The sequence below is a fragment of the Balaenoptera acutorostrata genome, chromosome X, assembly GCF_949987535.1.
Source record: "Balaenoptera acutorostrata chromosome X, mBalAcu1.1, whole genome shotgun sequence".
NCBI classification, from domain to species: domain Eukaryota; kingdom Metazoa; phylum Chordata; class Mammalia; order Artiodactyla; family Balaenopteridae; genus Balaenoptera; species Balaenoptera acutorostrata.
The window spans coordinates 81,043,098-81,187,276 of record NC_080085.1 but is presented as its reverse complement, the minus strand read 5'-3'; the positions used below and the strand labels follow the sequence as shown (position 1 = coordinate 81,187,276).

General features: G+C 35.6%; 1 protein-coding gene across 1 annotated transcript; it reads right to left on the bottom strand.

The window, feature by feature from the left end:
• Positions 1 to 48,908: 48,908 nt before the first annotated feature.
• On the bottom strand, positions 48,909 to 100,107 carry LOC130706272 (transcription factor 7-like 2). The gene is given in 3 exon segments (XM_057537659.1): positions 48,909 to 49,966; positions 49,969 to 50,230; positions 99,928 to 100,107. Coding segments are annotated over 3 exon segments (1,500 nt in total).
• Positions 100,108 to 144,179: the final 44,072 nt, after the last annotated feature.

The window sequence follows — 144,179 nt, the reverse complement described above, 5'->3', positions numbered from 1 at the left end:
CAAACTATCAAAAATTAAATATAAAGAAAACATATTAAAAGCAGCAAGGGAAAAACAACAAATAACCCACAAGGGAATCCCCATAAGGTTAACAGCTGATTTTTCAGCTGAATCTCTGCAAGCCAGAAGGGAGTGGCAGGACATATTTAAAGTGATGAAGGAGAAAAATCTACAACAAAGATTACTCTACCCGGAAGGATTTCATTCAGATTTGATGGAGATATTAAAACCTTTATAGACAAGCAAAAGCTAAGAGAATTCAGCACCACCAAACCAGCTTTACAACAAATGCTAAAGGAACTTCTCTAGGCAGGAAACACAAGAGAAGGAAAAGACCTACAATAACAAATCCAAAATAATTAAGAAAATGGTAATAGGAACCTACATATTGATAATTACCTTAAATGTAAATGGATTAAATGCTCCAACCAAAAGACATAGACTGGCTGAATGAATACAAAAACAAGACCCGTATATATGGTGTCTAGAAGAGACCCACTTCAGACCTAGGGACACATACAGACTGAAAGTGAGGGGATGGAAAAAGATATTCCATGCAAATGGAAATGAAAAGAAAGCTGGAGTAGCAATTCTCATATCAATCAAACTAGACTTTAAAATAAAGACTATTACAAGAGACAAAGAAGGACACTACATAGTGATCAAGGGATCAATCCAAGAAGAAGATATAACAATTGTAAATATTTATGCACCCAACATAGGAACACCTCAATACATAAGGCAAATGCAAACAGCCATAAAATGGGAAATCGACAGTAACACAATCATAGCAGGGGACTTTAACACCCCACTTTCACCAATGGACAGATCATCCAAAATGAAAATAAAGAAGGAAACACAAGCTTCAAATGATACATTAAACAATATGGACTTAATTGTTATTTATAGGACATTCCATCCAAAAAGAACAGAATACACATTTTTCTCAAGTGCTTAGGGAACGTTCTCCAGGATAGATCATATCTTCTGTCAAAAATCAAGCCTTGGTAAATTTAAGAAAATTTAAGTTGTATCAAGTATCTTTTCCGACTACAATGCTAAGAGACTAGATATCAATTTCAGGAAAGGATCTGTAAAAAATACAAACACATGGAGGCTAAACAATACACTACATAATAACCAAGATATCACTGAAGAAATCAAAGAGGATATCAAAAAATACCTAGAAACAAATGACAAAGAAAACACAACAACCCAAAACCTATTGGATGCAGCAAAAACATTTCTAAGAGGGAACTTTATAGCAATAAATTCCTACCTTAAGAAACAAGAAACATCTCAATTAAACAACCTAAACTTACACCTAAAGCAACTAGAGAAAGAAGAAAAAAAAAACCCCAATGTTAGCAGAAGGAAAGAAATCATAAAGTTCAGATCAGAAAAAAATGAAAAAGAAATGAAGGAAATGATAACAAAGATCAATGAAACTAAAAGATGTTTCTTTGAGAAGATAAACAAAATTGATAAATCATTAGCCAGACTCATCAAGAAAAAAAGGGAGAAGACTCAAATTAATAGAATTAGAAATGAAAAAGAAGTAACAAGTGACACTGCAGAAATACCAAGGATCATGAGAGATTACTACAACAGCTATATGCCAATAAAATGGAAAACCTGGAAGAAATGGACAAATTCTTAGAAATGCATAGCCTTCTGAGACTGAACCAGGAAGAAAAAGAAAACATGAACACACCAATCACAAGCACTGAAATTGAAACTGTGATTAAAATTCTTCCAACAAGCAAAAGCCCAGGACCAGATGGCTTCACAGGTGAATTCTATCAAACATTTAGGGAAGAGCTAACACCTATCCTTCTCAAACTCTCCCAAAATACAGCAGAGGGAGGAACACTTCCAAACTCATTCTATGAGGCCACCATCACCCTGTTACCAAAGCCAGACAAAGGTGTCACAAAGAAAGAAAGCTACAGGCCAATATCACTGATGAACATAGATGCAAAAATCCTCAACAAAATACTAGTAAACAGAATCCAACAGCACATTAAAAGGATCATACACCATGATCAAGTGGGACTTATCCCAGCAATGCAAGTATTCTTCAATATAAGCAAATCAATCAATGTGATACACCATATTAACAAATTGAAGGAGAAAATACTTATGATCATCTCAATAGATGCAAGGAAAGCGTTTGACAAAATTCAACACCCATTTATGATAAAAGCCCTGCAGAAAGTAGGCATAGAGGGAACTTTCCTCAACATAATAAAGGCCATATATGAGAAACCCACAGCCAACATTGTCCTCAATGGTGAAAAACTGAAACCATTTCCACTAAGATCAGGAACAAGACAAGGTTGCCCACTCTCACCACTATTATTCAGCATATTTTTGGAAGTCTGAGCCACAGTAATTAGAGAAGAAAAAGAAATAAAAGGAATCCAAATCGGAAAAGAAGAAGTAAAGCTGTCACTGTTTGCAGGTGACATGATACTATACATAGAGAATCCTAAAGATGCTACAAGAAAACTACTAGAGCTAATCAAAGAATGCGGTAAAGCAGCAGGATACAAAATTAATGCACAGAAATCTCTTGCATTCTTATACACTAGTGATGAAATATCTGAAAGTGAAATTAAGAAAACACTCCCATTTACTGTTGCAACAAAAAGAATAAAATGTCTAGGAATAAACCTACCTAAGGGGACAAAAGACCTGTATGCAGAAAATTATAAGACACTGATGAAAGAAACTAAAGATGATACCAACAGATGGAGAGATACAGCATGTTCTTGGATTGGGGGAATCAATATTGTGAAAATGACTCTACTACCCAAAGCAATCTACAGATTCAATGCAATCTCTATCAAACTACCACTGGAATTTTTCACAGAACTAGAACAAAAAATTTCACAATTTGTATGGAAACACAAAAGACCCCGAATAGCCAAAGCAATCCTGAGAAAAAAAATGGAGGTGGAGGAATATGGCGCCCTGACTGCAGATTATACTACAAAGCTACAGTAATCAAGACAGTATGGTACTCGCACAGAAACAGAAACATAGATGAATGGAACAGGATAGAAAGCCCAGAGATAAACCCATGCACATATGGTCACTTTATCTTTGACAAAGGAGAAAAGAATATACAGTGGAGAAAAGACAGCCTCTTCAATAAGTGGTGCTGGGAAAAAGGACAGCTACATGTAAAAGAATGAAATTAGAGCACTCCCTAACACCATACACAAAAGTAAACTCAAAATGGATTAAAGACCTAAATGTAAGGCCAGATACTCTCAAGCTCTTAGAGGAAAACATAGGCAGAACACTCTATGACATAAATCACAGCAAGATCCTTTTTGACCCATGTCCTAGAGAAATGGAAATAAAAACAAAAATAAACAAATGGGACCTAATGAAACTTAAAAGCTTTTGCACAGCAAAGGAAACCATAAACAAGACAAAAAGACAACTCTCAGAATTGGAGAAAATATTTACAAATGAAACAACTGACAAAGGATGAATCTCCAAAATTTACAAGCAGCTCATGCAGCTCAATATCAAAAAAACAAACAACCCAATCCAAAAATGGGCAGAAGACCTAAATAGACATTTCTCCAAACAAGATATACAGATTGCCAACAAGCACATGAAAGAATGTTCAACATCCTTAATAATTAGAGAAATGTAAATCAAAACTACAGTGAGGTATCATCTCACACCACTTAGAATGGCCATCATCAAAAAATCTACAAACAATAAATGCAGGAGAGGGTGTGGAGAAAAGGGAACACTCTTGCACTGTTGTTGGGAATGTAAATTGATACAGCCACTATGGAGAACAGTATGGACGTTCCTTAAAAAACTAAAAATAGAACTACCATACAACCCAGCAATCCCACTACTGGGCATATACCCTGAGAAAACCATAATTCAAAAAGAGTCATGTACCAAAATGTTCATTGCAGCTCTATCTACAATAGCCAGGACATGGAAGCAACCTAAGTCTCCATCATCAAATGAATGGATAAAGATGATGTGGCACAATTATACAATGGAATATTACTCAGCCATAAATAGAAACGAAACTGAGTTAATTGTAGTGAGGTAGATGGACCTAGAGTCTGTCATACAGAGCGAAGAAGTAAGTCAGAAAGAGAAAAAATATCATATGCTATCACAAATATATGGAATGTATTAAAAAAAAAAGGTCTTGAAGAACCTAGGGGCAAGATGGAAATAAAGACACAGACCTACTAGAGAATGGACTTGAGGATACAAGTGGGGCAAGGGTAAGCTGGGACAAAGTGAGAGAGTGGCACGGACATATATATACTACCAAATGTAAAATAGATAGCTACTGGGAAGCAGTTGCATAGCACAGGGAGATCATCTCAGTGCTTTGTGACCACCTAGAGGGGTGGGATAGGGAGGGTTGGAGGGAGAGAGACACAAGAGGGAAGAGATATGGGGATATATGTAAATGTATAGCTGATTCACTTTGTTATAAAGCAGAAACTAACACACCATTTTAAAGCAATTATACTCCAATAAAGATGTTAAAAAGTAAATTAATTAATTAATTAATTAATTAATTAAAATAAAACAAAATAAAATAAAATAGCCATGTAAATATCCTTAAAGTAACAAAGGATGATAATGGCAACTTTAAGTTCAACTAAGCCTCAGTAAAGAAGAACGAAGCAGAAAAACTGGATATGAAGAACCAATAGTTAAAAGCAGAACTCAGTCGATGAGTTGATGAGCAGAATAGATTCAGACAGAAGAAAATTTAGTGAGCTAGGTGAGGTTGAAAAATTTACCCAGGATGCATCATGAGAAATTTCTGGAGGAAAAAAAAAAAAAAGACAAAAGAACAACTCTTACAAATGAACTAAAACCAGATAGACTTAAGACCTCTAAAGAGCAGCACTGTATGCAAGAAGACAGTGCATAACATTTTAGTTTCAGAAAATTTAAAAAAATGTAAATTTAATCGCAAAATTCCTTTAAAATTACCATTAAAATGAGACGGTGAAATAAGCGTATGTTCACTTTCTTGGATAAATATCTTGGCTATTGTAAATAATGTTGCAATGAATATGGGGGTGCATATAAATTTACAGTCAGTGTTTTCATTTTCTTCAGGTAAAAACCCAGAAGTGAAATTGCTAGATCACATGGTAGTTCTATTTTTAATTTTTTGAGGATACTCCATACTCTTTTCCATAGAGGCTGCACCAAATTACAAGGATGGCAATCATCCCTGTACGCACAGGCTACTACCTGAGTGAGAAGTGATTTGTTTTCACTTCCTTTGAATCTTGGCTGGTCCTGTGATTGCTTTAACCAATAGAAAACAGCAGAAAGCATATGCTGAAACAACTGAGCCTAGACTTAAATAGGATTGGCAGTTCCCATTTCCTTCCTTAGGCAAGTCTTGTGTTGGAGTCCCTCTTAGAATCCAAATACCATGCTATGAGAAGTCCAAGCTTAATGGAGAGACCACACCAAGTAGAACAAAGCTGGTCATCAGCCACAACTTAGATCATAGTCAGCATCTAGCCCCAACTCCCAATCATACAAGTGAACAATCTTTGATTTTCAAGCACAGCAAAGCCCCCAAATATCTGCAACTCCATTTGATATCTGAGAGAATAGAGGAATCCCCAGCTGAGCCTGGTTAACTCATAAAATCATGAGATATAATAAAATGTTGCTTTAAGTCACTAGGCTATGGGGTAATGTATTACCCAACCATAGATAAATGAAACAGCTGGAAGGCTAGGGGTTGGAATAATCTGATGGTTCATTCACTCACATGTCTGGAAGTTCATTCTGTCTCACAGCTGAGACCTTAGCTGAGGTCATTGTACAGAATTACTTCATATGACCTCTCCATGTGGTGACCAGGTTCCAAAAACAAGTGTGCTGGGAGAAAGAAAAAGATAGAAATGAAGTGAAGTGAAAACTGTAACTTTTCAATGACCTAGTCTCAGAAGTCAAATCGCATCATTTCTGCCATATTCTACTGGTTGGAACAGTCACAAGCTCTCTAGGTTCACAGTAGGTAGGAGAATAAATCCACCACTTTGTGGTGATTGGCAAAATTCTGGAAAATAATGCAAGACAGAAAATACTCATGTGGTTACTTTTGTAAAATAAAATCTACCACAAATATTTCTTAAAAGGAAATGTGTGGTCACAAACTTAGTGAAATTTATCAAACCTTTTTTTTTTAAATCTTGCTTCTCTATTTTAAAGAAAAAGCAACTGAAATACCATGCTTTATCATAAGTTGCAGATTAACCTTCTGAATATAAGGATTACAGTACAAATTTACTAAGAAAAGATTCTATATAAAGGAAATATTTTCAGTGCCTGGATACAAGCAGTACAGAAGCTCATAGAAATGTTTTGCCTCAAAAACACGTAAAATGTACTTTCTCTTTTAAAATGATGTTTTCACTTAGAAATAAATATGGCATGAATAAAATGAATAATTACAATTAAAATATCTGTTAAACAGCCTCCTGTTAGCTCTTGCTGTATTGCTTTACAATAATTGACTAAAATGAGTAAGTGAATACCATTATAGAATTATTTCAGAATAATAATATGCCTCAGGATGATATTAGAAAACCTGTTTTAAAAACAATGAATTTGATTAGCTTCAAAGTATAAGTTTAATAAGTTTCCAAAATACATTCACCTTAATCTCTACCTTGCTAAGAGATAAAACAGAACCATTTTGTGCTTAGAATCTTATGTGTTTGAAATCCATTGCTTAAGAGAAGACACACTTTAATGTTTCATGAAAATGCATTTGCTACTTCACATTCTTAACATATTTACTGTTTAATCTTCTCAAGACTCCAGATGGCAGTATCCTGTCTCTTTCTTCTGATGATAGAAAAGATGTCACATTTCTGATACTATATCCTGTCCTATGTCAGATCACTTTCAAAGCCATTAGAAGAACAAAAATATCTCAATAACCTTGAGTTTGGCAATGACTTTTTAGAAGAAACACCAAAGGCGTGGTCCTTGAAAGAAATAATTAATAATAAGGACTTTATTAAAAATACAGTTTTTTTTGCTCTACAAATGACACTGTCAAGAAGATAAAAAGATAAGTTATAGATGGAGAAAATATTTGCAAAATACATATGTGAAAAGGACTTTTATACAAGATATCCAAAGAACCCTCAAAAGTCAACAGTAAGAAAACAAGCAACCTCATTAAGAAATAAGCCAAAGATCTTAACAGACACTTCACCAAAGAGGATATTCAGATGGCAAATAAACATTAAAAAGTGCTCCACATTGTATGTCATCAAAGAAATGCAAATTAAAATGAGATACCACTACACACTTATTAGAATGGTCAAAATCCAGACCACTGACACCACCAAATGATGATGACTGGTGGAAATGCAAAATGATTCAGCAATTTTGGAAGACAGTTTGACAGTTTCTTACAAAAATAAACATACTCTTACCATCCATCATCACACTTCTTTGGTATTTACCAAAGAATATGAAAACATGTCCGTACAAAACCATGCACACAGATGTTTACAGTAGTTTTATTCATCATTGCCAAAACTTGGAAGCAACCAATATGTACTTCAGTAGGTTAATGGATAAATAAGCTGTGGTACATCTAGACAATGGACTATTATTCAACTCTAAAAAAAATGGGCTATCGAGTCATGAAAAGACATAGAGGAAACGTAAATGCATATTACTAAGTAAAAGAAGCCAATTTGCAAGGGCTATGTACTATTGGATTCCATATGCTTTTTTTATGAAAAAAGCAAAACTGTGGTGATAATAAAAAAAAAGTGGTTACCAGAGGTTTGGAGGAAGGGAGGGAAGAATAGATAAAGCACAGAAGATTTTTAGGGCAGTGAAACTACTCTGTATGATACCATAATGGTGGACACATGTCATTATACATTTGTCCAAACCCATAGAATTTACAATACCAAGAATGAACCCTATTGTAAACTATAGGTTCATCGATTGTAATAAGTGTACCACTCTGGTTGGAGATGTTGATAATGGTAAAGGCTATGCATGTATGGGAGCAGGGGGCTTATGTAAAATCTTTGTACTTCATGCTCAATTTTGCTGTGAATCTAAAACTGCCCTAAGAAATAAAGTCTATTTTTTAAAAAAGAATAATTTTCAAGCTGTTAAATTAAAAAGTGAACTTGGCATTTTATCACCTTAGATCTTCTATTTCCTCCCATATCAATAGTGACACAATCTACTCATGTTTCCCAAATTGGAACCCTGTGATTCATCCTAGACATTTCCATTTTCCTCATCACCTGCATCCATTCTGTCATGAAATCCTGTGAAATCTAATTCCTAAAAATTCCTCAGACCTCATTTTTGCCAACTTCATTGCCACTGCATTAAATCAATGATCATCACTTTTTTTCATGAATTGATTACTTTCTGATAATTCTACTTCCAGTCTATCCCTTGCCTGCTATTAAATTACTCTCTTAAGAAAATCGCAAATTACTTTTTTCATCCTTTATACCACCCAATAGCTAATCTTACTCCTCAGGATAATGGCTCAACAGAGTATAAAAGGTACATTGGGGTAGTTCCTGTTTGCTTCACCACTCGCATCTCTGGCTACCTACCCATAACAATTGGCATTTTGTCATGTATATCATATTCTTTCTTGCCTGTATATCTTTGCCAGTGATATATCCTTTGTCTGTTATTCTTCTTTTTTGCCACTCTCATATTATTTCTATTTGTTGCTCAATACTCAGTTGAAGTGTCATGTTCTTGAGGAAGCATTTCCTGATTTCTTCACACTCACATCCCCATCCCAATCAAGTCATGGTTATATACTCCTCCTCTGTTTTCTTTATAATATTGTTTTTATCACCATGATAGCACGTGTGAAAATGCATTTCAATTTTCTACTAGTTGTCTTCCTCCCTGGACTCTGGTCTCCTTGAGGGCAGAAATCCTATCTTACTTATTGTTGTTTCCTCAGCATTTAGGCTTGTGCTAGCATAAAATAGGTATTTAATAAGTATGTGTTAATGACTAGTTGAGTGAATTAAGTACAGTAAAATGGAACAGGCCGTGGACTAATTGCCAGAAATCTAGCTCCCAATCCCATTCTTTTACCTAATAATTGTGTAAGCAGGGACAAGTGACCTAACCCCTCTGAGCCTCAGTTGTCTCACCTTTAAAATAAAAGAGGCCTACCCATTTTACCAAAAAAAATGTTAAAGCACCTTACAACATAGATATACTATCATTCTTTCCAATTTTTTCTAAGATTTAACTTATTATAACTAACCCATTGAAATAAGTCAGGGCTTAAACTTCAGTTGTTTTACCCAGAATCAAGGCTTCTATATCAGCTAAGACAATTTTAGCTACAAGTAATGAAAAACCTGAAACTGGAATGCTTTATACAATGAACAATATTGATTATTTTCAGCCAGTGAATGAAAAGCTATGGACTCTTTGTTTACTATAGCCCTCCCCACTTCCTTTTCCCCTCTATAAAATCTTTCTCCTTCCCTTGCTGTGCAAGATCTTGCACATGGCTTGTCATGGTTGCAGACTCTGAATTGCAATTCTCTGCTGAATGCTAATAAACCAATCTTTACTGGAGAAATACCTGCCAATCAATTTGTTTTAGGTCAGCACAACATTTCCACTTTTTATTTTTTAAACATTTTCTTCCATTGATTTAATGAAAGAAATGATAATTTTATATTTGGTAAAATTTACCCTCCTGCCAACATTGCTATTTTTTTCAGTTCTTCTAGTTATTCTAACTTGTTGGTTTTACCAAATGAACTCTAAACTCTAGCTTCAGAAAAATACCTAATGACATTTTTATTGGGGTACTTTAATGTAAATAATTAAGGGAAAATTAACATTTATGATGTTGATTCTTCCTTTTTAAGACCAGAGGACCCTACTAATTTTTTAAAAGAGTTATACCGCTAAAGATATCAGAAATTAACACTAAATATGTCTATTTTTTTAAGTTTAAAATGTACCTTGGACCATCTATATTAGGAAGAAGGCTGGAAAGAACATTTTTCCCCAGCACTCACTTCACATAGAATCAGAAAGAAATTGCAAATGGGGAATATTCCAGAGATTAGGGCCAGCACTGTGGAGAATGATGGACAAAAGAGCAAAAGATGAGCTTAACCAAGGAGCATTTTCCAACCCCAAGTTACCTCTATCCCATTTCACAATTTCTATGTATCAATGTCTGTTGTATGTACTTCACTATTTTTCATTTTTTCTCCATGGAAATACTTACTGCTATTAAAGTGTGCAATAGTGTGCAATAGCATTATGTCAAAAAGTAATATACATACCTTAATAAAAAATAGTTTATTACTAAAAAATATTAACCATCATCTCAGATGAGTCTTCAGCAAGTTGTAATCTTTTTGCAATAGAAACATCAAAGATCACTTATCACAGATCACCATAACAAATATAATAATAATGAAAAAGTTTGAAGTATTATGAGAATTACCAAAATGTGACACAGAGACACAAAGAGAGCAAGTGCTGTTGGAAAAATGGCACTGATAGACTTGCTCAATGCAGGATTGCCACAAACTTTCAATTTATAAGAAATGGAATATCCGTGAAGTGCAATAAAATGAGACACAATAAAACAGGTATGCCTGTATTAAATTTTCCTCTGTTTATGAGAACACAGGGGATTAATTTTTCCACCTCTTGCACTTAAGTGGGATTGTTTGTTACCATGAGATGTAGATATGTATTTGATACATAGGGATTGTACATTTTCTTTTCCATATCTCTGGTTCCCTGACACACTATATATACACTTAGCAAATATGTATTAAAAGAATGGAAGCTATCATTTCAGAAATTCTAGCAGTAGTATCTCATGGCCTCATATATTTTTGCACTGTAAATATAATTAAATTTCCAAAGTTTTATGATTATTAGTTTTCACTAACTTCCAATTTTCTGAACATGTCAGAAAATATGCATTTAAAGGAAATATGCATCTAAGGAAATTATTTTCCTTTTTGTCTGTGATTTACTCATCCTTCAGGAATTCTATTCCTTTTCTACCAATCTCTTAGTCATGTCTAGGTATTTTAGTGCTGTTTTGTTAAAAAAAATATATCGATAAATGAAGGGTAGATTTTTACAGTTGTCTAGTAATAAAACTTACCACCTATTTTCCTGAGATTAGTCTAGAAATAAAGTAAAGCTCAACAATAATTAGAAAATAGATTAACTGTGCCCATGTAGACCATTCTACTTCCAATCTAGTGGTATGTTTACTTAACTGACAACTAAGTTTCTCCTTTTAGGATGTTTTGAACAGAAATAAGTACAATTTGAGCTTGATAAAGTGCTGATGGAATGACAGTGACATCTGAGTTCATCTATTGATAGCTATATTTAAGAGAAGATGATTGCATGGTGTTCCCAAGTTCTGTACTTTGGGGAGATTCTATTCCTTAAAGTGAGTGTAGTACAAGGAAGCTGCCATTAAATCTTGCTGATCCAAAGACACCTGGACTTACAATTTGTAAATGACTACATAGTCAAAGACTGTTCAAACTTTGGGGGCAAGGTGGCTTTTTTTGAAGTTCTTACATATACTTTTAAAGTTAAAAAAAATACAACACACTTGCTCAAACTATCTTTTCGGATGCACAGAGCACTTATTTCAAAAATATTTTTTTCTACAAACAAGATGCAGTATATTCTGATCTAAAGTAGACATTCAGTAATTTTGACAAGGTATTATAAAAATCTACTTTTGAGTTACCTAGCTTCAGAAATCATCTGAAAAAATTTACAGCTGAAAAACATATTGAGACAACTGAAGTGGGGTATTACATTGTAGCAAAGCTTTTCTACAAGCTTTCCTTCTAAGAGCAAGAAAGAAATTGAAGTTGACAACATGATTAAAAAGCTGTATATAGTACTTATGCTAAGGAAATCACACAGCAGACTTTTGATTACTTAAGGTAATGGGGCGCTGGGAGAGCACGCAATTAAACTCCACAGATAATCATTTTAACCATGAGTTTCAACCATCTAAGCTATTAGTAAGTAGCCAATTTTTATTTCACTGCTATCCTCCCCAGTATCATTAAAAGAGATAGTAAATGTTAAGGAACAAGGGTGAGTTACTAACAACTCAAAATATTCCAAAACCTGAATTGATTTCCTGTATAATGTAGGATTTATCATGCCTCTTAATTGAGAAACACGACTTATATAGAGAGCAAAAGAGGTAGAAATAATTGAAAAGTCTTTGCTTGAGGGACAGAGAGGAACCCAAACAGGGCTAGCCAGCCCACTCAAAGGAAAAATAGCTAAATATTTCTATAATTTTTTTCCAATGGAGGGATGAAAATTCTTTATGTACACACTGCATCCTTGATGTTTCTATAGCCTAGAAACACTATTTGAAATTGTCATTGACCTCTGAAGATTCATAAATGAATAGATAACATGATTATTAATCATAAATTATGAATGGAAAGACAATTTAAATTTTTTTATATTGTTTTAAAAAGTATTACATTATTACCTTGAAAGTTAGCTACTACTTCTTGTACATTATTTCATGCTTATGGAAACTTCAAATTGATTATTTTCCTGATAATTAGTTCATCCCCAAAATGATTACTTAACTCATAAGTAGCATATTTTTACCCTATTTTATTCAAGGCAATATGACAAAAGGTAATTTAAAATCTTACCCTCAGTGTCAGAAATGCAAGGAATGGCAAAGATTATGGTAAACTAGAGAGCACATGTTTCATGCTGACCATACAACTGCTATTTAGTTACAGCCAACTATTCCCATTCAAAGACATAAGGCCAAGGTTGTCATATCTCCTACTATTTCAAGAGAAGCAACTAATAGCATAATTATCATAGTTATACAGATTAATATTTTCATCATTTTTGTGTTCTTTATAACTCAGGGACAAAATGGCATAGTATAGGGTTTCTGTCCCTTAAATTCTTAAGCAAATTTTTCATGCAGCCACATAGTTTTCATATCATGCTTCATTAAATAACTGTATACTTTAGTTGCCTTTTCTTATTGTTAATGCCACATGCTGACCACAAAGACAACATCTGGCTACTAAGAAGATTTTGTTATATACAATAATGATATTTATCTTGCTCTGATACACAATTTTGCTCTGCTGTACTCTTTTATTTTTAATTTTTTTGCATAGTACTCAGAAAACTAGAAACATTTAACAAAAAGTGTTTCCTATTTTAAAAAGAAAAATAATTCCTGTTGATGTGAATCAGGGGATATAAATTCTATTTTTATGAAACATCCTGTACAAACGTTATGATGCTAAGCAGAGGAAGTAAGCATAAAATATTATCTTCCAAAAATATATTGATTCCCTCATAGTTTAGGGAGCACATATGCTGATGGTGACAGTTATAGCCACATGAAAAGTAGGAGTGTGTGTGTGTGTTTACAGAGGAGGGGAAGGACCTTTCTTTGAAATCTGCAAAAGATAAATCCAACCAGTTCATTTTTTATATGTGCATGAATGCACATACTCACATATTGATATTCATATAGTCCCTTTTGGTAACAATGTGCTACAGAAGTGGCTATCAATGCAAGATTGCAAGATTCAGGAGAAAATGCTATAAAATTTTTTTTGAAGAGTTGCTTTGTAAAACTAGCTGCGTATGCTGTATAGTAAGTAGAGATTGTTTTGATAAATTCCTGTAATTCAAACCTTGAGGAGAACTAAAGATTAAACATAGAGCAAAGCTTTTAAGTCTAGATGATACTAGTTCTCCTTCAAATCCTTATACTTACACTCCAGAAATATACTAGAGAATGGATTTTTAACATATGAAAAAACTTAGCAATATTCAATATTAATTTAAGATGCCCATGGAAGAGACATAATAACAATTCCCCCCCACCCACACACACACATACACACAAACACAGAGTGGATAATAGAGGCTGATGCTGTAGGTCAACTGGACAGAAAAATAGAAGAAAGTAGAAAAATCTGAAAAAAAAACCCCATGTGTTAATTAAGACCAAAGTCATGTCCCACATATTAAGCTCATTGTATGAGACTTTGGGCTAAGCAGAGTAATTCGACTCATGAATAAATTTAAAAAATCTGCTGCCACTCTCCGTATCTTCAGATAATAGAAAGCTTCTCTTCTAAGGATGTAGGAGGTAGCAGAGAGCCTGGAATCAGGACAATGTGCCTGTTGTCCTAGGCTTGGCATTTATGTTATTTGTCAGGAAAAAACCTTGACTTTACCAATATATATCTTATTCTTATACTGTACCTACATAGACCAGATACAATCAACTATAAAACTATGACACAAAGGAAATTTCCACTCAAGATGAACTCTTTAAAATATCAATAGACAAAAGCAAAACCAAAAGTGTGAATAATAGCCAACAAACTCAATAATCAGAAGAATTTACTTCTGAGGAAACAGAAATAATAAAACAATCTGAACATGACTTTAAAATGAATATGTTTATTATCTACCATAGAAAATGGAAAGGTTGATATCCAAAAAAGAACAATAAATCATTAAACAAAAGAAAAAGGCTATGAATCAAAAACAGATATCTAAGCTAATAAACCTTTCAGTTAAAAAATATAAAATACAATAAGAGCTGATATATTTAGAACTCAGATGAATAATTAGGAACTGATAGTACTTAAGAATCAGCAAAGAATGCATTACAGAGCAAGAAAGTTATTTAAACTATGAAAAATAAACCAAAAAGGACCTACTGTATAACACAGGGAACTCTACTCAATATTCTGTGATAACCTATATGAGAAAAGAATCTGAAAAAGAATTAATATATGTATATGCATAACTGAATCACTTTTCTGTACACCTGAAACTAACACAACATTGTAAATCAACTATAATCCAATAAAATAAAAAAAAATAAACTAAGAAACCTAGAGAATAGTTTGAGATTAATTTCATGACTGAAAAGAATTCCTAATATGGAGAATGGAGGAAATGACATAAAGGCATTATAGTCAAATTTTTTAGAATTGAAGACTTGAGTCATAAGCTTGAAAAATGATACCAAATATTGAATGAAATTAGACTGCAAATTATCATGGACTAAGGCAAAATCTCAAAATCTAACTGCAAGTGACAGAACTGTTCATAATGACTCAAATCTGGAAAGTATATAAATATCTGTCAATAGTAGTGTGCACAAATAATTTGTGCTTTAATTACACATTAAAATACTATATATCAATGATGATGAATTAACTATAATCATATGCACATTTTAAATTCTTAAAATGGAAAATATTTATTTCTTGCTCATGTTACATGTATATGCAGGTAAGTTAGGGACCTCTATTCATCTTATTCACTTGGAAGCAGTCCTCAGTATGGGAAGTTGGCAGATAAATATCCCAGATTTCTCACTCCTCAGTTGGTATAACTAACAGATGTGTTTCCTCACTGTCTCTCAGAGATCCTCAGTGGGATTAAACTACAACTGCCACACTGATGACTGGTTTAATAATGTTAAATTTCTTGGTTTACTTTTCTTCCATCTTATTTTTCCACTTCCCTGCTACTGTTTACTGAGATCACCTTCCAAATAAACTATTTGCAATCAAATCCTTTTCTCATTGTCTGTTTCTTCGGAAACCTAATTCAAAGCAGTTCCTCTTCTGGATTATAAATTACAAAAAAACACCCCTTACAAGAAGACAAATTAGAAAAGTTATGCTTCCTTCAGGTTTATGCAGCTTTTTACCAGATGATTGCTTTAGTGAGCAAAGTATAGGCTAGATTTTAGTTCACCCTTTCCTCATTGGAAGGGAGCCCTTCTTATGGAAATATCCTATGAATTGTACACATTGATTTTGTCTGGTATGTTCTTTTTCATTAGATAGTTACTTGACTGACACCCTTGTTACTTTCAGTTTTCTGCTCAAACATCATAGGTTAAATGAGACCTTCTCTGCCAGAATCTTCTCTGTCAAATCTCTAATACAGTAAAACCATTAACTACTGCTTATGAATCAGTGTAGATCCATGCCTTTGTCCATCTTTTCTCTTATGTACAATAGAATACCTAAAGTACTACTCAAATTCTGCCCTCTGGGCTGGGGGTGGGGTAGGGGTGGGATGAGGTCTGGTGGTTCCTTCCATTATCTTCTTCAGTGCTACACCCAGCTGGTGCCAACATATCATGTAGGACTATCTGCTAAACAGCTCAATTTTTTTTTTCAGTCAACAAGTTATAGGGAGCATCTCAGGAAGCACTATGATGTTTAAAGAGAAACTGGATCTGTTGAGTGGATGCTAAAGCCCAAGTGGCAGAAGTTGCTCACTTTACAACTTAAATCATTCTAGAAAGCCTTTTCCTTCTGAGCTTCCTTCAAAGAAGGCAGCATTACTGGTCACTTCATAAATAGGTTGAAGCAAATGCAAATGTACAATATATTGTCTACAAAATAAAAAAATCCAACAAAGATTGTGTATGTTTCTTACTGGAAGAGATATAAAGTGCAACAACTCATCATTCACGAGGTTGAGATTTACTGCATTGAACCAATTAGGGGACTGGATTTAACTGATTTGTTGTGGGTTTGCCCAGATAGAGAATTTACAGGTGCTTCAACCCAAGTATATCCATTCTGACGGAAAACCTCAAGGCAACCCTATCCAATTATGAGCTGCAAAACTCTAATTTCCCTGTCACTTTCCAGTCCCCTCTCTTATTTAAGTATTTGCTTTACATGATTCCCTGTGAAATGCAAAATGAATATATTTGAGTAACTGCAATAGTCCACTAGGGCTGCCATAACAAAACACTGCATGAATTAAACAGAAATTTATTTTTTCACAATTCTAGAGACTAGAAGTCCAAGATCAAGGTGTTGGCAGAGTCAGCTTTTCCTGCAGCTTCTTTCCTTGGCTTTTTGATAACCATCTTCTTACTGTGTCCTCACATGTCCTTTTCTTTGTGTGTGTGCATTCCTGTGTCTCTAAGGACATCAGTCCTACTGAGTTAAGGCCCCATCCTTATAATCACATTTAAACTTAATTGACTCTTTTTCAATTGACTTATAATTGACTTAAAACATTATGTTAGTTTTAGGTGTATAGCATAAGTGATTCAGTATTTTTACAGATTGTAATCCATTAAAAGTTATAACAAGATAATGGCTATAATTCCCTGTGCTATACAATATATCCTGGTTACTTATCTATTTTATATATAGTAGTTTGTATCTCTTAGCCCTATACCCCTATCTTGCCCCTCCCTCATTTCCTCTTCCCACTGGTGTCCACTAGTTTGTTTTCTATAACTGTGAGTTTGTTTCTGTTTTGTTAAATACATTCGTTTTACTTTTTACGTTCCATATATGAGTGATATCATACAGTATTAATCTTTTTCTGTCTGACTTATTTCACTAAAGCATAATATTCTCCAGGCCCAGCCACATTACTACAATTTAACTCTTTTTTAGGGCTGTGCAATGTTCCATGGTGTGTGTGTGTGTGTATATATATATATATATATATATATATATAAAACCACATCTTCTTTATCCATTCATCTGTTGATGGACAGACACTTGGTTTGTTTCTATATCTAACTGCTATGAACATTGGGGTGCATGTATCTTTTAGAATTAGGGTTTTAGTTTTTTCTGAATATATACCCAGGAGTAGAATTGCTGGATAATATGGTAGCTCTAGTTTTAGTTTTGTTAGGAACCTCCATATTGCTTTTCATAGTAGCTGCACCAATTTACATTCCCACCAATAGTGCATGAGGGTTCTCTTTTCTCCATATCCTCACCAACACTTATTTGTAGACTTTTTGATGATAGCCATTCTGTCAGGTGTGAGATGATATCTCATTGGTGTTTTGATTTTCATTTCTCTAATCATTAGCAATGTTGAGCATCTTCTCATGCACCTGTTGGCCATCTGTATGTCTTCTTTGGAAAAATGTCTATTCATGTCTTCTGCCCGTTTTTTGATTGGGTTGTTTGCTTTTTTGCTATTGAGTTTTATGAGCTTTTTATATACTTTTGTTATTAAACACTTGTCAGTCATATCACTTGCAAATATTTTCTCCCATTCAGTAGGCTGTCTTTTCATTTTGTCCATGGTTTCCTTTGTTGTGTAAAAGCTTTTACGTTTAATTAGGTCCCATTTGTTTGTTTTAGCTTTTATTTCTTTTGCCTTAGGAGACAAATCCAAAAAAATACTGCTAAGATTTATGTCAGTGTTCTGCCTATGTTCTCTTCTAGGAGTTTTATGGTTTCACATCTTACATCTAGGTTTCTAATCCATTTTGAGTTTATTTTTGTATATAGTGTGAGGAAATGCTCTAATTTAATGTTTTACATGTAGCTGTCCAGTTTTCCCACACCCATTTGTTGAAGAGACTGTCTTTTCTCCATTGTATACTCTTGCCTCCTTTGTCATAGATTAATTGTATGGGTTTATTTCTAGGATATCTATTCTGTTTCATTGATCTATATGTCTAGTTTTGTGCCAGCACCATGCTGTTTTGATTACTGTAGCTTTGTAGCATAGTCTGAAGATTGGGAGGGTGATGCCTCCAGCTGTGTTCTTCTTTCTCAAGATTGCTTTGGCTATCTTTTGTAGTTCCATATTTTAGAATTATTTTCTCCAGTTCTTTGAAAATTTTATGAGTATTTTGATAGGAATTGCATTAAGTCTGTAGATTGTATTGTGTAGTATGGTCATTTTAACAATACTAATTCTTCCAATCCAAGAGCACTGAATATTTTTCCATTTCTTTGCATCATCTTCAATTTCCTTCATCAATGTTTTGTACTTTTAAATGTATAGACTCTTTCACCACCTTTGTTAAGTTTATTCCTATGTATTTTTTTTTATGTGATTTTAAACAAGATCTTTTGTTATCCCTTTCTGGTAGTTAATTATTAGTGTATAGAAAAGCAGCAGATTTCTGTATATTAATCTTGTATCCTGTAAATTTGCTGAATTCATTTATCAGTTCTAATAGTTTTGTCTGGAGACTTTAGGGTTTTCTATATAAAGTATCATGTCATCTGCAAATATGACAGTTTTACTTCTTCCCTTCCAATGGAGATGTCTTTTATTTCTTTGTCTTGTCTGATTGCTGTAGCTAGAATTTCCAATATTATGTTAAATAGAAGTGGAGAGAGTGGGCATCCTTGTCTTGTTCCTGAAATTAGAGGAAATGTTTTGAGCTTTTCACCATTGATTATGATCTTGGCTGTGGGCTTGTCATGAATGGCCTTTAATATGTTGAGATATATTTCCTCTATACCCACTTTGGTGAGAGTTTTTTTCATGAATTGATGTTGAATTTTGTTAAATGCTTTTTCTGCATCTACTGGAATGATCATGTGATTTTATCCTTCCTTTTTGTTAAAGTGATGCTTCACATTGAATTATCTGAGAATACTGAAACATCCTTGCGTCCTTGGAATAAATACAACTTGATCATGATGTAAGACCCTTTTTATGTATTGTTGGATTTGGTTTGCTAATATTTTGTTGAGAATTTTTGCATCTATATTCATCAATGATATTGTCCTGTAAGTTTCTTTTTTTTGTCATATCTGTCTAGTTTTGGTATCAGGGTAATAGTGGCCTTGTAGAATGAGTTTTGGTGTTCCTTCTCTTCAATTTTTTGAAGTAATTTGAAAGGGATATGCACTAGTTCTTCTTTATATGTTTGGTAGAATTCCCCTGTGAAGCCGTCTGGTCCTGGACTTTTGTGTGCTGGGAGTTTTTAAATTACAATTTCAATTTCACTACTAGTGATTGGTCTCTTCAAATTGTCTATTTCCTCTGGATTCAATCTTGGAATATTGTATGTTTCAGGAAATGTGTCCATTTCTTCTAGTTTGTCCAATTTGTTGGCATTTAAATGTTTGTAATATTCTCTTATGATTTTTTGTATGTCTGTGGTATCAAAAGTTCTTTCTCTTCTTTCATTTCTTATCTTGTTTACTTGGGTTCTCTTTCTTCTTGCTGAGTCTGGCTAAAGGTTTATCAATTTAGTTTATCTTTTCAAAGAATTAGCTCTTGGTTTTACTGATATTTTCTATTGTCTTTTATCTCTAATTTATTCATTTCCTCTCTGATCTTTATTGTTTCCTTCTTTCTGTTTACTTTGGGCTTTCTTTCTCTATACTCCTTTGTCTAAGTCCTATAGGTAGTACCCTAGGTTGTTTATTTGAGATTTTTCTTGTTTCTTGAGGAAGGCTTGTATTTCTCTATACTTCCTTCTTAGCACTGCTTTTGCTCCATTTTGTAGATTTTGGAGTTTTTTTCCCCATTGTCATTTGTCTCAAGGCATTTTCTAATTTCCTCTTTGTTTATTTATTGACCCATTGGATTTTCAGTAGCACACTGTTTAGTCTCCATGTGTTTGTTATTTTCCCATTGTTCTTTATGTAACTGATTTCTAGTTTCATACAGTTATGCTCAGAAAAAATTCTTGAATTCATGTCTATCCTCTTAAATTTGTTAAGATTTATTTTGTGGCCTAGCATGTGATCTATCCTGGAGAGCATTCCCTGTACAGCAGAATGTGTATTCTGCTGTTTTTGAATATAATGTCCTGTAGACATCTATTAAGTTTAACTAGTCTATTGTGTCATTTAAGAGCACTAGTGGTTGCATTACTGATTTTCTGTCTGGATGATCTGTCCATTGATGTAAATGTAGTGTTCAAGTCCCCTACTATTACTGTATTATTATCTATTTCTCCCTTTATGTCTATTAGTATGTGCTTTATATATGTAGGTTCTCCTATATTAGGTACATATATGTTAACAAATGTAATATCCTCTTCTTGTATTGATTCCTTTACCATTATATAATGCCCTTCTTTGTGTTTTGTTATAGTCTTTGTTTTGAAGTCTATTTTATCTAATATGAGTATTGCAACCCCCATTTTCTTGTAATTTCTGTTTGCAAGAAGTATCTGTTTCCACCCCCTTCCCCCACTTTCAGTCTCTCTCTGTGTTTAGCTCTAAAGTCAGTCTCTTCCAAGCAGTATATAGAAGAGTCTGGTCATTTTATCCAATCAGCTACCCTATGTCTTTTGATTGGAGAATCTAGTCCATCACCATCTAAAGTAATTATTGATAAGTATGTATTTATTGCTATTTTATTACTTGATTTCCAGTTGTTTCCATAGTTCTATGTTCATTTCTTCTTCTTTTTGTTTCTTTTGATGCTTTTTTTTAGTAGTATGCTTATGTTCCTTTCTTTTTGGTTTTTGTGTATCTATTATAAAGTTTTGATTTGTGGTTACCATGGGGTACAAATATGTTGAGCTATAACTATATCTAGTTGTTTCAAACTGATAATTATTTAAGTTCAAACACATTCTAAAAGATTTACATTTTTTATTCCCTTCCCCCACATTTGACATCTTCATATTTATCCTTTAACTCTTTACTGTAGCTATAGTTGCCTTTACAACATTTTTGTCTTTTAATATTTTTACTGGCTTATTTAAGTAGTTGATCCTCAGTCCTTACTATATATTTGCCCTTCCTAGTGGGATTGTCCCTTTCCTCTAGATTCTTACTTCTTTTCCACTTAGAGAAGACCCTGCGACCGTTCTTTTAGGGTAGGTTTAATCTTTCTGGGTAGAGTATCCTGTGCTATAGGTTCTTCCCTTTCAGCACTTTGAATATATCATGCCACTCCATTCTGGCCTGCAAAGTTTCTACAGAGAACTCAGATGAGAGCCTTATGGGAATTCCCTTGTAATTGACTCTTTGTTTTTTCCTTGCTACCTTTAGAATTCTCTTTATCTTTAAAATTTGCCATTTTCATTATGATATGTCTCTGTGTGGGTCTGTTTGGGTTCATCTTGTTTGGGACCCTCTGTGTTTTCTGTACCTGTATATATGTTTCCTTCCTCATGTTTGGGAGGTTTTCAGCCATAATTTCCTCAAATACATTTTTCTTTTTTTTGTTATGTTCTTCCATAAAGATAAATACACAAACAAATAAAACCTATTTTTTTTGGAGTATAGTTGATTTACAATGCTGTGTTAGTTTCTGCTGTACAGCAAGTGATTCAGTTACACATAAGTATGCAATCTTCTTAATATTCTTTTCCATTATGGTTTATCACAGGATATTGAATATAGTTCTCTGTGCTATACAGTAGGACCTTGTTGTTTATTCATTGTATATATAATAGTTTGCATCCACTAACCCCAAACTCCCAATCCATCCCTCCCCTACACACCCTTGGCAACCACAAGTCTGTTCTCTATGTCTGTGAGTCTGTTTCTGTTTTACAATCAGTTCATTTGTATCATATTGTAGATTCCACATATAAGTGATACCATATAGTATTTGTCTTTCTCTTTTTGACTTATTTAACTTAGCATGATAATCTTTAAGTCTATCCATGTTGCTGCAAATGGCATTATTTCATTCTTTTTTATGTTTGAGTAGTATTCTATTGTATATATGTACCACATCTTCTTTATCCATTCATTTGTCAATGGACATTTAGGTTGTTTCCATGTCTTGTCTATTGTGAATAGTGCTGATATGAGCATAGGGGTGCATTTATCTTTTTGAATTATAGTTTTCTCCAGATATATGCCCAGGATTGTATTGCTGGATCGTATGGCAACTCTATTTTTGGTATTTTGAGGAACCTCCATACTGTTTTCCCATAGTGGCTGCACCAAGTTACATTCCCACCAGCAATGTAGGAGGGTTCCCTTTTCTCCACACCCTCTCCAGCATTTGTTATTTGTAGATTTTTTTAAATGATCACCATTCTGACTGGTATGAGGTGGTACCTCATTGTAGTTCTGATTTGCATTTCTCTAATAATTAGCAATGTTGAGCATTTTTTCATGTACATGTTGGCCATTTGTATGTCTTCTTTGGAGAAATGTCTATTTATATCTTCTGTGCATTTTTCGTTTGGCTTGTTCCTTTGTTGCTTAGTTGTATGAGCTATTTGTACGTTTTGGAAATTAAGCCCTTGTAAGTTGCATCATTTGCAAATATCTTCTCTCAGTCTGTAAGTTGTCTTTTTGTTTTGTTTATCGTTTCCTTTGCTGTACAGAAGCTTGTAAGTTTAATTAGGTCCCATTTGCTTACTCAAATACATTTTTCAATCCCCTTCTCTCTCTTCACCTTCTGGGACCCCTATAATGTGAATGTTAGTATGCTTAATGTTATTCCAGAGATTTCTTAAATTGCTTGCATTTAAACTTTTATTTCTCTTTTTGCTGCACTGATTGGTTGATTTCCATTATTCTATCTTCCAGTCACTTATGCATTCTTCTGTATCACTTATTCTGCCATTAATTCTTTCTAGTGTATTTTTTATTCCAGCTATTGAATTCTTCATTTCTGATTGGGCCTTTTTTATATTTTCTAGTTCCTTGCTGAAATGTTCATTGTTTACATTAATTCTTTTCCCTGATTAAGTTAACATTTTTATTACCAATGTTTTGAATTCTTTATATGATAAATCGCTTATTTCGGTTTCATTATGTTTTTCAGGGGTTTTCTCTTGCTCTTTCAATTGAGAGCAGTTCCTGTGCCTTTTAATTTTGCTTACTTTCTCTGTCTCTCTGAATTTAGGTGAAAGAGTTACCTATTGCATTCTTGAAGGGATATTCTTATGTGGGAACATTTGTATACAGACTGTGTGTGCCCAATGCCTTTGGTGGGATAGCTGGATTTGACATGGATGCAAGTCACATATTTCCTCAGGGTGTGCTGGCAGCTATTACCTTGATAGGGGGTGGAGCTGGAGCTAGAGAGCCTAGAGCTAGCTCTGGGTGTGAGGCAGGACTTCCCTGCTGCTCCATGGCCATCACCACTTTATTGGGTGTGGGGTCTGACCCCACGTTGCTGGAGCAGAAGCTCTGAGGATCAGGCCCTATGCTGGCTCTGTTCCCTTTAAGTGTGTGTTTTCCCCTTTCTTCACCCTGAGACACTTGCCCCAGAGTTGGGGAGTGCTGAAGGAAGGAGAGTCTGTGTGGGCTCTCAGCTCATGTTGGGCACAGACAGAGGTACAAGCTACTTCTGGTGCAATGCCTGTGCAGGTGTCTGTACTATTTTCCCTCACTCTGCTCAGACACAGCCTCAGGTGCAAGTACCCTTTGTCCCTCACAGTCAATCACTGCCCCAAACTCCTCTGCCCCCACCCTATTGTGAAACCACCCCACGGGGTAGGACGGGCCACATGGACTCCCAGCATGTATTGGAGAGTAAGCTGTGATGGAGTGGCCACCATCAGAGATCTGAACTTCTGAGGCCCTGCTTGAGTAAGCACCAACAGTGGCTGCTGTCACATCCAGACACTGCCTTGGGTCCAGGTTGCCTCTGTGTCTCACGGTTGGGTGTTTTTCCCAGTCATGACTCCCCCAAATCCAGTGCTATACAGTGACATGGAGTGAGTGGGGCTGGAGTGTTGACTCAGCTTGGGCTGGCGCACATGATGGGGTGGTGGCAGGAAACCCAGGAGTTGCTAAAGCAGACGTCTCTCTGCCCTTCCTCCGGGGCAAGTCAGCAGTGCATGCTCCTCATGAGTGGAGTCCAGGCTTCCCACCACTCTTCCCTTAGTCCCAGTGGTGCTCCAATCATTCAAGGGATCTTGTTTCCCAAACATAGGACTCAGGACTGGCATGCTCATTCTGTGGCTTGAACTGCTCACTCCCAAGGGTTGGTGTCCACTGGTGTACTCTTCCTCTTCCTATGAGTCCCCTCCCAGGGGCACAGGTCTTAACCCAATCACTTTTCTTCCCTTCTGACCCAATTATCTGTGTGTCTTTCTTACAGCCTTGGTTGTACAGGAATCCTTCTCCCAGTTTGTTTCCAGTGAGAATTGTTCCATGTGTAGATGTATTTTTGATGTGTTCATGGGAGGAAGTAAGCTCCACACTCTCTTACTCTGCCATCTTGATTGATCTTCTTTTAATTGCTGTTTGAAAGGCCCTGTATCCAAATACAGTCACATTGTGGGCTAGGGGTTGAACATATGATTTGTGGGTGACACAATTTAATCCATAGCAGTAAGTAAACAGCTGTCAATTGTATGTATTCCCTTAGGTGTGTGTCAGTTCCTTTGTTCTGGAATGATGTTTGACATTTTCATGTGCATAACTACCCTTGCTTAATGTTAAAATTAATTTTTAAAATAATTATGAGTTATTTTTACATAATCATTTAATGCACAACTATAGATACTGTTATGGACTAAATTTTTTCCTTCCCCCTAAATTTATATATTGAAGTCCTAACACTGAATACCTCGGAATGTGATTGTTTGGAGACAGCACCTTTAAAGAGGTATTTGAGTTAAAAGATGTCATTGGGGTGGGCTTTAATCCAACAGAACTGGTGTATTTTTAAGAAAAGGAGATTGGGACACAGACACACACAGAGGGAATATCGTGTGAAGACACAGGGAGAATAAAGCCATCTACAAGCAAAGAAGAATGGGTTAATAAGTAAACAACCCCGCCAACACCTCAAACTCAGACTTTTGTTAGAAAATGAATTTCTGTTGTCTAAACTACCCAGTTTGTAATACTGTGTTTTGGCAGCCCTAGCAAAGGAATACAGGTACCTAGTTTCTATATTTTTTTTCACATTTGACCCAGGCCCCTGTTCCTCTTCTGACCTGACTATTGTCTGCAAATTTATATGCTATGGGATAGAGATTCACATCTCTGAATCAATCAAATACTTGATGTCAACTGCTCTTTTGGGGTGGTTTGCCCAGATGACAACCTTGCAGAAACCCCAACTGAAACACACCAGATTGGGTGCAAACCTTAGAGAAATTCTGTGCAATTTCTTCTTTTCATACTCTGTCAATTCATCCCAAATGTCCTAGTAACCCAGTAAAGACTGAGAAATCTCCCAGAAAAACCTCAATTCCCGTGTCACTTCCCAGATAAACCCTCTCATTTAAAGTCTTGCTTTCCATGATTGATAGTGAAAGAAAATGTGAAGTGCATTTTTGGGAACTGAGAATCTCTCTCAATTTTACTGACTCACTTATGTCTTAGCCATTTCTTTTGACTAATTTCCTTAGGAAAATGTGAATTGCCTCTTCTCTGTGCCTAATTGGCCTTCCTCTTTTTAAAAATGCATATCTTTAAAAAAGAACATACAGACAGTGATGCTACCAAATCGTAAGTGTTCAGGTGGATGAACTGACCATTTAAGTCAATATACATTGAATTAATTCCAGTATCTAAGTCCTCTGTGTCTCATATCACTATCACTATTCCCACTCTCCTTTCTAACACTGTAGGTTAGCTTTCCCTGTTTTTGTAATTTTTATCAATTGAATCATAAAGTATGTGCATTCTTGTTACTGACTTTTTTGGTTCAACATTATATTTGTGAAATTTATCCATGTTGTTGCATATGGGGACACTTTTTCCTCTTTTTAATTCTTCGTAGTATTCCATTGTGTGAATCTCCTGCAAGCAAACTTACTCGTTGGTTCATTTCACTCTTAATGGCCATTAGGGTCATTTCTAGTTTCTGAATATTATGAATAATTGTTCTATGGACATTTTTGCACTTGCCTTCTGGTGCATGTATGCACCCATTTTTGTTGATTATATTCTCATGAGTGGAGCTTTGGTTCAAAGGTTATGCATATATTCATTTTTAATAGAGGCTCATGAACAGTTTTACAATGTAATTTTACCAATGTGGATATCCTCTTTCCAAACAGCCTTGATAAGCTTTTTTTCCCATTTTCCTATTAGGTTGTCTATCTCTTACTAATTTCTAGGAATTTTCTATATATTATGGACACAAGCACCTTTGTCCATAATATATATTATCAGTTAAATCTATTTCAAATGTTATAGTCATACTCTGGCTTGCATTTTCTTTCTCTTAATGGTATGTTTTGATTAAAAGAAGTTCTTCATTTTAGTGTAGTCCAATTTATCAATCACTTCCTTTATGGCTAGTGCTATTTTTCCATTTTATAAATATTTGCCTAACACAAGGTCATGAAGATATTTTTTGATATTATATTCCAAATGCTTTTTAGTTTTACATTTCACATTTAGAGGTTAGAGGCTCCTGTTAGAGATCACCAGGGACAAACCAATAGCCTAATAAAATCAGATTTATTGACTCACCACAAAGGAGGGGCATTTTAGAAGGCCTGTGGAATGTCATTTGACAAGACAGAGGAAGGAAATGTTTTTGTAGGGTTTGGATTACTGCTGAAGTATTCTGAGGACAGTCTAAAGGAAGAATGGATCAGTTCTAGAGTGGTTGCTATTTCTGAGATTAGATCAGAAGCAACACAGATTATTAAGGGTTTGTTTACTGGCAAGAGGTGAGAGAAGTTTAGCATTTGGGTTTCCCTAGTAAGAAATAATAGAAAATCTGACCTGGGGGTATCAATAGTAAGAAAGTAGCACTCTCTCAAAGAGGTGATTCTTATGGCATGTTACAGCTATTGTATGATCTTGGAAAAAACGGTTTCCTTTTAACTACAGCTGACTTCATCACGTCTATCCTTCCAGAGTGATTAACAACAGGCTGTCATTTTTTTTTTTTTTTTGGCTACCCAATTGGCTGAACACCATTTACTGAAAGGATATTTCTTACCCCACTATTCTGATGTGTTATATTTAAGATAAATCAGATGACCTTATGTCGGTCTGTTTCTGGGCTCTTGATTTTTTATTCTGTTTCACTGGTCTATTCTTACGAGAAATACCACATTGTCTTAATTACTATACCTTTTTAATAAGGCATGATTTTCTTCCTCAAGATTATTGACAATTCTTGACTCTTTGCAAATACATGTAAATTTATAATCACCTTGTCAACTTCCAAAAACAACTGGCTGTGATTTTAATTAGGATTGTTTTGAATGTATATATTGTTTTGGGGAAAGACTACATTGGACTAAAACTAGACAGGCTGTATAATGCCAGTAATTGGATCCATAGTAATCGGGTTGAATTGTTTACTCATCATCATTTTGCTATTGTGCCAGATCTGGCAGGTGGGTGCGATCAATTTATTAGTGGGAATGCCACATAATGTGATGTTGGAATTACCAGTTCAAATTGAAGATGATGAGTTTAAATCAGATATATTGTGCAGTACAGAAAACCTATAGTAAGACCATAATGCAACAAACTTAGGGTAGGCATGAAAATAGAGGACACTAGCAGAAAAATGAACAAAACAGGAGACTTAACTCTGGAAAAGGTGGCCAGCTGGATAGCTACTGAATAGGCAAACTAAGCATTTATAGATCATTTTGGATATCATTGAATCAGAATTGGTGCCAAGAATTCAGCTGAATTGATTGGTATGTTTGTAAGTTAAAATTTAATCTGGTATCTGGTAGAATGATATGATCTTTCTTTTCAGTTCTTGTCTGATTTTCTAAAATATTATATCTTACCATTGTTCTTCTAAATTAATTCTTTCTATATTTAACTTTTATCCCTCCTCCCTTCCATAAGAAAACTCTACCTATCCCTACCTAATAGTGTAACTTTTCATCAGTGTTCTACTAGGAATCCTGAGTCACCCAGGAGGATTCTCATTAGGACACAGATAATAAATAGCATTCACGACTTTGGAATGAACTACAGCGTTTGCCTTATGCTAACATTGAAATTCCTGAGACCGGTTAATCCTACATGCTTGTATTATTCATCTGCATTCTCCATCACTGAAGAATTTTTCATATCAATAAAGTAATTAAAGTTCAATGTGATTTTATTTATGACAAATAACAAAAATTAAAATCACTCATGACCGTGTATTTTTTCTTTGAATAAAGGTGTGTGATTTGGTACTGCCCACATTTGCCCATTTTTTTCATGTAGCGATATTTCCCAGTATCCTCTTATAATGAATTGTATTTTAGGAAAATTAAACCAGTTAAATTTATTCCCTTATTTCCTTAAACATTGTCAATTTGCACCCTTCCAAATCCACGTCTTTCAGGAAGGAAATTTTCTTGAACAATATAAACAATTTCTTTGATCAACCATGAATGTCAAAATTGGCATTCTTAAATTATGTAGCAAGATAAAAGTTGTTAAAGATCAGAAAAGAGGAACAGATTGTTTAAATAACTTTAGTTCCCATTTAAGAAATCAAGAGGCAGACAGTTGATTTGACTATAAATTTCATGTAACAATAGTCCAAGATGGAAAAAAAGAAGAAAGCCAGCTCATTCGCATCCCAGTAAATTCTGGGGAGGAAAATTGAGACAGGAGAGTTAGGAGATCAGATACTAAGATTTACACTACTCCTATTAGAACAAACAGATAAGGATGGAAGAATCAGATGGATGAAAAGATTAGGACTATTGGCACACTAGGCAGAGACTGAAAACCTCTAGAAGAATCTCCACATGCCCTTAGTATCAACACAAATTTCGACCTATGATATTGAGATGTAAATATTAAGCAAGCAGTTTGACAAACCTGTGGCAAAGTCCCCAGTTCCCTGTGACTTGAACAATAGGGCCCCAAATGTTCCAGTGTGATTCATAGAGGGTGCTACTTAAGGTTAATGGAACACTTCTGGCACAGCAGAAACCTGGGATTGCAATGAAGAGAGACTGTCATGGACTTCAAGATCAAGGGCCAACGTCCAAGAATATGAGCTTCACAAGTAGGTGCAGCACATAACCCTTGGGAAAGCAAAGGAGACCTGTTTTACCTCAGCACTCACAATTCTAGGAAGCAGCACAGATAAATTACTGAGGATCCAGAGAGATCAATGGGTGGGTATCAAAAGGCTCCTTAAAGGTGCAAGAAATCCCATAACCCCTTTAGTGCCCTGAGTGTTACATAAAGCATGTCTACCTTCCTTCCAAACATACCCACAAGCGATCTGAGAAAGGATCAAGAGGAGGAATGTAGAACACTAAAAATTAAAGCAGGTATTTGAGTCTTCTAAGCAGAGACTGACTGAATTGCCTGAAGAGATAGTTTAAGTTGTTGGAGTGGAATGAGATTACAGGCTTGAACCCAATTTTGAGAAGGGGTTAATTTGTGTTGTTTCTATTCATTGATATCCAATAGAGCTATAGACAGGCCTAGTCAGAAAAATCAAGTCAGCTATATATAATAAAGAAATGACATTGAATTTTCATACCTGAGGGCACTTTTGGAAAACTGTTAGATAATTAAATATGTCTATAACATTATTTCTCATAGCCACACAAAATTTAAATATATCAGATAACTATAATTGAGCCAACATTTTATTGCTCATCATTTATGCTTTTTCCATGGATACATATATACTATACTGTCTTCTAAATTCTCCCAGCCCACATGATGGAAACCCATACTCAGAAGAGAATGAAGACAACACACAACTCACAACATGTAGCCGAGTCAAAAGAATGAGAAAGATCAAAAGAGAGAACAGAACCATTTGAATACTTTAATATAGTCATGCTCAAAATTAAATCTCATAGTCTTCCCCCATTACACATATAGATAAATTTCTTGTTTTACATAAGCTATTTTATGTTGGGTTGTTATCACAAACATTCAAAAGAATCCTGGATAATAAGATGCTTTCTTTATAATGTCTAAAATCTCTTAACGTAGTGAGGATTCATGTCAAAGTTACTAACACTTGACTTTTACATCTATTGTAAAGATTGGCACCAGGTTTGGTGTCATTTTTGTGTATGAATGTTTTAAAAGCATATGTCATATGAAAATCTTCTATGATTTCTTCATTTGGCAACTCAGAAATGCCTTCCTCAACAGATATTAGATATGTATACAACTATAGTCCTACCATTTATTTTATTATGTTATTAGTATAATGGAATATTTAATTATTTTAAAGAAAAAATCAAGACATCATGTAATTTCATTCAATACCTCAACATATATTTTAAAAATAAGAAGTTTTAAAATATAACCATAATACAGCATCACATCTAAAAATCTATCATAATTCTTTAAAATAACATTCTAATCAATATAAAAATTTCCCTTGCATATTCAATATGAATTTTTATTTTTTATTTATTTATTTATTTTTTACATCTTTATTGGAGTAAAATTGTTTTACAATGGTGTGTTAGCTTCTGCTTTTTAACAAAGTGAATCAGTTATACATATACATATGTTCCCATATCTCTTCCCTCTTGCAACTCCCTCCCTCCCACCCTCCCTATCCCACCCCTCTAGGTGGTCACAAAGCACCGAGCTGATCTCCCTGTGCTATGTGGTTGCTTCCCACTAGCTATCTATTTTACTTTTGGTAGTGTATATATGTCCATGTCACTCTCTCACTTTGTCACAGCTTACCCTTCCCCATCCCCATATCCTCAAGTCCATTCTCTAGTAGGTCTGTGTGTCTTTATTCCCATCTTACCACTAGGTTCTTCATTACCTTTTTTTTTTCTTTAGATTCCATATATATGTGTTAACATACTGTATTTGTTTTTCTCTTTCTGACTTACTTCACTCTGTATGACAGACTCTAACTCCATCCACCTCATTACAAATAACCATTTCGTTTCTTTTTATGGCTGAGTAATATTCCATTGTATATATGTGCCATATCTTCTTTATCCATTCATCTGATGATGGACACGTAGGTTGCTTCCATGTCCTGGCTATTGTAAATAGAGCTGCAATGAACATTTTGGTACATGACTCTTTTTGAATTATGGTTTTCTCAGGGTATATGCCCAGTAGTGGGATTGCTGGGTTGTATGGAAGTTCTATTTTTAGTTTTTTAAGGAACTTCCATACTGTTCTCCATAGTGGTTGTATAAATTTACATTCCCACCAACAGTGCAAGAGTGTTCCCTTTTCTCCACACCCTCTCCAGCATTTATTGTTTGCATATTTTCTGATGATGGCCATTCTGACCGGTGTGAGGTGATACCTCAATGTAGTTTTGATTCGCATTTCTCTAATGATTAGTGATGTTGAGCATTCTTTCATATGTTTGTTGGCAATCTGTATATCTTCTTTGGAGAAATGTCTATTTAGGTCTTCTGCCCATTTTTGGATTCGGCTGTTTGTTTCTTTGTTATTGAGCTGCATGAGCTGCTTGTAAATCTTGGCGATTAATCCTTTGTCAGTGCTTCATTTGCAAATATTTTCTCCCATTCTGAGGGTGGTCTTTTGATCTTGTTTATGGTTTCCTTTGCTGTGCAAAAGCTTTTAAGTTTCATTAGGTCCCATTTGTTTATCTGTGTTTTTATTTCCATTTCTCTAGGAGCTGGATCAAAAAGGATCTTGCTGTGATTTATGTCATAGAGTGTTCTGCCTATGTTTTCCTCTAAGAGTTTGATAGTGTCTGGCCTTACATTTAGGTCTTTAATCCATTTTGAGTTTATTTTTGTGTATGGTGTTAGGGAGTGTTCTAATTTCATACTTTTACATGTACCTGTCCAGTTTTCCCAGCACCACTTATTGAAGAGGCTGTCTTTTCTCCACTGTATATGCTTGCCTCCCTTATCAAAGATAAGGTGACCATATGTGCGTGGGTTTATCTCTGGGCTTTCTATTCTATTCCATTGATCTATGTTTCTGTTTTTGTGCCAGTACCATACTGTCTTGATTACTGTAGCTTAGTATTATAGTCCGAAGTCAGGGAGCCTGATTCCTCCAGCTCCATTTTTCGTTCTCAAGATTTCTTTGGCTATTTGGGGTCTTTTGTGTTTCCATACAAATTGAGAAATTTTTTGTTCTAGTTTTGTGAAAAATGCCAGTGGTAGTTTGATAGGGATTGCATTGAATCTGTAGATTGCTTTGGGTAGTAGAGTCATTTTCACAATGTTGATTCTTCCAATCCAAGAACATGGTATATCTATCTATTTGTATCATCTTTAATTTCTTTCATCAGTGTCTTATAATTTTCTGCATACAGGTCTTTTGTCTCCTTAGGTAGGTTTATTCCTAGATATTTTATTCCTTTTGTTGCAATGGTAAATGGGAGTGTTTTCTTAATTTCACTTTCAGATTTTTCATCATTAGTGTATAGGAATGCAGGAGATTTCTGTGCATTAATTTTGTATCCTGCTACTTTACCAAATTCATTGATTAGCTCTAGTAGTTTTCTGGTAACATCTTTAGGATTCTCTATGTATAGTATCATGTCACCTGCAAGCAGTGACAGCTTTACTTCTTCTTTTCCGATTTGGATTCCTTTTATTTATTTTTCTTCTCTGATTGCTGTGGCTAAAACTTCCAAAACTATGTTGAATAATATTGGTGAGAGTGGGCAACTTTGTCTTGTTCCTGATCTTAGTGGAAATGGTTTCAGTTTTTCACCATTGAGGACGATGTTGGCTGTGGGTTTGTCATGTATGGCCTTTATTATGTTGAGGAAAGTTCCCTCTATGCCTACTTTCTGCAGGGCTTTTATCATAAATGGGTGTTGAATTTTGTCGAAAGCTTTCTCTGCATCTATTGAGATGATCATATTGATTTTCTCCTTCAGTTTTTTAGTATGGTGTATCACATTGATTGATTTGCGTATATTGAAGAATGCTTGCATTCCTGGAATAAACCGCACTTGATCATGGTGTATGATCCTTTTAATGTGCTGTTGGATTCTGTTTGCTAGTATTTTGTTGAGGATATTTGCATCTATGTTCCTCAATGATATTGGCCTGTAGTTTTCTTTGTTTGTGACATCTTTGTCTTGTTTTGGTATCAGGGTGATGGTGGCCTCGTAGAATGAGTTGGGAATGTTCCTCCCTCTGCAATATTTTGGAAGAGTTTGAGAAGGATAGGTGTTAGCTGTTCTCTAAATGTATGATAGAATTTGCCTGTGAAGCCATCTGGTCCTGGGCTTTTGTTTGTTGGAAGATTTTTAATCACAGTTTCAATTTCAGTGCTTGTGATTGGTTTGTTCATATTACTATTTCTTCCTGGTTCAGTCTCAGCAGGTTGTGCATTTCTACGAATTTGTGCATTTCTTCCAGTTTGTCCATTTTATTGGCATAGAGTTCTTTGTAGTAAACTCTCATGATCGTTTCTATTTCTGCAGTGTCAGTTGTTACTTCTCCTTTTTCATTTCTAATTCTATTGATTTGAGTCTTCTCCCTTTTTTCTTGATGAGTCTGGATAATGGTTTATCAATTTTGCTTATCTTCTCAAAGAAACAGCTTTTAGTTTTATTTATCTTTGCTATCGTTTCCTTCATTTATTTCTGATATGATCTTTATGATTTCTTTCCTTCTGCTAACTTTGCGGTTTGTTTGTTCTTCTTTCTCTAATTGCTTTAAGTGCAAGGTTAGGATGTTTATTTGAGATGTTTCCTGTTTCTTAAGGTAGGATTTTATTGCTATAAACTTCCCTCTTAGAACTGCTTTTGCTGCATCCCATAGGTTTTGGGTCATCGTGTCTCCATTGCCATTTGTTTCTAGGTATTTTTTGATCCCCCCTTTGATTTCTTCAGTGATCACTTGGTTATTAAGTAGTGTATTGTTTAGCCTCCATGTGTTTGTATTTTTTATAGATTTTTTCCTGTAATTGATATCTAGTCTCATAGCATTGTCATTGGAAAAGATACTTGATATGATTTCAATTTTCTTAAATTTACCAAGGCTTGATTTGTGATGCAAGACATGAACTATCCTGGAGAATGTTCCATGAGCACTTGAGAAAAATGTGTATTCTGTTGTTTTGGGGTGGAATGTCCTATAAATATCAATTAAGTCCATCTTGTTTAATATATCATTTAAAACTTGTGTTTCCTTATTTATTTTCATTTTGGATGATCTGTCCTTTGGTGAAGGTGGGGTGTTAAAGTCCCCTACTATGATTGTGTTACAGTCAATTTCCCCTTTTATGGCTGTTAGTATTTGCCTTATGTATTGAGGTGCTCCTATGTTGGGTGCATAAATATTTACAATTGTTATATCTTCTTCTTGGATCGATCCCTTGATCATTATGTAGTGTCCTACTTTGTCTCTTGTAATCGTCTTTATTTTAAAGTCTATTTTTCCTCATATGAGAATTGCTACTCCAGCTTTCTTTTGATTTCCATTTGCATGGAATATCTTTTGCCATCCCCTCAGTTTCAGTCTGTATGTGTCCCTAGGTCTGAAGTGGGTCTCTTGTAAACAGCATATATAAGGGTCTTGTTTTTGTATCCATTCAGCCAGTCTGTGTCTTTTGGTGGGAGCATTTAATCCATTTACATTTAAGGTAATTATCGATATGCATGTTTCTATTCCCATTTTCTTAAATGTTTTCAGTTTGTTTTTGTAGGTGTTTTCCTTCTCTTGTGTTTCTTGCCTAGAGAAGTTCCTTTAGCATTTGTTGTAACACTGGTTTGGTGGTGCTGAACTCTCTCAGCTTTTGCTTGTCTGTAAAGGTTTTAATTTCTCCATCAAATCTGAATGAGATCCTTGCTGGGGAGAGTAATCTTGGTTGTAGGTTTTTCTCCTTCATCATTTTAAAAATGTCCTGCCACTCCCTTCTGGTTTGGAGAGTTTCTGCTGCAAGATCAGCTGTTAACCTTATGGGGATTCCCTTGTGTGTTATTTGTTGTTTTCCCCTTGCTGCTTTTAATTTGTTTTCTTTTTATTTAATTTTTGATAGTTTGATTAATATGTGTCTTGGCGTGTTTCTCCTTGGATTTATCCTGTATGGGCCTCTCTGTGCTTCCAGGACTTGATTAACTATTTCTTTTCCCATATTAGGGAAGTTTTCAACTATAATCTCTTCATATATTTTCTCAGTCCCTTTCTTTTTCTCTTCTTCTTCTGGGACCCCTATAATTCGAATGTTGGTGTGTTTAATGTTGTCCCAGAGGTCTCCGAGACTGTCCTCAGTTCTTTTCATTCTTTTTTCTTTATTCTGCTCTGCAGTCGTTATTTCCACTATTTTATCTTCCAGGTCACTTATCCATTCTTCTGCCTCAGTTATTCTGCTATTGATCCCTTATAGAGTATTTTCAATTTCCTTTATTGTGTTGTTCATTGTTGCCTGTTTCCTCTTTAGTTCTTTTAGGTCCTTATTAAATGTTTCTTGCATTTTGCCTATTCTATTTCCAAGATTTTGGATCATCTCTACTATCATTATTCTGAATTCTTTTTCAGGTAAACTGCCTATTTCCTCTTCATTTGTTAGGTCTGGTGTGTTTTTACCGTGCTCCTTCATCAGCTGTGCATTTTTCTGTCTTCTTATTTTGCTTATCTTGCTGTGTTTGGGGTCTCCTTTTCACAGGCTGCAGGTTCGTAGTTCCCGTTGTTTTTGGTGTCTGTCCCCAGTGGCTAAGTTTGGTTCAGTGGGCTGTATAGGCTTCCTGGTGGAGGGGATTAGTGCCTGTGTTCTGGTGGATGAGTTTGGATCTTGTCTTTCTGGTGGACAGGTCCACGTCTGGTGGTGTGTTTTGGGGTGTCTGTGGTCTTATTATGATTTTAGGCAGCCTCTCTGCTAATGGATGGGGCTGTGTTCCTGTCTAGCTAGTAGCTTGGCATAGGGTGTCCAGCACTGTATTTTGCTGGTCGTTGAATGAAGCTGAGTCTTGGTGTTGAGATGGAGATCTCTGAGAGATTTTCGCCATCTGGTATTACGTGGAGCTGGGAGGTCTCTTGTGGACCTGTGTCCTGAAGTTGGCTCTCTCACCTCAGAGGCACGGCCCTGATGCCTGGCTGGAGCACCAAGATCCGTTCATCCACATGGCTCAGAATAAAAGGGAGAAAAAAATAGAAAGAAAGAAAGAAAGTGGCTAAAATAAAATAAAATAAAGTAAGATAAAATAAAATAAAGTTATTAAAATAGAAAATAAAAATAATTATTAAGAAAAAAAATTTTTTTAAGTAAACAAACAAACAAACAAACAAACAAAACGGATGGACAGAACCCTAGGACAAATGGTGAAAGCAAAGCTATACAGACAAAATCTCACACAGAAGCATACACATACACACTCACAAAAAGAGGAAAAGGGGAAAAAATAATATATCTTGCTCCCAAAGTCCACCTCCTCAATTTGGGATGATTCGTTATCTAATCAGGTATTCCACAGATGCAGGGTACATCAAGTTGATTGTGGAGCTTTAATCCGCTGCTTCTGAGGCTGCTGGGAGAGATTTCCCTTTCTCTTCTTTGTTCGCACAGCTCCCGGGGTTCAGCTTTGGATTTGGACCTGCCTCTGCGTGTAGGTTGACTGAGGGCGTCTGTTCTTCGCTCAGAAAGGATGGGGTTAAAGGAGCAGCTGATTCGGGGGCTTGGCTCACTCAGGCCAGGGGAGGGAGGGGTACAGAGTGCGGGGCAACCTTGGGGCGGCAAAGGCTGGTGTGAAGTTGCACCAGCCTGAGGCGTGCCGTGAGTTGTCCTTGGGAAGTTGTCCCTGGATCATGTGACCCTGGCAGTGGCGGGCTGCACAGGCTCCCAGGAGGGGGCATGTGGATAGTGACCTGTGCTCGCACACAGGGTTTTTGGTGGCTGTAGCAGCAGCCTTAGCATCTCATGCTCATCTCTGGGGTCCACACTGATAGCCGCAGCTCGTGCCCGTCCCTGGAGCTCCTTTAAGCGGCGTTCTTAATCCCCTCTCCTCGCGCACCAGTAGACAAAGAGGGAAGAAAAAGTCTCTTGCATCTTCTGCAGGTCCAGGCTTTTTCCCGGACTCCCTCCCGGCTAGCTGGGGTGTACTAGCCCCCTTCACGCTTTGTTCACGTCGCCAACCCCAGTCCTCTCCCTGTGATATGCCCAAAGCCCGAGCCTCAGCTCCCAGCCCCTGCCCGCCGCTGCTGGTGAGCAGACAAGCCTCTCGGGCTGGTGAGTGCTGGTCAGCACCAATCCTCTGTGAGGGAATCTCTCCTGTTTGCCCTCCACACCCCTGTTGCTGTGCTCTCCTCCGTGGCTCTGAAGCTTCCTCCCTCCGCCACCCGCATTCTCCACCCGTGAAGGGCCTTCCTAGTGTGTGGAAACCTTTCCTCCTTCACAGCTCCCTCCCACTGGTGCAGGTCCTGTCCCTATTCTTTTGTCTCTGTTTTTTCTTTTTTCTTTTGCCCTACCCAGGTACGTGGGGAGTTTCTTGCCTTTTGGGAGGTCTGAGATCTTCTGCCAGCATTCAGTAGGTGTTCTATAGGAGCAGTTCCATGTGTAGTTGTATTTCTGATGTATCTGTGGGGAGGAAGGTGATCTCCACGTCGTACTCTTCTGCCATCTTCTCCTCTCCCAATATGAATTTTTATTGTTGGTTTTTCCAACCAGGGTCCAAACAAGGTTCACATATTACATTTGGTCAGTATGTCTCTTATCTCATTTATTCCATAACAGTTCCCTTTCCCTTTCTACTACTTGTTGGTTAAACCAAGTCTTTTGTCTTGTTGAATTTTCCATGTTCTGGATTTGCAAACTTGAATCATCTTGTTGTCATTTAACATGATTCTTTTTATTCTGCATTCCCTGTAATCTTGATATAAAATTTGATCACAGAGGATTTTTAGGGCAGTGGAAATACTCTGTATGATATTATAATGGTGGATACATATCATTATACATTTGTCTGAACCCACAGAATGTACAACACCAAGGCTGCACTATAATGTAAACTGCAGACTGAGTGATTATGATGCGTCAATGTATGGTCATCAGTTATAACAAAGGTACTGCTCTGGTGAGGAATGTTGACAGTCTCAGAGGCTATATATGGGGGGTGGGAAGGACAGAGACTATATAGAAAATTTCTGTACCTTCACCTCGATTTTGCTGTGAATCTAAAACTTCTCTAAAAAATAAAGTCTTAAAAAAAAAAAAAAAAAACCATGAGGGATTCAGTAGATATTGCATTGAAACTGTACATCAATTTAGAGAATATTACCATCTTACTAATGCCAAGCCTTCTAATCCATAAACATGTCCTTCCATTTATTTAAATATTCTTTAATTTTTTTCAACGTTTTGCAGTTTTCAGTGTATATGTATTGTACCATCTCATTAAATGTATACCTAAGTATGCTATTGTAAGTGAAATTGTTTTCTTAACTTCATTTTCAGATTGGCCACCGCTGGTGTACAGAAATGCAGCTGGTTTTTGTATATTGAGTATTTTTATGATGAAAGAGTGTTGGATTTTGTCAAATGTTTCATCTGTGTCTGTCTAAATGATTACGTGTTTTCTGTTCTTTATTCTATGGTTTATTACATAAATTGATTTTTATATGTTAAGCCAACCTTGCATTCTTAGAATAAATCCCATTTAGTCTCGGTGTATAAAAAAAAAAAAAGAAAGGAATAACTTTGCAGTGGTGGTTAACACAAATCTACACATGTGATAAAATGACATAGAACTATAAAAAAAAATAAAAATAAAAAAAAGCAGAAACTAACACAACATTGTAAAGCAATTATACTCCAATAAAGATGTTAAAAATAAATAAATAAATAAATAAAAAACTCCTTTTATAGCCAAGCGATCTGACTATAAAAGCTATTTTTCAGTCACACCTCAGGCCTAATCCTGACCCCTGGCAACCATTATTCTGTTCTCCTTCACTGTAGTTCTTTCTTTTCAAGACTGTAATGTAAATGGAAACTATGTAACCTTAGGAGACTGGTTTCTTTCACTAGGGCAACATGCTGCCTTTGAGATTCATCCAAATTGTTGCATTTATCAATACTTTGTTTCTTTTACTGCTGCACTATATTCCACTGAATGGATGTACTACAATTTGTTTATCCATTCACTCACTGAAGGGCTTGGGACTGTTTACAATTTGGAGTAATTATGAAAAAAGCTGCCATAAACATTCATGGACAGGTTTTTGTGTGAATGTAAGTTTTAACTTCTCTAGAGTAAATACTCAGAAGAGGGACTGATGGGTCATATGGAAACTCCCAGGCTGTTTTCCAAAGTGGCTGATCATGTTTCATTCCCACAGGCAATATAGGAGAGTTCTCCTTGCTCTGCACCCTCATCAGCATTTGATATTTTCAACATTTTAATTTTAGTCATTCCAATGGGTGTGTAATTCTATATCACACTGAAGTTTTAATTTTCATTTCCTCAATGACAAACAATGTTTCATATGTGTACTTACCACCTGTATAATCTCTTTGGTAAAGTTTAACTCTTTTGCCCGTTGTAAAAATATTTTTCAATTGTTTTTCTTTACTGTTGAGTTATGAGAGTTTTTAACATAGTCTGAATACCAGTCTTTGGTCAGATAGTGTTTTGCAAATATTGATACTTTCCCCCAATCCTCTTAACAGATTGTGTCTTTGACAGAGCAAAAAGTTTCAAATTTTGATAAAGTACGATTTATTAATTTTTTCCTTTTATGTATCATACTTTTGGTGTCAGAGCTAAAAACTCTTTGATGAACTCTAGGTCCTGACGATTTTTTCTGTTTTTTTTTTTTCTTTGTTTTTTGTTTTTTTGTTTTGTTTTGTGTTTTGGCCATGCCATGTGGCTTGTGGGATCTTAATTCCCCAATCAGGTATTGAACCTGGGCCCTCATCAGTGAAAGCATGCAGTCCTAACCACTGGACCGCCAGGGAATTCTTTCTGTGTTTTTATGCAAACATTTTTTGTTTTGTTTACATTTTATATTTAGATTGATGATGTATTTTGATTTAATTATTGTTTAAGGTATGAGGTTGAGGTTCATTTTTATCATGTATGAAGGCCCAATTGTTCCAACAACATTTGTTGAAATGACTATCAATTTCCTCATTAAATTGCTTTTGCAGCTTTGTAAAAAAAACCCAACTGGCCAGGACATGCAGGGAATGGGTATGAGTGCTAATGGGTATGAGTGCTAATGGGTATGAGGTTTCTTTCTGGGTGATAAAAATCTTCAAAAGTCAGATTAGGATGATGGTAGCACTACTCTGTAAACATTCCAAAAACCATTGAGTTATACACTTTAAATGAATGGGATTTATAGTATGTAAATTATATCACAATAAACCTGTTAATTAAATAAAATCAGCTATCCATTAAAAAAAATAAATAAATAAATAAAATAAAATTTGATCAAAATTAGATGTGATTCTTGGAAAAGTTTGCTTCATATGTGATAGTATTTCTGTTACATCATATCATATGATGTGGCATCATAGGCATATGATATGTAGTTGTTTCACTTTTATAATGTTACATTTGATAAGATTCAGGTGTTACAGACCTGAAATATCCATTATAAATTTACTCAACAGTCTTTCACCCTATTGAATATTGAATATGTTCATATTGACTCATTATTTCATTTTTCATTTTTATGCCAAACTCTGTATTCTTATGCTTTAGAAGTGTCTCTTTAAAATATTATATAGGTGGATATTTTTTCTCTAGTTTTATCATATTTTACTTCTTAAATGGAACATTTAATCCATTTATAATTAATAAAATTGTGACACATTTGAATTTAAATGAAACAGATTATGTTGTGTTTTCTATTGGTGCTATCTACCCTTTCCTTTATTTCTTGGACTCTCCTTTTTTGCCTTGCTTTACACTGAATAATTTTTTTATCATTCTGTTTTTTTCTCTACTAGTTGTAAAATTTTACTTTCTGTTTTTATTTTTTACGGGTAACCTAGAGATTACATATGTCTACATAGTGAAGTCTTAGTCTAATCAAAATGACAAGAATCTTAGAACACTTCCACTCAATTTATCTGCCTCCTAAAGCATTTGTCATTTTTCTAACTTATTTAATACACTTTTTAAATATCCGGATGTTGTTATTGTAGTTTTATGCAGTCAGTGCTTATTTTTTTAAAATCCCAAGCTTCATTGCCTACAAAAGTCTTTGTTTCTTCTCATATTTGAAATATATTTACTTGGTATAGAATTGTGTTTTGGCAGCTGTTTTCTTTCAGTACACTGAAGATGTCATTCCACTGTTTTTTGAACACTGTTGTAGTCAAAAAGTCAAATGTGTAGTTATATATTTTCAGGGCAATCTGACATTTTTCTCTGGCTGCTTTTAATCTTTGGTGTTATTAAATTTTATTAGAATATGCATAATGATAATTTCTTTATATATATAATGCATATGCAATTGATTCAGTATCTTAAAATGTCTAGAAATATACCAACCCTACTCTCTTCAAATAGTTTTAAGAAGTATATAAAGATTATATTTCATATATATATATTAGTTATATTTTTATAAGATATTTATATATATTCAGTACTTTAGTTATTCTCTGGAATAGTTATATGACCCTTATTGGGACTAGAAGTCACAAATATATATTTCAATATTGATATTTTGCTTCCTGTACTTTCTCTTAATTTCCTCTTGGTAAACCTAATCAGTTAAATATCAGAGCTTCTCTGTCTATCTTCCATTTTTCTAAGCCTCTCTTTCTAATTTCCCATCTTATATGTTTAAATGCATTCTCAATACGTTCTTTAAATATATCTTCTCATAATCTCTTTAGCTGTATGAGAACCGCAATCTGTCATTTAACACCTTCACTGGGGATATATTATTACACTGAACATATAGGTTTATATTTCTGGAAGTTACATTTTTTCCAAGTATGTTGATTGCTTTTTAACAGTTTCTTATTGAATGATCTTTGTAATTTCATCCTTTATTTCTTTAAACATTTTGTGCATAGCTATTCCATACTTTGTGTCTGACAATGTATATATTTGCAGTCCATGGGACTCTAAATATGTTGTTTCTACTTTTGTCCACTGAAAATCCATAATTTGCCTTCTAAGGTTTGTTCTTCTGTCAGAGATCATGCTTACTTTTAAATTTTAACATGGAAAAATACATATAACGTAAAATTCACCATTTTAACTATTTTAATAAAAAATTTTTAAACAAATTTATTGGAGTATAAATGCTTTACAATGGTGTGTTATTTTCTGCTGTATAACAAAGTGAATCAGCTATACATATACGTACATCCCCATAACTCCTCCCTTTTGCGTCTCCCTCCCACCCTCCCTCTCCCACCCCTCTAGGTGGTCACAAAGCACTGACCTGATCTCCCTGTGCTATGCGGCTGCTTCCCACTAGCAATCTATTTTATATTTGGTAGTGTATATATGTGCGTGCCACTCTCTAACTTCGTCCCACCTTAACATTCCCCATCCCTGTGTCCTCAAGTCCATTCTCTACGTCTGTGCATTTATTCCTGTCCTGCCCCTAGGTTCATCAGAACCAGTTTTTTGTTTTTTTTTTAGATTCCATATATATGTGTTAGCATACAGTATTTGCTTTTCTCTTTCTGACATTCATCATTCTGTATGACACACTCTAGGTCCATCCACCTCACTACAAATAACTCAGTTTCGTTTCTTTTCATGGCTGAATAATATTCCATTGTATATATGTGCCACATCTTCTATATCCATTCATCTGTCGATGGACATTAAGGTTGCTCCCAAGTCCTGGCTATTGTAAATAGAGCTGCAATGAACATTGTGGTACTTGACTCTTTTTGAATTATCATTTTCTCAGGGTATATATCGCGTAGTGGGATTGCTGGGTCGTATGGTAGTTCCAGTTTTAGCTTTTTAAGGAACCTCCATACTGTTCTCCACAGTGGCTGTATCCAATTACATTCCCACCAACAGTGGAAGAGGGTTCCCTTTTCTCCACACCCAATCCAGCATTTATTATTTGTAGATTTTTTGATGATGACCACTCTGACTGGTGTGAGATGATATCTCATTGTAGTTTTGATTTGCATTTCTCTGAAGACTAGTGATGTTGAGCATACTTTCATGTGCTTGTTGGCAATCTGTATAACTTCTCAGAAGAAACGTCTATTTAGGTCTTCTCCCATTTTTAGATTAGGTTGTTTGTTATTTTGACATTGTGCTGCATGAGCTACTTGTATATTTTTGAGATTAATCCTTTGTCAATTGCATCATTTGCAAATATTTTCTCCCATTCTGAAGGTTATCTTTTCGTCTTGTTTATGGTATCCTCTGCTGTGCAAAAGCTTTTAAGTTTCATTAGGTCCCATTTGTTTATTTTTGTTTTTATTTCCATTTCTCTAGGAGGTGGGTCAAAAAGGATCTTGCTGTGATTTATGTCATAGAGTGTTCTGCCTATGTTTTCCTCTAAGAGTTTGATAGTGTCTGGCCTTACATTTAGGTCTTTAATCCATTTTGAGTTTATTTTTGTGTATGGTGTTAGGGAGTGTTCTAATTTCATTCTTTTACATGTAGCTGTCCAGTTTTCCCAGCACCACTTATTGAAGAGGCTGTCTTTTCTCCATTGTATATTCTTGCCTAACTTATCCAAGATAAGATGACCATATGTGCGTGGGTTAATTTCTGGGCTTTCTATCTTGTTCCATTGATCTATATTTCTGTTTTTGTGCCAGTACCATACTCTTTTGATGACTGTAGCTTTGTAGTATAGTCTGAAGTCAGGGAGCCTGATTCCTCCAGCTCCATTTTTCTTTCTGAAGATTGCTTTGGCTATTCGGGGTCTTTTGTGTTTCCATACATATTGTGAAATTTTTTGTTCTAGCTCTGAAAAATGCCATTGGTAATTTGATAGGGATTGCATTGAATCTGTAGATTGCTTTGGGTAGTAGAGTCATTTTCACAATGTTGATTCTTCCAATCCAAGAACATGGTATATCTCTCCATCTGTTTGTATCGTCTTTAATTTCTTTCATCAGTGTCTTATAGTTTTGTGCATACAGGTCTTTTGTCTCCTTAGGTAGGTTTATTCCTAGATATTTTATTCTTTTCGTTGCAATGGAAAATGGTAGTGTTTCCTTAATTTCTCTTTCAGATTTTTCATCATTAGTGTATAGGAATGTAAGAGATTTCTGTGTATTAATTTTGTATCCTGCTACTTTACCAAATTCATTGATTATCTCTAGTAGTTTTCTGGTAGCATCTTTAGGATTCTCTAGGTATAGTATCATGTCATCTGCAAAGAGTGAAAGTTTTACTTCTTTTCCGATTTGGATTCCTTTTATTTCTTTTTCTTCTCTGATTGCTGTGGGTAAAACTTCCAAAGCTATAACATAGTGGTGAGAGTGGACAACCTTGTCTTGTTCCTGATCTTAGAGGAAATGGTTTCAGCTTTTCACCATTGAGAACGATGTTGGCTGTGGGTTTGTTATATATGGCCTTTATTACGTTGAGGTAAGTTTCCTCTATGCCAGTTTCTGGAGCGTTTTTATCATAAATGGGTGTTGAATTTTGCCTAAAGCTTTTTCTGCATCTATTGATATGATCATATGGTTTTTCTCCTTCAATTTGTTAATATGGTGTATCACATTGATTGGTTTCTATACATTGTAGAATCCTTCCATTCCTGGGAAAGACCTCACTTGATCATGGTGGATGATCCTTTCAATGTGCTGTTGGATTCTGTTTGCTAATATTTTTTTGTAGATTTTTGCATCTATGTTCATCAGTGATATTGGTCTGTAGTTTTCTTTTTTGGGGGCATCTTTCTCTGGTCTTGGTATTAGGGTGAAGGTGGCCTCGTAGAATGAGTTTGGGAGTGTTCCTCCCTCTGCTATATTTTGGAAGAGTTTGAGAAGGATAGGTCTTAGCTTTTCTCTAAATGTTGATAGAATTCACCTGTGAAGGCATCTGGTCCTGGGCTTCTGTTTGTTGGAAGATTTTTAATCACAGTCTCAATTTCAGTGCTTGGATAGGTCTGTTTATATTTTCTGTTTCTTCCTGGTTCAGTCTCGGAAGCCTGTGCTTTTCTAAGAATTTGTCCATTTCTTCCAGGCTGTCCATTTTATTGGCATATAGTTGCTTGTAGTAATCTCTCATGATCCTTTGTATTTCTGCAGTGTCAGTTGTTACTTCTCCATTTTCATTTCTAACTCTATTGATTTGAGTCTTCTCCCTTTTTTTCTTGATAAATCTGGCAAATTGTTTATCAATTTTGTTTATCTTCTCAAAAAAACGGCTTTTAGTTGTATTGATCTTTGTTATCCTTTCCTTCATTTCTTTTTCATTTATTTCTGATCTGATCTTTATGATTTCTTTCCTTCTGCTAACTTTGGGGTTTTTTTGTTCTTCTTTCTCTAATTCCTTTAGTTGTAAGTTTAGCTTGTTTATTTGAGACATTTCTTCTTTCTTGTGGTAGGATTTTATGGCTCTAAACTTCTCTCTTCGTATGGCTTTTGCTGCATCCCATAGGTTTTTGGTTGTTGTGTTGTCATTCGTTTCTAGACATTTTTTTATTTTATCTTTGATTTATTCAGTGATCTCTTGGTTATTTAGTAGTATATTGTTTAGCCCCCATGTGTTTGTATTTTTTATAAATTTTTTCCTGTAATTGACATCTAGTCTCATAGCGCTGTGGTCAGAAACAATACTTGATATGATTTCAATTCTCTTAAATTTACCGAGGCTTGATTTGTGACCAAAGATATTATCTACCTTGGAGAATGCTCCATGAGCACTTGAGAAAAAAGTGTAATCTGTTGTTTTTGGATGGTATGACCTATAACTATCAATTAAGTCCATCTTGTTTAATGTATCATTTAAAGCTTGTGTTTCCTTATTTATTTTCATTTTGGATGATCTGTCCATTGGTGAAAGTGGGGTGTTAAAGTCCCCTACTATGCTTGTTTTGCTGTCGATTTCCCCTTTGATGGCTGTCAGCATTTGCCTTATATATTGAGGTGCTCCCATGTTGGGGGCATAAATATTTACAATTTTTATATCTTCTTCCTGGGTTGATTCCTTGATCATTAGGCAGTGTCCTTCTTTGTCTCTTGTAATAGTCTTTATTTAAATTTTATTTTGTGTGATATGAGAATTGCTACTTTATCTTTCTTTTGATTTCCATTTGCATGGAATATCTTTTTCCATCCCCTCACTTTCATTCTGTATGTGTCCCTAGGTCTGAAGTGGGTTTCTTCTAGACACCATATATGCGGGTCTTGTTTTCGTATCCATTCAGCCAGTCTATGTCTTTTGTTTGGAGCAATTATTCCATTTACATTTAAGGTAGTTATTAATATGTATGTTCCTATTACCATTTTCTTAACTGTTTTGGGTTTGTTATTGTAGGTGTTTTCCTTCTCTTGCATTTCCTCCCTAGAGAAGTTCCTTTAGCATTTGTTTCAGTGCTGGTTTGATGGTGCTGAATTCTCTTAGCTTTTGCTTGTCTGTAAATGCTTTAATTTCTCCATCGACTCTGAATGAGATCGTTGCTGGGTAGAGTAATCTTGGTTGTAGGTTTTTCCCTTTCATCACTTTTAATATGTCTTGCCACTTCCTTCTGGCTTGCAGAGTTTCTCCTGAAAGTTCTTCTGTTAACCTTATGGGGATTCCCTTGTATGTTATTTGTTGTTTTCCCCTTGCTTCTTTTAATATTATTTCTTTGTATTTCATTTTTTTGTTATAGTTAGCATTTTAATAAACCAGAGAAAATTCGGAGACAGTTTTACAATCGCTTCATGTCAACTACAATGGCACTGAATGAACAGGTTTCAGCTTTATACAGCATTTTGTAACATCAACATGCCTAGGTTTTTTTTATTTTTAAAGTTTGCTACCTACTTGTATGTCATACGTGTACATAAAGGCAGCAGCTGGTTTTTCCTTTAAGAGTAATCTAATATACAGAATTTTTGGCCCTTAAGGGTTTATACCTCTTCATTTAAAATGCTTTCTGGACAATCTGCTACCAAACACATCTTGTTATAGGTGACATTAAAACTACATACAAATCTACCTATGTAACATCACAGCAAAACATGATGAACAAAAATTACAGCATCAAAAAGAGAGAGAAAACTAAAGTCACTGAGAATTTTGGCACATAAAGTTTTGCACATGGTCAGTCCATGTCCTCAGGGTGCAGGGTGCTCGCCTGCGAGTTCACAGGGGAAACGGGACAATTACCACTGCTGCTCGTACAGCGTCGCTAAAATTCCCTCACTAATTTTCAAGTCTTGTTTTACATAATGGCTTTTAAAGCAACTTTTGTTAATGCTACTGATCCTTTAATGCAACTATTAATGTCCATTTGGCAGCATCTGGGTTTCATACGGCAAAAAAAAAAAAAAATGTCCAAAAGGGAAACAAAAAATATATATATACACATTTTATATATAAACTTAAAAACCTTGTACAAATGAGTTGTTATATATAAGATGCTTATGCTAAGGGGAAAAAAACTTTATACAGTTTCAAGAAAAAGGAAAACATATTTTAAAAGGGACAATGTACAGATTTGACAAGCAACCTCTAAAGCAATAAATACTACTGGTCCAACAGCGTTGTGATTCCATTAATTGTTGAATAGCATCCCCCTCCCCCCAAAAGAACAACACCATAGAACAAGGTATATTAACACATTTTAACCCTTTGTTTCTGTACATTTAAACAATAACAAGTAACATCACAATAAAAGTTGTTTCACACAGGAGAAAAAAAAAAGTAAATGGCACTGCATTCATTGTGCCCTTATGGTTTAAAAACCAGATGTAAAATGATTGGTTTGCAAGTTCGTATTTAATACAAATAATACAGAACCAACTTCTTTTGGAGGGCTGCTTCAAAATTGCTTCTTTTTTTTCCTTTTTGTTTTTTAATCAGTCTTTTAAAACTAAGCTATCTGAACTACATAACAGTTATGTATATATATATATATTTTAAATGCTACAAAGACTTTAAACAGCTGTTGATAAAAATTTTGGTAGAATCATGAGGTTCTTCTCTCATCTACATATTTAAAAGGAGAAATTGAAATAAGAATAGGTCAAATATTGACCAATGAACTCGATAAACATTAACTAATGTAGCCACGTGGCACAAACGGAAAAGAGGACAAAACAAAAACCTGGCAGAAGGGGGCGCGGGAAATAAAGAAAAGCAGAACGCAACACTCCACAAAAGAGCAACTGGAGCTGAGGAGGGTAAAGCTATTCTAAAGACTTGGTGACGAGGGAGAGTGACTGCAGCTGCGTCCCAGCCAGAGAGCCATGGGAATGTAAGGAAGATGTTGACGGCTGCGCCAGAGATGAGGGAGGGATGGCGGGAGGCAGGTCCAGGGCCCCGTTGGCACAGAGGGCGGGGGCCTTGCCGTGGGCGGCCTCGGCAAGCAGGAGGGCGGGCGGCGGAGGCATCATGGGCAGGTGGGCCAGGGGGTCGGGCTTCAGGGACAGCGAGAGAGGCTGGGTCTGCTCAGTCTGTGACTTGGCGTCTTGGGGAGGGGAGCCTAGCAGGTTCGGGGAGGAAGGAGGTGAGTCTAGTAAGCTTCCATCTGAAGAGGGTGGACTGAGGCAGCTGCCTTCACCTTGTATGTAGTGAACGCACTTTTTTTTTCTCCTGCAAGGGCCACACCAGTTATTCTGTTGATCAAGGCCAAAGCGCGCTCGGCATTTCTTAGGAATGCTCAGGTCTGTAATCGGAGGAAGTGAAAGGCAAGGATTTAGGAAACATTCGCTGTGTTCATTGGTCTCCCTGGGCTGCTTGTCCCTTTTCCTCTTCTTCTTCTTCCCATAGTTATCCCATGCGGACCAGCTGGGGTACAGCTGCATGTGAAGCTGTTGTTCCTTCCGGGCCAGCTCGTAGTATTTTGCTTGCTCTTCTCTGGACAGTGCATTCCACCTTCGGCCCAGGATCTGGTTGATGGCTGCACTTTCTTTCAGTGTGCACTCGGCTACAACCTTCGCTCTCATTTCCTTCATATACAACATGAATGCGTTAAGAGGTTTCTTTATGTGGGGCTTCTTCTTTTCTTCTTCCTTTTTGGAGTCCTGATGCTTTGCGCTGTGGAGTGAGCCGACGTCACTCTGGGAAGATTCCTGTTTGACTGTCGGCGTGACCATGGCTGGGTGGGGAATGCCGGTCGTGTGTAGAGTATGATGTGGTGGGACCATATGGGGAGGGAACCTGGACATGGAAGCATTGACAGTCAGAGCTGTGGGGTAGGGGTGACGGAATCCTCCTGTCATGATGGGGTACACTGGCTGACCTTGCCTGTTTTGGGGTCTACGTCAGCTGGTAAGTGTGGAGGTGGGTTTCCCAGCATGAAGTGTTCATTGCTGTATGTGATAAGAGGCATGAGAGGGTGGACATGGTGGGGGTGTTGCACAACCGGCACTTTGTTTGAAACAATGTGTGCCGGTGATGGAGAACGGGCATCCTTGAGGGCTTGTCTGCTCTGGAGGGTCCCCGCCTGGACATCAAGCAGTGGCCATTTCATCTGAAGATAGGTTCGGGCGGTGGGCAAGAGCGATCCCTGTATTTCATTTTTGATAGTTTGATTAATATGAGTCTTGGCGTGTTTCTCTGGATTTATCCTGTATGGAACTCTCTGTGCTTCCTTTACTTGATTGATTATTTCCTTTCCCATATTAAGGACGTTTTCAACTATAATCTCTTCAAATATTTTCTCAGTCGCTTTTTTTTCCCTCTTCTTCTTCTGGGACCCCTATAATTCGAATGTTGGTACATTTAAGGTTGTCCCAGACGTCTCTGAGTCTGTCCTCAATTCTTTTCATTCTTTATCCTTTATTCTGCTCTGCAGTAGTTATTTCCACTATTTTTTCCTCCTAGTCACTTATCCGTTCTTCTTCCTCAGTTATTCTGCTATTGATTCCTTCTAGAGAATTTTTAATTTCATTTATTTTGTTGTTCATCACTGTTTGTGTGCTCTTTAGTTCTTCTAGGTCCTTGATAAACGTTTCTTGTATTTTCTCCATTCTCTTTCCAAGATTTTGGATCATCTCTACTATCATGTCTCTGAATTCTTTTTCAGGTAGACTGCCTATTTCCTCTCCATTTATTTTTTCATGTGAGTTTTTACCTTTCTCCTCATCTGCTGTTTATTTCTCTGTCTTCTCATTTTGCTTAACTTACTGTATTTGGGGTCTCCTTCTCGCATGCTGCAGGTTCGTATTTCCCATTGTTTTTGGTGTCTGCCCCCAGTGGCTAAGGTTGGTTCAGTGGGTTTCATAAGCTTCCTGGTGGAGGGGAGTGGTGCCTGTGTTCTGGTGGATGAGGCTGGATCTTGTGTTTCTGATGGGCAGGACCATGTCCGGTGGTGTGTTTTGGGGTGTCTGTGACCTTATTATGATTTTAGGCAACTTCTCTGCTAACGAGTGGGATTTTGTTCCTGTCTTGCTAGTTGTTAGGCATAGGGTGTCCAGCACTGCAGCTTGCTGGTCGTAGAGTGGCACTGGGTCTTAGCATTGAGATGGAGATCTCTGGGAGAGCTTTCACCTTTTCATATTACATGGGGCTGGGACCTCTCTGGTGGACCAATGTCCTGAACTCAGCTCTCCCACCTCAGAGGCTCAGGCCTGACAGCCAGCCAGAGCACCAAAGCCCTGTCAGCCACATGGCTCAGAAGAAAAGTGAGAAAAAAGAAAGAAGGAAAGAAAGAAAGAAAGAAAGAAAGAGAGAGAGAGAAATAAAGAAAAAAGAAAGGAAGAAGAAATAAATAAATAAAAGTGTTATTAAAATAGAAAAAAATTATTAAAAATGAAAAATAAAAAAGTTTTAAGAAAAAAGAGAGAAAGAAGAGAGCAACCAAACCAAATAATAATAATAATAATAATAATCCACCAATGATAACAAGCCCCAAAAACTATACTAAAACAAAACAAAACAAAACAAAACACCAGACCATCAGAACCCTAGGACAAATGGCAAAAGCAAAGCTATACAGGCAAAATCACACAAAGCATCACATAAACATTCACAAAAAGAGAAAAGGGAAATATATATATATATATATATATATATATATATATATAAAATAAAAAAGGAAGAGAGCAACCAAATTGATAAACAAATCTACCAATGATAATAAGCTCTAAATACTAAACTAAGATAAACATAAAACGAGAAACATATTAGATGTAAAAAGTAAACCCGAAGTCTACTACAGTTGCTCTCAAATTCCACCACCTCAATTTTAGGATGATTCGTCGTCTATTCGGGTATTTCACAGATGCTGGGTACATCAAGTTGATTGTGGCGATTTAATCTGCTGCTCCTGAGACTGCATGGAGAAATTTCCCTTTCTCTTCTTTGTTCACACAGCTACTGGGGTTCAGCTTTGGATTTGGCCCTGCTTCCATGTGTAGGTCACCTGGGGCATATGTTCCCCACCCAGATAGGATGGGGTTAAAGGAGCAGCTGATTAGGGGGCTCTGGCTCACTCAGGCCAGGGGGAAGGAGGGGTACGATATGTGGGGTGAGCCTGCAGCAGCAGAGGCCGGTGTGACATTTCAACAGCCTGAGGCATGCTGTGTGTTCTCCCAGGGAAGTTTTCCCTGTTTCATGGGACCCTGGAAATGACAGGCTGCACAGTCTCCTGGGAGGGGAGGTGTGGAGAGTGACCTGTGCTTGCACACAGACTTTTTGGTGACTGCAGCAGCAGCCTTAGCGTTTCACGCCTATCTCTGGTGTCCACGCTGATAGCCGTGGCTTGCGCCCATCTCTGGAGCTCATGTAGTCAGTGCTCTGAATCCCCCCTCCTCCCACACCCCGAAACAATAGTACCCTGCCTCTTAGGCAGTTCCAGACTTTTTCCTGGACTCCCTCCCAGCTAGCTGTCTCCCATTTTAAGTCTTTTAAAATGTTACTATGTACATTCACAATGTTGTGCAACTATCATCACTATTTCCCGAACTTTTTTCATCACACCAAAGAAAAGCTCCATACCAATTAAGCAATAACCCCCCATTTGCTCTCTCACCAATTTAGGTAATCTCTAATCTACTTTCTGTCTCTATGAATTTTTCTTTTCTAGATGTTTTATTTTTGTCCCTCTGTGTCTGGCTTATTTTACTTCATATGTTTTCAAGGTTGATCCATAATGTTTCATGTATCAGAACTTCATTTTTAATGGCTGAATAATATTCCATTGTATAAATATATCATATTTTTTTATCCATTCATCTGTTGATGGACACTTGGGTGGTTTCCATCTATTGACTATTGTGAATAATATTTCTCTGACCACTTGTGCACAAGTATTTGTTTGACGCCCTTATGATAATTCTATGTTGAACTTTTAAGGGACACTCAAACGGTTTTCCACAGAGGTTGCACCATTTTGCATTCCCACTAACAATGTACAAAGATTCCAATATCTCCACATTCTTGCCAATTCTTATTACTTTGGTTATTTTTTAATAGTCATTCTAGTAGGTGGTGAGTACATATTACATTGTAATTTTTTGTTTGTTTTTTAATTGAGATATACTTGATTTACAATATTATATAATTTTTAGGTATACAACATAACGATTGACAATTTTTAAAGATTATACTCCATTTATAGTTATAAAATATTCCCTGTGCAGTATAATATATATTTGTAGCTTATTAATTTTATACATATTAGTAATACCTCTTAATCCCATACCCTTATCTTGTGCCTTCCCTCTTCCATCTCCCCACTGGTAATCACTACTTTGTTTTCTATGTGAGTCTGTTTCTTTTTTGTTATATTCACTAGCTTATTTTATTTCTTAGATTCCACACATAAGTGAAAACATACAGTATTTGTCTTTCTGTCTCTGAGTTATTTCACTAAGTATAATACCCTCCAAGTTCATCCATGTTGTTGCAAACGGCAAAATTTCTTTCTTTTTATGGCTGAGTAGTATTCCATTTTATATATATGCCAAGTGTTCTTTGTCCATTCATCTGCTGATGGACACTTAGATTGCTTTCATGTCTTGGCACTGTAAATAATGCTACTATGAACTTTGGAGTGCATGTATCTTTTCAAATCAGAGTTTTCCTTTTCTTTGGATACACACCCAGGAGTGTTACTGCTGGATCATATGGTAGTTCTATTTTTAGTTTTTGGTGGAACCTCCATGCTGTTTTCCACAGTGGTTGCACCAGCTTACATTTCTACAATATACAAAAGTTCTCTTTTCTCTCCATCCTCACCAACATTTGTTATTTGTGGTCTTTATGATAATAGCCATTTTAAGAGATATGAGGTGACATCTCATAGTGGTTTTCATTTGCATTTCCCTGATGATTAGTGATGTGGAGCATCTTTTCATGTGCCTGTTAGCCATCTGTATGTCTTTTTTGGAAAATGTCTATTCAGGACTTCTGCCCATTATTCAATTGGGTTGTTTGGTGTTTTTGTTTGTTTGTTTGTTTGATATTGAGTTGTATGAGTTGTTGATGTATTTTGGATTTTAACCCCTATTGGTCATATCATTTGCAAATATTTTCTCCCATTCAGTAGGTTGTCTTTTCGTTTTGTCAATGGTTTCCTTTGCTGTGCAAAAGCTTTTAAGTTTAATTAAGTCACATTTGTTTATTTTTGCTTTTGTTTTCTTTGTCTTGGGAGGCAGATCCAAAAACGTATTTCTACAATTTATGTCAAAGAGTGTTCTGACTATGTTTTCTTCTAGAAATTTTATGGTTTCCAGTCTTACATTAGGTCTTTAACCATTTTCAGTTTATTTTTGTACATGGTATGAGAAAGTGTTCTAATTTCATTCTTTCACATATAGCTGTTCAGTTTTCCCAGTATGATTTATTAAAGAGATGGTCTTTCTTCCATTGTATATTCTTGCCTCCTTTGTCTTAGATTAATTGGCCGTAAGTACATAGGTTATGGGCTCTATTCTGTTCCATTGATCTATATGTCTGTTTTTGTGCCAATACCATACTGTTTTGATTACTGTAGCTTTGTAGTATAGTGAAGTCAGGGAGTCTGATTCCTCCAGCTCTGTTCTTCTTTCTCAAGATTGTTTCTGCTATTCAGAGTCTTTTGTTTTTTCATACAAATTTTAAAATTATTTTCTCTAATTCTGTGAAAAATTCCACTGTTATTTTGATAGGGATTGCATTGAATCTGTAGATTGCCTTGGGTAGTATAGTCATTTTAACAATATTAACTCTTCCAATCCTTGAACATGGTTCAAGGATTTCCATCTGTTTGTTTGCGTCATCTTCAGTTTCTTACATCAGTGTCTCAAAGTTTTCCAAGTAGAAGTCTTTTGCCTCCTTAGGAATGTTTATTCCTAGGTATTTTTTTCTTTGTTTTGTGATTGTAAATTGGATTGTTTTCTTAATTTCTCTTGCTGAAGGTTTGTTTTTAGTGTATAGAAATACAACATGTTTCTATGTATTAAATTTGTATCCTGTAGTTTTACCAAATTTATTGATGAGGTCCAGTAGTTTTGTGGTGTCTTTAGGATTTTCTGTGTATAGTATCATGTTGTCTGCAAACAGTGACAGTTTTACTTCTTCCTTTCCAATTTGGATTCCTTTGATTTCTTTTTCTTTTCTTTCTTTCTTTCTCTCTCTCTTTCTTTCTTTCTTTCTTTCTTTCTTTCTTTCTTTCTTTCTGGCTGCATTGGGTCTTTGTTGCTGTGTGCTGGCTTTCTCTACTTGTGATGAGCAACTACTCTTTGTTGTGGTGCACAGGCTTCTCTTGTTGTGGAGCACGGGCTCTAGGTGCACAGGCTTCAGTAGCTGTGGCACGTGGGCTCAGCAGTTGTGTCTCGCAGGCTCTAGAGTGCAGGCTCAGTAGTTGTGGCTCACTGGCCTAGTTGATCCACAGCATGTGGGATCTTCCCAGACCAGGGCTTGAACCCATGTCCCCTGCATTGGCAGGTGGATTCTTAACCACTGCACCACCAGGGAAGCCCTGATTTCTTTTCCTTGTCTGATTACTCTAGTGCATTGCAGTGTTTATTTGTATTTCCTAATGACTAATGATGTTAAGTATATTTTCATGTGCTTATAGACCATTTGGAAAAATGTCTATTGAAGTCATTTGCCTATTTTTGTTGTTGTTGAGTGTAGGGGCTTTATATATATTATGGACATTAAATCTTTATCAGATATGTGATTTGCAAATATTTTCTCCCATTATGTGGTTATTTTTTCCTCTCTCTTGGTAGAGTGATTTGATCTACAAAAATTCTTAATTTTGATGAAGTCCAATTTATCTATTTTTTTTATTGCCTCTGCTCTAAATGTCATATATAAGAAAGCATTGCCAAATAAAGGTCATCACGATTTGCTCCCTGTATTATCTTCTAATAGTTTAGTGTTTCAGCTTTTAAGTTTAGGTCTTTGATCCATTTTGAGTTATTTTTGTATGTGGTGTAAAGTAAGGATTCAATTTCATTCTTTTGCATTTGGATATTCATTTTTACCATCACCATTGTTGAACACTGTTCTTTCCACATTGAAAGGTCTGGGCATCTTGTTGTAAATCAATTAGCCATATATGTGAAGATTTCTTTCTGGTTTCTAAATTCTATTCCATTGGTCTCTATGTATATCCTTATGCAAGTACTACACTGTCTTCATTACTGTAAATATGAAGTAACCTGACTTTACACCTCAAAGAACTAGAAAAAGAAGAAGATTCTGAGCCCAAAGTTAGCAGAAGGAAGGAAATACAAAGATCAGAACAGAAATAAATAAAACAGAGAGCAGAAAAGAAAATAAAGAAAGAAGACAAACAAAACTAAGAGCTGGTTTTTGAGAAGATAAACAAAACTGACAAAACTTTGACCAGACTAAGAAAAAAGAAAAGAGAAGACTCAAATAAATAAAAGCAGAAATGAAAGAGAGGGGAATACAACTGATTTCACAGAAATACAAAGGGTCATAGGAGATTACTTATAAGCAATTATGCACCAACAAATTGGATAACCTTGAAGAATGGATAAATTCCTAGAAATATAACACTAAACAAAACTGAAACACAGAGAAACAGAAAATCTGAACAAAACAATAATGAGTAAGGAGATTGAATCAATAATCAAAATCCTCCCAGCAAAGAAAAGCCCAGGACCAGATGGTTTCAAAAGTTAGGTTGATTATTTTAGATCTTTTTTTTTTTAATGTTACACATTTATCACTATAAACTATCCACTTAGAACAGTTTTTGCTAAATCCCATAAATTTTGGTATGTTGTGTTTTCAATTTCCTTTGTTTCAAGATATTTTTTAAATTTCCCTTTTGGTTTCTTTTTTGATCCGTTTGTTGTTCAGGATTTATTATTTAATTTTCACACATTTATGAATTTTTCAGTTGTCCTCCTGTTATTGATTTCTAGTTTCATACCACTGTGGTTGGAGAAAGATAGTTGTTATTATTTCATCTTCTTAAATTTGCTATAATTTTTTTTGGGGACCTAACATAATTATTCTGTAGAATGCTCTATGTGTATTTGAGAAGAATGCATATTCTGCTTCTGTTGGATTGAATGCTCTGTATATTTTTGTTAGTGTTATTACAGGTCCATTTTTTCCTTATTGATATTCTATGTGGACATTCTATCCACTGTTCAAAGTGGGGTATTGAAGTTTCCCATGGCGGGACAAGCTGGGCATTCACACACACATTTTTCTCCCCACAGTGGTAGAAATCATAGGCCAAAAAGTTTCTCTTGGCACTGAGTTTGTCAGCCTGGGGAAAACTGTGACATGGAAAGTGAAATTGTTCCTCTTACCCTCTTCAATGTGTCCAATCTCAGATTTTTTTTTTCTTCAAACATGTGCTGGAACTTCTCTGCTGGACTCCCAGACTTCCACAAAGACACTGTCATACGTGGATGATTGTCAAAATTGTTGTTCTTTGGGGAGGGCTGAAGATGGAAGAAAACTCCTATTCTGTCATTTTAATGATGTCAATCTTTTCAATATAGTTTCAGATCAGGAAGTTTGCTGCCTCCAGCTTTGTTAATTTGCAGATTGATTTGGCTATTCAGAGTCTTTTGTGCTCACATATGGATTTTAGGATATTTTTAATATTCTATAAAAATGCCATTGGGATTTTGATGGGGATAGCATTGATTCTATAGATCACATTGGATAGTATGGACATTTAAACAATATTGAGTCTTCTAGTCCATAAACATGAGATATCCTTCCATTTACTTCTGTCTTTAATTTTTTTCATCAATGTTTTGTAGTTTTCAGTGTACACGTTTTTCAACTCCTTTTTGAGTTAATTCCTAAGTATTTTATTCTTTTTGATGTTATTATAAATGGGATGGTTTTCTTTTTTTTTTTCTTTTTTCTTTTTGGCTGTGTTGGGTCTTCGTTTCTGTGCAAGGGCTTTCTCTAGTTGCAGCAAGCAGGGGCCACTCTTCATTGTGGTGCACGGGCCTTTCACTATCGTGGCCCCTCCCGTTGCGGGGCACAGGCTCCAGACGCACAGGCTCAGTAGCTGTGGCTCACGGGCCCAGTTGCTCCACAGCATGTGGGATCTTCCCAGACCAGGGCTCCAACCCGTGTCCCTTGCATTGGTAGTTAGGCTCTCAACCACTGCGCCACCAGAGAAGCCCTGGGATGGTTTTCTTAATTTCCTTTTTGGATAGTTCATTTTTGGTATATAGAAATGCAAGATAGGAAACCATAAACAAAACAAAAAGACAACCTACAGTCTGGGAGAAAATATTTACAAATGATGAGACAGTCAAAGGCTTAATTTCCAAAATATACAAATAGCTCATACACCTCAATAACAAAGCAACAAACAACCCAATCAAAAAGTGGATGAAAACCTAAATAAACTTTTATCTGAAGCAGACATACAGATGGCCAATAGGCACATGAAAAGATGTTAACTAGGATAAAGATAATCACTAATTGTTAGAGAAATGCAAATCAAAGCTACAATGAGGTACCAACTCACACCAATCAGAATGGCCATCATTAAAATGTCTACAAATAATAGATGCTGGAGAGGGTGTGGAGAAAAGAGAAGCCTCCTACACTGTTGGTGGTGTACCAATCTTAATTGGTACAGCCACTATGGAAAACAGTATGGAGGTTCCTTTAAAACCTAAATATAGAGTTACCATATGATCTAGCAATCCCACTCCTAGGAGTATATCTGGAGAAAACTCTAATTCAAAAAGATACATGCACCCCAGTGTTCATAGCAGCACTATTTACAATAGCTAAGACATGGAAGCAACCTAAATGTCCATCAACAGAGAAATGGATAAAGAAGATGTGGTATATATATATATATATATATATATATATATATATATATATATATACACACACACACACACACAATGGAATACTACTCAACCATAAAGAAGAATGAAATAATGCCATTTGCAGCAACATGGATGGACTTAAAGATTATCATACTAAGTGAAGTAAGTCAGACAGAGAAAGACAAATATCATATGATATCACTTATATGTGAAATCTAAAATGTGATACAAATGAACTTATTTACAAAACAGAAACAGACTCACAGACATAGAAAACAAACTTATGGTTACTAAAGAGGGAGTTTGTGGGGGAAGGATAAATTAGGAGTTTGGGATTAGCAGATGCAAACTACTATATAAGAAAATAGGTAAATGACAAAGTCCTACTGTACAGCACAGGGAACTATATTCAATATATTGTAATAAACTGAAAATTTTTTTAAATACAAACTAATTTTTATGTTGATTTTGTTTATCCTGTAACTTTACAAAATTTATTAATCAGTTCTAAGAGCTTTTTTATGGAATCTTTATGATTTTCTACATATAAGATCATGTCATCTACAAACAGAGATAATTGTACTACTTCCTTTCCAATTTGGATGCCTTTTACTTATTTTTCTTGCCTAAATGCTCTGGCTATGACTTCCAGTACTATTTTGAATAGAGGTTGTGAGAATAGATATCCATGCCTTATTCCTGATCTTAGAAGAAAAGTTTCAGTTTTTCAACAGTTAATATGACATTAATTGTTGGTTTGTTATATATATCCTTTATTTGGTTGAGATACAGATCTTCTATATCTAGTGTGTTGAAAGATTTTTTATCATATAAGTGTGTTGAATTGTAACTAACATTTTTTTCTGTGTTCATTGGGATGATAATGTGATTTTGATCCTTTATTCCTGTTAATGTGGTGAATCATATTAATTGATTTACATATGTCAAATCACCCTTACATCCTAAAGATAAATCTCACTTGGTCATGTTTTATGATACTTCTAATGTGCTATTGAAATTGGTTTACTAATATTTTGTTGAGGATTTTTGCATATATGTTCATCTGGGATACTGGTCTGTCATTTTCTTTGTCTGGCTTTGGTATCAGGGTAATGTTAGCCTCATAAAATATGTTTCTATGTGTTTCATCTTCTTCAATTTTTTAATACTTTGAGAAGGATTGTCACTGATTCTTCTTTAAATGTTTGGTAGTATTCACCAGCAAAGCTCTCAGGTCTTGGGCTTTTCTTTCTTGGGAGGTTTTAGATTACTGATTCAATATCCTTACTTGTTATCTGTCTGTTGTGGTTTTCTATTTTTCATGATTCAGTCTTGGTAGGTTACATGCTTTTAATAATTTATCCATTTCTTCTAGGTTACCCAATTTGTTGGTTTATAATTGTTCACAGTGGTATCATAATCCTTGATATTTCTGTGATAACCATTTTAATGTATCTTGTTTCATTCCTGGTTTTATTTATTTGAGTTTCTCTTGTTTTCTCAGTTATTCTAGCTAAAGATTTGCCAATTTTGCTTTTCTTTTCTAAAAGTCAACTTTTGGCTCATTGGTTTTTGTCTATTGCTTTTCTACTCTCTATTTCATTTATTTATGCTCTAATCTTTTTTTTTCTTTCTTTAAAATATCTTTATTGGAGTATAATTACTTTACAATGTTGTGTTAGTTTCTGCTGTACAACAAAGTGAATCAGCTATATGTATACATATATCCCCATATCCCCTCCCTCTTGAGCCTCCCTCCCACCCTCCTTATCCCACCCTTCTAGGTCGTCACAAAGCATTGGAGCTGATCTCCCTGGGCTATGTAGCAGCTTCCCACTAGCCATCCATTTTACATGTGGTAGTGTATATATGTCAATGCTACTCTCTCACTTCGTCCCAGCTTCCACTTCCCCCTGGTGTCCTCAAGTCTGTTCTCTACGTCTGCCTCTTTATTCCTGCCCTGTCACTAGGTTCATCAGTACCGTTTTTTTTAGATTCCATATATGTGCATTAGCATACAGTATTTGTTTTTCTCTTTCTGACTTACTTCACTCTGTATGACAGACTCTAGGTCCATCCACCTCATTACAAATCACTCAATTTTGTTCCTTTTTATGACTGAGTGATATTCCATTGTATATATGTGCCACATCTTCTTTATCCATTCTTCTATCAATGGACATTTAGGTTTCTTCCATTCCTGGCTATTGTAAATAGTGCTGCAAAGAACCTTGTGGTACATGTGTATTTTTGAATTATGGTTTTCTCAGGGTATATGCACAGTAGTGGGATTGCTGGGTCATATGATAGTTCTGTTTTTAGTTTTTTAAGGAACCTCCATACCATTCTCCATAGTGGCTATATCTAATCTTTATTATTTCATTCTTTCTGTTAACTTTGGGCTTAATTTCTTCTTCTTTTACTTTCTCCTTGAGGAATAAAGTTTGGTTGTTTATTTCAGGCCTTTCTCTTTTAGTGTTGGCATTTGTAACTATATACTTTCCTCAGTACTGCTTTTACAGCGTCCCATAAATTTTGCAATGTTTTGTTTAAATTTTTTATCTAATAGTATTTTCTGATGTCCCTTCATTTACTTCTTTGATGCTTTGGTTGTTCAGGACTGTGTTGCTTAATTTTCTCATATTTTTGGATTTTCTAATTTTCTTTCTGTTATTAATTTCTAATTTCATTCCATTTTGATCAGAAAAGGTTCTTGGAGTTCTCTTGTTTTTTAATATGCTTGTGAAACAAATATTTTTGTTTTCTTCCCTCTTTTAATGCTTTATTATGTAACTTAAGATATATTGATTTTGTATCATAATATTTAAATAATTTAAATTTTACATTATAGTATTTTTGTTACAGGATATCAAAGGGAAGAATAAACGTCACTCAAAGACTGTATTTCATCCTCTGAGGACAGAGTTATTGCATTTTTATTGTACACAGGATAGTTGCATCATGATAGGTTGAATTGTGACCTTGTTACTGTCTTCATTTGGAGATTGAATATGGTTTAAGAAGATCTATATGGGTGCCAAGTTGACAATGGGTGGGTTTGTGATAGTTAATTTCATGTGCCAACTGAACTGGGCCAAGGAGTGCCCAAATTAAACATTATTTTCAGGTGTGTCTGTGAGGGTCTTTCCACATGAGATTAGCATTTGAATGGTGGACTCAATAAAGTAGAATGCCCTTCACAATGTGGGTGAGCATCATTCAATACATTGAGGGCCTGAGTAAAACAGAAATGTGGAGGAAAGAAGAATTCATTTCTTGTTCTTTCTGCCTGCCTGCTGGAGCTGAGACATTGGTTTTCTTATGTTCTTGGACTGGGATTTATACCATCAGCTCCCCAGGTTCTCATGCCTTCAAACTGAGACTGGAATTACACCATTGGCTTTCCTGGATCTCCAACTTGCAGACACCAGATTGTATATATATCCTATTCATTCTGTTGGGCAACCGTGATGAACACAGGTGCATATATGCTAAGGGTTGTAATGTTTTCTTGGAAAATTAACCCCCTTATTATTTAATACCCTTCTTTATCCCTGATAACTTTCCTTGCTGTGAAATCTTCCCTGTCTGAAATTTAGTTATTACATTTTATTTTGATAAGGGTTAGCATCATATATTTTTCCACCCATTTACTTTTAATTTGTGTGTTTCTTTATATTTAAAATGGGTTTCTTGTATGCACATACTTACTGTTAATCTGGATTTATCCTGTGGTTATAACTTCAGGAAACTTTTCTGTAAATAGAATTTATGTAGGTTTCTGCCAGTAACCAGTGGGAATTCTTTATCCTATGATATCTCAGTCCCCTATAGAGGTTTTAGCTGAAAGTAGAAATCCCAAACCAAGAATTTATAAGTCTGAATATACCATTTTATTTCCTTAAGCTCTCAAGTGGAGTTGGAAATAGACATCCAACCCACAAACTTTGTGTTCCTCATTCCAACAGTGTATCATAATAACTCTTCATTACAGTCACCAGTGAAAACTTAAGTAACTATTTGCCACTGTCTGCTATGAACTAACAGTGGTGCATTCTCTGATAGTAACAAGATTTTCACTACATTTATACACAATCAGGTCAGATAACCAATCCCAGATTCTCAATCTTGAAGTTTTATTACCTGCAATTACTTCTAGTATCAAACACTTTCTCAAGGCTTGGTTTAGGTAATAGAAACTATTTCAAATATTTTAATTAAAAAGGGACATAGTAAATTCAGTATTTATGAGGTTATTGCAAGAGTTAGAGGATGAAGCTCAAGACTTTACTGGACCTCCACTAATGGCACCTAGTACTCTTCAGAAAAGATATTTTAGAAGTGTTAATATTTTTCATCATAATCAGGAATGTGGGGAATCAGGAGGTGACCCCATAAGTTATGAACTTTAATAAACTTTAATATAGCATCATAGTAGCCATGATTCAGGGATTAAGAATACTGTTCAGGAAGCTATGACTACTACTACAAACACTGTATGTGTCTGGACACTGAAATATGGAATCTAGAGGCCATGATAGCCACTGTTTTTCTCAGTACCCATAATGCTAATGACTGGATTCAGAACCGTTGAGTCTGGCCACTATTATTGCTGTAATTGCCACTTTCATGAAACTGGAAATTGAGTAATGACATCTCTACAGTCAATTTTTGCCAGCCAGAAAACTGAAACGCCATTTTAGAGGGCTATGCCTGACTTCTGTCTTCTAAATCTTATGTGAGTACAACTCATTAGCAAAACTTAATTTCACTATGTAGTTGTTTTCTATTGCTGCATAACAAGATACCACAAACTTAGCAGTTTAAAACAATTTCCATTTTTTTTTTAGCTCACGGTTATCTAGTCCAGAAGTCTGGCATGGCACCATTAGGTTCTCTGCTCTGTATATTACAAGGCTGGAATCAAAGTGTCAGCCATGCTGAATTATGGTCTAGATGGTCTGGGAAAATATCTGCTTCTAGCTCATTCAAGTTGTTGGCAAAATTTAACTCTGTGGAGTTGTAGGACTGAGGTCCCCATTTCCTTAAATGCTGTTAGCCAGGTGTCACTCTTTGTTTCTAGAAACCACTCTTTGGTCCTTGCACATGATTCCCTTCATCTTCTAAGCAAGCAACAGCAGGCCCATTAAATCCTTATTCTGCTTGAAAACTCTGTGTCATCTCCTTCTGCCATCAGCTGGAGAAAATTTTCTGCTTTTAAAGGACTCAATTGAGTCAGGTCCACCCAGATAACCTCTGTTTATTAACATCAACTGACTTGGGACTTCAGTTACATCTGTAACAATCCTTCACAGACATACCTAGATTAATATTTAATTGAATAACCAGAATATGGGAATATTAGGGTTGAAGGGCTGAGTTAGACTCTTATCTATCACAGCCTCCATAACTCCAGTCACAAGAGATTTCTGGATATTTATTTTTTGGCTAATATTAAAAATCACGCTAGAAGGAACTTAGAATTGTGTCATTTAAACACATCCAACCAAGGATATAGGTAATTAATAGGAGGTATTTTAAAAGTAGCATGTATAGGAAACTGCAAGAAGTTCAGTATGGTTAAATTGTAGCATAGGTGCATGATGGAAGAGGCAAGAAATGAGCCTCTCGACGTGGTTTCGGGAAAATTGTGAAGAACCATGTATGAATGTATGAGGATTTTAAACTTATTTCTGCAGGTGATGATAATATGTATAAGATGGAGTTTAAATCATAAATATTGAAATGATATTGAGATTAAAAAAATACTGGTTTATATCCTGGTTTCACCATTAATGAACTTTATTTTCTTGTGCAAATTACTTGAAGTTTCTGAGCATCAGTATCTTTATATGTAGATGAGGATAATAATAGTAATATATTATTTTTAAAGGATTTAAAAAGACTACATGTTAAGTGAATAGGATATAAAGAGCACTTTAAAATGCTAGTTTTTATTGTCATTAAATATATTGTACAGGATATTTATGTGATTTAACATGTGTTTTAGAAAGAAAACTCCCAAATCAATGTAGAAGATAGTTGAGAATGGAGAAGAGACCAGAGAGTTAGACAAGTTAGCAAAGGTCCAGATAAGAGATGATAAAAATGTGTAAACTAAGACACTGTTGACCAGAATGAAAAGGAAAAGAAAAACTGAGAATCATTTCAGAAATAGATTTATCTGTGTAAATTTATTTAATTCACAGGTGTCCTCAATTGGTCAATCACAGTACCTACTAGGTCAAAGCTATTCCCCTGCTAGGGGAAGTGAACCCTGGTTGTTTCTTGATTATGTTCTACTCATGTGATGTCCCACTTTATACTTCTCCACAACCAACCCTTACCTATAGGGTATTAGACTGTGAATGGTCACTTGATTATAACAAGTCATTCTCTAAACTTATCAGAAGCCTATGAGGTGAAAAAATTGAACAATTCTGGAAAAATAAGGATAAACTGGACCAATAATATTCCCTTTTTAAGAAATATAAAGTGGTAATCTCAAGAGAATGATGTAGTTAATAAGGACAGCTGAGGCTAAAAGCATGTACAGAAGGATGAAAAGGCAAGAAGGACCATAAAAAAAATATTGAACTGAAGTTCATGGGTTGGTCAAAATTATAAGCAAGCAGAAAATTTGTGTAAGTTGGAGATTGTTTTAAAGGATGTCAATGTTACACACACATTTTAAAAAATTATTATAAAATAAATTTAGAATATTGGAATATGGTAAGTTATGCATAGTAAATCTGGTTAACATCGGGGAAGACAGAAAATATACTGAACAGAGGTTAAAATAGTCAATGCAGAGAAGGAGGAGAAATAAGAAGAAACAAAGAAAACATTAAAAACCAAAAGAGTAGCTGTGTCACATTAATGGTAGGACACTAAAGTGAAAATCCATGAACAACTGCTACAGGGGTTCCAGGAAGTCTTGACAGTCCATAACATAGTCTCAAAACTATGTTATAGTTCAGTGTGTGAAATATGACTGCTGCTCTGCTCATCTTTTGGAATTTCCATGGAAGTCCTATCACAAGTTTTCCCATATTTCTCCTCATATTAATGCCCATAACTTGAACTCTTCTGAGAAAGATCGTGTTCCTTGCAACTAGAAAAGACAGACATAAAATAAGGAAGCTCTTACCTGTCTGTTCTTTGTACCATGCTCCATTTGTTAGTCTCTCTATTGCTTGAATTCTTAATATCTCCCAGTGTTGGGTTTTCCTCTTGTGTCTTCAAACATGGCTCAGATCTCCCTGAATCAAAAATTCATTTACTACTTCCTGTCACCTCTTCAGCGTACTGTCTTGTCTATTTTTCTTACTTTCACATTTCCTTCAGAGAAGATTTCACAATTGTCTTCACTTCTTTACCACCCATTCACAGTTTTAGTTCTTAAAATCAGTCTCTTAACTGATTCTTCTGAACCATTCTACTGAAACTGTTTTACTAGATATTAAAAATGAACTTCTGGTTTCCAAATTCATTCACCTACATCAATATTCATTTTTCTTGGCATTTCTGCAGTATTTTATGGTGTTGACAACTCCATACTTCTAAGAATTCCTCCTCCTTTGACTTCTGTAAAACTGTACCCTCCTCGGCCACAAGGTCTGAGAGTTTCCTTTTAAAAGCCCCCTTCCCGGAGGATTAACCAAGATGGCAGAGTAGAAGGACGTGCTCTCACTCCCTCTTGCGAGAGCACCAGAATCACAACTGGCTGCTGGACAATCATTGACAGGAAGACCCTGGACTTCACCAAGGAGGATACCCCACGTCCAAGGACAGAGGAGAAGCCACAGTGAGATGGTAGGAGGGGCGCAATCAGAGTAAAATCAAATCCCATAACTGCTGGGTGGGTGACTCACAGACTGGCGAACACTTATACCACAGAAGTCCACCCACTGGAGTGAAGGTTCTGAGCCCCACGTCAGGCTTCCCAACCTGGGGGTCCGGCAACGGGAGGAGGAATTCCTAGAGAATCAGACTTTGAAGCCTAGTGGGAATTGATTGCAGGACTTCGACAGGACTGGGGGAAACAGAGACCCCACTCTTGGAGGGCACACACAAAGTAGTGTGCGCATCGGGACCCAGGGGAAGGAGCAGTGACCCTGGGGGAGACTGAACCAGACCTACCTGCTGGTGTTGGGGGGTCTCCTGCAGAGGTGGGGGGTGGCTCTGTTTCACCGTGGGGACAAGGACACTGGCAGCGGAGGTTCTGGGAAGTGCTCCTTGGTGTGAGCCCTCCCAGAGTCTGCCATTAACCCCACCAAAGAGCCCAGGTAGGCTCCAGTGTTGGGTTGCCTCAGGCAAAACAACCAACATGGAGGGAACCCAGCCCCACCCATCAACAGTCAAGTGTATTAAAGTTTTATGGAGCTCTGACTGTCACAGCAACAGTCAGCTCTACCCACCACCAGAGCCTCCCATCAAGCCCCTTAGATAGCCTCAACCACCAGAGGGCAGACAGCAGAAGCAAGAAAAACTACAGTCCTGCAGCCTGTGGACCAAAAACCACAGTTACAGAAAGATAGAAAAGATGGAAAGGCAGAGGGCTATGTACCAGATGAAGGAACAAGAAAAAAACCCAGAAAAACAACTAAATGAAGTGGAGATAGGCAACCTTCCAGAAAAAGAATTCAGAATAATGATAGTGAAGATGATCCAGGACCTCGGAATAAGAATGGAGGCAAAGATGGAGAAGATGCAAGAAATGTTTAACAAAGACCTAGAAGAATTAAAGAACAAACAAACAGAGATGAACAATACAATAACTGAAATGAAAACTACACTAGAAGGACTCAATAGCAGAATAACTGAGGCAGAAGAACGGATAAGTGACCTGGAAGACAGAATGGTGGAATTCACTGCTGTGGAACACACTAAAGAAAAAAGAATGAAAAGAAATGAAAACAGCCTAAGAGACCTCTGGGACAACATTAAAAGCAACAACATTTGCATTATAGGGGTCCCAGGAGGAGAAGAGAGAGAGAAAGGACCAGAGAAAATATTTGAAGAGATTATAGTCAAAAACTTCCCTAACATGGGAAAGGAAATAGCCACCCAAGTCCAGGAAGCGCAGAGAGTCCCATACAGGATAAACCCAAGGAAGAACACGCCGAGACACATAGTAATCAAAGTAGCAAAAATTAAAGACAAAGAAAAATTATTGAAAGCAGCAAGGGAAAAATGACAAATAACATACAAGGGAACTCCCATAAGGTTAACAGCTGATTTCTCAGCAGAAACTCTGCAAGCCAGAAGGGAGTGGCATGATATACTTAAAGTGATGAAAGGGAAGAACCTACAACCAAGATTACTTTACCTGGCAAGGATCTCATTCCGATTTGATGGAGAAATCAAAAGCTTTACAGACAAGCAAAAGCTAAGAGAATTCAGCACCACCAAACCAGGTCTACAACAAATGCTAAAGGAACTTCTCTAAGTGGGAAACACAAGAGAAGAAAAGGACCTATAAAAACAAACCCAAAACAATTAAGAAAATGGTCATAGGAACATACATATCGATAATTACCTTAAAAGTGAATGGATTAAATGCCCCAACCAAAAGACATAGACTGGCTGAATGGATACAAAAACAAGACCCATCTATATGCTGTCTACAAGAGACCCACTTCAGACCTAGGGACACATACAGACTGAAAGTGAGGGGATGGAAAAAGATATTCCATGCAAATGGAAATCAAAAGAAAGCTGGAAAAGCTATACTCATAGCAGATAAAATAGACTTTAAAATAAAGAATGTTACAAGAGACAAGGAAGGACAATGCATAATGATCAAGGGATCAATCCAAGAAGAAGATATAACAATTATAAATATATATGCACCCAACATAGGAGCACCTCAATACATAAGGCAACTGCTAACAGCTATAAAAGAGGAAATCGACAGTAACACAATAATAGTGGGGGACTTTAACACCTCACTTACACCAATGGACAGATCATCCAAAATGAAAATAAATAAGGAAACAGAAGCTTTAAATGACACAATAGACCAGATAGATTTAATTGATATATATAGGACATTCCATCCAAAAACAGCAGATTACACGTTCTTCTCAAGTGCGCATGGAACATTCTCCAGGATAGATCACATCTTGGGTCACAAATCAAGCCTCAGTAAATTTAAGAAAATTGAAATCATATCAAACATCTTTTCTGACCACAACGCTATGAGATTAGAAATGAATTACAGAGAAAAAAACGTAAAAAAGACAAACACATGGAGGCGAAACAATACATTACTAAATAACCAAGAGATCACTGAAAAAATCAGAGGAAATCAAAAAATACCTAGAGACAAATGACAATGAAACCACGACGACCCAAAACCTATGGGATGCAGGGCTTCCCTGGTGGCGCAGTGGTTGGGAGTCTGCCTGCCAATGCAGGGGACGTGGGTTCGAGCCCTGGTCTGGGAGGATCCCACATGCCGCGGAACAACTCGGCCCGTGAGCCACAATTACTGAGCCTGCGCGTCCGGAGCTTGTGCTCGGCAACGAGAGGCCGCAATAGCGAGAGGCCCACGCACCACGATGAAGAGTGGCCCCCGCTTGCCACAACTAGAGAAGGCCCTTGCACAGAAACGAAGACCCAACACAGCCATACATACATACATACATACATAAACAGAATGTAAGCAGACAAGAGTATCATTTAAAAATTAAAAAACAAACAAACAAACAAAAAAACACAAAACCTATGGGATGCAGCAAAAGCAGTTCTAAGGGGGAAGTTTATAGCTATACAAGCCTACCTAAAGAAACAAGAAAAATCTCAAGTAAACAATCTAACCTTACACCTAAAGAAACTAGAGAAAGAAGAACAAACAAAACCCAAAGTTAGCAGAAGGAAAGAAATCATAAAGATCAGAGCAGAAATAAATGAAATAGAAACAAAGAAAACAATAGCAAAGATCAATAAAACTAAAAGCTGGTTCTCTGAGAAAATAAAATTAATAAACCTTTAGCCAGACTCATCAAGAAAAAGAGGGAGAGGACTCAAATGATTGAAATTAGAAACTAAAAAGGAGAAGTTACAACAGACACCGCAGAAATACAAAGCATCCTAAGAGACTGCTACAAGCATCTCTATGCCAATAAAATGGACAACCTGGAAGAAATGGACAAATTCTTAGAAAAGTATAACCTTCCAAAATTGAACCAGGAAGAAACAGAAAATATTGAACAGACCAATCACAAGTAATGAAATTGAAACTGTGATTAAAAATCTTCCAAGAAACAAAAGTCAAGGTCCAGATGGCTTCATAGGTGAATTCTATCAAACATTTAGAGAAGAGCTAACACCTATCCTTCTCAAACTCTTCCAAAAAATTGCAGAGGAAGGAACACTCCCAAACTCATTCTATGAGGCCACCATCACCCTGATACCAAAACCAGACAGAGACACTACAAGAAAATAAAATTACAGACCAATATCACTGATGAATATAGATGCAAAAATCCTCAACAAAATACTAGCAAACAGAATCCAACAACACATTAAAAGGATCATATACCATGATCAAGTGGGATTTATCCCAGGGATGCAAGGATTCTTCAATATACGCAAATCAATCAATGTGATACACCATATTAACAAATTGAAGAAGAAAAACCATATGATCGTCTCAATAGATGCCGAAAAAGCTTTTGACAAAATTCAACACCCATTTATGATAAAAACTCTCCAGAAAGTGGGCATAGAGGGAACCTACCTCAACATAATAAAGGCCATATATGACAAACCCACAGCAAACATCATTCTCAATGGTGAAAAACTGAAACCATTTCCTCTAAGATCAGGAATGAGACAAGGATGTCCACTCTCACCACTATTATTCAACATAGTTCTGGAAGTCCTAGCCACAGCAATCAGAGAAGAAAAAGAAATAAAAGGAATACAAATTGGAAAAGAAGAAGTAAAACTGTCACTGTTTGTGGATGACATGATACTATACATAAAGAATCCTAAAACTGCCACCAGAAAAGTGCTAGAGCTAATTAATGAATATGGTAAAGTTGCAGGATACAAAATTAATGCACAGAAATCTCTTGCATTCCTATACACTAATGTTGAAAAATGTGTAAGAGAAATTATGGAAACACTCCCATTTACCATTGCAACAAAAAGAATAAAATACCTAGGAATAAACCTACCTAGGGAGACAAAAGACCTGTATGCAGGAAACTATAAGACACTGATGAAAGAAATTAAAGATGATTATACCAACAGATGGAGAGATATACCATGTTCTTGGATTGGAAGAATCAACATTGTGAAAATGAGTATACTACCCAAAGCAATCTACAGATTCAATGCAATCCCTATCAAATTACCAATGGCAGTTTTTACAGAGCTAGAACAAATCATCTTAAAATTTGTGTGGAGACACAAAAGACCCCGAATAGCCAAAGCAGTCTTGAGGGAAAAAAAATGGAGCTGGAGGAATCAGACTCCCTGACTTCAGACTATACTACAAAGCTACAGTAATCAAGACAATATGGTACTGGCACAAAAACAGAAACATAGATCAATGGAACAAGATAGAAAGCCCAGAGATTAACCCAGGCACCTATGGTCAACTAATCTATGACAATGGAGGCAAAGATATACAATGGAGAAAAGACAGTCTCTTCAATAAGTGGTGCTGGGAAAACTGGACAGCTACATGTAAAAGAATGAAATTAGAATACTCCCTAACACCATACACAAAAATAAACTCAAAATGGATTAGAGACCTAAATATAAGACTGAACACTATAAAACTCTTAGAGGAAAACATAGGAAGAACACTCTTTGACATAAATCACAGCAAGATCTTTTTGATCCACCGCCTAGAGTAATGGAAATAAAAACAAAAATAAACAAATGGGACCTAATGAAACTTAAAAGCTTTTGCACAGCAAAGGAAACCATAAACAAGACGATAAGACAACCCTCAGAATGGGAGAGAATATTTGCAAATGAATCAACGGACAAAGGATTAATCTCCAAAATATATAAACAGCTCATTCAGCTCAATATTAAAGAAACAAACACCTCAATCCAAAAATGGGCAGAAGACCTAAATAGACATTTCTCCAAAGAAGACATACAGACAGCCACGAAGCACATGAAAAGATGCTCAACATCACTAATTATTAGAGAAATGCAAATCAAAACTACAATGAGGTATCACCTCACTCCTGTTAGAATGGGCATCATCAGAAAATCTACAAACAACAAATGCTGGAGAGGGTGTGGAGAAAAGGGAACCCTCTTGCACTGTTGGTGGGAATGTAAATTGATACAGCCACTATGGAGAACAATATGGAGGTTCCTTAAAAAACTAAAAATAGAATTACCATATGACCCAGCAATCCCACTACTGGGCATATACCCAGAGAAAACCGTAATTCAAAAAGACACATGCACCCCAATGTTCATTGCAGCACTATTTACAATAGCCAGGTCATGGAAGCAACGTAAATGCCCATCGACAGACGAATGGATAAAGAAGAAGTGGTACATATATACAATGGAATATTACTCAGCCATAAAAAGGAACGAAATTGAGTCATTTGTTGAGAAGTGGATGGATCTAGAGACTGTCATACAGAGTGAAGTAAGTCAGAAAGAGAAAAACAAATATCGTATATTAATGCATGTATGTGGAACCTAGAAAAATGGTACAGATGAGCCGGTTTGCAGGGCAGAAGTTGAGACACAGATGTAGAGAATGGACATATGGACACCAAGGGGGGAAAACTGCCGTGGGGTGGGGATGGTGGTGTGCTGAATTGGGCGATTGGGATTGACATGTATACACTGATGTGTATAAAATTGATGCCTAATAAGAACCTGCAGTATAAAAAAACAAACAAACAAAACAACTAATACTAAACTTTTATTGGGTTATTTGTATGGAAATATGTTAATATAAATGTTTCAGACATTACATGAAATTTCTAAAAATCTTATATTTATATTTGTATGGAAATATGTATGGAAATATGTTAATATAAATGTTTCAGACATTACATGAAATTTCTAAAAATCTTATATGTTCTGGTATAATGTTATAAGTAATAATCCTAGTTATTACTTTAAAATGTATATCTCCGAAATAACTAATTTTCTTGTCAACTGCATTATTATGAGCTTTCATCAAATCTTTAACTGTGGTCATTTTTAAGTCTTTTGTCATTTACAGACAGTTCTGGGTGTACTCTGATGCTTTTGCAAATATGTTCCTATAAAAGGGTTTCATCTTCAAGAAATTCATGGAAAAGACTCTGACAAGTACAGGTTTCTGGTAACTGACTGTACTGCTGAACTGAATGAATAAGCGTTTTCAGAACTCTAATGAAAAACTGATGAACTCATAAAAGTGCTAACAAAAGATCAAGATGAAAAAAAAAATAATTACATGGGACTGAGTGAACTGATGAGGATGAGTATAATTTTTGTGACTTTCTGTCTGAATTAAAAAAAAAAATCCCACAAGGACTCAGAGGCAAAGAATATACAAATCAATTTTCACTGCAAAGTAAAGGAGCTGTTACAGTGGAGGATTACTGGACTGAATGTCTATATTATGACATAGTATGAGTGTGTTTCATGTTTGGTAATTGCAATCATTGTTGCTTTTGTTGTGGTCATCCATGTACAATGCTTGGTGTCAGTCTATTTATCTCTTGTAAAATAAAATACAGTGTGTGTGTGTGAAAAAATAAAAAATAAAAAATAAATTACAAGAAAAAAACAAAAAACAAAAAAACCCAAAATAACTGTACCCTCCTCATTTCTACTTGACTCCTGTGTCCTTTGTCAGTTTCTCTTATTCTTCCAGTCTGCTAAATACATACAACCCAAATTTTACTATCTTATTATCCCAGTTGCTGACAAATTTTACTTCGATCCCTCTACAATGCCTGCCCTTATCATTTGTCCCCTTGGGGGAATACCTTTAAGGGCTCCACTCTCAATGTACCAGCACTGTGCCATTGGCTGCTATGGTCATCCCTGTTGTCCAGCTAGGTAAGTTTTCTAATTTTGATGGCTGCTGCTCTGTCTAGTACAATAGGCATTGATGAAATGTTGTAGATCAGTCTGTTGCCACTAATCTGTTCCTACATTTGTGGATACTGTTGTTTTCTACTTGATCTGCTTGGCACAACATTTATCTCTTCCTGTTGCCGAAGGTAACAGGGTTTGCATGACAGTGTGATGGAGTGTAACTAACTCCCTCCCCTTTATTTTCCAATTTGTTAAAAGAATCCCAAAGAAGTGTTCTTGTGCATCCATATCTTAAAGAATATTTAGTGACATATCTCTCCATAGGTCTCAGACAATCCAACTGGAGCTGAGCCAGGAGACTAAATGTAATAAAAATTAACATTTGTTGAGCACTTACTAAGTCTCAAGAACTGTTCTATATACAGATAGTATTTAACTTATTTTACCACTACAACAGACTTATGGGGTAGTATTATTTTCTCAATTATGCATTTGAAGGTACTGAGGCACAGAGAAGTTAAGATATTTGCCCAAAGCCACAAGGCTAGTAAGTGGAAGGGCAGGAACTCAAACCCACACACTCTGGCTCCAGACACTCTATTCTTAACCTCTAGACTCTACCTTCTTTCAAATCTGTGCTGTGGACACAATGTGTTTTCTTAGATTGTTCTTTCCTAAATTAACTAAACTTCATTCTAGGTCAAGTGCAGGATTTTAAACCTTCCTGCCAGGAAATTTTTCTTGGAAGGGTGCAACAGTTTGCTGGACATGCCTATCTGTGTCTGAATTATTTAAGATAAAAAAATCCTCACACAATTTACTTTGTGGGCCCATCACATGAGTTATACAGCTATTTGCAGGTCTTCCTTAATCACTTTAATCCTTAAGTTGGATCTTGCTACTTTTGTGTATTGTTTAAGATTCTATTCATGAGCTTCTGGTCATCTGTTCTTTAGAATCCATTCCTCAGAAAATTTATCTGCATCCATAGATTCAACTATCACTTCTACATAAACAACCCTTACATCCATATCTTCAGTCCTAATATCTGTCTATAACAGGAGACCTGCAGAGCTAACTGATATTTCCACCTTACTGGCACCACAAATTCAACATTTTCAGAATTAAACTCTTCATTTTCTTTCTCAAGACAATTTATTTTCCTGACATTTAATTTATTCCAACAGTTCTACTCAGGCTTGAAATCTCTATATCATTTTTTATCCCTTCCTCTCTTCTATTTCCTATGGCCAATCCGTGGCTGAATTATATTAATTTTAGTTTCCATGGGATACCTTTTATCCATTCTTTCTGTCTGTTTCCTCTACCACTGCATAAATTCAGGTTTGATTGACTTAATATTGAGCTTTTATAAGGCCTTCTTAGCTTGTCTTCATCTTTTCCGCCTCCTCACTTCCAAATTACCCTACCCTCCTATCAGAGAAATATTCTTTCAGTAAAGCTTTATATATTTTATTTTCTTACTTTAGAATATTCATTACTCCTCCTCAGTTAACTATGAAATTAACTTGAAACTACATCACTTTGCATCCAAGACTCTCATCATTTTATTTCAAATTACCTTCTCAGGCTTTTATTTGTCTAACTTGCTAGATCATCTACAAAAGATCACTCCACAGACATATGGGGATGCTTATTGACTCATGCTTTGCTTCTTCTATGCTTATTTTAATCCATCTTTTTGGAATGTCTCCTATATCCACCCTGGAGTACATATTTTAAAATTCTGCAATTCTATCTCACCACCTCTTTAATGAAATCTCTTTTGATCCCTCTAATTAGATGTGATCTTTCATTCATTTCTCCCCACTCTATTTTTACCTATTTTAGTGTACTTTTTACATCCTGATTATTTTAGCTATTTTTCATTTATCTCCCTTCTATTTCCACCTTATAACCCCACTCCCAACTTCATCTCAGCTTGTGTCTAAGCAATTCAAGAGAATGGAAAATATTTTTTTATATTCTTTTCCCTTGTAGTGATTAACAGATTGCTTACACATAGAAAGTATTCTGTAAAAATCATTCAGTCAAATTAAAATTTCAAATAAGTCAGAATTCCTAATGCATGTGGTGGGGATATAAAACATTTGTCAGTTTTGTTTCTTTTTATGGCTGAGTAATATTCCATTGTATATATGTGCCACATCTTCTTTATCCATTCACCTGTCAATGGACACTTAGGTTGCGTCCATGTCCTGGCTATTGTAAATAGAGCTGCAATGAATATTGTGGTACATGACTCTTTTTGAATTATGGTTTTCTCAGGGTATATGGCCAGTAGTAGGATTGCTGGGTTGTATGGTAGTTCTATTTTTAGTTTTTTAAGGAACCTCCATACTGAGGTGGATGGACCTAGAGTCTGTCATACAGAGTGAAGTAAGTCAGAAAGAGAAAAACATATACCGTATGCTAAAACATATATATATGGAATCTAAAAAAAAAAAATGGTTCTGAAGAACCTAGGACCAGGACAGGAATAAAGACGCAGATGTAGAGAATGGACTTGAGGACACGGAGAGTGAGAAGGGTAAGCTGGGACGAAGTGAGAGAGTGGCGTGGACATATATACACTACCAAATGTAAATAGATAGCTAGTGGGAAGCAGCCACATAGCACAGGGAGATCAGCTCAGTGCTTTGTGACCACCTAGAGGGGTGGGATAGCTAGGGTGGGAGACGCAAGTGGGAAGAGATATAAGGATATATGTATATGTATAGCTGATTCACTTTGTTATAAAGCAGAAACCAGCACACCATTGTAAAGCAATTATACTCCAATAAAGATGTTAAAAAAAAATCTGTCTGTGCTCACAGAAAGAGAAGGAAACCTGCTAATTTCTTGAGTAGGGCAAGGGTGACAACAAATACAGCTACACACAAGGTTGCCACCTAATAATTTTCAGAGTACCCCTCAAAATTCATCAGATATCCTCATTACACATAAGTCACCAGTTGTGAAATAATGAACAACCAAAAATCTAGAACAGTTTGTGAAGTCCCTGAGGGCAGCAAATATCTTTATTTTCCTCACCATTGTATCCTCCATGACTGGTGGACTATTGATGCATAATATACCTCACATATTTATAGAATGAATATATAAAGGAAAATAATTGAATAATGGAAGTGAAAGAATACCATGAAGGAGGTGGTTTCCTTTGTCAATCTGTTTAAAAGTTGTTCTTAGCTCAGTGAGAGGTTAAATTGGGGTATGGAACTCTGAGTAGAGTGAGAGTAAAGAAGGAAGCCATAAGGTAACTTTGAACACACTGATTATGAGAACTTTAAAATTTACTGATATGCTTGGTGATCCCTATTCAAATAAACTCTCTACCTAAATATAAAATTGTGCTAATATCTGTTACAAATGCATAAGTGTGCATATTTGAAAATTTTCATTCTACCAAATGTAGAAAGTGGAGAAAGAGAACAGACCTGCTAGTTTCTAGTCCATCATGTAAGGAGCTTGGAAATTAACACTCAGTCCTAACAACAAGGAAATAGCTGAACAAACTGAAAAATCGACAAGTTAACTCAGATCCATAAGAGAAGTGAGGTCACAGGGCAAACCACTGTCCCCAAAATTGGAGAGACAGACAGGTAAATACAGAGAATTACAACTTACCAGACCAGAAACCCATGAATAGAAACCTCCATGGGAACCTGTGCTTGGGTAGGAAAACCTGAACTATAATTGATGAATTGCTGGAGGCTCCGTGTGGACAGGTCTGAGAGTCAAAAACTCCAGGGGGACCTAGTTACAGGAGTGTGAGTTTTACTTCTAGGAGCTCACAGGTTTTCACAGTGAATACTTAAAAGGCAAAAAACACTTCAGGCAGAAGGAGGGAAAAGGTAGCCATTTTGAAATACACCAGAGCAATCTGTTCTTCTTAACAAGGCCTGCATTCACTAAAAACTATTTAACCAGGGCCTAACTTATTGGGGATTTATCAGAGTCTAACTGACCCGAGGGGAGGGAAATAACCAACTCCAGGCCTCTCTATCCTTCCATGCAGGGGAAGGCAATTATTCAATTCCAGACCACTCTAACCATTCTGTTCCACCTAAAGGAGGGGTCTCTGAAAAGTACTTGTGAAATTCACTGTCCAGAGGCACAGGTTCACTAAGAGACAGAGATCTAATCATAGGACTATAGAACGTTTCTTCTCCCCACACATCTTACCATTACATTATTAAAGACCTATTAATGGTAGTTTCTTTTATTCAGTACATCATGTTTGTATAACAAGAGAAAATTGCAAGGCACAATAAAAGGCAAAAACCACAGTTTGAAGAGACAGAACTAGCATCAGATCCAGACTCAGTTATGACAGAAATGTTGGAATCATCAGACTGCCAATTTAAAACAATTATAATTAATAAGCTAAGGGCTCTAATAAATAAAGTAGATAGTATGCAAGAACAGATAAGTGGACTTCCCTGGTGGCGCAGTGGTTAAGAATCCGCCTGCCAATGCAGGGGACATGGGTTCGATCCCTGGTCCAGGAATATCCCACATTCTGTGAAGCAACTAAGCCCGTGCACCACAACTACTGAGCCTGAGCTCTAGAGCCTGCAAGCCACAACTACTGAAGCCCGTGTGCCTATAGCCCTTGCTCTGCAACAAAAGAAGCCACCACAATGAGAAGCCCATGCACCACAACAAAGAGTACCCCCCATTCACTGCAACTAGAGAAAGCCTACACACAACAACGAAGGCCCAACACAGCCAAAAATTTAAAAAAAATAAATAAATAAATTTATTTTAAAAAAGAGCAGATGTGCAATGTAAGCAGAGAGATGAAAATTCTAAGAAAGAATCAAAATTAAATGCTAAAGTTCAAAAACACTGTAACAGAAGTTCAGAATGTCTTTGATTGGTTTATTAATAGACTGGACACCGCTGAGGAAAAAAAAATCTCTGAGTTTGAGTATACCTCAATCAAAACTTCCAAAACTAAAAAGCACAGAGAAAAAGACTGAAAAAAAACAGAGCAGAATATCCAAGGACTGTGGAACAACTACAAAAGATGTAACAAACAAACACATAATAGGAAAACCAAAGGGAAGAAAGACAAAGGAACAGAAAAAAATATTTGAAGAACAATAATGACTGAAAATTTCCCCAAATTAATGTCAGACACCAAGTCACAGATCTAAGAAAATCAGAGAACACCAAACCAGATAAATGCCAAAAAAAAAAAAATTCTGTACTGAGGCATGTCATATTCAAATTGCAGAAAGTCAAAGATAAAGAAAAAAGTCCAAAGAAAAGTCACAGGGTAAAAAATGGTATACCTGTAGAGGAGTAAGAATAAGAGTTATATACTCAGAAATCATATAAGCAAGAAGATATGGAATAAAATATTTAAAATGTTGAGAGAAAGAACTCACCCACTTAAAATCCTGTACCCTGCAAAATTATCCTCCAAAAGTGAAGGAGAATAAAGATTTTCTCAGGCAAAGAAACACTGAGGGCATTTTTTGCTAGTAGACCTACCTTGCAAGAAATGTTTAAAGTTGTTTAGAGAGAAGGAAAATGATATATATTAAAATCTCAGTTCTACATAAAGAAAGGAAAAACATTGCAGAAGAATAAATGAAAGTAAAATAGAAACTTGTAAAAAATGTTTAATGGTAAAACAGGTAATAATTTTTGTAAAATAATAACATCAGCAATACAATATATTCAATTATGTATTCATATATATGTATGTGTATGTATATGCTTATGTATTAGTGAAATGAATGAAAATTGTGATTAAAGGGATGTGAAGGAAGAATTAGGATTATTTTGTTATTGTATGGTACCTGCATTACACATGAAGTGGTATAGTGTTATTTGAAAGTGGACTTGGATTAGTTGTAAACATACATTGCAAACTTTAGGACAACCACTATGAAAAGAAAAGTAAAAGAAGGAGTATAACTTATACACTAAGAGAAGAAAGAGATGGAATTACATAAAATGCTCTAATAAAACCACGAAAGACAGAAAAAAGTGGAAGACAAAAGTAGGAACAAAGAACAAGGGCAACAATTAGAAAACAGTAACAGATAAGGTAGATATTAATCCAATTATATCAATAATTATTTTGAATGTCAATGAGTTAAATGTACCAATTAAAAGACAGAGATTGCTAGAGTGATTAAAAAAAATAAAACCCAACTGTCTTAGTCAGTTTGGGCTGTTAAAACAGAAATACCATAGACTGGGTGACTCAAAAAACAAGCATCTATTTCTCACAGTTCTGGAGGCTGGAAAGTTCAATATCAAGATGTTGGCAGATCTGGTCTTTGCTGAGGACCTGCCTCCTGGTTTTCAGAGGACCATCTTCTCATTGTATCCTCACATGACAGAGAGATAAGAGAGGAAACAAACTCTCTCAGGTCTCATCCTTTATAACACATTTATGAGGGCTCCACCCTCATGAACTCATCTAATCTTAATTATCTTCCAAAAGGACAATTTCCAGTAATGCCATTACATTGGGGGGTAGGATTTCACCATATGAAATTTGGGGAGACTTAAGCATTCAGTCTATAACACCAATTATATGTTGTCTACAAGAAACCCCCTTTAAATATAAAGACATATATAAATTTAAGGTAAATGGATTGAAAAAGCTATACCATGCTAACAATTAAAACAGGAGTATCTATATTATATATATTTTAACATTTGGAAATCAATTAATGTAATCCATCGCATCAAGAAGCTAGAAAAGAAAAATTACATAATCATATCAATATATGCAGAAAAAGCATTTGACACAATCCAATACCCATCCATGATAAAAACTGTCAGTTCACTAGGAATAGAGGGGAATTCCTCAAGTTGATATAGAATATTTACAAAAACCTACAGATAATATCACACTTAATGGTGAGAAAATTGACAATTATCTGCTAAGAATAGAAATAAGGCAAGGATATCCCCTCTTACCACTGCTTTTCAATACCATACTGGGAGTTCTAGCTAATATAATAAGTCAAGAAAATGAAATAAAAGATATACTGATAAGGAAGGAAGAAAAATTGTATTTATTTGCAGATAATATGATTGTCTATGCAGAAAATCTAAGAGAATTGACAAAACAACTCCTAGAACTAATAATATTTAATTATAGCAGGTTTTCAAGAAATAAGGTTAGTTCACAAAAGTCAATTGCTTTCCTATACACAAGCAATGAATTACTGGAATTTAAAATAAAAAACACATTCCCATTTACATTAGCATCCAAAAAGAGAGGAACATTTAATGTTATGAACTGAATTTATGTCTCTCCAAAATTCATATCTTGAAGCCTTTAACCCCCAATGGTATCTGGAGGTAATTAAGGTTAGATGAGGTCATGAGAGTGTGGTCCTCATGACGGGATTAGTACTCTTAAGAAGACACCATAGAACTTTCTCTCTCTCTCAATGATGTGATGGACAAAGAAAGAAAACGGCTATCTGCAAGCCAGGGAGAAGATCCTAGCCAGACACCAAATCTGTGAGGACTGATATTGCTGTGAAGGAATTGTTAAAGGTGATTATGATGAGGACTCAGAAAGAAAAGGCAAAAGCTGTCGATAAAACATCCATCTTTTTAGAAAATACATAAACAATTATGCAGACAATGTTAGTAGAAATATGGACAGTTAAGGTCATTCTAATGAAGTCCCGGTTAGAAATTAGAAACATGTGATTGAACAATGGAGAAAAAGCAATTCTTGTTATAAACTAGCAAATAATCTGGCTGAATTGTTTGTTCTTGTGTTTTGTGGAAAGTAGAACTTGAGAGTGATTAAAATTGGATATTTAGCTGACAAGATTTCTAAGCAATGTGTTGTGCTCTAAGCATCTTGGTTCCTCCTGACTGTTTATAGTAAACTATGAGAAGAGAGAAATGAATTGAAGAAATAATTGTTAAACAAAAATGAGCTGAACTTAAAGATTTGGAAAATTGTCATCCTATCTATATTGAGAAAAATTAGAAAGTGTGTTTGTTCAGAAGGGAATAGCAAGGGCGGTGCTGAACCTTAGATAAGGAGATTAATATGGGTGTGAATCATGGAGCTAAACAGTCACTCAAGCAGGAACACTGTCCAGTTTAAACTAAAGGGGATGTAAATGGGACAGAATGAAGGAAAGCTGTTGAACTTCTTAGATCCCACAGGACAGGATGATAAAGCTATTTGGCTGTGAACTTGTGCTATTCTCCAAAAAAAGGGAAGGGTGGCCCCAAAGGCAAATCAGAGATCATCAGGACTGTTGCCACAATTTCAAAAGCCAATACAGCATCCATCTGAATCCATGGGGGCTGGGCCACTCAGAAACCTGGGAGTGAGACTTCCACCCAACAGAGCCCTGTAGGTGGAAACCCCACTCTGCAGAGTCTGCCTTGGCTCTCTTTGGGAGCACTTCCCATGCCACAGATCTGCCATGCAGAGGAGAGGGTGCACCCCACACAAGTGGGAGTGACATTGACACCCCAGTGGAACTGGAAGGTAGAACATAAAACCAAAGAGGGTTATTTGCTCCTTAAGATCTAATGGGATTTGTCCTGCTGGGTTTTTTTTTAAATTAATTAATTAATTAATTTTTATTTTTGGCTATGTTGGATATTCGTTTCTGTGCGAGGGCTTTCTCTAGTTGTGGCAAGCGAGGGCCACTCTTCATCTCGGTGCACAGGCCTCTCACTATCGTGGCCTCTCTTGTTGCGGAACACAGGCTCCAGACGCACAGGCTCAGTAGTTGTGGCTCACGGGCCTAGTTGCTCCGCGGCATGTGGGATCTTCCCAGACCAGGGCTCGAACCCGTGTCCCCTGCATTAGCAGGCAGATTCTCAACCACTGCACCACCAGGGAAGCCCTCCTGTTGAGATTTGACTTGTCAATCTTATGCCTGTTCCACCATTGTATTCTAGAAGCATATAACTTGTTTTCTTTCAGGGGTTCACTGCTGGGGTGGAATTTGCCTGAGGCTGAATCTCATCTCGAGTCTCACCCATATCTTATTTACATGTCATTTAGATGAGATTTTGAACTTTAAAGTTGATGCTGGAATGAATTTAGGCTTTTGAGACTATTAGGATGGAATGTATGCATTTTGTATATGAGAAGGAAATAAATTTTGAGGGACCAGCGGAAGAATGCTATAGACTAAATATGTCCTGCTGAGATTCATATATTGAGGCTCCAAGCACCAATGTGATGGCTTTAAGAGGTAGAGCTTTGAGAGGTAATTAGGTTTTGATGAGGTCATGAGGGTGGAGTCCTCATGATGGAAATAGTGCCCTTATAAGAAGAGACCAGAGAGTTTCATCTCTGTCTACTCACAATCCGAGGACACAGCAAAGAAGACTGCCATTTGCAAGCCAGGAAGAGCACTCTCACCAGACACTGAATCTGCCAGTACCTTTGTCTTGGACCTCTCTGTCTTCAGAACTTTGAAAAATAACATTTGTTCTTTAAGCCACTCAATATAGGGTATTTTGTTTTAGCAGCCCCAACTAAGACACTTAAATGTAAATCTAACAAAATATGTGCAAGATTTATATGAGGAGAACTACAAAACTCTGAAGAAAGAAATCAAAGAAGAACTAAGTAAATATTGAGATATTCCATATTCATGAACAGGAAGACCCAATATAGTCAAGAAGTCAGTTATTCCAAACTTTATCTGTAGATCCCATAAAACCCCACTCAAAAACGCACCAAGCTATTTTGTGGATATCAACAAACTGATACTAAAGTTTTTAGCAAGAGACAAAACACACAGAATAGCCAACACAAAAAGGAGAAGAATGAAATTGGAGGACTGACATTACTCGACTTCAAGACTTACTCTAAAGGTATAATAATCAAGAGTGTGTAATATTAGCCTAAGAACAGAAAAATAGATCAATGGAAGAGAATAGAAAGCCAAGAAATAGACCCACATAAATATAGTTAACTGATCTTCGATGAAGGAGTGAAAGTAATACAAGGGAGAAAAGATAGATTTTTCAACAAATCATGCTGGAACAATTGGACATCCTCATGCAAAGAAATGAATCTAGACACAGACTTCACAATTTTCACAAAAATTAACTAAAGATGGATCACAGATATAAACGTAAAATGTAAAACTATAACTAGAAAATAAATCCTAGAAAATAACATAGGAGAAAATCTACATGACCTTGGGTTTAGTGATGACTTTTTAGATACAACATCAAAGTACAATCTATGAAAGAAAACAATGATAAGCTGGACTTCTTTAAAAATAAAAATTTGCTCTCTGCAAAAGGCACTGTCAACAGAATGAAAAGACAAGCCACATCCTGGGAGAAAATATTTGGAAAAGATATATCACATAAATTATTGTTATCCAAACTATTCAAAGAACTGTTAAAATGATTTAAAAAAATGAACAACTGGATTAACCAATGGCCCAAGACCTTAACAGACACCTCACGAAAGAAGATATATAGATAATAAATAAGCATATTAAAAGGCACTTCACATCATTTGTCTTTAGGGAAATGCAAATTAAAATTGCTACACAACTATTAGTAAGGCCGAAATCTGGAACACTGATAAACTCAAATACTGGAGAGAATGTGAAGCAACAGGTACTCTCATTCATTGCTGATGGGAATTCAAAATGCTACAGCCACATTGGAAAACAGTTTGACTGCTTCTTACAAAACTAAACATACTCTTACCATATGATCCAATAATCATGCTCCTTGATATTTACCCAAAGGGGTTGAAAAATCATGTCCACGGGGAAGTTTGCACAGATGTTTATAGTCACTTTATTCATGATTGTCAAAACTTGGAAACAACCAAGATGTCCTTCAGTAGGTGAATAGATACCTGTGATACCTGTATGTGTTTAATCCACACTGTGGATTATTCAGCTCTAAAAAGAAATGAGCTATCAACCCAAAAAGACATGGAGGACACTTAAATGCATAAGGAAGAAGACATTCTTAAAAGGCTATATATTCTGTGATTCCAACTATATGACATTCTGGCAAAGAAAAACTATGGAGATAGTAAAAACATCAGTGGTTGCCAGGAGTTAGTGGGGAGGCAGGAATGAAGAGGCAGAGCATAGAAGATTTTTAGAGCAGTGAAGTTATTCTGTATCATACTATAATGGGGGATACATGTCACTATGAATTTGTCCTAACCCACAGAATGTACAGCAAGGGTGAACCTTAATGTAAACAATGGACCTTGTCTGATAATGATGTGTCACTTGTTCATCGATTGTAACAAGTGTACCACTCTAATTGGGGATGTTGATAATGGAGGAAGGTATACATGTGTGGGGGCAGGGGTATATGGGAAATTTCAGTACCTTCCTCTCAATCTTGCTGTGAACCTAAAACTGCTCTAAAAATTAAAATTTATTCTTTAAAAAAATGGAGGGTGACCACCAAACATATCAAAGAGCAAATCAGTAGAACTTGCTAAATTAGAGACAAAACAGGATTTCTGCCTTAGACCATTTATAGTTTTCATTGTGGTTCAAACTTTAACCCTTCCAACTACATTGAGTAATGCCATATCTTTTAATAAACTTGGCATCTCTAAAATTTACTTTTCAAATAATACAGAGAAAAGACATAAACAAATCAAATGTATTTCTTCTACAGAAGACACAAATACAGTGTATCTAAGTTTAAACATGGCAAAACCAGGAAAGATTACTTTTTTCTTCAATGATGTTTCTATTTAAGCATCATTTCTTTCAGGAAAACAATAAGTAATAAGTAAGTATATTTAATACTTTTTATTCTGAGTTGCAAATTATAATTTTGATTTATGTAGAATTACTCAAGAGGCAATTTGTATGCAAGATAAAATATGAAGAATCAGAATATTTTCCTCTTGGGACTTTCAGTGATATATCAAAATTGTATCACAATGGTCTTCAGATAAATGAAAGAAATATAAAACAGCAGGTTTAAAAAAATTATTTTGGTTTGTTTTAAATAATGACTGTATCAGTAACAGGTCAATGGAGAAAGAAAGAGTAAGGTGAACAGCAACAGTCAGCTCTACCCACCACCAGAGTTTCCCATCAAGCCTCTTAGATAGCCTCAAACACCAGAGGGCAGACAGCAGAAGCAAGAAAAACTACAGTCCTGCAGCCTGTGGAACATAAACCACATTTACAGAAAGATAGACAAGATGAAAAGGCAGAGGGCTATGTACCAGATGAAGGAACAAGATAAAACCCCAGAAAAACAACTAAATGAAGTGGAGATAGGCAACCTTCCAGAAAAAGAATTCAGAATAATGATAGTGAAGATGATCCAGGACCTCAGAATAAGAATGGAGGCAAAGATCGAGAAGATGCAAGAAATGTTTAACAAAGACCTAGAAGAATTAAAGAACAAACAAACAAAGATGAACAATACAATAAATGAAATGAAAAATACACCAGAAAGAATCAATAACAGAATAACTGAGGCAGAAGAACAGATAAGTGACCTGGAAGACAGAATGGTGAAATTCACTACTGTGGAACAGACTAAAGAAAAAAGAATGAAAAGAAATGAAAATAGCCTAAGGGACCTCTGGGACAACATTAAACGCAACAACATTCGCATTATAGGGGTGCCAGAAGGAGAAGAGAGAGAGAAAGGACCAGAGAAAATATTTGAAGAGATTATAGTCGAAAACTTCCCTAACATGGGAAAGGAAATAGCCACCCAAGTCCAGGAAGTGCAGCGAGTCCCATACAGGATAAACCCAAGGAGAAACACGCCGAGACACATAGTTATCAAATTGACAAAAATTAAAGATAGAAGAAAAATTCTTGAAAGCAGCAAGGGAAAAATGACAAATAACATACAAGGGAACTCCCATAAGGTTAACAGCTGATTTCTCAGCAGAAACTCTACAAGCCAGAAGGGAGTGGCATGATATACTTAAAGTGATGAAAGGAAAGAACCTACAACCAAGATTACTCTACCTGGCAAGGATCTCATTCAGATTTGATGGAGAAATCAAAAGCTTTACAGACAAGCAAAAGCAAAGAGAATTCAGCACCACCAAACCAGCTCGACAACAAATGCTAAAGGAACTTCTCTAAGTGGGAAACAAAAGAGAAGAAAAGGACCTACAAAAACAAACCCAAAACAATTAAGAAAAGGGTCATAGGAACATACATATTGATAATTACCTTAAATGTGAATGGATTAAATGCTCCAACCAAAAGACACAGGCTTGCTGAATGGATACAAAAACAAGACCCATATATATGCTGTCTACAAGAGACCCACTTCAGACCTAGGGACACATACAGACTGAAAGTGAGGGGATGGAAAACGATATTCCATGCAAATGGAAATTAAAAGAAAGCTGGAGTAGCTATACTCATATCAGATAAAATAGACTTTAAAATAAAGAATGTTACAAGAGACAAAGAAGGACAATACATAATGATCAAGGGATCAATCCAAGAAGAAGATATAACAATTATAAATGTATATGCACCCAACATAGGAGCACCTCAATACATAAGGCAACTGCTAACAGCTATAAAAGAGGAAATCGACAGTAACACAATAATAGTGGGGGACTTTAACACCTCACTTACACCAATGGACAGATCATCCAAAATGAAAATAAATAAGGAAACAGAAGCTTTAAATGACACAATAGACCAGATAGATTTAATTGATATTTATAGGACATTCCATCCAAAAACAGCAGATTACACTTTCTTCCTAAGTGTGCATGGAACATTCTCCAGGATAGATCACATCTTGGGACAAAAATCAAGCCTCAGTAAATTTAAGAAAATTGAAATCATATCAAACATCTTTTCTGACCACAACGCTATGAGATTAGAAATCAATTACAGGGAAAAAAACGTGAAAAACACAAACACATGGAGGCTAAACAATACGTTACTAAATAACCAAGAGATCATTGAAGAAATCAAAGAGGAAATCAAAAAATACCTAGAGACAAATGACAATGAAAACACGATGATCCAAAACCTATGGGATGCAGCAAAAGCAGTTCTAAGAGGGAAGTTTACAGCAATACAAGCCTACCTAAACAAACAAGAAAAATCTCAAGTAAACAATCTAACCTTACACCTAAAGGAACTAGAGAAAGAAGAACAAACAAAACCCAAAGTTAGCAGAAGGAAAGAAATCATAAAGATCAGAGTGGAAATAAATGAAATAGAAACAAAGAAAACAATAGCGAAGATCAATAAAACTAAAAGCTGGTTCTTTGAGAAGATAAACAAAATTGATAAGCCATTAGCCAGACTCATCAAGAAAAAGAGGGAGAGGACTCAAATCAATAAAATTGGAAATGAAAAAGGAGAAGTTACAACAGATACCGCAGAAATACAAAGCATCCTAAGAGACTACTACAAGCAACTCTATGCCAATAAAATGGACAAGCTGGAAGAAATGGACAAATTCTTAGAAAGGTATAACCTTCCAAGACTGAACCAGGAAGAAACAGAAAATATGAACAGACCAATCACAAGTAATGAAATTGAAACTGTGATTTAAAATCTTCCAACAAACAAAAGTCCAGGACCAGATGGCTTCACAGGTGAATTCTAACAAACATTTAGAGAAGAGATAACACCCATCCTTCTCAAACTCTTCCAAAAACTTGCAGAGGAAGGAACACTCCCAAACTCATTCTATGAGGCCACCATCACCCTGATACCAAAACCAGACAAAGATACTACAAAAAAAGAAAATTACAGACCAATATCACTGATGAATATAGATGCAAAAATCCTCAACAAAATACTAGCAAACAGAATCCAACAACACATTAAAAGGATCATACACCACGATCAAGTGGGATTTATCCCAGGGATGCAAGGATTCTTCAATATATGCAACTCAATCAATGTGATACACCATATTAACAAATTGAAGAATAAAAAACATGTGATCATCTCAATAGAAAATAAAGAAGAGTAAGGTGTATATAAAAGAATTGACTTCTTTTTAAATTTTCCTTTGTCATTAATCTTTCTAATGTTATTATGTAAATACCAATCAACACTATAAAGTGATCTTTGATTTCCTTTTATCTAGAAATACAATAGCCACTGTCTTTCCTTTTTGCAAAGAGTAAAATATGCTACGAAAGGCAGCTTTTTGTAGTTTATCACAGGCTAGGAGGATTATCTGAATTTAAAAAACAAAAACCTGTAGGAAAGATTTTTTCTATAAGATGTGCCTGTGCAACAATGAAATTGCCAGGATCATCTTTGTCATTACACATGAAAATAAACATCTATGAATACATATACCCAATAAGATTTTGACCAAAAGAAAGATGAAAATGACTCAGCTATAGATATCCATTACAACTGAGATGAGGAAAGCATAGGAATGAAAATTACATTTAGATTGTATCAGAGTCTGAATTTCTTTACAGCTTGCTACAATAAAATTCTGATGTACTTTAAGAACATTCCCTTTCTTTTTTTTTTTTCTTTTTTTAAATCATTTCCCTTTCATTTGGTAAAAGCACCTTGCCTCTCTTTTGGAAGATAACTCTTTCCTCAATCTTCTTTTTTTTTTTTTTAACTGAAGTATAGTTGAATTACCATGTTGTGTTAATTTCTGCTGTACAGTAAAGTGATTCATTTATACATATATATACATATTCTTTTTCATAATCTTTTCTATTATGGCTTATCACAGGATATTGAATATAGTTCCTTGTGCTATACAGTAGGACCTTAACTACTATCTGTATACAATCGTTTGCATCTGCTAACCCCAAACTCCCACTCCATATCTCCCCTCCCCCCTCCCCCTTAGCAACCAGAAGTCTGTTTTCTAAGGAACATTTATTTTCTTATACCAGGTTTTGTTGTTAATACACGATTCAGAATGGTGAAAGTATATTTTTGGGTGTGGGTATTTTTTGGTTTTTTTTTTTTGAGAGAGAGCTGTTGAGTTAGAGTGAACTATGTTTAAATCCCTGCTTCACCACTTTCTAAGTCATTGGGAATGTTATTTAAAAATTCCCAAACAATTTTGGGAATGTTATTTAAACTTTTTGAGCTTTAGTTCCCTCACTGTGAATAACAGAATCTACTCTGCAGAGTTGTTGTAACAATGAAATGTGGTAAATAAATTTTATTCACACACTTAGATGTTACACAGTCATAAAGAGGTACCATCAGTTGCCTTAAATTCTTTTTGGCTGAAACTCATATAAAAGGTATTGAAGGAAATAACTTCATTTAGAGGTTTTTTTGGTTTTTTTTCTCTCAAGGAAATCTACATTTCCTAGATAGTTATAATACTTGATCCTTTCTCCATGATTTTTTTCACAGAATGTATAACTTTTGACAGGAAATTAGTTTTAAAGCCTATAGTCTCCAACACACCTAGCAACCTATAATTTCCACATTTACCTTCATGAAGTATATGTTATTCAGAGCACTTTCCTTTGGAATCTAGAGCAATAGGTATATGCCTCCCAATAACATCACATTTAGTCCATTGTCTCAGCAGATTTCAGCTATATCTCAAACAGTGTACAGTTCATAATTTAAACAGGCATAATAGAAAAAAATAAAATAAGAAATAAGAAAATGGAAAATAGTCCAAATATAACAATAATGACATTCAGAATATTCACTTCCTGTGTCAAAAGAAGATTGGGATAAATCACAAATCTAGCAATATAGTGACACCTGAAAGAGCCACTTTTAGAAAAATATTGAGTAGAATAAAATATGGGTTTGTGATATATTTTTAAATAGCAAGAAAAACATAAGTAAAAATTATGATGCCTAAACGGGGGTGTAAAGAAAGAAACCCCATTCAAGAGGAATAATTTAGTGGCACAAAGGTAAAAGCTATAGTAAATATATATTTTTTAATTGAGTATATATTTATGAAGTAAAACAGTAACAACATACATACAAGGAAAAAATGGATAAAAATGCATGGAAAAAACAATGGAAGCAAAATTTCCATGAGATATATTTATATAGAACTAATGAGCTAAAAAGTATACTAAGATAAAGAGGACAACTAATAAATAGGTAACACAGACTTGTGTTGTGTACTAAACAGAAAAATAACCTATATTTTCTGTAAAATATACCTATATATTTTATTGAAATGATGCAATAAGGTGTCATTAGAGGCTGTCTTTAGATTTTTTTAATAAGAACTTTACACATAACCCTTTTAGATTGAAAACTATAAACAAACAAAATATAATCAAATTATTTAAATATTTGGGCTTTTCAATGTACCCTTTTAATTATAATAGCCTCAGGAATGAAATCATAATATATCAACAGAATGTATTTGTAAATAAGAAAATTGAAAACAGGGGTTGGTTGGTTAATCCAATACACATTCATTCACCATTCTTTTGATATACTGCCAATGGTTATTTTGTTGTTATAATTTTAAGTATGGAGCAGTAATTGGGGTCCCCCTCACATCACCTCTCTTATCTAAATCTTATCCATAGTACAACTTCTACAACTTCCTGTCTCATTTTTTTTAAACTGGAGCAATAATTTATATATCCTTGTGAATTAGTCTGAATATGAAAACTTTTTAAATTGTTATGATTTGTTCTCCAGTCTTTTAAGGTTGTCTTAACTGCACTTAATTATATAGCAGTTATTTTTAGCATCTCTCTGGCATTAAGTCTTACCAAAGCATTCAACTTAGTTTCTATAGAAACACTTCTTTTTTTTTGCACTCATATTTCCCAACTTTGCATGATATTATTTATATATATATAACTTCAGTAACAAATATGGGTAGTATAAATAAGTTTGGCAATAAACTGAACACACTCTATATAAACATAATTTAACTGCCAATCTGCTCTCAACTGCTTCTATAGTACTTTTAGAGGGACCCAGAAAATCTTGATTATTTATCTCGTATCACAGGAAGAGTGTTTAGGATTCCATTAGGTTGCTGTTTGCTCCATCCACTTAGACTGTCTCCTCACTCATATCAGTGACCTACCTTTACCAGTAAAGAATTCATTTAGCTACAAACAACAGATAGCTACACTAATTGTGCTTCAAGCAAGCAGAGGCTTTCTTATGTAACAAGAAGTCTGTAGTTAGGCAGTCCAGGACCTTTGCAATTCAGAAGGAATGTCATCAAGGGCCCAGACTCTCTATTTCATGTTTTACCATCCTCAACTTGTGAATTTTGTCCTTGTGTTTTCAATGTAATTAATGCACCTACAAAGAGGAAGAAAGGTGAAGGGCAAAGGGCAAAGTGCCAATGAAACAGTTGAGAGACTGAATACACAAGTGGAGAATGGCCAGACCATATATAAAAATAGGACTCTTACTCTAAATCTTCAGCAACCATCCTGGAAAGCCAACTCATTATCTACAGTAACCATTCTAGGAAGTCAGTCTACTATCTCTAGCAACCAATTTAGGAAGCCAAACAATGAGCCCTGAAACAATCTGACCCAAGTGGTCAGGACTTGGTTAATGGCTGACAACTACTCTAATTTTTGCTACCTTTTCTAACTGGAGGAAGTTAAATATGTACCCTTAACCAATCACACAGGATGCCCCACTTCTAGTTAGCCTGCCTACTGCTTCCCCCATGCCAACAGCCTCCTATCAGAGCATACCTGAAGTCTTCCCTTTTTACCACTATAAAGCTTTCCCACTCCTGTGCTTATCTTTGAGTCTCTGCTAAATACAAGTAATGTTGCCTGACTTGCTATAGCAAGCTCTGAGTAAATATAGCCTTTGCTTGTTCTCATTTGGCTGGTCTTTGTTTATTTCCACATAGCCATTGATCTTGTTCCTTTCAAAAGAATTCCAAAAGACATTCCTAAACTTCGTACTCTTACATTTTATTATCTGCAAAAGAAGGAATCTGAAAAGGTGAATATTTTAAGTTTCTAGGTGTCATTAAAGTAAGGTAAAAGTGAGTTTTAAATGGCTTTGAGTAGACATTCTGCAGTATCTGCCACACTACTCAACATTTAGTATCTATGTGGAATAAAGGAAAATTTTACAAATTTTCCATTCTTCTGGATTACAACCTAAAATATATATTTTTCTTGGGAAAATTCTTAATTAATTAATTAAAATTAATCTGAGGTCTCTGACCAGGTTATTTTTAAATGTCTAAAGATAAGAACTCTTTTAAATTATAATCATAATAACACTATCACATATAAAAACAAACAATAAAAATTACTATCCTGTCAGTTCAAATTCCCCCACCAATTCGTATTCTATAGATTATTCATATAAGAATCGAAATAATTGTTATACTTTTAAATTGTATTTTATCTCTCTTATGATTTTCTCCTTTAATTTATACTTTCCTCTTTTTTTTCCCCAGAATTAATCATGTTAAATATCCTTAAGGCATATTAACGATCCTGGAAAGTGCTGGCGGCACAGTGATCTGTTGATTCTCAGGGAGCAGGCAACCATCAGTTAATATGTGTTTCCCTAGTCAATAAGTCCACCAAATGGCAAAAAGAATTGAATATATTGTGTTGAAATAAATTTCTAGACCCAAGATGGAGCCACTCCTGCCCGTAATGCAATGTCAGCCAACCAAACGTTTGTACTCCTATAAACACTACACTTGACCCGAAAAGCAGTTGATCAGAAATGTGGTGCAGTTGACCCTTGAACAATGTGGTTTTAAACTGTGTGGGTCCACTTATATGTGGATTTTTTTCAATAAACATGTACTACAGCACTACATGATCCCAGGTTGGTTGAATTTTCCGATGTGAAACTGTGGATACGGACAGTAAAGTTATATTTGGATTGTGCCCCTAACCCCTGCTCTGTTCAAGGGTCAACTGTATGCCCAATCAGCCAATCACAAAATACCAAGCCAACTCTGGGCTCATACATATTTTCTTGTTCCTTCATCTTTCTAAATAAGTCAGATACGCAACCCCAGCCAATCATGCCCTATTTTCATATTGCCATTTCTAACGCTGTTAGAAAACTCTTGCCCAAAATCCCTCAGGAAGAGTGCACCACTGCTTGTGAGGCACTGCACTCCCCCAGTCTGTGAACTTTTTCCCTAGAATAAAGGACATCAAGCTTGTTACTAACTTGTTTTAGTTTTGTGATTTGACATTTTGTTGAGTCTTCATTGTTCTTAATGCTGTAAGAGTATGTGGAAATCAAAGGGGCTACAGCAGAGGACTAGCAGCCTGCCTGCTTCTAAACTGCCAACCCAAGGGGATACATTTAAAGTGCTTCTTCCTTCCCCCTTTGTACAAAAAAACAGTGGTTAGAATACTCCAACAACCATACCTAAACTACAATGAGCTAACGAGTTAAATAATTCATTTAAAGCATCCAAACTGCCAGAAATAGAGGCATCAGTGAGAATATATAATACATTCATAAGAAAGAAAACTTGCTGACAGAAATAGATGAAGACTGAAATAGAAAAATAATAAAGGACACTTGAGCTACAATCATAATTTTCCAAGTAAAGAATTCAGTAAACAAATAGAAGATGATGGCCAGTGCTGAGACCCCATAATTGGCATAATTATTTTAAAGTTTAAATAAATGGAATCATACATACAGCTTGCACTGTTTTGTGTCTGGTTCCTGTTTTTGTCTGTGTACTGTTTTTGATATTCATCCATGTTATTGAATGTATGAGTGTTCCTTTTAATTTTCAAGGGCATTCAATTGAACGGATATATGGCAATTTGTTGATTTATTCTCCTGTTGATTGATTTTTTGGTTTTTTTGTTGTTGGCTACTATAAATACAGCTGCTATGAATATTTTTCTACAACTCTTTTGGTGGATGTGTTTCCCCATTTCTCTTTTGTAAATACCTAGGAGTGGAAATGCTGGATGGTACAGCTAGTATAGTCTTAGCTTTATAAGAAACTGTCAAACTATTTTCCAAGATGACTGTACAATTTTTTATTACTACAACATAGGAGAATTCCAGTAACTCCACAACCTAACAAATGCTTGATAAAATTAGTGTTACTATTTTAATCAGTCTAGTGAGTATGTAATTGATATTTTAATTTGAATTTTTCTGATGTTTAATGATTTGATTACATTTTCATGTGTTTATTGGCCATTTGTACATCTTCTTCTATGATGCATTTAAATACTTCACCAGTTTTTTATTGGGTGGTATGTCTTTCATTGTAAGAGTTCTTCATATAGTCTAATTTATTTGACAGATATACATATTGTGAGTATTTTCTTCCAATCCATTGCTTTTGTTTTCATTTTAACAGTGTCTAATGAAGAACAAAACTTGTTATTTTTTACGAAGTACAATTTATAAATTTTTACTTTTAATTAATTTTTTACTTTTTGTGTCCTATCTAGGAAATCATTGCCTATGCCAAGATCATGAAAACTTCTTTTATTTTCATATTGTTTCTGGGAGACCTACGGGGAGATGCAGATCTCAGCATCATCTTCAGCTACTCAGACATCTGTTGTTCATTACTTTTGTATGTTAATGTTTTATCCTCTTATCTCATTCAAATTCTTTATATTTTGAGGGAGTTTTAAAAAAAAACATTGATTCTCTTGTGTTTTCCATACATAATATAAAATCACTACATATAGAGATAGTTTAAATTCTTCCTTTCTAATTCTTAAGCTTCCAGTTGTTTTCTGTTATCTAATTGCATTTCCTTACACCTCAAACACAATGATAAATAGTATTGGAAATAATGAGATTTTTTACCTTGTTTCTATCCAAGAGTGGAAATGACTCTGGTGTTTTCCATTAATTAAGACACTTGTTTGAGAGAGAAAATATATATTTATATTACCACATTAAAAAAAAAGTGTGCACTGATTTTTTTATTAAAGGTTTTCATCAGTAATCAGTGTTAGAACTTAGGAGTTCTGTTTCCAGTGACAATTGAGAAAAAAAGGTTTACCTTTCCAGTTTATACAATAAAAACATGCAGTAAATAAATTAAACAATGCTGTACAGACATTGGGCAATAAGCAGTGCAGGACAGTGATCACTGGGAGAAGACAAACAAATGAGATTAGCCTTATCATTGACCCAGTTTCCAGGTTGAAGCACATTGAGAGCAGTCCCATAGACAGAACACTGGTCTCCCTGAGTTGAAGAGACATAGTTGAGCAATCAAGGACAGCAAACCAGGTAGAAATGACAATGAAGATTACCAAGGGAGCTGCACAGAAAAGGGTTGCAGAAGATTCCCTTGAGTGTGCAGTTTATTACTTATTAGTGCAAAACAGGTTTCTAAATTACTAGAGAACAGAGTGAGAACTACAAGAAATTAGCAGGGAGAACAACTCCTAAAGCACACACAGGTTTGGCAATAGTACTTGCTCCTCAAAGAAAGGAGAAACCTCTTCATACACACATCAGATAGAGTTATCTGAAGAATACTGCATCAGCAATGATGCCAAACTAGTACTAAAGACTGTTCTGGCTTTGCATAACAAAGCTTACAAGAGAGTCCCAAAATGATTAAACTATTTTCAAGTAACTTAACTTCATATCAGAACAAATCCCAAAATTATTGAAATTAATTTTAAAATAAAGCATAAGCACTCAGCAATGTAAAATTCACAATGTTTGGCGTCAGATAACAAAATTCTCAGGCATGGAAAGAAGGAGGAAAATTTGACTAGTAACTTTGAGAAACATCAATAATAGAAATAGACTTAAAAACAGATGATAAAATTAATACTGGAGAATATGTAATAAGTATTATTGACATATTTTATATGCTTAGGAAGTTCAAGGAAAGAATAAGCACATAAAAGACATGTGGAAGATGTAAAAAAACACAGAATGAACTTCTGGAAATAAAAAAATTAAACTGTTGGAGATGAAAAATACACTGGTTGAGATGAAAGGCAGATTACAAACAATAAATTCTGGAGAGGGTTTGGAGAAAAGGGAACCTTTCTACACTATTGGTGGGAAAGTAAATTGGTACAGCCACTATGGAGAACAACTGCCATATGACCTAGCAATCCCATTCCTGGGCATACACTTGAAGAAAACCATAATTCAAAAAGATTTATGCACCCCAATGTTCATTGCAGCACTATTTACAATAGCCAGGGCATGGAATAACCTAAAACTGTCCATCAACAGAGGAATGGATAAAGAAGATGTGGTACATATATACAATGGAATATTACTCAGCCATAAAAAAGAACAAAACAATGCCATTTGCAGCAACATGGATGGACCTAGAGATTGTCATACTGAATGAAGTTTAAGTCAGACACAGAAAGACAAATATCATATGATACCGCTTATATGTGGAATCTAAAAAAAAGGGTACAAATGAACTTATTTACAAAACAGAAGTAGAGTCACGGATGTAGAAAACAAACTTATGGTTACCAGGGGATAAGGGGGAGAGGAATAAATTGGGAGATTGGAATTGACATATACACACTACTATTTATAAAATAGATAACTAATAAGAACCTACCATATAGCACGAGGAACTCTACTCAATCTCTGTAATGGCCTATATGGAAAAGAATCTTAAAAAAAAAAAGTAGCTATATGTATATGCATAACTGATTCACTTTTCTGTACACCTGAAGCTAACACAACATTGTAAATCAACTATACGCCAATAACAATTTTTAAAAAGGAAAGCAATCATAATAAGAAAGCATAAGAAAATAATGTAAATTACTATTTACAGCAAAAAATAAAACATGGAGCAGAAAAAAAAATAAAATAAAATTAGGCAATTTGAGCTCTTCACAGATATAATGTTAAAAAATTTATTATGTTTCTTTTGTAGAAAAAAAACTGCATATAAACTATGTTTACTATTCTTGAAAGAAATGTCTCTTCTAGGGGATTTATTTTCCTATGAAAATTGAATTGAAGATAACTAATTAATAATTGTTAACTAAATCAATTTTAGGATGTTACATTTCACTAATAAATTAGGTCATTATTAGGTTTTTATGAGGATTTTCCAATTCTTATTTCTCTGTGTTATAATTTTTGGCAATTATAAATATCATAGAATATAGAATATAAACTTTAGGAAGTATCCTAGATAATTTAATCCAATAAAAATTTGGAAAAAGCCAAAAAAAAATAAAAAAGGAGAATAGACAATGCAAAAGAAGAGATTAATGAATTTGAAAGTGTTACAGCAGGCAGGCTGCTAGATATGAGCAGAGAAATGGGGGCAGGGGCCATGTGGCAGGAAATCATGCATCTTGTAAACAGTGGGGATCCATGGGCAGACAAAGAAAATCAGGAACCTCCAGGCTGACAGGAAATGACACATTTTGGGTGATGTGTCCTGGAGGCAGACAAAAGAAGGTGGGAAAAGGTGGGAATCTCCTTCATCCAAATGTAACCTGTTGCTCATTATGCTCTCATTACAATAAAATGAGCCTTGCAGCTAAGAAGTACCCATCGTCCACTGACACCATGACGCTTCTGATCTAAGCTAAATAAGGACAAAAATCCTTCCTCCCCTCGGGAAGATGGAGCTGGGATGAAAATCAGGGAGTATGACCCCCAAACTCCTCCTTCCCCAGTGAATATTCTGCACCATGTGGTTGGAACTCATGGTGGTAGGACAAAGTCTGGGCTGCCATTGTTCACTGCCCATCTCCTGGTGTTTGGCTGGCCCCCTCCAGGGTCCACCCTGACCCCACCCCCACCCCACCCTGTTGGGGTGGGACAGGCCACTCATGCTGGGTGGGTTGTGCACATGGCCATGCGCTGGGGATACATGCCTAGGCAATGACCTGCATTTGCTGTGCTTGCCTCCTCCAGGGTCACAGGATTGGGAGTGTCCTTCCAGGGTCACAGGGCCCTCTGTCTCCCAAGTGCAGACATGGTGCCTCCTCCTCAGGCTCCATATCTGCCCCTGCACCCGTCCCCACTTCCCACTGCCTGGGGCACATGTAGGAAGGGGTGAGGGGGAGGATGGCACCAAGGACCTGGGGGGCGTCACCCACAAAAAGAAAAGGAAAAGAGAGGTTTTTTTCACAAACCATCTCCCTTAATGGCCATGACTGTGTTCTGAAACTTACCACCTTTTTAGAGAAAAGAAAGGCTGGGACCTAAATAGGTCCTGGAACCATGAGGATGTCCATTGCAGGGGAACATATCCCAGAACACAGGGATTAATCTATAGAATCTATAGAGAAGCCTTCAGGAAGGTCACTCATCCTGGGTACTGCAGATGCCAGGATAGGACACAGGTCCCAGGACGCTGGAGCCATCAGGACTGCCACATGGTGGGGGTAGCTAACCCCTATTATGTATAAGATCAGCAGGACTAGGTGGATGGGGACACCTAGAACCAGCTCTGTCTTAGAGAGCTCCCAAGGGACCTCCTAATGCTAATGATCCTCTCTGTTACAGGAGCATCCTCTCCCTGAAGGAACGATGGGAAACACCTCCTCCATCCCCAACGACTCACACTTCAGGTGCATTTTAATTCACTGGGACAAGTTTTCTCTAGATTCTTTAAAATGAAAAAAGCTCATTTGTTTTGTAATGAAGCCTGGCCCCAATATAAACTTGAGGACAATGAGGCCTGGTCAGAAAATGGGAGCCTCAACTATAATGCCATCCTACAGTTAGACATCTTTTGCAAAAGGCAAGGGAAATGGACAGAAGTTCCTCATGTTCAGGCTTCTATGGCCCTAAGAGAGAACCTAAGAGCTATGGAAGTCCTATGTTAGGGAACCTTGCCAGCTGGGACCCATTAAGGCTACACAAAAGCCCTCTCTAGTGGCACCCCTGGAGCAACAGGAGCCCCAGACAGAAGATCCAAGCCCTAACACCCTTTCACCATCTTCAGCTTCTCCCCCACCCTATAAGCCTCTTTACCCTTCAGTACCAGAAATGCAGCCAGAACCTCTTTGCCCTCTTCAGGGAGTAGTAAGTAGGCCTCAAGGAATTACCTGAGTCCACATCCCTTTTTCTTTGTCTGACCTTAACCAGTTCTGCACCCTCTTAGGCAGATTCTTGGAGGACCTAGCCAGTTCATCGAAGAATTCCAGGCGCTGACCCTCTCTTTTGACCTTACCTGGAAGGATGTAAATATTATCCTTTCCCACTGCTGCACTGAGGAAAAGGCCCATATTTGGGCACAAGCTTAAACATATGCTGATGGATTACACATTGCCAACCACATCGATACCCTGTGAGCCTAATGGCAGTGCCTCTAATGGATCCCAATTGGAACTATTAACCAGGACAGCCTGGTATCACTAGAAGGGATCACATGGTCTTTTGCTTCATTGATGGGATGAAATAATGTATAATTAAACCTGTTAACTATGATAAAGTTAAAGAGATCACCCAAGGCCAAGATGAAAATCCAGCCCTATTTCAGACCTGATTGGAAAATGCCCTCAGAAAGTATACAAATGTAGACCCAACTACTTTTGTATTTGCAACCCAATTCATTAGCCAATCAGGCCCTGATATCCTTTGAAAGCTCCAAAAGCTTGCCATGGGGCCCCAAACCCTTCTCAACCTTCTTATTGACACAGCCTCAGTGTCTTTAACAATAGAGACTAGGTTGAGAAGGAAAAGAAAGAACAGTGTGACTTAGGGAAGGAATGACGGCAAGCCAGGCTTTTGGCTGCTGTCATGACAAACCTAATCCACCTCCTGGTCACACCAAAAGTACTCCCAGAAGACCTCCACCAGGGAAGGGAGCCTGTTTTAGCTGTGGGGGCCCCGAACATGAGCAAGGAATGCCAGGAAACAGGTACCAGCCTACACCCAAAACGCCATGCCCACTCTGCAAGAAGATGGGTCACTGGAAGAGAGAATGCCCCAAGCTCCAAAGGGAGCAAGGAAATTCCCCCACACCCGTCATGGCAGTGTTTGATTGACTGGACCCATGACCTCCCAAGGTTCCCAAGACAGTCATCATCACACAGGAGGAACAGTGGGTGACCACTGACATGGCAGGTAAACTTGTCCAGTTTCTAGTGGACATGGGAGCTACTTACTCTGTCCTGACTTCTCACACTGGGCCACTTGCCACTGAAACCTGCTCTGTTGTTGGGGTCAAAGGAAAACCAAAACTAAAACATTTCATCACCCCTCTAACTTGCACCTGGGGAAAGACTCTTATAACTCACAAATTTCTTGTCATGCCTGAATGCCCCAGCCCATTATTGGGAAGAGATTTTCTCTCAGCCTTGGGGGCAACTCTTACTCTTCCTGAAAACCAAAGCCAAGGAATGTTTTTGGCTGGACCATGTATTATACAAGACACAGACAATCCAACCCAAAATATTCCCCCAGAAATTGAAAAACTTATAGATCCACAGGTCTGGGACCAGGGAATCCCAGGGAAGGCAAAGTTTGTCACTCATAAAAATAACCTTAAAGGAAACCAATAACTTCCCTTTCAGGCGCCAATACCCCATAAAACCAGAGGCTCGATGAGGCCTCCAACCCCTAAACTCAAAATTCATTAAATATGGGCTTTTGGTGCCATGCCAATCTCCCTGTAATACTCCAATCCTACCTGTCCTCAAACCAAATGGGGACTATAGAATGGTCCAAGAGCTCCTGGCTGGCTCGCCAAGATGTTCCAGGTGAATTTAAGGTTCTTGCCTCAACGCGGAAAGAAGTTGGAGACGAGACAGGGAGGTTAAGAAAGTAAAGTGAGAATTCATTTAAGCAACAATACGCTCTCAGAGGCAGAGCGGGTGGACAGGTGAGTAGCTGCCACCTTGGGTTTCTTTGGCAAGCCAGTTATGGGGGGCATACAAATGAAGGGGTGGAATATTCACTGGGGAAGGAGGAGTTTGGTTGTTGTATTCCCTGATTTTCATCCTAGCTCCATCTTCCCAAGGGGAGGAGGGATTTTTGTCTTTATTTAGCTTAGATCAGAAGTGTCATGGTGTCGGTGGATGATGGGTACTTCTTAGCTGCAAGGCTCATTTTATTGTAATGAGAGCATAATGAGCAACAGGTTACATTTGGACGCAGGAGATTCCTGCCTTTCCCCCACCTTCTTTTGTCTGCCTCCAGGACCCTTATCACCCAAAATGTGTCATTTCCTGTCAGTCTGGAGGTTCCTGATTTTCTTGTCTGCCCATGGACCCCCATTGTTTACAAGATGCATGATTTCCTTCTACCTGGTCCCTGCCGCCATTTCTTTGCTCATATCTAGCTACCTGCCTGCTGTACCAAAGGCATATCAATAAAGCTATCTAAAATGAACACAGAGGGAAAAAATATTTGTGTAATTTGAATTTCAGCAGGGAAGAAGAAAAAACATGTTTGAAGAAATAATCATGAAAATTTTTCCAAATTTGATGAAAAATTTGAAGCAGGGTTTCTCAACAGCAGTGCTGTTGAAGTTTCGTGTAAGATAATTCTTTAGTATGGGAGACTATTCTTTGCATTTTAGGGTGTTTGGCATCATCCTAGTAGATATCAGTAGCATCCCCACTTATTTAACAATGAAAAATGTCTGCAGACATTGCCAAATGAACCCTGTGGGGTAAAGTTATCCCTGGCTCAGATATCCAGAATATATAAAGAACTCCTGCAACTCAATATCAAAGACACACACACAAAGACACACACAATCTGATTAAAATATGGGAAAATGGCTTGAATAGACATTTATCCAAAGAAGATATGCAAAAGACTAATAAGCACATGAAAAGATGTTCAACTTCTTTAATCATTAGGAAAATGCAAATCAAAACTTCTAAGAGCTACCACTTCACACTCATGAGGAAGACTAGTAATCAAAAAATAGAAAATAACAAGTGCTGGCATGGATATGGAGAAATTGGAACACTTGTGATTACAGAACAATAAAATTCACCCAATCTACACAACAGAGGGAAAAAATACATTGAAAAAATGGACAGATCCTCAGGAATCTGTGAGAAAAAAAAAACAAAAGATAAAAACTTCTCAGTAGAATTCTAGGAGGGGAGAAACAGAGTGGAGGTGAACAAGTATTTGAAGGAATAATGGCTGAAAACTTCTGAAATTTGGCAAAAGATAAAAACCTACTACCCCAAGAAGCCAACTGAACCCCAAACAGGGTGACCCCAAAGAAATCCATGCCAAGACACATCACCATTGATCATTTGAAAACTGAAGATGGAGGATAAATCTCTAAAGTAGACAGAGAATAACATATAGGGGAACAATAAATCAAATGAAAGCATATAATTTATCTTAAACAATGGAGACCAGAAGGAAGTGGCACAATATTTTTCAAGTGCTGTAAGGAAAGAACTGTCATTCATGAATTCTATAGCTGGTCAAATTTTCTGTTAGAAAAGAATGGGGTATTAAAACATTTAGATAAAAGAGCACTAAAAGAATTTGTCATTAGCAGAACTACCATATGAGGGAAAAAAACAGAGCTGGAGGAATTGGACTCCCAGACTTCACGCTATACTACAAAGCTACAGTAATCAAGACAATATGGTACTGGCACAAAAACAGAAATATAGATCAATGGAACAGGATAGAAAGCCCAGAGATAAACCCACGCACATATAGTCACCTTATTTTTGATAAAGGAGGCAAGAATATATGATGGAGAAAAGACAGCCTCTTCAATAAGTGGTGCTGGGAAAACTGGACAGCTACATGTAAAAGAATGAAATTAGAACACTCCCTAACACCATACACAAAAATAAACTCAAAAAAAAAAGAACTACCATAATCCAGGGAAATAACGAATAAAATGAACTCAGAGCAAGAAGAAAGCACAAAATTATATGCATAATATACATAATAAAATAGTACATAAAATAAATATGTGTGGATGTCCATGAAACTGAAAACAGAAAAACAATTTAAAAAAATTGTAATGTATAATTTGAAAAGATCAATAAAATTAGCAGACCTCTAGTGAGGCTGACAAAGAAAAAAGAGAGAGAAGATCAAAATTATTAATATCACAAATGAAACAAAGAGTATCACTACAGACCCTGCAAACATCTTAAGACTAACAAAGGAATAGTATAAAGAATGATACACACAGAAGTTTGACAACTTAGATGAAATGTACCAATTCCTCAGAAGGCACAAACTACCACTACTCATCTAGTATGAAATAGATATCCTATAACTATTAAAGTAATTTAATTCATAATTAAACAGTCTCCCAAAAAGAAATCTGCAGGCCCAAATGACTTCTCTGGTGAATTCTACCAAACATTTAATGAAGAATTAATATAAACTCTACTGGGTATTTTCTACCTCTATCTCTCATGAATATAAAGCAAAAATTGTTAATAAAATAATAACAAATTGAATTCAACAATATATAAAAAGAATTATAAAATAAGAACAAAAGGAATATTCCAGAGATAAAGGCTGGTTCAGTATTTGAAAATCAATCAATGTCATCTACCATGCTAATAAGTTAGGGGAAAAGTACATAATCCTATCAATTGATGCAAAAAAATAATTGACAAAAATCTAAAATCCACTCATGATAAAAAACTTTCAAGAAGTTGGAATAGCTGGAAAACTGCCTCTATATGATAAAGAGCAGCTACAAAAATCCTACAACTAACATCATTAAAAAAATATATTTGACAAATCCAACACCTGTTCATGATAACAGCTTTCAGAAAAATAGTAATAGAGGGATCTTGATAAAGGACATCTACAAGGAACATACAACTAACTTTATACTTAATGGTTAAATACTGTATGCTTTCCCCTTAAGATCAGGAACAAGGAAAAGATGTCCACCCTCACCACTCTTATTCAACATAGTACTGAATGTTCCAGTAGGTGCAGTAGGCAAGAAAATGAAATAAAAATTATACAGTTTGGAAGGAAAGAAATAAAACTGTCAGTATTTCCTGATGACATGATAGTATACACAGAAAATCCTAAGCAATCTACTAAAACCGCCTAAAACTTATTAGTGAGTTTAGCAAGGTTGCAAGATACAAAATCAAAATTTAAAATAAATTGCATTTCTGTATACTAACAATGAACATTTGGAAACTAACATTAAAGCCAAAATATTATTTTTAATCATTCCAAAGAAAATTCGATGCTTAAGTATATACTGCAAAAAAAAATACACAGGTTTTGAAATTAAGAAAAAACACTTTAATGAAAGAAGTCAAAGAAGGATTACATAAATACAAAGACATACCATATCCATAAATTGGAAGACTAAACATAGTCACAATGTCAATTTTCCCCAAATGGGTCTGTAGGTTTAATGCAATTCTTATCAAGATCAGAGCAAGGATTTTTGGAGATGTAAACAAGCTTATTCTAAAATATATATAGAAAGGCACAGGACCTAGAAAAGCTAAAATAATTTTGAAAAGAAAAATCAAGTGGGAGGTATTATCCACTCTATATTAAGGCCTATTACGTAGTTACAGTGATCAAGTGCAGGATTGGTATGGAAGGATAGACAAAAGATTAATGGAACAGAAAAGTAACTCAGAAATAGACCCATTCAAATGTCCAAATGACATTTGACAAGAATGAAAGAATGAAAAAATGATTCAATGAGGAAAAATAACCTTTTCTACAAATGGTCATGGAGCAATTAAAAAATTCAAAATGGATTACAGACTTAGATGGAAAAAGGAAAACTATAAAATTTTTGAAAGATTATGGGAGAAAATCTTCATGATTCAGAGCTAGGCAAAAAGTTTTTAGACTTGACACCAAAAGCATGATCCATAAAAAGATAAGTTGATTAATTGGACTTCATCAAATATTTTTTAAAACATATATTTAAACATATTTTATTAAAAACATTTTTCCTTTGTGAAAGGCCATGTGAAGAGGATAAAAAGACAAGTCACAGGTTTGGGGAAAACATTTGCAATCTACATATCCTACAAAGGACTTGTGCCTAAACTACATAAAGAATTCTTGAAACTAAACATTTATAAGAACTATATTAAAAATAAGTGAAATACATGAACAGACATTTCACTAAAAAGCATATGTAGATGTAAAATAAGCACATTAAAATATGTTCCACAACATTAACCATCAGGGAAATGCAAATCAAAAACTACAATAAAATATCACTACACATTTATTAGAATAGCTAAAATAAAAAATAGTGACAACACCAAATTCTGGCACATCCAGATACAGAGAAACTGGAGCATTCATACATTGTTAATATGAAATGATAGACCCATATAGGAAAAATTTGGCAGTTTCTAATAAAACTAAACATGCAATTACCATATGATCCAGAAATTCACTCTTGGGCATTTATCCAAAGAAATGACAACTCATGTTCACACAAAAGCCTGTACATAAATGTTCATAACAGCTTTATTTGTAAGAGCCAAAATTTTCAGAACTCATTCAACTGGTGAATGGTTAAACAAGATGTGGTGCATGCATAACATGGAATACTACCTCAGCAATTAAACTATTGATACATACAAATAACTACTCAGCAATTTTAAAAAGTAAACATACTAATTCAACTTTGTTGAATTGCCATGGAGTTATGTGGAGTGAAAAAATCAATCCCGAAAGGTTACATACCATATTGTTTCATTTATATACATTTTTAAATAACAAATTTTAGAAATGGAGGACAAATGGATGTTTCTAGGGGCTAGGGACAGGAGGGAGGGGAGAGGAGGTGGGTGCAGTTATAGAAGGGCAATATCAAGGATTCTTTTTGACTGAATTGTTCAGTATCTTAACTGTGGTGGTGGATTCAGAAACTTCCAGGTGTGATAAAATGTTGTAGAACTAAATACAAACATACACACAAACACATGCACACCTCACAAATGAGTACAAGTAAACCTGGTGAAATCTGAATAAGATCACTGGGTTTTATTAATGTCAATATTCTGGTTGTGATATTGTTGTATAATTTTGCAAATGTTACTACTGGGAAAACCAGGTCAAAGATAACACAGTGGATTTCTCTATTGTGTATTATAACTGCATGTGAATCTATAATTATCTCAGTAAAAATTTCTTTTCCTTCTTCTTTGAAGAAAATAAATCTCAATTTCTAGTTTTAGTGTTAATGGTGGAAGGTTAAAAAAAAGAAAGAATTATATGGAAGAAAAACCATCTAGGGAAATATTGAAAAAGTCATCCTCCTTTATGTATGTAAAGCAATTAGCATTGTGTCCTCTTGCAACACAGAGTGAGTACTCAATAAATGTTACCTACTGTGCACAATGACCCTACCTCAGTGAGGGAAGGATTATTCCTGAAAGTCTAATTTGGAACTCTGAACATTTTTTTCCATAGAAACTTTGTTAAACATAATATAATGTTTTGTGCTACAATCTGTTTAGAACAATACTTAAGGGACCTTAGAAGTTAAATAAGATTTTATGGGAGTGCTGTAGATATCTATCTGCCATATTAAATATTCCCTAGAAGAAAAATAATTAATTTTCAAACAAATTAAATGCAAATGAACTTTACGCCCTTCTCACAAATTGTAAATTATTATTATATTTACGGGTATTTAAAAAATATTTTATTGTAGTGCAAATATAATTTTCATATCCAAATATATATATAAACTTTATTTCAAGAATTATTTGTACCACAGTCATTATTTACATTGCCAAGAAAAATCTGATCTATCTTTAAAGAATGCACAAATTATTTTTACAAATATAATTTTTAACTGATTTTCTTTCCATGTATTTCTATTCTCTATTTGTTTTCATTAATTGCACTCCTTCCCTTTTTTCAGCTCCTTCAAATCAAGATTCTGATGTCTATGAACAAAGTGTCTAGATCTGAAGAGAGAAATTATTTCATAAAAAGCTATTGAATATTAGGAAAATCTGAAAAAAAATAATTAAGAGATGAATGTGCAGACACCAAAATAATTAATGGGAATATTGTGATGAAAATCCAAGTTAAAGTTAAAATAAGCAATACCTTAAAATTCTGCTTGTGATTATTTCACTTTGAGGAATGTGTAAAGGAGAACAAAATCAAGTTGTTTTTTTTTTAATGACCTGCAGGTATCATAACAAAGCAAAATAAACTCTATACTAGTCATTGCTTATATGGCCTAAAGAATATTTTAGTTACTAGTACTAAACTTTATCTCATTAAGCAATATAAAAGAGTTGAATCTCTAACAATTGGGCATCTACTTCTAATTAGGGTAATTTTTTTTTTTAATTTATTTATTTATGGCTGTGTTAGGTCTTCATTTCTGTGCGAGAGCTTTCTCTAGTTGTGGCAAGCGGGGGCCATTCTTCATCGCGATGCGCGGGCCTCTCACTATCGCGGCCTCTCTTGTTGCGGAGCACAGGCTCCAGACGCGCAGGCTCAGTAATTGCGGCTCACGGGCCTAGTTGCTCCGCGGCATGTGGGATCTTCCCAGACCAGGGCTCGAACCCGTGTCCCCTGCATTGGCAGGCAGACTCTCAACCACTGCGCCACCAGGGAAGCCCTAATTAGGGTAATTTAAATTTAAGTAATCCAGTTAAAACTTGGCCCTTGATTCTGATATAACAGCATTGCAAGTTATGCATCAAATAGAAGCAGGCCCTACTTCTAGCAGAAGGAATGGAGGGAGAGATGGTAGGTAGCCTAAAAACACAATTTTAAGACTCATATCCTGCTAGTATGCCAGATTCCTTGATACCTAACTGGCATGCATGCTGGTTTTGAAGATCCCATTTAGATGAGTTAGGAATGACTGTTTACTTCTCCCCTTAATACTTCTAAATAACTGTAAAGCCAACTAGAATTGTTAGTAGTCAACATAATGTATAATCTCGCTTAGGGCAGGAATGATTCATATGCGTACCTCTGTTTTAATTGAGTAGATAAATTGTCTTTGACTAAAATGTAACAAGTTTAGTATATCTACTAATATAAACATACTAACATAATGTTAATTTGAAAACAACAGGAAACACAAGTACAGATGGATCAGAGAATTCGAAAGGAATTTGAAATTTACAGTTTTCCTTTTATTGTGCCATTAATATACATTGGGTATATTATTTTTAAATAAATTATTTTTATCATAGCAACTGATTTAAATTTTGATACTACCAGAAACTACCAGTTTAACGTACTAAACTAGGTTGATTCTTTATATGTTCTTTTTTTTCTTTCTCAAGATAGAGTTTGTTTTTGTGTGACAATTAAAGACTTATTAATGCATTTACAGATTTTCCCTTTCAATCTCCCTTATTCATACCAAACCCATCCCTCCCCCAGGAAAATCCCTGTGTTTGCCTATAATGTTAAGCTTTGGGACACTTTGTGCAAACAGGATAATGGGTGAAGAAAACACATGAGTGAAGTCCAGAAGTACTATAATGGCCTGTAAAATAATATACTGAGGTACAATTGACAGGAAGAGGAGTAGACTAAAATTTTTAAATTTATAGTAATTCTTGGGAAAGTTGAGGTAGTAGTGGATATAGAGGAGTTTGGAAAATAGCATTGTGAAGAGTTAGACACTGAGATGAGAGATGAATAATTTTAGTACATTTAGATGTGTGTCATGCACATGCATTCCTCTGAAATTATTCAATGATGATTTAAATTGTTTTCCAGGACTTTGTAGTCATTGACATTGGGTTTCCATCTAATGTCACATTATAGGGTTGACCACAAGGACTCACACAGATTTGGATTATGCATATTTTAATTTATGCTATTTTTTAAATATTTTTAAAGTATGGAAGTCATACCTGCTCATTCTACTAAGTGAAAATAATACAGAAATATAGAAAGTCAAAGTTGAAGGCAATACATATTCTCATACAATTCTGATAGGAGTGTAAAATGTTAAAACTATGTTAGCCTCTTAACATGATGAAAACCATTGTATAAATTGTACTATATAATACTGAAAATGATTAAATGATGGATTGACATGGATAAATCTACAAAGCATGATAACCAAAAAATGTTGCAGAAAAGTATGCCTTGTATGATAATGAAGGTGGTAGGCAGCCACTGGGATCACCTCTAATGATTCCCACCTCCTGATATTTATGTCCTTGTGTAATCCTCTCCTCATGAGTGTGGGCTGAAATTAATAACTTACTTCTAATGAATAAGAAAGACTCTGGCTTTGGTCTTGCCTGCACTCTCTTGCTCTCTTACTTGGTAGCTCTGATGGAAGTCAGCTTCCATGTTGTGAGCTGCCCTATTTGGAAGTCCATGGGTCAAGAAACATAGTGGGGGTGTGATGGTTAATTTTATGTGCTAACATGAGGGGACTAAGAGAAGCCCAGATAGCTGGTAAAATATTATTTCTGGGTGTATCTGTGATTGTGTTTCTGGAAGAGATTAGCATTTGAATCAGCAGACTGAGTAAAGAAGAGTGCCCTCACCAATGCGGGTGCGTATCACCTAATCCATTGAGGGCTTGAATAAAACAAAAAGGTGGAAAAAGGGACAATTTGTTTTCCCTGCTTGAGCTAAGACATTCATCTTCTCCTGCCCTCAGACATATGCACTCTTGGTTCTCAAGCATTTGAACTCAGCCTGAGACTTACACTATTGGCTTCCCTGGTTCCCAGGCCTTCATACGTGGACTGAATTACAGCACTCACTCTCCTGTTCTCCAGCTTGCAGAGAGCAGATCATGGGACTTTGTGGTCCATAATGATGTGAGCCAATTCCTATAATAAATGTCCTCATATTTCTATCTATCTCTATCTATCTATCCTATAGGTTCTGTTTCTCTGAAAAACCTTGACTAATACAGGAGGTTTCTGGTCAATGACCAGTGAGGAACTGCGACCCTCAGTTCAACAACTCAAAAGGAACAGGATTCTACTAACAACCATGTGAATGAACTTGAAGGCAGATTTTCCCTCTGTTGAGCGGTCATGTGACACCGCAGCTGTGACCAATATCTTGATTGCAGGCTTATGCGAGACCTTGAGGCAGAGGCACCCAGTCAAGCCACGCCTAGATTCCTTATCCACAGAAACTGTGAGATAATAATTGTTTGTTCTTTTAAGTCACTAAGTTGTAGGGTAATTTGACATACAGCTAAGATAACTAATATAATATCATTTATGTAAAATTTAAAAGCACAGTACATTACATTTTATGGACACATAAAAAAAACATGAATAGGAATAATGACAACTTTTGGATAATACTTCTTAAAATAGGAGAAGGGAAAGGTGGTGAGTGGGGGTGGTCAATGGCAAGGCATAAGTGAGTTTCAACTGTATAACATTTTGTTTACTAAAAAGTATTTTAGAAGTAAACATATTAAATATAGGTGGTAGGTAATTGGAGTATTATCTCATTCTCTGTTTTTTCCACTATATTTTGGAAATACTTCATAAGTTAAAAAACAACAGTGAAAACAATGTAAATATTCTAAATAATTTATGTTTATAAAAACGTATCATCCTATACTATTATTTTCTTTAACTTGATTTTGTACTTACAAATTTAAACTGGATATTTTATAATGATATTCTGTTTTATAGTTGCAGAGTGGTCCATTATGTGGAGGTACCATAATTCAGACATCGAAACAGATAGGCATTTTTATTGCTTCCAATGTTTTATTAAAATATTGTCTCTGAATATTATTTGCATTTGTACAAATGCTTGCTCAGAAAAAAATTGGACAAATGGATTTTATAATTCAATGGTTTTGTGGAATTTACATTTTAATTAATATTTCTATGGTTCTGAATATGCTCCATAAACTTATGCTTGTACCAACATTATATAAATATGCTCTTGCTAACACTAAATTTTTTTTATATTTTAAATCTTCGAAAAAGTGAAGAGAACTTGTTTTGATTTGCATCTGTTTGATTAGTAAATTTGATGTTTCTTTTCTTATGTTTGTGAACAATTTACAATTCTTCTTTTGTTAATTCTTGTTGTGTCTACTTATTTTAAATGAGGTATTCATTTTTTACTGGTTTATAGATCTTCATATATTATAGACACGACTCTTGTTTGTCACATATATTTGTAAATGTATTTCCCAGTTTGTTACTTATTCTCTAAATTTGTTTATAGTGTCTTCTTTCACATAGATTAAAAAAAAATTCTGCATTCAAACTTGCCTAAATTTCTTTTTAAAATTTTTAATCTTTGAATCATGTTTATGTACATATCCTTTAATATTTTCCTTTAAAACTTTAACAATTTTTTAAATTATTCTTTTGGTTTACATTTAGATCTTTCCACCATCTGGAATCTATTTCTGGAAATGGTGATGTAAGCTAAATATTTCACTGTATTCTTTTTCCAAATGGTTAATTATTCTAACATAATTTACTGAATAATTCATCCTTTCTCTCCAATTACCTGAAATATTACCTTTTCTATATAAATTCTTATTTATGTTTTATTTTGCTTCTGGACTCTGTTCCATTTATCAATTTTTCTACTTCAGTTCAAAACTCTTGAACCTTAGAGATTTAAAGTAAGTTTTGATATATTTTAGTGAAAGTCCTAAAATTTTTTTTCCATAAATTGCTTATCTATTCCTACACTTTCATTAAGCTATTAATTCAATAAATATTTGAATTTCTAACATGTATCAGGCACTGCATTAGGTGTTAAAGTAGTGAACAAGCTAGATGTGGAAATTTCTATATAGTTATCTGGTTAATATTACATTAGTTAATTTTCATTTGGTTCCTAGCATAGAGCCTTGCACATCATAGACAGTCAAATATATATCAAATAAAGAAGGAAATTTTATTCATAAGTGAGACAAGGTTATTGTTAACTTTTTTTCTAAATTTATCATGTTTTATTATCAGCATTACTCTAGATTCATAAATGAATTTGGGTGGTTTCCTTCTGTCTCTAGGCTATGAGCTGGTTTAAATAACATATGAATTATTTATTACCTGAAAGTTTGGTAGACTTTATATTCACTTTAATCTAGTCCCACAATTCCAGTTTTGGGAGTAGGTCTTTGACAATTTTTCACAAATGTAGCTGATTGGGCAGAGTTCATAACCAGCTCCACTATTTATTAACTCTGTGTTCTTGGGAAAGTATTTCTTCCTTATCTCTAAAATGCAGAGAATTATAGTATTAAGCTTACAGGATCCTTTTGAGGATTAAATATGTGAAAAGCACTTAGCAAGTGTTTGGAAAAAAGTAATTTTCTTTGTGACTTATATAGATGATCACTATTTGAAATGTGCCATAAACATTTGAAGACAATGCACATTTTCTGTTTAAAAAATACCAGATAGATAGATAGATCTAGAGCTAGATATGCTTTTGCCAGTATCTATTCTGCAACTGAATGCATCTCTTCATATAATTTTTGGCAATTAAAACATCCTAGAACACTGAGAAATTATTCTTTTTATGTGGAAGTCTGCATTCTTTTTTAAAGTATATTTCAAAAGAATTTTTTCAAAGCTTTCTCCTTTTTTTTTTTCTATGAAGCCTCTTAACAGGTTGATCCATTTGACCTGAATTGACAATTTGAATTTTCTCTTTTGAGCGAATATACTGATATATCCAGCGATTTTAATTTTGTATTCTATTCCAGATCAATAAGCCATAAACTGGGGGCCTATAGTTTGGTACAGTGGATTTACTTTCCTGTTCACCAGAGTCCCCATAATCACTTAATATTTTCCACCCAAAGGGCTTCACATAGTTACATTTCCCAATTGTTTTCTGATGAGTTTGCTACTTCTGGTCTAAGTGAATCGGTGTTTTTAATGGGTGTGAGCTCCTTCCAAATGTATATAAATTTATTTTTCACATCCTTCCCTGAAACAGATGATCAGTAGATGAAATCTCTTCCCTTATACACTCGGGAATGAATAGAATGGGCCGACTAGGGCAGGTGGAAGCTTTAAGGGTACTTGCTTCACTCAGGTATTGATGGGACTGCACATTATTCCTTGCAAGCCTGGAGGCTTTTCCACAAATAGTTATAAATGCCTGTAGATGGCTAACTAAACAAGAGGGCAGGATGAGTCATTTTCCAGCAAGTGTATGTGTGTGGTTTGGTGTGAACTGCTGTATGTCTATTCCAGGAGGAGTAAAGATCAGGAGTAGACAGGCCTCCTCTTGCTATGTGACTGGGAATAAAGTTTCCCAAATGAGACACTTTTGAGAAGTCTCATCATGCAGTTTCTGTAGCTTTCTTATTTAGAAGAGCTGCTACTAGGAGTATGAGAGATGGGACGCTTTCTAAGGGACCCATCTCTCTAAGTGACTTCATATAACTATTCTGATTCATTCCCAGGATAAATATAGGTGTACAGAAATATTTCCACATGCTTTGCTGTTGGCTACAGGAGTAGAACTTTTTATAGCTGCTGTTCACAATGCAGAGTAAACTTTGAGGCCTACAGTTAAGAAACTAAGTGTATTAGGACATTCTGCAAAACAAAATTTTGTCTCTTGATGTATTAACCTTAAACCATACAAAACTGCAGCAGATTTGAGATTACACTTATTTTCAATATACCCAATTCAAATTCTTAGATGGGACTCCCTTCTCATGCCAAATACTTTTGCTTTTCTTTTCCCTGTTCAGAGAATACCTCAGGTATGGTGGGTGTTTTCCCAGTTTTATATGTAAATAAAGACAGATGGAAAAATATACGTAGATATAGAAATAAACACCTAGGGTCAACTCTGTAAGCTTTTGTTACCTAAAAATTCAGAACTAGGTTTAAATGGTTCAAAAGATTTATTTGCTTAGCATTTGTTATTGTCTACTAAACAGCCTTGAAAATAATGAGAGTAGTGAGTGGTGAGTGCTTGCTTGCCCCTTAAGCCATAGTGAATAAACTACACCAAAAAAACAAGCAAGAATCTCTAAATGTAGCTCCAGGTTCCTCCAGCCTGTTAGCTCCTGATTCCTTGTCCTTCCTCTATGCTTTAGGACAAATGATGCTGCCGAGAAAGACATTGTAACTCCTTGAGATGATTTTAAAGCAATAGCATATAAACTGTTTCTAACCTGTTTTATTATGAGAGTATTGCCAGTTCCTCAAGAGTTGATCAAGCTGGAAAGAAGGGAATATCCATTTTCAAAGTCTGATTGTAAGCAATTTTTACCTCTAAATAAAAATAATCTCTGGAAAATCTTAGGCTAACTTAAAATAAATCTGTGGGAACTGGGGTAAGGGGAAATGGGGAATTCTGTTGCTCAATGGGTATAAAGTTACAGTTATACAAGATGAATGAGTTCTAGAGATCTGCTGTACAACATAGTGTCTATAGTTAACAATATGTTATTGTGCACTTAAATTTTTGTTAAGACAGTAGATCTCATATTGTGTTATTATTGCAACAACAAAAATAAAGATAAATCTACAAAACTGTAAATTCTACAAAAATTCATATGGTCTTTCCTAGATGTATGATGAGTATATGACAATGCAAAGATTGAATCTAGATTATAAGGATATGATAAATAAAGTCATATGTCTTCGTTGACTATTTTTCATGATCCTTTGAATGTTATCATTTGTATAATAGTTTGTATTTTTTCAGAGAAAAGGATTAAATATATTTGCTTTAATTAAATTTTTTCATATTTTTGGAAAGAATTCAAGTAAGGCAACTTATGTAGCAACCAGAATAAATAAATGAAAGACAGAAGTCTAGGGTATGAAATTCAAATATGGCAATATCTAACAAAATGTGAAGAGCTACTTAAGAAACAATTTTGCTTTGGACAAAATTCATCTTTTTCAATAGTTTTATTTTTTCATATAAGCAAAAATTTTATTTTAATTTTCCTTTTCAAATTTAGTTCTACAAAAGGTCAGGCAGAATGTAGAAGGAATAACCCACTTATATGTTCATTTATATCTACTAATGCATCAATGTACAAATAAAGCATATAAATATTAACTAATTGACTAAAATAAAGCTTTTTACATAATCGGTTTGAAGGTGCATTGTTTCAACTATCTATTGTTAATGATAGCTTAATAATACAAAACAACATTAATATATTATTAATTATTGTTATTATTATCATCACTTATGGTTCAGAGGTTTGATTTGGATCAGGTAGACAATTCTTTTTGTGGGCCTCCCAGGTTACAATCAGTTGATGACAAGGGTTGGAGTCATTTAGAAGGCTTCCTCACTCACATGTGTGGCAGTTGATGCTGGCTGCTGCCTGGGACCTCAGTGATGGCTGTCAGCAGATGTATCTTGACAAGGATTCTCAATGTGGCTTGGGCTTCCTTATAGCCTGGCAGCTGACTTCTGGTAGTTACTATCCCATGAGGAAAACAGGTAGAAGCTCTATTTTGTTGTCAAAGATATGAACTCTTATCAAGAATATAACCTATTCTTGAACCTCATATACAGTAACATTACTTACACTATATGTAATATCACTTCCATCAGGCCAGTAAGAAAGGCCCACTCAAGTTCAAGAGGAGGGAATATAGTTCCTATCTCTTGATAGAGTTGTTTGTGAGAATCTGGAAGAGCATGTGGGACTGTAAATATTGTTGCAGTCGTTGGAAAATACTATCTGCTATAGGAATCTAAGGAAAATAACATAAGAGAGTAGTTAAGTACAGTTCAGTCTCTGACAATAACCACAAGTATAAGTTTAGGTAGGTAAATTTTTCTACCTTTCTAAGGCATGGTTTCCTCATCTACAAAGTGGGGATAACAACTTCTAATTTATAGGGCTAATGTGAGGGTTAAATGGGATAATGCATTTAAAGTGCTTGGCACAATGTGGATGCTTAATAAATATTAGCTACTACTACTATTATTATTATTCATTATTATTGCTATTGTATGACATGGAGCCACTCTATCCAATAGCATTTTCTTTATTAATAGAAATGTTCCGTATTTTCATTGTTCAGTATGGTAGCCTTTAGCCATATATGGCTATGGAATTCTTTAAAGATTACTGGTGCAATTTATGAACAGATTTGAAAATTTTATTAAATTTAAAATAGTCACTGTTGGGAGAAGATTTTCAATGGGCCTCTTGAGTTTCTACATCTCTTGTGAGGGAAGTACTAACTGTCTCTTGTTCTGAACTAGCTTTTCAAGGATGTTTGTATAGAGAAGAGCCTTGGTAGCGTCTCCCTCCAGAGAAAAAAGCAGGCATACTTAAAGCCCATTATAAAAGATTTGAGTTCCGTAAACTCAAAGTTCATCATCTATAATACATCCCATTGTGTATGCAGGTTTCAGATGGCTTTTTTTGTATCACCCTGTGGGAACTGAGGCTCAGAAAACCAGTGCAAACTATGGTACTCTTGCTACTGCTATTGCTATGGGTAATGAACTACCCTTGTCTCGGATCCAGGAGTTTTAGAAAGCTGAATAATATTCTATTGTATGTATATGCCACATTTTCTTTATCCATTCATCTGTTAACAGACATTTAGATTATTTCCATATCTTGGATATTGTTAATAATGCTGCAATGAACATGGGAGTGCAGATATGTCTTTCAGATCCTGATTTTAATTATTTTGGATAAATACCCAGAAGTGGGATTATATTCAAGTTCACTGATTCTTTTTTCTGCTTGATTAAGTCTGTTGTTGAAACCCTCTAGTGAGTTTTGCAATTCAGTTATTGTATATTTCAGTTCCAGAATTTCTGTTCAGTTCTTTTTTATAGTTTCTCTTTGCTGATATTCTTATTTTATTCATGTATTGCTTTCTTAATTTTGTTTAGTTGTGTATCTGTGTTCTCTTATAACTCACTGAACTTCTTTAAGATGATTATTTTGAATTCTTTGTCAGATGATTCATATATTTCCATTTCTTTGGGGTCAATTATTAGACATTTTTGCTGTTGTTGTTCCTTTATTGTATCATGTTTCCCTGATTCTTTGTGTTCCTTGTAGCTCTGCTTTGATGTCTGTACATTTGAAGAAACAGCTGCCTCTTCCGGTCTTTACAGACTGGTTTTGACAAGGAAAGACCTTCACCAATCAGCCTGGCTAAGCATTCTGGGAGCCACTCAAACCTTTTCTATGAATGTATCTTCCTTGAACTTGTGCATGTAGATTGTGAATTAGAGTGATTTACTGGCTTCTTTCTTCCTTTCTTTCTTTTTTTTTCAAGACTCTATAATCTCCTGCTTCTCTGTCCTTCTGGTGTCTGACTGCTATACTGTAGGCTAGGACATTAGAGGCATGCTGTACTTCTCTCTCACCTTCCTTGTGGAGGAGTCTTAAGATCTGCCCCTTTTCCCAATTTTGCAGAGCAGTGCTGGGAACAGCAAGCCACTCTTCACTCTTCCTTCTTATCAGTTGCCTCCATAAACCTAAGTTGGTTCCATCAGGGTCCTGTGTGAGGGGTGACAGAAACGAGCCTCTTGGGCAGCCTAGTGAAAGGCCAGAATGTTGGAGGCATTCTCCACTCCTCTCCTCCCTCCAAGGGGAGAAGTTGCAGGGTCTTTACTTGATTGCAATCTCACAGAGCAGTGCCAGCCACAGCAGGCTGTCTGCCCCATTTCCTTTTTTCTTAACTGCCCCCTGGCATCTGAACTATGCCAGTTTTACCAGCACTACATATGAGGCAAGACAGAAACCAACTTCTCCAGCAATGCATGTAAACACAAAGATATTTGAGGCATGTTCCATTCTATCTTTTCCCTGATTGGAGAAGTTGCAGGCCAAGGTTTTCTCTATGTACTGAGCTGTGCAACTTGAGGAAAGGGCTGGCTCAAGTTAAATAAAACTACTCTTCTTTCTCATTTCAATGTGGCTGTTCTTTGTTTTGTGCTCATCTGGAGTACTGCAACTTCCTAACCGAATTTAGGCCTCTCATAAAGGTATTTTGGTCCATATGTTACTGTTAAATTGGTGTTTCTGTCAGGGAATGAGGACTAGGCCTTCCTATTTTGCCATCTTGCTGACATCACTCCCTTGTTATTTTAATTGATGACTTATAGTCCAGTTTTCCTCAAAAGTCAGAATCTACTCCGAAGGTAAGAATCAGGAACTAAAAACTATTTTGAAGCTATGTGTAGGTTGATGGGACTTGCTTACTGATGAGCTTAGTGAGAGCTTTCTTTGATTGGACTGAGATTTGGTCATTATGTTGGTGGATGCCCACATGTTAGAACTTGGAAATTTTCACTCTAGGATAGTTCAATTTATTTTGATTAGAAAAACTGATTGTATCTGGAAGACAGATTTTGGGAGGTAACACTTCTTTTTTAGGAGAGGGAGAGCAAATGGGAAATTTACTTGTCAGTATTCAGTCTTTCAATCAATTTCCCATTTTCAGTCACATATTTTTTTCTAAAACTCTTTTATCTAGTAGAAAATGTAACAATAGGCACTGAAGAACTCCAAAAAGGTTGAGTACATAGAAAGAGGACACATGATGGTGTGGAACTTGTCTACCTGAAAGAGAAATAGAAGATTATGCCCACAGGTGCTTCAATAACTTCTTCAAATATAGATGTGATCCTAGGCACTCCAAGACATTTTCTAATTTTGAATAACTTTGTAAAATTTGTGTAGGTTTGCAGAACTTGCTGTGAAAGAAAGGGTTGTTCACAAATTTGAAAGAAAGAATGAAAAGACAGAGAATCTTTACAGAAATGGGATTCCTATCATGGAAGAAATAGTATAAGCCTGTCCTGTAAGCTGCAGATAACAGACTTTTTAAAGGATGGCAGAACTGTTTTGTGTAAATGTAGATGACTGAATTATAATTATAACAGCACTAGCTACTATTATTGGTTGTCAAGCAATATGATTTGCATTATTCAAATAATGTAATCTCCACAGTAACCCTCTATTTTACTATAACACAAAAAACTTATAATTCTGATGTTATTTTTGTCTTCAATATAGTGGGATAATTTTGTAACTAAAACAGATTAAGCAATTAACTAATAACAACATAAGCTCCATTAAAATACACTTAGCGTATCCATTCCATAGACTGAGGGCCTGGGGCAAAAAAAAGAGACTACACATTATAAAAGTAGGTTACCTCTAATCCTAGATTCCTATAAACTAATGTAGCTCTGGTCTCTCATAAGTGTGACAGACTGAATCAAAGCATTGTTGTTAATATGTAGCATTTTCAGAAAGCCAGTTTTTAAGTAGTCATTGTAAACCACCAAGAAGTAATAAATATCACTTAATACAGAGAGTTATTACATAGTCATGGCAATCTTGATTGAAGTGTGACTAAAGGTATGGAATGGGATGCTTTGGAATCTGACCTCTTGAGGTTCAACCTAGCACAGTAACCTTTTAATGTTAAGATAACTGACTTTCTACTCTGCATTTGATGCAAGATTTCCAATTTATAAGACATTCTTTTCATTTTAATTCATAAAGAATGCACTGTTAAATGTTTCATGTAAGAACCTGACTGGTACCTTGTAAAAGTATAGGTTAATGTGAAGAGTGATCCCTTTTGTTACTTTTTGAATAGAATATTCAATATATTCAATTTGAGTATAATTTGTATAATTTTAGTTTCTTTGAATAATTCAGATGCATTCATTTATTCTTGATTAGTGAATCAAGATCTGAAAAAGAATATATTTTACTTTATGACATGTAGCATTAATAATTTATTACTTCACTCACAAATCTTTCTTTCAGGAAAGCAGTAGGAAATATTCAGGGAAAGTAATACTCAAAATCATAGATGTACTAATGCCAGGTAGCCACAGCATGATATGAAGAGCAATCCTGATGGATCTGAATAAGAGAAGTTAGTGTTCTGACAAGCACAGTCATATAAAAATACACATTTTCTATGATTTTAGAATGAAATCTTTTCCCTGGATTTTATCTAGGTACCTATATCTGGGTAAAATGTCTTTGAGATTAGGGTTTATCCTCATAGCACTCTCAGACACAATTCAATGTTGCTATGTCTTCCTAATATTTTTCACAAAGTTCTACTTCTATGACTGATCAGTCACACTAAATGAAAAATAGCCAGTTTGGTGCTCTTAGATACCTTAGAAAACAACTACAGGACCTCTATAATGAACAGATTATATTGAATTCCATCATTAAGATATGGATTCTCAACAAGTCACATGTGCCATAACCCCTTCCCAATGTGTTGCCAAATATTTGCCAAAGTGTAAATTTTATTTTTGTTACAACTGAGAATATGTATTTCATGGCAAAATCTGTCAGAAGAAATATTGAGCTGAGCAGTTGTAAGATACAACATAAGAAGGAAGAAGTATAGCAAATATCAAGCTGTTGTCAGATGAAAATCTTTTATTCCATGAAACGCTAGTGAAATTTGTCTCATGAGTGTATAAAAGGGTAAGGTCAAGTCAGTAAAAAGCTGTAATGATTTAACTAAAGTGAACACAAAAGTGAATAGAGTGATCAATGTTGATGATATTGTGTACCTTCTGAGTCAATGTTATACTGTAGTAATGATTATTTTATAACTACTGTTGATTTGTGATTGTTTTGATACTTTTAATTTCTACAATTCTGTCACCCAAACTTCTAACATTTTAAATGTATTGTGAAGTTCCTGATGAAGACAGAACACATATGTTTGGTTTCTTGCTCTCCTGAGGAAATACTGCTAGGAGATTCAAGAGTCTCTAAAAAGATTCTACCTAGTCTTCAAAGAAGATATTGGAAATCCAAGGTTTGAATAGCTGGAGAAGGCCCTGGATGTCAAAGGAACAGGATATTTTAATGCATGAGAGCGTCCCTTCAAACTATACTAATCCATTCCAAATTTACAACAAAAATATTTCCTTTAATAGCCAGTAATAAATGAATCAATTAATTTTGTATGATTATACTTTTTTTCATTATGAGAAGTTTCAAACCTATGCAAAGTAAAGAGGATTTTCTAATGAAGCCACATGATCTCACCACTAAACTTAAAAACTATTCAACTATTCAAATTATTCATCAACAATTCATGTCCTAACTTGTTGAATCACTACATACAAGTCCCCTGCCCCACCCATAACTGAGATTATTTTGAAGAAAATTACATAATTATTTCATATTTAAGTATATGCCTCTGCAAGTTAAGACTTTTAAAAATATAACCACAATGGAATCAACAAACTTAAAATGAATAATTCCTTAATATCATGAAATATCCACTAAGTGTTATCTGCTAAATTTTCCTCATAGTCTTACACATGTTGTGAGACATTTTTAAAGGCTTTTTTAAATTCAAAAGTTAGAACTCTCTTGAGCTTATTTTAAGGTTTGCATTTAGTACAAAAAATTATAATGTTTTTCCTTTTTTTCTTACTGTTGCTCCTGTGCACAGGAAGTTTAAATGACCTGCATGAAGTATTTGTCACAGTGGGGGGGAAAAAACAATAAAGCAAAAGAAACAAAAACATTTCTCTGATAGTGCAGTGTTTAAGAAAGAGAGAACTGGGAGAAAAATAAAAGTGCTATTTCTACAGTGTTTCTTTCTGTTGTTTTATGATAAAGGTACAACAGTGTCTATACCTAAATCAAGAGCCTTTTGAATAATACTTGCTGAAGAAAGTAGATTTCAATTTGTTCTTTAATTCACTAACATTATCCTCCATCCAATTCCCACATACATCAGAATATAAATCCTAGACTTCCCGTGACAGTAGTTTGTAATGAAAATGCAAGCAGTATTGAGGCCAAGCTAAGAGCCAACATATTTTGAACTGGTTCTACTCTGTCCAAGCTAGATTCAATCCTCAGCAGTTATTCTCGCTACTTATATTCAATAATTTTGAGCCCCCTTTTTTCCTGCCAAAGCTGAGAGGCAAGACTGTTGACTTCAGTAGAATGCACTTCAAGCACATATATCTAAAATTGGGAAATTAACAGAATATTAGAATTCTAAAATTATGCACATTACAACATTAGTTTCTGAACAGGTTAGTATGCTTTCAAATTTCTTCACATGAAGTATTTTTGCTACCATTGCCACACCCCACACCATGGACTCAAATATTTAGTGAGTCTACTATAATGATTACTCCATTTGAGAGTCGTATATTTATTTGTAAAAATAATTCATTGTAAAAGAATGAGGTGAAATTTATTTTTGTTTCATTACATAATTTTTAAAATCTAATTTTTCATTCTTTATTTGACAAATTCATAACTTTGCAAGGTTTTCTTTTTCTGCATCTACTCACATGACACTAACACAAAAATTGATTTAATAATTTAGTCATTTCCTATAGTATTTACCTTCCCATACAAACACATAAATGAATGGGAAACCAACAGAACATGACTTGCATTTTATTTATTTCTCCAATAATAGCCATTAGAAAGTCAAAAACCTTAAAACATCTCAAGGAAAATTCACAGTTTGTTCTATAGTCTTTTAGGTTTTTTTTTTTTTTAACATCATTATTGGAGTATAATTGCTTTAAAATGGTGTGTTAGTTTCTGCTGTATAACAAAGGGAATCAGCTATACATATACATATATCCCCATATTTCCTCCCTCTTGTGTCTCCCTCCCACCCTCCCTATCCCACCCCTCTAGATGGACACAAAGAACAGAGCTGCTCTCCATGTGCTATGTGGCTGCTTCCCACTAGCTATCTATTTTACATATGGTAGTGTGTATATGTCCATGCCACTCTCTCACTTCGTCCCAGCTGAGGCTTCCCCCTCCACATGTCCTCAAGCCCATTCTCTACGTCTGCATCTTTACTCCTGTCCTGCCCCTAGGTTCTTCAGAAACTTTTTTTTTATAGATTCCATATATATGTGTTAGCATATGGTATTTGTTTTTCTCTTTCTGACTTACTTCACTCTGTATGACAGTCTCTAGGTCCATCCACCTCACTACGAATAACTCAATTTCGTTTCTTTTATGGCTGAGTAATATTCCACTGTATATATGCGCCACATCTTCTTTATCCATTCATTTGTCGATGGACACTTAGGTTGCTCCATGTCCTGGCTATTGTAAATAGAGCTGCAATGAACATTGTGGTACATGATTCTTTTTGAATTATGGTTTTCTCAGGGTATAGGCCCAGTAGTGGGATTGCTGGGTCATATGGTAGTTTTTAGTTTTTTAAGGAACCTCCATACTGTTCTCCATAGTGGCTGTATCAATTTACATTCCCACCAACAGTGCAAGAGGGTTCCCTTTTCTCCACACCCTCTCCAGCATGTATTGTTTGTAGATTTTTTGATAATGACCACTCTGACCTGTGTGAGGTGATACCTCATGGTAGTTTTAATTTGCATTTCTCTAATGATTAGTGATGTTGAACATCTTTTCAAGTGTTTGTTGGCAATCTGTATATCTTCTTTGGAGAAATGTATATTTAGGTCTTCTGCTCATTTTTGGATTGGGTTGTTTGTTTTCTTGATATTGAGCTGCATGAGCTGCTTGTATATTTTGGAGATTAATCCTTTGTCAGCTGCTTCATTGTAAATATTTTCTCCCATTCTGAGGGTTGTCTTTTTGTCTTGCTTTTGGTTTCCTTTGCTGTGCAAAGCTTTTAAGTTTCATTAGGTCCCATTTGTTTATTATTGGTTTTATTTCCATTTTTCTAAGAGGTGGGTCAAAAAGAATCTTGCTGTGATTTACGTCAAAGATTGTCCTTCCTATGTTTTCCTCTAAGTGTTTTATAGTGTCTGGCCTTACATTTAGGTCCTTAATCCACTTTGAGTTTATTTTCATGTATGGTGTTAGGGAGTATTCTAATTCCATTCTTTTACATGTAGCTGTCCAGTTTTCCCAGCACCACTTATTGAAGAGGCGGTCTTTTCTCCATTGTATATTCTTGCCTCTTTTATCAAACATAAGGTGACCATATGTGTATGGGTTTATCTCTGGGCTTTCTATCCTGTTCCACTGATCTATATTTCTGTTTCTGTGCCAGTACCATACTGTCTTGATTACTGTAGCTTTGTAGTATAGTCTGAAGTCAGTGAGCCTGATTCCTCCAGCTCCGTTTTTCTTTCTCAAGATTGCTTTGGCTATTCGGGGTCTTTTGTGTTTCCATACAAATTGAGAAATTTTTTGTTCTAACTCTGTGAAAAATGCCATTGGTAGTTTGATAGGGATTGCATTGAATCTGTAGGTTGCCTTAGGTAGTATAGCCGTTTTCACAATGTTGATTCTTCCAATCCAAGAACATGGTATATCTCTCCATCTATTTGTATCAGCTTTAATTTCTTTCATCAGTGTCTTATAATTTTCTGCATACAGGTCTTTTGTCTCCTTAGGTAGGTTTATTCCTAGATATTTTACTCTTTTTGTTGCAGTAGTAAATGGGAGTGTTTCCTTAATTTATCTTTCAGATTTTTCATCACTAATGTATCGGAATGCCAGAGATTTCTGTGCATTAATTTTGTATCCTGCAACTTTACCAAATTCATTGATTAGCTCTAGTAGCTTTCTGGTAGAGTCTTTAGGATTCTCTATGTATAGTATCATGTCATCTGCAAACACTGACAGCTTTACTTCTTCTTTTCCAATTTGGATTTCTTTTATTTCTTTTTCTCCTCTGATTGCTGTGGCTAAAATTTCAAAAACTATGTTGAATAATAGTGGTGAGAGTGGGAAACCTTGTCTTGCTCCTGATCTTACTGGAAATGGTTTCAGTTTTTCACTATCGAGAACAATGTTGGCTGTGGGTTTGTCATATATGGCCTTTATTATGTTGAGGTAAGGTCTCTCTATGACTACTTTCTGGAGGGTTTTTATCATAAATGGGTGTTGAATTTTGTCAGAAGATTTTTCTGTTTCTATTGAGAGGATCATATGGTTTTTCTCCTTCAATTGGTTAATATGGTGTATCACATTGATTGATTTGCGTATATTAAAGAATCCTTGCATTCCTGGGATAAACCCCACTTGATCATGCTGTAATATCTTTTAATGTGCTGTTGGATTCTGTTTGCTAGTATTTTGTTGAGGTTTTTTGCATCTATGTTCATCAGTGATATTGGCCTGTATTTTTCTTTTTTTGTAGTGTCTCTGTCTGGTTTTGGTATCAGGGTAATGGTGGCCTCGTAGAATGAGTTTGGGAGTGTTCCTCCCTCTGCTATATTTTGGAAGAGTTTGAGAAGGATAGGTGGTGTTAGCTCTTCTCTAAATGTTTGATAGAATTCACCTGTGAAGCCATCTCTTCCTGGGCTTTTGTTTGTTGGAAAATTTTTAATCACAGTCTCAATTTCAGTGCTTGTGATAGGTCTGTGTATATTTTCTATTTCTTCCTGGTTCAGTCATGGAAGGTTGTGCTTTTCTAAGAATGTGTCCATTTCTTCCAGGTTTTCCATTTTATTGGCATAGAGTTGCTTGTAGTAATCTCTCATGTTCCTTGGTATTTCTGCAGTGTCAGTTGTTACTTCTTTTTCACTTCTAATTTTATTGATTTGAGTCTTCTCCCTTTTTTTCTTGATGAGTCTGGCTAATGGTTTATCAATTTTGTTTATCTTCTCAAAGAACCAGCTTTTAGTTTTATTGATCTTTGCTATCATTTACTTCATTTCTTTTTCATTTATCTGATCTTTATGATTTCTTTCCTTCTGGTAACTTTGTGGTTTTTTTGTTCTTCTTTCTCTAATTGCTTTACGTGTAATGTTAGGTTGTTTATTTGTGATGTTTCTTGTTTCTTGAGGTAGGATTGCATTGCTATAAACTTCCCTCTTAGAACTGCTTTTGCTGCATCCCATAGGTTTTGGATTGTCGTGTTGTCATTGTTATTTGTTTCTAGGTATTTTTTTATTTCCTCTTTGATTTCTTCAGTGATCTCTTGATTATTTAGTAGTGTATTGTTTAGCCTCCATGTTTTTGTATTTTTTACAGATTTTTTCCTGTAATTGATATCTAGTCTCATAGCATTGTCATTGGAAAAGATACTTGATATGATTTCAATTTTCTTAAATTTACCAAGGCTTGATTTGTGAGCATTTAGTTTTTAAGTCTCCTGTTTTGTGGGGTCAAATCCATCTCCTTGAAAACTCTACTCAGTTTTCAGATAAGAAGAAAGGTACTCACACTTTTTTGATTGCATGTGGAGGAGTTCTACTTCATATTATTTCTGTATAGGTACTTCATTCACATTATCAACTTTTTTCATATATAGAGAAATCAGGGCCAGAGCAAATGTCTGTAGCAGAACCAAGAAATAAACCCAACAATGATCCTCAGGTTTGTGTTTTTATTAATTACAAGGACACCTCAGATTTGTGGGTTTGTCATCAGACCATTGCAATAAAGTGAACATCACAGTAAAATGACTCATACAATTTTTTTTTGGTTTTCCAGTACATATAAAGGTTATATTTACACTATACTGTAATCTATTAAGTGTGTAATAGAATTATGTCTAAAAAATAATGTATATACCTTATTTAAAAGTACTTTGTTGATAAAAAATTGTTAATCACCATCCTTTTGCAATAATAACATCAAAGATGACTGATCACAGATCACAGTAACAAATATAATAATAATGAAAAAGTTTGAAATATTGTCAGACTTACCAAATGTGACACAGATTCAGGAAGTCAACAAGTGCTCTTGGAAAAATGGCACACGTAGACTTGCTCAATGCAGAGTTGACACAAACCTTCAATTTGTAAAACACACAATACCTGGGATGTGTAACGTAGTGAAGTGCAATAAAAAAAGGTGTGCCTGTATATTCTTCTTCTCCCCTCCTCCTGAAACCCTACTCTGAAAAAAGAATGTGAAATCAGTTTTGTTTGGAAATTATAGACTCTGAAATTAATACTTTTGGAAAGGATGCCTTATAAGGCAAAACCTCCCAGTCCAAGTTTTTACTCTGAAACATATTTTTTTTTATCTTTCTCAGCATATAGGCTAAATGACAAAAGGACAAAAGAAGACCAAAAAAGTAGGTAAATTTAGAAGTATTTTTTATTTTTAATTGTGATAAAATAGTGCACAATTTGTCATCTTAAACATTTTTAAGTGTACAGTTCAGTGGTAATAAGTACGTTCACATTTTTGTGCAACCATCATCATCATCCTTCTCAAGGTTTCTTTTCATCACGCAAAATTGAAACTTTTTACCCATTAAACTATAACATTATTTCCATCCTCTCCCTAGTACCTGGCAGCACCCATTTTACTTTCTATATGTATGAATTTGACTACACTAGATGAATCATATAAGTGGAATAATATAATATTTGTCATTTTGTGACTGACTTTTATCACTTAGCCTATATCCTCAAGATTCACTGTAGCATGTGTCAAAATTTCCTTCCTTCATAAGACCAAATAATATTCCATTGCATGGATAAACTACATTTTATTTATCCATTCATCTGTCAAGGCATACTTAGGTTGCTTCCCCCTTTTGGCTATTGTGAATAATGCCTGTATGAAAGGGAGTGTACAAGTATCTTTTTCAGACCTGGCTTTCAATTCTTTGGGGTGTATTACCAGGAAGTAGAATTACTAGATCATACAGTAACTTTATGTTACTGCTGTAGTCACAGAACTGCCATACTGTTTTCCATAATGGCTGCACTATTTTACATTCCCACCAAAGTACACAATAATTCCAGTTTCTTCAATTTTCACCAACACTTGTTATTTTCTTTTTTGTCATAGTAGCTATTTTAATTGATGTGAAGTGGTATCTCATTATGGTTTTGATTTGCATTTCCCTATTGATTAGTGAAGGTGAATATCTTTTCATGTGTTTATTGGTCATTTGTATATTTTCTTTAGATAAATATCTATTCTAGTCCTTTGCCCATTTTAAATTGAAGTTTTTGTATGTGTATGTCTGTTGAGTTATAGCTCTTTATAGATTCTTGATGTTACCCCTTGTCATGTAAAAGATTTGCAAATATTTTCTCCCATCCTGTGAGTTGCATTTTCACTCTGCTGATTGCGTCCTTTGATGCACAAAAGTTTTAATTTTGATGACATCCAATTTGTCTACTTTTTTCTTTTGCTGCCTCTGCTTTTGGTGTCATATCCATGCAAACATTGCCATATTCAATCTCAAGAAGCTTCTCCCTATCTCTTCTTCTGAGATTTTTATAGTTTTACCTCTACATTTAAGTCTTTGATTTGTTTTGTGTTAATTTTTGCAAGTTTGCTATAGGTCCAGATTTATTCTTTTGCATGTGATATCCAGTTATCCCAGCATCATTTTTTGAAAAAAAACCTGTCTTTCCCCCTTCCCCATGAAATGTGTTTGGCATCCTTGTCAAAAATCACTTGACCATATATGTGAAGGTTTATTTCTGGGTTCTCTATTCTACACTGGTCAATTTTTATGCAGTATGATATTGTTTTGATTATTGTAGCCCTGTAATAAGTTTTGAAATCATAAAATGTGAAAATTCAACTTTGTTCTTTTTCAAAATTATTTTGGCTATTTGGGGTCCCTAGATTCCATATGAATTTTAGGATGGATTTTTCTATTTCTGAGAAAAACTTCATTGAAATTTATAGAAATTGCATCAAATCTGTAGATCATTTTCATTAGTAATGACAACTTAATATTGTCTTCCAATCCATGAGCATAGATATCTTTCCATTTTTTGTGTCTTTAATTTTTTTTGTAAACATTTTGTAGTTTTCAGTGTATAAGTCTTTCATCTCCTTGGTTAAGTTTATTATTACATATCTCATTCCTTTTGATGCTATTATAAATGGAATTGTTTTCATAATTTCATCCTTAGGTTGCTCATGTTAGTGTACAGAAATACAACTGATTTTTTATATTGATTTTATCCTGCAACTTTGATGAATTAATTAGTTCTGACAGTTTTGTTCCTTTTTTTGGAATCTTTAGGATTTTCTACATATAAGATCATATTATCGATGAAGAGAGATAATTTTACTAATTCCTTTACAATTTGGATGTCTCATTTCTTTTTCTTCCCTAATTACTGTGGCTAGGGCTTCCAGTTGGATGCTACATGGAAGTTGTAAAAGGGGGCATCCTTGTTCAGTTCCTGATCTTAAAGGAAAAACTTTCAGTCTTTTAGCAATGAGTATGATGTTAACTCCAGGCTTTTCATTTATGGCCTTTATTATTATACTGAGATAATTTCTTTCTATTCCTAGTTCTTGTGTATTTATATCATAAAAAAGTTATTGAATATTATCAAATTCTTTTTCTGCATTGAGATGATCATCTTTTTTTTTTCTTCATTATGTAAGTATGGTGTATAACATTGATTGATTTTTGTAGGTTGAATCATCTCTGCATTCCAGGAATATATTCCAATTGGTTTTCATGTATAATCCTGTTAATATGCTGTTGAATTGGTTTATTATTTTTTGTTTTTTTACTTTTGCATCAATATTCATCAAGGATATTGTCCTGTAGTTGTCCTTTCTTGTACTATTTTTTTAATTTTTAAAAATATTTTATTGGAGTATAGTTATTTACTATGCTGTGTTAGCCTCAGGTGTACAGCAAAGTGAATCAGTTATACATATACATATATCCACTCTTTTTTTTTTTTAGATTCTTTTCCCATATAGGCCATTACAGAGTACTGAGTAGAGTTCCCTGTGCTATACAGCAGGTTCTTATTAGTTCTCTATTTTATATATAGTAGTGTGTATATGTCAATCCCAATCTCTCAATTTATCCCTTCCCCTTCCTTTATCACCTGTTAACCATAAGCCTGTCTTCCACATCTGTGACTCTACTTCTTTTCTGTAAATAAGTTCATTTGTAACCTGGTTTTTTTTTTTTTAGATTCCACATATAAGCAATATCATATGATATATATCTTTCTGTGCCTGACTTATTTCATTCAGTATGACAATCTCTAGGTCCATCAATGTTGTTGCAAATGGCATTATTTCATTCTTTTATGGCTGAGTAATATTCCACTGTATATATGTACCACATCTTCTTTATCCATTCCTCTGTTTATGGACATTTAGGTTGCTTCCATGTCCTGGCTATTGTAAATAGAGCTGCAATGAACATTGGGGTGTATGTATGTGTTTGAATTATGGTTTTCTTTGGTATATGCCCAGGAGTGGGATTGCTAGGTCATATGGTAGTTCTATTTTTAGTTTTTTAAGGAACCTACATACTGTTCACCACAGTGGCCGTACCAATTTATATTTCCACCAACAGTGTAGGAGGTTTCCCTTTTCTCCATACCCTCTCCAGGATTTATTGTTTGTAGATTTTTTGATGATAGCCATTCTGACTGGTGTGAGATGATACAACATTGCAGTTTTGATAGGCATTTCTCTAATAAGTAGTGAATTTGAACATCTTTTCAAGTACTTTTTTTTAAACATCTTTATTGGAGTATAATTGCTATACAATGGTGTGTTAGTTTCTGCTTTATAACAAAGTGAATCAGTTATACATATATATATGTTCCCATATCTCTTCCCTCTTGCATCTCCCTCCCTCCCACCCTCCCTATCCCACCCCTCTAAGTGGTCACAAAGCACCGAGCTGATCTCCCTGTGCTATGTGGTTGCTTCCCACTAGCTATCTATTTTACTTTTGGTAGTGTATATATGTCCATGTCACTCTCTCACTTTGTCACATCTTACCCTTCCCCCTCCCCATATCCTCAAGTCCATTCTGTAGTAGGTCTGTGTCTTTATTCCCGTCTTGCCACTATGTTCTTCATGACCTTTTTTTTTCCCCCTTAGATTCCATATATATGTGTTAGCATACTGTATTTGTTTTTCTCTTTCTGACTTACTTCACTCTGTATGACAGACTCTAACTCCATCCACATCACTACAAATAACTCCATTTCGTTTCTTTTTACAGCTGAGTAATATTCCATTGTATATATGTGCCACATCTTCTTTATCCATTCATCCGATGATGGACATTTAGGCTGCTTCCATGTCCTGGCTATTGTAAATAGACCTGCAGTGAACATTTTGGTACATGACTCTTTTTGAATTATGGTTTTGTCAGGGTATATGCCCAGTAGTGGGATTGCTGGGTCGTATGGTAGTTCTATTTTAAGTTTTTTAAGGAACCTCCATACTGTTCTCCATAGTGGCTGTATCAATTTACATTCCCAACAACAGTGCAAGAGTGTTCCCTTTTCTCCACACCCTCTCCAGCATTTACTGTTTCTAGATTTTTTGATGATGGCCATCTGACCAGTGTGAGATGATATCTCATTGTAGCTTTGATTTGCATTTCTCAAATGATTAATGATGTTGAGCATTCTTTCATGTGTCTGTAGGCCATCTGTATATCTTCTTTGGAGAAATGTCTATTTAGATCTTCTGCCCATTTTTGGATTGGGTTGTTCGTTTTTTTGTTATTGAGCTGCATGAGCTGCTTGTAAATCTTGGAGATTAATCCTTTGTCAGTTGCTTCATTTGCAAATATTTTCTCCCATTCTGAGGGTTGTCTTTTGGTCTTGTTTATGGTTTCCTTTGCTGTGCAAAAGCTTTTAAGTTTCATTAGGTCCCATTTGTTTATTTTTGATTTTATTTCCATTTCTCTAGGATCTGGGTCAAAAAGGATCTTGCTGTGATTTATGTCATAGAGTGTTCTGCCTATGTTTTCCTCTAAGAGTTTGATAGTGTCTGGCCTTACATTTAGGTCTTTAATCCATTTTGAGTTTATTTTTGTGTATGGTGTTAGGGAGTGTTCTACTTTCATACTTTTACATGTACCTGTCCAGTTTTCCCAGCACCACTTATTGAAGAGTCTGTCTTTTCTCCACTGTATATGCTTGCCTCCTTTATCATAGATAAGGTGACCATATGTGCGTGGCTTTATCTCTGGGCTTTCTACCCTGTTCCATTGATCTATGTTTCTGTTTTTTGCCAACACCATACTGTCTTGATTACTGTAGCTTTGTAGTATAGTCTGAAGTCAGTGAGCCTGATTCCTCCAGCTCCGTTTTTCTTTCTCAAGATTGCTTTGGCTATTCGGGGTCTTTTGTGTTTCCATACAAATTGAGAAATTTTTTGTTCTAACTCTGTGAAAAATGCCATTGGTAGTTTGATAGGGATTGCATTGAATCTGTTGATTGCTTTGGGTAGTAGAGTCATTTTCACAATGTTGATTCTTCCAATCCAAGGACATGGTATATCTCTCCATCTATTTGTATCATCTTTAATTTCTTTCATCAGTGTCCTATAATTTTCTGCATACAGGTCTTTTGTCTCCTTAGGTAGGTTTATTCCTAGATATTTTATTCTTTTTCTTGCAATGGTAAACGGGAGTGTTTTCTTAATTTCACTTTCAGATTTTTCATCATTATTGTATAGGAATGCAAGAGATTTCTGTGCATTAATTTTGTATCCTGCTACTGTACCAAATTCGTTGATTAGCTCTAGTAGTTTTCTGGTAGCATCTTTAGGATTCTCTATGTATAGTATCATGTCATCTGCAAACAGTGACAACTTTACTTCTTCTTTTCCGATTTGGATTCCTTTTATTTCTTTTTCTTCTCTGATTGCTGTGGCTGAAACTTCCAAAACTATGTTGAATAATAGTGGTGAGAGTGGGCGACCTTGTCTTGTTCCTTATCTTAGTGGGAATGGTTTCAGTTTTTCACCACTGAGGATGATGTTGGCTGTGGGTTTCTCATATATGGCCTTTATTATGTTGAGGAAAGTTCCCTCTATGCCTACTTTCTGCCGGGCTTTTATCATAAATGGGTGTTGAATTTTGTCGAAAGGTTTCTCTGAATCTGTTGAGATGATCATATGGTTTGTCTCCTTCAATTTGTTAATATGGTGTATCACATTGATTGATTTGCATATATTGAAGAATCCTTGCATTCTTGGAATAAACCCCTCTTGATCATGGTGTATGATCCTTTTAATGTGCTGTTGGATTCTGTTTGCTAGTATTTTGTTGAGGATTTTTGCATCTATGTTCATCAGTGATATTGGCCTGTAGTTTTCTTTGTTTGTGACATCTTTGTCTTGTTTTGGTATCAGGGTGATGGTGGTCTCGTAGAAGGAGTTGGGGAGTGTTCCTCCCTCTGCAATATTTTGCAAGAGTTTGAGAAGGATAGGTGTTAGCTCTTCTCTAAATATTTGATAGAATTCACCTGTGAAGCCATCTGGTCTTGGGCTTTTGTTTGTTGGAAGATTTTTAATCACAGTTTCATTTTCAGTGCTTGTGATTGGTCTGTTCATATTTACTATTTCTTCCTGGTTCAGCCTCGGCAGGTTGTGCATTTCTAAGAACTTGTCCACTTCTTCCAGGTTGTCCATTTTGTTGGCATAGAGTTGCTTGTGGTAGTCTCTCATGATCGTTTGTATTTCTGCAGTGTCAGTTGTTACTTCTCCTTTTTCATTTCTAATTCTATTGATTTGAGTCTTCTCTCCTTTTGTCTTGATGAGTCTGGCTAATGGTTTATCAATTTTGTTTATCTTCTCAAAGAACCAGCTTTTAGTTTTTTTGATCTTTGCTATTGTTTCCTTCATTTCTTTTTCATTTATTTCTGATCTGATCTTTATGATTTCTTTCCTTCTGCTAACTTGGGGTTTCTTTGTTCTTCTTTCTCTAATTGCTTTAGGTGTAAGGTTAGGTTGTTTACTCTAGATGTATCCTGTTTCTTGAGGTAGGCTTGTATTGCTATAAACTTCCCTCTTAGAACTGCTTTTGCTGCATCCCATAGGTTTTGTGTTGTCGTGTCTCTGTTGTCATTTGTTTCTAGGTATTTTTTGATTTCCCCTTTGATTTCTTCAGTGATCACTTCATTATTAAGTAGTGTATTGTGTAGCCTCCATGTGTTTGTATTTTTTACAGATTTTTTCCTGTAATTGATATCTAGTCTCATAGCGTTGTGGTCAGAAAAGGTACTTGATACAATTTCAATTTTCTTAAATTTACCAAGGCTTGATTTGTGACCCAAGATATGACCTATCCTGGAGAATGTTCCATGAGCACTTGAGAAAAATGTGTATTCTGTTGTTTTGGGGTGGAATGTCCTATAAATATCAATTAAGTCCATCTTGTTTAATGTATCATTTAAAGCTTGTGTTTCCTTCTTTATTTTCATTTTGGATGATCTGTCCATTGGTGAAAGCGAGGTGTTAAAGTCCCCTACTATGATTGTGTTACTGTTGATTTCCCCTTTTATGGCTGTTACTATTTGCCTTATGTATTGAGGTGCTCCTATGTTGGGTGCATAAGTATTTACAATTGTTATATCTTCTTCTTGAATCGATCCCTTGATCATTATATAGTGTCCTTCTTTGTCTCTTGTTAGAGTCTTTATTTTAAAGTCTATTTTATCTGATATGAGAATTGCTACTCCAGCTTTCTTTTGTTTTCCATTTGCATGGAATACCTTTTTCCATCCCCTCACTTTCATTCTGTATGTGTCCCTAGGTCTGAAGTGGGTCTCTTGTAGACAGCATATATATGGGTCTTGTTTTTGTATCCATTCAGCCAGTCTGTGTCTTTTGTTGGGAGCATTTAAACCATTTACATTTAAGGTAATTATCGATATGCATGTTTCTATTCCCATTTTCTTAAATGTTTTGGGTTTGTTATTGTAGGTGTTTTCCTGCTCTTGTGTTTCTTGCCTAGAGAAGTTCCTTTAGCATTTGTTGTAAAGCTGGTTTGGTGGTGCTGAACTCTCTCAGCTTTTGCTTGTCTGTAAAGGTTTTAATTTCTCCATCAAATCTGAATGAGCTCCTTGCTGTGTAGAGCAATTGTGGTTGTAGGTTTTTCTCCTTCATCACTTTATATATGTTCTGCCACTCCCTTCTGGCTTGCAGAGTTTCTGCTGAAAGATCAGCTCTTAACCTTAAGGGGATTCCCTTGTGTGTTATTTGTTGTTTTTCCCTTGCTGCTTTTAACATGTTTTCTTTATATTTAATTTTTGATAGTTTGATTAATATGTGTCTTGGCATGTTTCTCCTTGGATTTATCCTGTACGGGACTCTCTGTGCTTCCAGGACTTGATTAACTATTTCCTTTTCCATATTAGGGAAGTTTTCAACTATAATCTCTTCAAATATTTTCTCAGTCCCTTTCTTTTACTCTCCTTCTTCTGGGACCCCTATAATTCGAATGTTGGTGTTTTTAACGTTGTCTGAGAGGTCTCTGAGACTGTCCTCAGATTTTTTTCTTTATTCTGCTCTGCAGTAGTTATTTCCACTATTTTATCTTCCAGTTCACTTATCCGTTCTTCTGCCTCAGTTATTCTGCTATTGATCCCTTCTAGAGTATTTTTAATTTCATTTATTGTGTTTTTCATCGTTGCTTTGTTCCTCTTCAGTTCTTCTAGGTCCTTGTTAAATGTTCCTTGCATTTTGTCTATTCTATTTCCAAGATTTTGGATCATCTTTACTATCATTATTCTGAATTCTTTTTCAGGTAGTCTTCCTATTTCCTCTTCATTTGTTAGGTATGGTGTGTTTTTACCTTGCTCTTTCATCTGCTGTGTGTTTTTCTGTCTTCTCATTTTGCTTATCTTACTGTGTTTGTGGTCTCCTTTTTGCAGGTTGCAGGTTCGTAGTTCCTGTTGTTTTTGGTATCTGTCCCCAGTGGCTAAGGTTGGTTCAGTGGGTTGTGTAGGCTTCCTGGTGGAGGGGGCTAGTGCCTGTGTTCTGGTGGATGAGGCTGGATCTTGTCTTTCTGGTGGGCAGGTCCACGTCTGGTGGTGTGATTTGCGGTGTTTGTGACCTTATTATGATTTTAGGCAGCCTCTCTGCTAATGGATGGGGCTGTGTTCCTGTCTTGCTAGTTGTTTGGCATAGAGTGTCCAGCACTGTAGCTTGCTGGTCGTTGAGTGAAGCTGGGTCTTGGTGTAGAGATGGAGATCTCTGGGAGATTTTCGTCTGTTTGGTATTACGTGGAGCTGGGAGGTCTCTTGTGGGCCAGTGTCCTGAAGTTGGCTCTCTCACCTCAGAGGCACAGCCCTGATGACTGGCTGGAGCACCAAGATCCTTTCATCCACACGGCTCAGAATAAAAGGGAGACAAAATAGAAAGAAAAAAAAGAAAGAGGATAAAATAAAATAAAGTAAGATCAAATAATATAAATTAAAATAAAAAATAAAAAAATAATTATTAAGAAAAAAAGAAAGAAAAAAAAATTTTTAAATAAAAAAAATAAAACGGACAGACAGAACCCTAGGACAAATGGTGAAAGCAAGGCTATACAGACAAAATCTCACACAGAAACATAGACATACACACTCACAAAAAGAGGAAAAGGGGAAAAAATAATATAACTTGCTCCCAAAGTCCACCTCCTCAATTTGGGATGATTCGTTGTCTATTCAGGTATTCCACAGATGCAGGTACATCAAGTTGTTTGTGGCACTTTAATCCACTGCTTCTGAGGCTGCTGGGAGAAATTTCACTTTCTCTTCTTTGTTCGCACAGCTCCCAGGTTTCAGCTTTGTATTTGGACCCACCTCTGCATGTAGGTCGCCTGAGTGCGTCTGTTCTTCATTCAGAAAGGATGGGGTTAAAGGAGCAGCTGCTTCGGGGCTCTGGCTCACTCAGGCTGGGGGGAGGGAAGGGTACGGATGTGGGGCGAGCCTGCAGTGACAGAGGCCTGTGTGACGTTGCAGCAGTCTGAGCAGCGCCATGTGTTCTCCTGGTTAAGTTGTCCCTGGATCACGGGAACCTGGCAGTGGCGGGCTGCACAGGTTCCTGGGAGGGGCAGTGTGGAGAGTGACCTGTGCTTGCCCACAGGCTTCTTGGTGGCAGCAGCAGCAGCCTTAGTGTTTCATGCCCATCTCTGGGGTCCGTACTGATAGCTGTGGCTCATGCCCATCTCTGGAGCTTGTTTAGGTGGCGCTCTGAATCCCCTCTCCTCGCGCCCCAGGAAACTAACAGGCAAGAAAAAGTCTCTTGCCTGTTCAGCAGCTTCAAACCATTTCCCGGACTCCCTCCCGGCTAGCTGTGGTGCCCTAACCCTTTCAGGCTGTGTTCACGCCGGCAACCCCAGTCCTCTCCCTGCAATCCGACCGAAGCCCGAGCCTCAGCTCCCAGCCCCCGCCAGTCCCAGCGGGTGAGCAGAGAAGCCTCATGGGCTGGTGAGTGCTGGTCAGCACCGATCATCTGTGCAGGAATCTCTCCGCTTTGCCCTCCGCACCCCTGTGGCTGCGCTCTCCTCCGTGGCTCCGAAGCTTCCCCCCTCTGCCACTCGCAGTCTCCGCACGCGAAGGGGCTTCCTAGTGTGTGGAAACCTTTCCTCCTTCACAGCTCCCTCCCACTGGTGCAGGCCCTGTCCCTATTCTTTTGTCTCTGTTGTTTCTTTTTTCTTTTGCCCTACCCAGGTACGTGGGGAGTTTCTTGCCTTTTGGGAGGTCTGACGTCTTCTGCCAGCGTTCAGTGGGTGTTCTATAGGAGCGGTTCCACGTGTAGATGTATTTCTGACGTATCTGTGGGGAGGAAGGTGATCTCTGCATCTTACTCTTCCGCCATCTTCTCCTCTCCCGGTCTCAAGTGCTTTTTGTTCATCTATATGTCTTCTTTGGAGAAATGTCTATTTAGATCTTCCTCCCATTTTTTGTATTTTTTGTTTTTTTATATTGAGCTGCATGTGCTGTTTTTATATTTTGGAGATTAATCCCTTGTCGGTTGCTTTGTTTGCAAATATTTTCTCCCTTTCTGAGGGTTGTCTTTTCATCTTGTTTATGGTTTCCTTTGCTGTGCAAAACTTTTTAAGTTTCATTGGGTCCCATTTGTTTATTTTTGTTTTTATTTTCATTACTATAGGATGTGGATCAAAAAAGATCTTGCTGCAATTTATGTCAAAGAGTGTTCTGCCTGTGTTTTCCTCTCAGAGTTTTAGAGTATCTGGTTTTATACTTAGGTTTTTAATCCATTTTTAATTTATTTTTGTGTTTGGTGTTAGGGAGTGTTCTAATTTCATTCTTTTATGTGTAGCTGTCCAGTTTTCCCAGCATCAATTTTTGAAGAGACTGTCTTTTCTCCATTATATATTCTTGCCTCCTTTGTTATAGATTAGGTGACCATGGGTGTGTGGGTTTATCTCTGGGCTTTCTATCCTGTTGCACTGATGTATATTTCTGTTTTTGTGCCCGTATCATACTGACTTGATTACAGTAGCTTTGTAGTGTAATCTGAAGTCAAGGAGCCTGATTCCTCCAGCTACATTTTTCTTTCTCAAGATTGCTTTACCTATTCGTGGTCTTGTACTCTTTTTGTCTGCTTTTGATATCATGGTAATGCTGGACTCACAGATGAATTAAAATGTGTTCCCTCCTCTTCAGTTTTTTTAGAAGAGGTGAAGGAGGATTGGTGTTAATTCTTCTTTAAATGTATTATGCAATTCACAGGTGAAACAATCTTATGAGTTATACATCTTTTCAAGTTTTCACTTTCTTCATGAATCAATCTTGGTAGATTTTGTATTTCTAGGAATTTACCCATTTCAATTAGATTATCCAATTAGATCTCACATAAATGTCCACATAAATCTTTTATTATCCTTTTAGTTTCTGTAGAATTTGTTGTAATATCTCTTTTATTTCTGTTTTTCATTATTTGGGTCTTCTCTCTTTTTTTTCATAATTTTGTTGATCTAAGGAACACACACTAGGTTTCATTTATTTTCTATATTTTTTCTACTATCTTTTTTCTCTGCTGAAGTCTTTATTATTTCTTTCCTCTCTTAGCTTTGGGTTTAGAGTGTCTTTTTTTTTTCCCCTAGGTCTTTAAGGTGTGAATTTAGAATGTTGATTTGATAGCTTTCTACCTATTTAATGTAAGCATTTACAGTTATAAATTTCCCTCTTGGCACTGTTTTCATTGCAGTCTCTAAATTTTAGTATGTCGTTTTTATATTCATTTGTCTTAAGATATTTTCTAATTTCTCTTTTGATTTGTTCTTTGACCTGTAAGTTGCTTAAGAATGTATGTTGTTTTACTTCCACATATTTGTGCATTTTCAGCTTTCTTTCCTCTTTTGAATGCTAATTCCATTTCACTGTGATTGGAATAGATACTTTGTATGATTTCAATCTTTTTAAATCTGTAAATACTTGTGGCTTAACACAGAATCTATCTCGGATATTATTCCATGTACACTTGAGAAAAATGTGTTCTGCTTTTATTGGACGGAGTGTCATCTATATGTCTGTTAGGTCCAGTCAGTCTATAGTGTTGTTAAAAACTTCTTTTTCATTACTGAAGTTCTATCTCTTTTTTCTATCAAATATTGAATATCAGTACTGGGATATTGAAATCTACTAATATTGTAAAACTTTCTATTTCTCTCTTCAATTTTGTCAAAGTTTACTACATATATTTAGGAGCTCTGATGTTTGGTATGTATATAATTACTATATTTTCTTATTGAATTGCCCCTTTTATTATTATATAATGTCCTGTGTCTTTTGCTATAATTTTTTATTTAACGTCTATTTTTTCTGATACTAGTTTAACCATCCCTGCTCTCTTTTGATTATCATTTGCATGGAATATATTTTTCCATTCTTTCATTTTCAACCTATGCATGCCATTGGATATAAAGTAATTACCTTGTAGATAGCATACAGTTGGATTCTTTTTTTGTTGTTTTTTTAATCCATTCCTCCAAACTATGTTTTTTAATTGGGAAGTTTAACCCATTTACATTGGAAGTAATTCCTGAAAGGAAAGGATTCACTATTCTCATTTTGTTATTTGTTTTCTGTGTGTCTTATACCTTTTTGTCCATTTCCTCCCTTACTTCTTCCTTTTTGTGTAGTTGATTTTTGTGGTGACATATTTTGATTCTTTTCTTTTTGGTATAGTCTATATATATTTTCTTTGTGATTACCATGAGGATTACATAAAACATCCTTAAGTTATAACAATCTATCTTATTCTGATGACAACTTAAATTCAATCTTGAAAAAAGTTTACTCCTTTATATCTCTGTCATCTTTATTTTATTCAAGTCACAAAATCACATCTTTATTTATTTTGTATCATTAACATAGATTTATAATTATTTTTATTTTTATCTTTTAAATCCTATGAAAAATTAAAAGTGGGATTCCAACCCAAAATTATAATAATACATGTTTTATTTGTCTGTGTATTTATCTGTAATGGAAGAACTTGACATTTTTTTATGTGTTCAATTTACTATCTAGTGTCTTTTATTTCAACTTGAAGAACTCTCTTTAGTATTTCTTGTAGAGCAGGTCTAACTTTTGTTTTATCTGAGAACATTTCAATTTATCCTTCTTTTTGGAAGGATGGTTTTTCCAATATAGAATTTTTGATTAACAGTTTTATTTTTTGTTTTATTTTCAGCACTTTGAATATACCATCTAGCTTGCAAAGTTTTTGCTGAGAAATCTACTAATCCTATTGAGGGTTTCTTGTATATGATAAGGAAGCTCTGCTGTCAAAAATCTCTCTGTTTTTTAATTCCTTTAGTTTGATTATAATGTTCTTAGCATTAATATATTTGGGTTTATCCTACTTGGAGTTAAATAAGCCTTTTGAATTTGTAGATTCATGCTTTTCCTCAAATTTGATAAGTTTTCAGACATTATTTCTTCAAATAATCTCTCTGCCCCTTTCTCTCTCTTTCACCTTCTGGGACTCCCATAATGTGGTCTCCCTTAAGGCCCTTAGGCTCTGTTTACTTTTCTTGAATCTTTTTTCTATTTTCTCTTCATATTCAATAATTTCAATCTTCAAATTTGCTTATTCTTTGTTCTATCTGTGTCTTCTGTTGAACCCCCATAGTGAGCCATTCAATTTGATTATTGTATTTTTCAGCTTCAGAGTTTCCGTTGGGTTCTTTTTATAATTTATACCTTTTTGTTGATATTCACAATTTCATTTATCATTTTCCTTATTTCTCAATTTATTTTCTTCTTTAGCTCATTGAGTATATTCAGGTTAGTTGTTTTAAAGTATTTTTCATGTAAGTTTGAAACCTATGTTTCTTTAGCATCGGTTTCTAGACATTCATTTTGTTCCTTTGAATGTGCCATGTTTCCTTGCTTCTTTGTATGTCTTGTGATCTTTTGTTGAAAATTTGTCATTTGAAAAAACAACTACCCCTCTCAGTCTTTGCTGAGTGGTTCTGTCCAGGGGAGGAACTTCATTAATCAGTGTGGAGTTACGACTTAAGATCTTTGATGCCAATTCCTACATGTGTCTTTCCTGGGCCTATGTGTGTGCTTTTCCCCCAATTCCTCTATATACATGGATACTTTTAAATGTCTTAGTTTTCCCAAGAGTCTCACTCTTATTTCTTCTCCGATCCTTAGATGTTCTATTGTATTATTATTATTTTTTTACCTATAATCTCTTGCTCTCAGGTGCCTATGGGTCTGCAGTCCCCGTGAAGCTTCTCTTTCTCAGTGGTGCCTGTCACAACTTTTATTGGACTCCAACCTAATATCCAAATTCTACCATTCAGAATAGTACTCTAGTCAGGTGACACAGCAATCAGTCCCTTAGGCAGCTCCCAGACAAAGCAGAAAATTGCAAACAAGTTTTGTTCTTTTCCTTTCTTCCCAAGGGAAGTAACTAGTAATTGGGCAACTTCTTCTTGACCATGTCATGCTTCATTGGGGAGGGGGTAGAGCAAAGACAAGCAAAAACTCCATGACATTTCCTACTGTTTTAAGTGGCTTTTTCTTGGTTTGGGGCACACTTTGCTGCTGCAGATTCTTAACTGGTTTCTAGCATTCCCACAAAGCTACTTTGATTCACATGTTGTTTATTAAGTGTTTCAATGGGGGAATAAATGCCTGGGGCTTCCCATTTCACCATCTTGCCAACATCCCAGGTAATACACTTGTATATCACTGTTTTCCCAAGCAGTCTACTCACTTTAGGTAGTCTAGTCTGTTTACTTTTATTTGTCAAACCTTGTTCATTGGTGACTTTTCTCCTTCTTGACCTTATATCATAGTTGGAACATTTTCTCCATGCTGTTCTACTAAGCTACATACTATATTTTCGAGGACTCCAACAGGTTCTAATGCCAATGAATCCTCCAGACCACTAGCATTTCTTGCCTGGGTTATTTTGTTTATTTGTTTTCTTTGCATTTTATTCAATGTGTCTTATTACATTATATTGTGTTTATAATCATCAGTTTTAATGATTACAAATTTTCATATTGGTAGATATTTAATTTTTTAGCAATTTTCCAGCTGTATTGAAATATAATTGACATACAACATTGTGTATGTTTAAGGTATAAAGTGATGATTTGACACACATATATATTGTGGAGTGATTACTACAATATAATTACTTAACACATCCATCACCTCACATAATTACCTATTCTGTGTGTCTGTGGTAAGAACATTTAAGGTCTACTTACTCTCTTCACAACTTTCAAGTACATAATAGAGTATTGTTAACTACACTCTCTATGCTGTACATTAGATACTAAGAACTTATTTACCTTATAAGTGGAAATTTGTTCCCTTGACCAACATCTCCCCATTTCCTTCACACCCTAGTCTCTGGCAAACACCATTCTACCCTCTATTGATATGAGTTCATTTTTTTAAATATTCTGTATAAAAGTGAGATCATGCAGTACGTGTCTTTCTTTGTCTAACTTATTTCACTTAGATATTGCTCTCAAGTTTCAATCCTAACATTGTAACTCAACTATACCTAAATTTAAAAAAAAATTATTTAAAAAGGAAAACAATCTCCAAACATTAAAAAAATAACATTTTTCTTACTATAATACTTCTATAACCCATGCCTTCCCACTGGTGTGGACCATGGAAGTCCAGTGAAATTTGCACCCAGCCTTGGACTAGGCAGGTGCCTTTTTCCTGCTGAGTCATGACACCAAAAACACATCCTGGTTAACCCTCAAGGACATTTTTATATTTCTCCTTAATTTTTCCATTATTTCTAAAGAAAATAAACAATATTGTACCCTGCATAAGCGTTTATAAAAAGTTTCCTTTGTTTTATGCATGAAAAATAAGAGAAAGAAAAGATTGTAATCTCAAAAAAAAATCCAATAGTATTATTGCAAGTAGCAGGATTTCCTTCTTTTTAATAGATGCATAATGTTCATGTTTGTGTGTGTGTGTGTGTGTATCAAATTGTTTTATCCATTCATCTGTCAATAGGCATTTAGGGTTTTTCCATGTCCTGGCTATTGTGAATAATTCTGCAATGAATGTGAGGGGTGCAGATATCTCTTCAATGTAGTGATTTCTTTTCCTTTGGATAAATATCCAGAAGTGGAATTGCTGGATCATATGTTATATTTTTAATTTTTTGATGCACCTCCGTACTGTTTTCCATAGTGTCTACACCAATGTACATTCCCTCCAACAGTGTGCAAGGCTTCCCATTTGTCTACATCCTTGCTAGCATTTGTTATCC